The sequence below is a fragment of the Prenolepis imparis genome, unplaced genomic scaffold (genome assembly GCF_030444845.1).
Source record: "Prenolepis imparis isolate NDT839.2.m4 unplaced genomic scaffold, iyPreImpa1.0 SCAF_4, whole genome shotgun sequence".
Taxonomy (NCBI): Eukaryota; Metazoa; Arthropoda; class Insecta; order Hymenoptera; family Formicidae; genus Prenolepis; species Prenolepis imparis.
In genome coordinates, this window is record NW_028141162.1 from 18,872,765 (window position 1) to 19,002,464 (window position 129,700).

Sequence of the window (129,700 nt, forward strand, 5' to 3'; positions counted from 1 at the left end):
ACAATTCCCTCATCATAAATTTTGTATAACATTGGAAGTATTGATGTATAGATGCTACCCTTAACCGAATATACAGTTGCATCATTTATATCGGTATGTATTACATAATTTGATATTTGCAAGGTCAAGTTTTGTGTTTCACAATTAATATAAACAGTGGCATTGGACTCGCCACTGAAATTGTATGAAAATTTTGACTCCACTTTTATCTTTAAATTATAATGAAGTGGTACTAAACAGTTTGGCGAATTTTCCATTGCCATTACAACGACGTATAATAAAATATATAATGACAGTTTTAGGAACATCCTGTCAGTTTTCCGAATACCTGCAAACACATATTTGTTAAGAGTAAGTAGAGAGAATAGAAAACAAAAATGGAAAACAGGTAAAAGATATAAGAAAAATGTCGATAGAACTCTTTCGACTCCTGCCCGAGAAAATGGAACCATAAAAATATTGCAGTAATTTAAAGATATAATAAATTTACTAAAATACTTTATTTACTAAATACTGTAAATTTATGAGAAATTTTTATATACAGGGTGTCCGGTCATTCGCGTTTCATCTGCCATGGGCAGGTAGAGTAGGTTAAACCGAGTAGGAAAGGTCTTTATTTTGCGAAATTCGCAATAATTAATGAGAAATTAATTGAATAAAGATTGATCAATTCGCCCGCCTACAAGCGCGCGGCGAGAAAAGACAGCCCAGTGCATAGCGACCACGTAACATTGGGCTGTCTCTTTTTGCTGTGCTTGTAAATTGCGAATTGGTTGATCTTTTTAAATTAATTTCTCATTAATTATTGCAAATTTCGCAAAATAGTAAAGGACTTTTCTATTCGGTTTAAACCACTCTAGCTGTCCATGACAGATGAAACGCGAACCACCGGACACCCTGTACATTCCGTTTTACATACTTTTCTTGCATAATGTACATGTTAATTCTAAATTAATAAAAAAATTGTCTTTTATTAATTCAATTTTTTTAGACAGTGAAAGCATTGATACGAATCTCATGTAAGAAACAATTTATATTTTTTGGGAAATTTAAATTGTAAAATTTAATTTTTTTACTCATGTTTCTTCCACATATTAACAGTAACTGAAAATATTATTTCTAGCTCTATGTTTATACTTTAATTTTATGTTTTATTGATGGAAGTAAATTCTTTCTACTTTCTGTAATTATCGCATTAAAAACACGTTTTTAACACATACATACACACACACACACACACGCGCGCGCGCGCGCGCGCGCGCACACACACACACACACACACACACACACACACACGCACGCACGCACGCACGCACACACGCGCGCGCGCGAAAAAATGTACGCATAAAATGTCCCGTTTTACTCAACATTATTTAATTAATTATACGATAAAAGCAATTATATGATAAAATATATGTAATTTTATAAAATTGAGTTACTATCCTTTGTATAGCTACATAAATAATCAAAAAATATATATATATATTGAATATTATATAGCTATACAATATACGAAATATACTATTAAAAAAAGGGGGGGGGAACACTTTATAAATTCTAAAAATTAGGCTATTCAAATCGCTGAAACTCGGCGAAAAATCATCGTAGAAAAAAAATTAAAAAAGCGTTTTGAAGTTTGAAGTTTCAACTTTAACGCACTGTCGTAGATTAAAAAAATTTTTTTATCTTCCCTGTTCTATGCTTTAAAAAGGAACACATTGTTTTGTTCCTTAAAATTACGTAATTTTGACAACTTAAAACTCGATAAAAAAATTTCTTTCGAAAAATTCAACTCACGTTCCATAAACTAAAACATTTTGTAAGGAAAATTCAACTCATATTGAACGTGATTTGAATATTTTAAAAATTTTCGTACGATTTTTTTTGCCCGATTTACACGATTTACACGAAGGAAACTCTATATCTTTTAGAAATAATGTCGTAACTCGGTGAAAAATCATCGTAGATAAAAAAATAAAAAAGCATTTTAAAGCTCGAAGTGTCAACTTTAACACTCTATCAATGATTATAAAAATTTTGTCTATCTTCCTTGTTTGCTGCTAAAACTAAAAATGTTGATTTGTTCCTCATTACATATTTTTGATACTCTATAGTTTGATAAAAAATTTCTTTTGCAAAATTCAATTCAAATACCACAAACTGCAATATTTTAGCTACAAAATGCTTTTTTTTAAATTTTCCTACGATTTTTTTTTTACCAATTTACACGATTTCTAAATCAACTCTTTTTTGTCTTAAAAAATGACATTTATCGCCGGCATTAGCGTTATCCAATGTGCACCACGTGGAGATTGCCAGTCGGATTTTGCACATCGTGTGCGTGTGTGTGTGTGTGTGTGTGTGTGTGTGTGTGTGTGCGTGCGTACTTTTAATATTGTGTGTTATCTCCTCTTTGATTAATTACCGCTTGTAAGCATGTTTATGCATCTTTCGATCGTGCTTTGCGGAATTTAGTGCCAAATGTCTGAGCGCTTCTTCCAATAGATTTAAATTATGCGGCTGTTCCTCGCGACGCCTTAATCGTCGTTCCATTTCGTCCCAAATGTGTTCGATGGGATTTAAATCCGGACTATTGGTGGGATGTAATGGAATATCGTGTGCTGCATAAAAGTGTGCGTTATGTGAATGACGTTCTTCGACCTCACATGTTGCCTCTACGTCGATTGCATCGGAATTTTGTGTTTGCAGGACAACGCTCGTCCTCATACGACCAACGTAACTCGGCGCTTTTTCAAACGACACGATATTGGCATTTAACATTAACTGATCTACATATGTTAAAAAACAAGAAACATTCGATTTCACGCAACACACATACACGTATCGCACTTAACATTGACGCACACATACATCATACCAGGGACCCGGACCGAACCGGAACCAAAACCGATAACCGTTCCATAACCGTTTTTTTAGTAGAACCGAAACTGTAAACCGTATTGAAATTCTATTAAATTTATAACACCGGAACCATAACCGTTAAATTATTTTCGGTTTACGGTTCTTTTCGGTATTTTTTTCTGTTTTTGCGCAAATGACGGAAATGTCATGATAACTGTCTCCTCGAAGTGCAATTATAATTATTTTCTAAATATTCTGAAACGTGTATGTATTATCGCAATAGTGATAGCAGTGAGGACATTATATTTTCCGTTTTATATATATATATATATATATATATATATATATATATATATACATATATAAAGTATATATAAATTATATTACTTTAAAAAATTATTAATTTTTATGACATATGAAAATATATTTATATATGTACCTATCTATATTATATATACCTATATCTAAATATATTTTCATGTATAATATAAAGTGTTGTTTATTTATATGTCATAAAAATTAATAATAATTTTTTAAAGTAATATAATTTAAAAATTAATTAGAAAAACGAAAAGTAAAAATTTTTAAAAACCGGAACCGTAACCGAAAAAATCATAATTTAAACGGTTTCGGTTTTTTTATTTATCAAAAAACCGAAACTGGAACCGGAACAGTTATTAAATATTTTATTAAACCGTAACCGAAACCGAACCCTAATTTTGTTTTGGTCCGGATCCCTGCATCATACACATGATGTGTAAAATCCGACCGAGCAACTTCCTCATGATGTACATACATTGGATAACGTGAATGCCGGTGGTATTATTAAAAATCTTGCAAAATACAGAGGTGATTATGAGGCCTGATAACTCAACTCCTAAGTACGATAGAGCAATGTTTCTCGCGATATTTTAAAGGGTAGGTTTCCCACTTCAAAGCCAATGTGATGGCATTTATGGTTCCATCCCTGTTTTTTCCATGGACGGCTACAAATTCATGAATTTTCCAGAATTTTTTCACGATTTGATTTTCGGCCTTACAAGAAAAACAGTTCGATGAGACGAATAATGCAACCTTACCCACTTTAAAATTCGAGGCTTCATCCGTTAAAATGCGCCCAGAAACATTGTCCTACGATCTCCCTAAGCTGGCTTCTTAAAAATCATCAAATTTTAAAGCGCTCATCCCCTAATTGTTTTGCGTAGTGTATATATATGTATATATATATATTATATATATATATACATATATGTAAATACATATATTGAATACTTTTGTGTTTTCAAATTAATTCTATCTAACTTAATTGATTGCCGTTTGAAATTGCTGTTTAGAATTGGTTAGGCTATTTTGAAATTGGAATCAAAGTTTAAGGAATGGAATTAAAGTTGATCTTCAATTCAAATATTATACAGCTATACAAAGAGTTAATAACTCAATTTTATAAAATTACAGATATCGCTTTCATCGCATAATTAATTAAATAATGTTGGGTAAAATGGGATATATATATTTTCTTACTTCTATTTTAATTATCTGAAAAATTGTTTACAAGAAACAAAACATGCGTGTGAGCAAATCAGAAAGTTGTAACAAAATTAGTACTTATAATAATATGTTATAATAATATAATATATCAAAACAAATGTTTGAATATGTGTGTGTGTTAAAAACGTTTTTAATATAATATAGCACAAAAAAATATATAAAATAATTCCTTCTAATAATCGGGCTTCGACTTGTTACAGTTATGTTTATCAATATCTTATTATCACTATTGTGTGTCACTTGTAAGTCATGTACATATATTGAAAAAAACGAATAATACAGAAGCAGTTATTGTCTGTTTTAAATTCAACTTATTTTAAATTTTGTCGATATTTGTTTTATGAAAAAATCCAACTAAATGTGAATAAAAAACGCAGATAAATTTTTCATTACTTTTATCGTTACATATACATTTTCTATGAAGAAAAAATCTATTCTTTGTTCCTGTTTTACACATATCACAATTTAATTTAACATAGGAAACATTGACTTTAGATGTCCATTATAGGGAAAAATATGTATCAAACCAAAGCATATGAAATGTGTTTTTAATTTTTAATTTGTTATATATAAAAACGATTAAATGATGATGTTATAATTCACGCTTAAATGTTAACTGTAATATAAATAGTGAATAATGATTGATCTAGAAAGGAACATATGAATGTTTTCTTCAAAATTAAATATATTTAAAAAAATTAAAATTATATCGCGCGTGTATTTTATTCTCTCACATATTTTTATATATATTTAAAAGAAATATCTAAATGTCTTGTATTTGACTTACCCTGTTTATTGAATCACGACTCGTTAACTAACCAAAATAATGTACCTTTCACTCTTATAATCTGATTACTTTGAAAGCCCACCAAAAACTGACGACTCGCGACGTATGCGAAAACATATGAAGGAATGTCATGTAAATAGCTACTTAAGATTATATATATAACAAGAGTTATTTGATCTCTATTATGTATTGATAGAAGTCAATATACAGTTAAAACCAGTGTCGTAACTAGCTTTTTATGTGCCCTGGGCAAGGTTTTATTTTTCAATCCCTTAATTATTTTGGGGGAAAAATAATAATAAAACGAAAACGATGTAACAATTTTTTATAAATAATTTTTGATGTACACAAGAAATAAGATAAGATATATATAAGATCATTCATATTTATTTCATATTTATAAATAAAAATAATTATTTTAATTGCACTTTTCTGGCTTTCATTGCAGCAAATTAATTGATTATATCATCATAATTAATATCTTTAACAATATTATATTCAATCGAAATTATGGAAAAATTGAATAATCGTTCTTCTCCAATTTAAAATTAAAAATTGAAAATATTATTATATTTGAACAATTTGTTCGTTCAGTTTTATTTCAAGGCCCCCTCTTTGTTCTGGGCCCTGGGCCTGTGCTCCTGTTGCCCCTGCCTAGTTAACACTGGTTAAAACAATTCTCCAGATTATATTTTAGCTTTTATATTTAAAAATAATTTTTCTTGAAAAGCTATTTAAAAAATCCAATCAGATAATTGTAAATCCTAAAAACACAAGAAGAAATATATATTCATTATTTTCCTTTGATTTTTATACAGATTTATATTATTGTAATAATTAATTAAAATTTATTAAATTTTGTACTTTAATTTATATAATTGTATTAAATTTTGTATTTTTAACAAAACATATACAACATATCACAGTTTCTTCTATCTTTACTGTATTGTTTTATTTTTGTATTTTGCCGGATTTTTTTATATATTTTTTTATAAAACTAAATTGCACTGAATTTTAAATTGGCAAAGAGATATTTGTGGCACATATACTTTAACATGAAGACGGAATAAAAATATCGTATTTTTTGAGTCACTTCAAATTAATATAATAGTATTTCGAGTCATAATGTGGTCGGGTCCGATGCACCTGATGTGATTCAAGGTATTAAGGATAACATAAATTATATTATTTTCTAATAAAAAGAAATTTTTATCACTAATTTTTATCATTAATCCTATGTGAAATTCTTAGAGTTTTTAATCCTATGATAAATTTTGTTAATTTTTTAACTTTACAAGGCCTTCTCTTTGTCTATAAACTCTTAACTTTGTTTAAATTTTGTTTACATTTTTCCTTTTTTATTTTTTTACGAATTAGCTGTCTAAAGCTAAGATCCGCATTTAACAATATATAAATTACATCTAGCGATACGACTAGCGATATTTTTCTTATATGCTTATTATCTTTATTATCTTTATTATTACCATTATTTATGGAAAATGACGAAACGATTAATAAATTAACACTATATATAATTATACATTATATATAATTATACACTATATATACCTAATTACCGTAAAATACATGAGAAATCGTTAGAATAAACGAATGTGAAAATTTGTAATTGAGACTTTGCACACAGCAAATGTTCAGTTATAATTTAAAAATATATTCAATATAATATGTTTAGTTTTTTCTACTTCATTTTATTATATTTTCTCGTATTATTTTTCTTCTAAATAAAGATAAGATAAAATTACCTAATCGTCATTAACACAAATATATTATGTTTATTTACACATTTTATTGATTTTATTGTATTTATTTCATCATATCATTAAAAAAATTGTAATATAAAAGATAAATTCATATTATTGCTCAATATTATACACATTTAAGAAATTACAGAAGAATTTTTTAGAAAATACGAAATATGTATAAACATAAAATAACATATTTTTGACATGGAATTGTAATTACATTAAAGTTCATTATTAAAATTTTTATTATTTTACAAAATACTTAATATATAATATTACAAATATATTAATAATAAAATAATAATTATTCTAAAAATTAGTGTAAAATAGTAAAGCTAATATTTAACTATTACATTAAGTGTATTAATTAATTATTAATATTAGAAAATGTAATCATTACAAAATGTTAATGTTTATATCTTATATACATGGTTCTTCTAAAGTGAATCAATTCATTGGACGGTGATTGGATATCCAAAAATAAAAAAAATGGTTGATATAAAAATAGTTGATACAGGTCCGGAAATGCGTTGATTTTGCGGTAATGATAGCATTTTTATATTGAAATTTTTAATTGCTGTGCTTTCGATATTTTTTGTCAAAATTAAAAAAAGTGATGTCAATCAAATAATAAAATGCACCTGAATAGTGCTAAGCAGCCCGAAATTTTTATCTGACTTTAATTATGTTATAAAACTCATAAAATTGTCATTTTTTTTTAATTTTTACAAAAAATTCGAAACCAAAGCAATTTTAAATTTTAACTTAAAAATGACGTTATCCAAAGTCAACGCATTTCGGGATCTATGTTAATGATAATATTTTTACATGCTTTTGGATCCTGAATTACGAGCGATTGATTTCCACTTTTGAAATACTCTGTATATATTAACTTTAATATTCCATTTTTAACATATCTGCGTTTTAATATTTATATAACATAAAGTTGTGTAAACAATAATAATTAACAATAATAATTAACATAATATTATATATACATACATATTATATATACATACATATTATATATATACATATATATATATATATATATATATATATATGTATATATATTATGTATATATAATAAACATTTAGTAAAAATCTAATTAATGTTTATATAAATATTAAAACTAAATAATATAAGAATCAATTTAACAATAATTAAATAATTTTTACATATTTACAATATAGTCAGAAGCATTCGAGAAAAAATAATAAAAGACATTATATAATAAATAATAAAATGATAAATATATGAAAAAAATATTGCTAAATTTTATATTTAATATTTAATATTTGAATCCTTTTATTACTGCAGAGTGAAATATATGTGATGGAGTTTTAATTTTTCTGCACTTGAACGTGTCATAGTGTTGCAGTTAAACATATTGTAGTTAAATATGTTTTGTTTTAATTAATGTTGTAAACTTTTCAAAAATTTCACTTGATGGTATAACTGTTCAGAACGTACAAATAACTTATATACAATATTTGAATGTAATTTTGCCATATTACGTCTTGTGAATTTATATATCTGAAATAAATATTATTTTAATGTTTATTCTTTATTAATCAGTAATTTCATCATTAATTATCTATCTATATATGCGAATTTTTCAAAAATTGTTAGCATAATTATATCAATATATAAGATACCTAACAATAAGAAAGAAAGAGAAAAATATGCGTACATTATATAAGGTCTATAAGCTGATTGAAGTTTGGAACGTTCCTGGAGCGATTATTAAAAACGCATCTAATGAACAAAATACAATACGTATATGTAGAATAGTACAGTATAATACAGCAGAGAATATAATATTTTGATACACCCTGCGGAAGACACTCTTATACTAAAAAAACTACCCCTCAGATCACAAAAAAGATTCTACTTTCGTCAAATATCATTTCTCCCATTTGTACTACTACAAACGGCGACTTCTAAGTGTCACGCACAAAATAGAATTAATACCGGTGAAATACACCCTGCGGAAGACATCCTTATACTCAAAAAACTGCCTCTCAGATCACAAAAAATATTCTACTTTCGTCAAATATCATTTCTCCCACTTTACTACTACAAATGGCGATTTCTAAGTACCACGCACAAAACAGAACTGATACCGGTGAAATACACCCTGCGAAAGACACTCTTATACACAAAAACGGCTTCGCAGATCACAAAAAATTCTGCTTTCGCCATGTGTAGCAGTAGAAGTGCAATGAAAGAAATGATATTTTACAAAAGTGGAAACTTTTTTTGTGATCTGAGGAGCAGTTTCTTGAGTATAAGGGTGTCTTCTGCAGGGTGTATTGTATCGGTATTAATTCTCTTTTGTGCATGACTCTTAAAAAGCGCTGTGCGTAGCCACAGAAGTGGGAGAAATGATTTTTGACGAAAACATAATTTTTTTGTGTGTTTTGCAGTGCAGTTTTTTAAGTATAAGAGTTCTTCCGCAATAAGGTGTATTTTACCGGTAATAGTTCTATTTTATGCGTGGTATTTAGAAGTCGCCGTTTGTAGTAGTAGAAGTGGTGGAAAAATGATTTTTGACGATACCAGATTGTTTTAGTGATCTGGGGGCAGTTTTTTTAGGTATATGGGTGTCTTCAGATGAGTGTATCAAAATATTATATTCTCTGCTGTACTATACTGTACTATTCTACATATATATATATTGTATTTTCTTAATTATATGCGTTTTTAATATTCGCTCCAGGAACGTTTCAAACTTCAATCAGCTGGTCTATAATACATTTCTGATAAAAGTAAATATTATAATAAAAACTTTTATAAATAAAGTATAAAATTTTTACCTCGTCAATTTGAGCGAAAGAATACACATTATTAACAATCACAATTAATGCTGCATTTTCACTGACATGGCTATGAAAACAAAAGAGTACGTATGGCTTTATAATTAACACATTATAAATATGTGCAATTTATTTTTATAAAAAGATGTTTTTACCTGATCTTTATACCTAAGGAAAAATTCTCCAAAATTCGTTTAAATATTCTAGTGTTCTTAGCATGTTTCGAAAGAATAGAAAGAAAAATATTAGCGATTAGAGGTTGATGTTTTTCTTCCAGCATGTAAAAGTTGCTGTGGAGTTTCTGTATAAACTGTAAGTACTTGAGGACAATATTTGGATCTTCAAGACAAGTAAAAAACTCCAATATCTTATTAAGATTTCTTTGGTTTGGAATCTCGAGCCATAATAGATTCCAAAAAATAAAGTTTACAGTCTTAAAACCATTACAGTAAGCCCATTTTTGCCGCAAAATCATTGCCGCCGAAAATCTGCAAAATACAGAAAAAAAGTGTTTTATTTTTTTATATACTACGTATATCTTATCAATACTTATATGTATATTTATAGTCTCTGTATTAATAAATATTTAGAAATAAAGTCTATATATAAAATCAAATATAAATGTATATAATTATATATTATATATAAAATATGTATGTATATGTTTTCTTTCTCTTGCATAGTTTTTGTCCGCATATACAGAAAAAATAATGAAAAAATTAAGAGAAATAATAAAAAAGTAATTAGAAAAATAAGTTTTATAACTTCTTATAAAAAAAACTAAAGTATTAAGAAATCTAAAAGAAGATATAAATGATATATATTTTTCAATTATTTTCATTGTGTTATTTATTCCATATATGTATACGGACAAAAATTGTATAAAAAAAAGAAACATGTGATCTGGCAGAATTAATGAGATTAAATATGTAGGGAAAAAAATTGAAAACAGTGAAAATTTGTAATCACGCGGAATATATAAAGTATAATTTAAAAAAAAAATACAAGTTTCGATTTCTTTTCTGACTTACCATGTATATATGGGTGATTCTACAAAAATGGGAATTTTTTGAGGCTCTTGTATTTTTATACTTAAATTAACATTAAATTCGATTTTATTTTGAATTAAAATGAAGATAGTACTTGAATACATATAGACATATAATAAAAAAGAGATAAAGTAATGTTTTTATTTTCAAAACTTATCTTATAAATAAGAAATTCTCAGTTCCCTGGTGTGTCACAAACCCAGAATGCAAATTATAATACATTGTCACAAAATAATTTTAAAATTATATAAAATTTTTATGTGTGATAAGTGATAACTATTGTAATTTACATTAGTCACTGATATCAACAACTGTATTATTTATCAACAGGGTAGTTAAATTAATCGACCACACTAGCCAATGAATTTGTCTAAGCTATGACTTTATCGACCATATGATTGTGGTCTTTATAAAGTACAACTTGAAATTATTAATTACAAATTTTTCTTAAGTGAGAAAAATATTGGTCCGAAAGTCGCTGAATCGGGAATCGAACCCGAGTCTTTCGCTTGCCGGGCGACTGCTCTTACCTCTAAGCTATTCAGACCCTTCGAAACAATATTTTTCTCTTTTTGCTTTTATATAGTTATTTGTAAATAACGCCTTGTATATCCGCCGGCGTATACTAAACAGTTGGAAAATCATCTATACGGGTAGGCTCCATGATTAGGTCCAGGAGCAAATTTAAATATGTTTTTTATTTTTTATATATCGCTAGTAAATTAATCAACATCGATTCCCGATTCAGCGACTTTCGGACCAATATTTTTCTCACTTAAGAAAAATTTGTAATTAATAATTTCAAGTTGTACTTTATAAAGACTTTGTAATTAATAATTTCAAGTTGTACTTTATAAAGACCACAATCATATGGTCGATAAAGTCATAGCTTAGACAAATTCATTGGCTAGTGTGGTCGATTAATTTAACTACCCTGTTGATTAATTTACTAGCGATATATAAAAAATAAAAAACATATTTGTATTATTTATGTTATTTAATTTAATTTTATTGATAAACAACGTTATTCAACTTTGTCCCAAGATTTAATTCTCAGTCCCCTGACATTAAAATTATTTGCATTGTAAAGTCATATACGGTCTCAGCGAAATAGCTATTTGTACCGAATGAATGAGTTTGAAGTAAAGTTAACGTACACGTTAGTCATTTTTATTTATTTTTATTTTTATTTATTTCATTTCGCGTGATTTGTTATAATGAATACGTGTTGGGTCAGTCAACTTCTCAGTCTCTTGGTAAGTGTTATGTTAAAAGTTTATTGTTTTTATATTAACTTTTATTTAATGTAAATTATATATAAGTTTAACTTTTAAGTTTTCCTCAACTATTTAAACCTCTATATAATTCAAACGAGATATTTTTTATTTATAAACCTCAAAATTCTCAGTCCCCTGGTTCTCAGTCCCCTGGTTTTCAGTCCCTATATTCTCAGTTCCTTAGAAAACAATATGACAGGAGACTAGGCACTAACCGGGAGATTGATAAATGTATATTAAAACGAATGTATCTTTGTATTTAAAGAGCGTTTCGCATTGTTTCTTGAAAGTTATTGGCAGTTATTTTATTATTTTACTTACTTATTCAATATTCTCCTATAAAAGAAATTTTGTGAACTGTAGATTTTTTTTTTTGTAAAAAAATACCAGTTTTTAATTTCAATATAAATTTTTAAATACTTATTCGGTAATTATTTTATTTAAATCTTAGTTTCTTGGAAATCTGCCCAGTCTCCTGACCATATGTTTTGGAAAAATGCTCATAAAATCTTAAATACATATTTTATTGAGTGGCCGCTTTTATAACTATAATAACATACCTAGTTTCACATCATATGCCAGTTATAATCCATTAAATATATTAAAAAGAATGTGGACAAAAATAATGTCAAATAATTCCTATTTTTGTAGAATCACCCATATATATATAGACATATTTTATACATAAATATATACATATATTTATATATGGCTCCTTCTTTTCCCCAGTAATGTCAAATATAATACAAGAGTTTAAAAAGTGTCTATTCAGAAATATAATAATTAAAAGACACTTACTTATTTTCTTCAATACTTTCTGTATACAATTTGAAATGACGTTTAGCCATTTTCATGCATAAAGGATTACCGAAAAGACATCCCCATTTAGCAAGTTCTTGTTTTAGATGTTTATCAGAATCGTTGGTGGTGGGTATCGTTTGATCGTACGTAAGCTCGTCTATATGTTCAATCAGGTGTTCTATATTCTCTAAAACTTCCTACAATTAAAAAAAAATTAAGTTTTTCTGTTCAGTCATTAAATTATTTATACATACAATATAACACACACACACACACACACACACACACACACACACACACACACACACACACACACACACACACACACACACACACACACACACACACCTATGCAAAAAATATATATTCTTATTGAGTAAAACTACTTCATTTCCGTAAGTGATTAAAATATACTCCGGATTAATCAATGTTGATAATTTTCAAATTTTTGATAATTTAGTATTTTTTATGTTGTTTAAATACATAGAATTTAAATATGTTTATTTCTTATGTGACTCAACATTTTATTAGATCATCACAAAGAAAATAACAGGTATACAATTTTTAATTTGTTAACGAAGATGTTATAAAATAAATGGTTTTATAAGTAAGAAAATTATCATATAAAATGCATCATTTTTTTAAGTAAGAAAATTACCAAAAAATGTATCATATTCATCGCTACTGTTATCAAACGTAAATAACTATAAAGATAATGCGTCATTTCTTGATGTTAAAAACTTTATAATAAACAATGCAAGACAATACCTTAAAATGCATACGATGTATCCAAATTTTTGAATATGCAATTATATTTGCTATATATTCAAAAACTTTAATCATGGGATACCATGCCACGTAATCTTTCTCTTGCCATAAATAGCTCGCGAGTTCCCAGAATATGGAGAAATCAAGTTTCTTCTCTATTGCAAGATTGAAGGCGTCATCGATTATTTGCGCTCTATTGAGAACATGTATATTTGTATATTTTTCAGACTTTAAATAACGTGCAATAATTTGCCAATTCTCGGGATCATAGTTGACGCGATAATAACCTATTATTAAATAAATATATTTTATCGATTATTTTTATGAATATATGTAATAAGAAATATTTTGAATTATATGTGTATTTCATTTTTTCATATTTTAAGCACGTATAGATTGTATTAAAAATTCAGCGTATTTTTTATATATTATTAATTCCAAAATCATATTACGCCGTCAAACAAATTTTTAAAAAATTGAAAAATTAAACAAAGTACGTTTAAATTTAAATTGATTTTACAATTTACAAAAATAATACTTATGCAAAGTACGTTTAATCTTAACTTTAGCGGCAATATTGCAGTATATTTAATGCAATATTATTGTTTGTATAATATAAATACGTGAAATATAATTTTAATTCTTATAAAAAGTATGAGAATAAAAATATGTAATGAAAATCGTTTTTTATATAATAAAAGGATAAAAATATTTAAACATAATTATATTTTATTGATATTTACCAATTTGTTGTATGTTAACAATAACCCAATTAGAATCATAATTGACTTCAATTTCCAATGTTGGATGTGACTGCGTTAAACAATGATGAATATTCGGTGGTGTTATGTTAAAATTGATGTTCTTTTCATCGGTATAAGTCACAGGTATAAAATATGGTTGCTGATCCAATTTGTCATGAAACACTTTTGATATCATCACGTAACTGCGAGCAGATCTAGTATAAGTTCGTGTCACATTTAGCACAGGACAATGCTCCTGCATAATCCAATTATCCATAATCTGTATTATGTTCCGATCGTACTCCTTAAGATTCAATTTATTTATGGCAGTCTGCATAATGTTTCGCATATCATGGGGAATTGTGGTATTAAAGTAAGTAAATCTGTAAAATTTAACATTGTGAGACAATAAAATAAACACTATATACCTATACATATAGATTAAATCGATTCATATCAGGAAAGATAAAATCATAATTATTCATTTTAATGCATTTAGCTTGAATATGACTTTTACTTTCAGTCACAGATGACTTTCTTAAAAATTATGATGTAAAATACGAAATAATTTTCTATTAATATTTACAATTACACACCGTAATATTGTACAATGTTTTTAATATAACGAAGTCTATAATTATATATTTACTATATATAATAATAATAATATTATTAATAATATATATACATATAATAATAAATAATTCTATATGTTTGCAGCTTTTGATGTTGAGTGTGTTCAAACGTAGACAAAGATTTCATTGATAGATTTGTAATTTTTTGTGTATGTTGAGGAATTATTTTTGTCTATACAACTAAATCTTATTTTGCATTAAATAATTACAAACTCATATGAAACCACATATTTATATAGATATCATATTGCAAGCACATTGAAAGCAATGTAGAATAGACCTCGTATAAATTTCTTTGATAATATTATTGCAAAATATTTAATTAAATATGTCATATATGTAATGATTCTCTAGATACTTATTACTTATTTGAAATGTAAAACTGAAAAAGCTGTTGTTGATAATATGATGTATATTATATTGCTAACATGTGTAATATATTTTATATCGATTGATATATATTTTACTGTATATAAATTTAATTTTGCAAAATCAAGTACATATCAATAAATAGCATAAAATAATGAAGATAAATATTATGCCTACTATAACTTTAATCCTTAATTTAATTACTTTTATTCTTTTATTATTAATAACTTGAATATTCCTGTATATGTGTACATTTTTATTATATTATTCATCTTATTTGTTTTTGTTTACTTTTTTGTTAACAGTAAACTTTTTAACATTTTATATATCAATTTTTTATTTTTTAAACTTTTGTCTGTTACATACACAGATTTGTATACTTATTGGATACACCCTCATGCACTTAGGATATGTTTTTTAATTTATTTAAAATTTGTTTAGGGATACATCTTCGCTCTTATTATTTAATTTCCTGCATGTGTAAGCGCCCGCGCGAGTGTGTGTGCGCGCGTGTGCGTGCGTGTGTGTGTGTGCGTGTGCGTGCGTGTGTGTGTGTGTGTGTTATAATATGCATATATCTAATCATTATATTACAATGTAGGTTACTTACTGCGCATTTAAATATTTTTCGATACTTATCCAAAATATATTATGGGGAATTACATTTTCTAACATTCGCCACATTATTGCTCCTATAATAAAAACATAAAATATATGTAATTATATATATGTGTACTTTAAATTTTAAAGCATGGTGTTTATAAATATATCTTAATATAAAGAATTTTAATCTGTTTTAGATATTTATGTGTAGCAATTTATGAAACTTATTGTTTATATTGTTTATATAATTATATTTACAATACAAATTTTTACGCAGAGATTTGTGTGTGTGTGTGTGCTTAAATATATTACATATATACCTATAATGGAAGAAAATGGAAAATATGAATTAATTTTAGTTCTTGTATTGTTTGTATAATCCATAAAATACTTTATAGTAAAATGAGTGTTTAGACGAAAATATTCTTGTTGAACTTGAACTACGAACAAATCCATTATCCGAGAGTTTGATAAGGCCTGCAGACAAATTGAATGTATCCAAATAAATATATAAATATATTATAAATATATAAATAAGTATATAATATATAAAAAAAGAAGATTGCATTAGCAATACATAATAATGTGTGAAGTTATTAGCTATTTAAAAAAAAAATTTTTTTTTATACTACATAATTAAGAATTCAGTATTTTTACTAGTGTGTAATTATTTGACATAAAAAAAAATGAGTAAAATTATTCAAAAAATAGAATTTCAAGATTTTATAACATAATTTAAACACTCTAATTATCTAATTCATAATATTTTTTCAAATAGTTAAGATATAAAAAAAAAAAAAATTTATCGCACTTTTTCTATTTCTAACAAATGGAAAGTCAATTTTAGAAATATTTATCTTATCACGATTTATCGAAACAAAAATTTCTTATTAATTATCGTTTGAAATGTAAAATTACCTTGTCAATAATATGGGTTTCAAGGTACATATTAAAGCCCTCTTTTAACCATTGTTGAGATGGTGAACAAGATGTATTGAAGAGATTACCAAACCATTGATACATTATGTCATGAGTTACTGATTGCATAATTATAAATTTATTAAACGTAGAAGAATATAATTCTTCATAGTAGATATCATCTGTTTCCCTGAAAATTACGAATAATGTGATTATATTGAAACACTTGGTTATAAGCTCTTGCATAGTTTACTTATGAAAAAATTAAATATGTTGTACGTATTAGAGGAAGATAGTTCAAGTACTGTAGAACAAAAATTTGAAAAGAATTATAATATGCATCAGAATGGATCAATTAAATTTAATACAATGAAAAGATCCATGTTTATAATGTGATAAATAAATAATAATAATTTATTTAATGAAATCAATGATAAGAATATAAACATTTATATTCTTTACATTAAAACTTTTGCTAAATCAATTAATAATTTTTTTAAATTCTTGATATAATAACAAACAAGTTTTTGAATGTACGAATGGCTTTTACATAATATAAATGTAAATTATTCTATAATTTTATACTATTATTCTATAATATTTAATACATAATACTTAATAATAAATTAAAACTAATATTTAGTACATAATACATTTGTTATCGAAATTTATTAAAATTATTTGTCCAAAATTTACTGAAGCATCAATATAAGCATAAATTGCGAATTATGTAATTTAATCTGAAGTTTAAATGTTAAAATGTTCAAAAAAATGTTTGTTAGAAATATATCTTTATAATTAATGTAATTTTAACAATAGGCATGAAGAAAAGCACACACATATCTCTGTGTATTTTATGATTTTTTAAAATCTAAAAATAATGTTACATTATAATTAATTATAATTATAATTATTATATTATTATTATAGGTCCCTATAATTATAATATTATTATATAATTATTTTTTGAATGTATATATATTACTTGTGAAATATAAGACCCCAAGTTTGCTTGACACTCTCTTCGAAGTTGGGAATAATGACATAATCTAATTTTGGAAAGTTGTTTAAAATCTTCCATTTGCTTCTTAGATACACAGTCACATTTTCAGCAACATGTTGAGCGAATCTCAAGTAGGGAATCAAGTGCGATCTACACCAAATATTGACATTCTCCGTAGAATTAAGAACCTTATAGAATCCTACATATACCACATATGCTACATCGTTTGGAGACATCGGTGGTGTCGTATGAAACACTGTACGTATCTCGTAATTATTTATAGGGATACATTTTCGTATCGGCATATTCGATAAAGCTTTGTAATGTAGATTATGAGTTACGGAAATGTCAAAAGTGGCACGTAATTTCGGCTCGACAAGATAAGGAAATAATTGTCGGGTTTTTCTCGGCTGGTTTATATTTGTGAACAAACACCTACAACATTTTAACAACATGTTTCAAATAGTAATCATAATTGTTTATTTTTAATACACTCCAGAAAATGATTAAGAGGTCAAAGAAAATTGTCTAAAAAATAGGCAAATTTTAAATAGCTGTAACTTTGTTTCAAAAATGAGAATTTAATTTCTAAAAAAGAGTTTCAAAGCTTGAAATCTCTACTTTCTAAAAGTCACATCTGTTTTTCACTTTCTTAAATTCTGGTATTTTTTATATATAGAAAACGACGAAAACGAAATGAAAAATTTTCTTCTTATTTTGTAGACGTGTCGCATGCACAAAAAAATTTGAAAAATTTTTTTGACTTTTTCACGTTAAAGCCTGAAGTTTTCTCTGCAAAATTGTTTTTTAAAATTTAAATTTTGATTTTTCCTTATCAAGTTAAAGTCGAAAATTGAAGAGAAAGTGATCATTTTTACTTTGATCGTTCATAACTCCGTTAAAAACCATCGTACAGCAATTTTAAAACTGGATTCTTAAAGCTGAATCTTTGCTCTATGCTAGTATGATATAGTTGCCAAATTTTTTCCAACTCGTGAAGCAAATTAAGTTTTTTAACATATTGTACGCATCAATCATTTTAAACATACGGATCACACTATAAAGAAGTTATAACATCAAGTTTGTGATTTTTCGTCAAATTTGGGGTATTAAGAGACACAAAAATTTCAGTCCATAAAATTTTTTTAGTTACCTTGCGTAACTTTTTTCAAAATTTAAATAAAAAAAGAGAAAACTCACGAATTTTTTCGTTATATTCACCTATTTGTAAAAAAGTTCACGAGTTAAAAAAAAATTCGGATAATATATCATACTATAGAGCAAAAATTCAGCTTTGAGAATCCAATTTTAAAATTGCTGTACGATTATTTTTAATGGAGTTATAAATGACCACTCTCTTTTCAATTCTCGATAACTTGATAAGAAAAAATGGAAATTTAAATTTAAAAAAATGATTTTGCAGGGTAAACTTCAGGCTTTAACGTGAAAAGTCAAAAAATTTTTAAAAATATTTTTGTGCATGCAACACGTCTACAAAGTAAGAAGAAAATTTTCCAATTCATGTTCGTCGTTTTCTGTACATAAAAAATACTAGAATTTAAGAAAATGAAAAAAAACTGTGATTTTTCAAAAGTAGAGATTTCAAGCTTTGAAACTCTTTTTTAGAAATTAAATTCTCATTTTTGAAATAAAGTTACAGCTATTTAAAATGTGCCTATTTTTTAGACAATTTTCTTTGATCCCTTAATTATTTTGCGAAGTGTATATTCTTATATTACTTACCTGATATATTTTTCCTCGTCTGTGTATATAGTTTGTGCAATCTCCCTTGTATATGCAGGTAGTCCAAGTGTGAAGTTCCAGTTTGCATAATGTACATTCAGAATATAAATTCCATATTCTGAGTTATTTACAGACTCAAATTGGTTGCCGAAATCGAGAATAAGAGTTTCCTCTCCATGATATATATTCTTCGGTTTATAGATTATTTCCCTGTTAGCCGGTTTCAATTGTATTCCCGTTACATGTATATAAGTTGATAGATGTAAAATTATGTTTTGTATTGCACAATTAATATTAATAATAACATTGGATTCGCCAATGTAAGCGCTTAGTGGCATCAGTTGTAGCTTCAAGTTATAATGAAGCGGTACCAAACAGTTCAACCTACGATAATTAATCGCATTGTGCCATTTAATCATCGCATTTTCATCGGCAGATAATGCCATTGCCATTACAACGATACATAATGCAACATTTGACAATTTTAGAAACATTATGTCAGTTCTTGTTTCTGCAAAATATCTGCAAAAATATTTCTTTGAGAAAAATAAATAGAACAAAAATAGAAATAGAGAATAGAGTGTAAATGCAAAGAAAACACAAAACTTTCAACAATTGTGAGAGAAAGGGAAAACATATTAAAAGTAATTACAGCAATTTAAAATGAGAAGCCGTTCTTTACGCGATAAATTGATCGACACTGTTGACATTGAAATTGTCGAAATTCAGGAAAATTAAGAAGGTAAAAGTATACACAATTTAGATTACATGTTGTAACAATAATTGACAACTTGAATACATGTACATACTTCAGTTTGGGCAAGAGTCTAAATCAATTTATAATTTTTACCTGTTTTAATTTTTAATTTTTTTCTAAATTTTTAACTGTTTTCGTGTAATTTATAAAAAAATTTAATTAAATTTAATTAAATTTAATATATTTCTCTCATATTGTATATTGTAATATCGTAACAAAACAAGTTGATTGATAGACACAGCATAAAAAAATGTTGAATTAAAAAAAAAAATATATATATATACAGGGTGTCCCAGAATTCGCGAATACGGAATGCACAGCGTGATTGTCCGTGCTAAAAGAAACAACTTTTTCTTCTCACAAAATTGTGTCTGAACACTATTTTCTAAACGAGAGCAACTTAAAGCTAACGAATATGCGTTCTAGATTACGCATGAATCAGGAGCGGCACGCACACGGCGTGCGTGACGCGTGAACGTGTATGCTATTTTACTATTTTACTAAAGATTTTATAAGAATTATGTATGATATTTAAATGTCACTTTTTTAATAACTTACTTTATAATAGTTCTAATAAAATTTTTAGTAAAATAACGTACATGTTCACGCACGCCGTGCGTGCGCCGCTCCTGAATTATGCGTAATCTGGAGCGCTTATTCGTTAGCTTTAAGTTGCTCTCATTAAAAAAAAAGTGTTCAGACACAATTTTGTCAAAGGAAAAAGTTGTTTCTTTTAGCACGGAAAATCACGCTGTGCATTCCGTGTCCGCGAATTCTGGGACACTCGTATATACTACGCAAAACAATTAGGGGAGCGCTTTAAAACTAGCAAAATTTGATGATTTTTAAGAAGCCATATCTCGGCTTAGAGAGGTCATAGAACAATGTTTCTGGGCGCATTTTAACGGGTGAAGCCTCAACTTTAAAGTGGGTAATATAGCATTATTCGTCTCATCGAACTGTTTTTCGTGTGAGGCTTAAAATCAGATGGCGAAAAAACTCTGAAAATTTCTTGACTTTGTAGTTGTCCATGGAAAAAGCAGGGATGGAACCATAAATGCCATCACATTGGCTTTGAAGTAGGAACCCTCGCCTTTAAAATGCCGCAAGAAACATTGCTCTATCATGTCTAGGAGCCGAGTTATCGCATTTCAAAGTTACCCCTGCATTTTGCAAGATTTTTAGCAATACCGCCGGCATTCGCGTTATCCAATGTGCACCACGGTGAGGTTGCTCGGTTGGATTTTGCACATCATGTGTATGGTGTATGTGTACGTCAATGTTAAGTGCGTGCGTGATGCGTGTATGTGTGGGTATTTGTGGGTGTGTGTACATTGACGTACACATACACCATACACATGATGTGCAAAATCCAACCGAGCAACCTCACCGTGGTGCACATTGGAGAACGCGAATGCCGGCGGTATTGCTAAAAATCTTGCAAAATGCAGGGGTAACTTTGAAATGCGATAACTCGACTCCTAGACATGATAGAGCAATGTTTCTTGCGGCATTTTAAAGGCGAGGGTTCCTACTTCAAAGCCAATGTGATGGCATTTATGGTTCCATCCCTGCTTTTTGCATGGACAACTACAAAGTCAAGAAATTTTCAGAGTTTTTCGCCATCTGATTTTAAGCCTCACACGAAAAACAGTTCGATGAGACGAATAATGCTATATTACCCACTTTAAAGTTGAGGCTTCACCCGTTAAAATGCGCCCAGAAACATTGTTCTACGACCTTTCTAAGCCGAGATATGGCTTCTTAAAAATTATCAAATTTTGTAGTTTTAAAGCGCTCCCCTAATTGTTTTGCGTAGTATATAAGCACAAAAATGTATAAAATAATTCCTTTTAATAACCGGGCTTCGACTTATTGTAGTTATATTTATCAATATTTTATTATCGTTACTGTGTTTCACTTGAAAGTCATGTATGTATATATGTATATATTTATATATATATTATATATACATATAGTCTTTATCGATAATTTTATTTTAAATGAAAAAGAAAGTGATAGTGAAAAGATTGTCAGCAGATTGATAATGTTATTTTTTGATATGAAATCACGTATCGGTCGTGATATGTAAGATGAATAAAAAAAAAGAAAACATGTAGGTATATAAATTGAGTCACACATAGTTTCTCGCCAGAAAAATCACTAATTGTAGTCAATATTCAATATTTTAATAATCAATAATGAATATTATTGAATAAACAATACTTTCGAGGCAGCATTTACACATCTCACTTTGATCCGGTTTCTTTCATTCTCGTAATTAATTTACATTTATATATTGCAACACAGTTCGTCTACGGATTCGATTTGTACAACTATTTGTTACACCTTCTAACACATCTTTCGACATATTCAATATACTCATATTTAAATTGAAAAACATTTTACAAAGGATCAGCTTGTCACAATCAATGAAACGTTGTCAATTCGCGTTTACATTATACTTACACGAGACACGTATTGATTATTATCTATCAGTCACGAAAATACAATTACTATGCCAGACGTTCCGGGAGGAAAGGGAGGAAAAAAGAGAGAGAGGATAGCAGTATTTAAATATTAATTTATTTTCTACCGCGCGAGAAAAATTGTGAGAGGGTAAGGTTTCGCTCGGACATTCAAACGATATTTGTGCCTCGAAGGGAAAACTATTTCTCTCTCAAAGTATGGAATTTAATGTGGATTACTATTACTATACCAATAGGAAATTATTGTCGTTTCTTGGTCAGTGGCCTTATCAGAAGCCGAAGGAGAAAAGATTCTTCTTGATTTTAATAATTGTTGTTTGCTTTTAGCTAACGTGATGTTTCCACAGGTAGCGTTAATTTATTATTAAAAAATTTTTTTTAGAGATTTATGTTTCGTTGATACACTGAAAAAAAAACTGTTAACTTGACTTAATCATTCAACTAATTACTATTTTGTTGATTGAACATATATAAGTATTTAAGTCAAAACACATTATGTCAGATTTAATATGTTGTATTTAAATTAAATACTTTTATATGTTCAATTAACAAAATAGTAATTAGTTGAACGATTTAGTCAAGTTAACAACTTTTTCTCAGTGTATCATACAACGAACTGAATAGATTTAATAAATTTTGAAGACAAAGTATTTTCTCAATTTTCATTCTTTTTCGCACGAATACTTTATTTTTCTGGTAGCACATTTTTTCATATGCGAAGTTTCGCAGTGTATTTATCAAACTTTACCTCCATACATGTTGGCAATAATGGTATTAGTCAAAATATTTTATATATATTGACTGTCTTTTTAAGTCTAAACAAAAGTTATTGTATATGTTGCGTACAGAGCTCAAACGTCGTGCACGATACTATACCGAAATAAGAACAATAGCATAAGATCGCTCGGACATATTCACACACGTATATTCACACACACACACACACACACACACACACACACACACACACACACACACACACACACACACACACACACACACACACACACACACACACACACACACACACACACACACACACACACACACACACACACACACACACACACACACACACACACACACACACACACACACACACACACACACACGAGTCTCTATCGCTCTTTTCTCTCTTCTGTCTTTCTCTCCCTGCATGCAGTCAATCCCTTTGTAATAAGGCAGCGGTGCGAGGACTCTGGAGTGGAATTACGTGCACAATCGAATTCGATCAGTCGACTTCTAATGCGTTTCTGCTCTACAGTTTTCTTAGTTCATGCTTATTTATTATTGGATTTTTGACGAGAAAAATCCTATGATAAATAAGCATAAACTATAAGAAAACTGTAGAGCAGAAACGCATTAGAAGTCGACTGATCGAATTCGATTGTGCACGTAATTCCACTCCTGTTGATTTCGAGTCTTCGGCGCGTTCGCAGCTTAAATCGCGAGTTCAATCACCCGCCGAACGCCTATTCGGAGATAAGATAAGATCGAAGGCGGTCCTAACCGAGATCTGGTAATTCCAAAGCACGAAGGGACAAAGACACAGTCGCATAGTACAAGTCAAACCGTCCTAGTTGACGGATCGCGTCCGAGCGAATTGTGCTGTATAAACGTTCTAAATGCGATGAGAAATCAAACAGTGAATCTGTTAAATATTAAAGGACTCAGGGACGTCGTCTCCAAGGCGCGGTCCAAAACCCAGAGACATAATCTCCTAGGCGTAGTCAAGGACTCAGACATGTCGTCTCCTAGGCGCGGTCCGAGATCCAGAGACATATAGTCTCCTAGGCGTAATACGGAACCGATCGCGCGACCAAGTCGCCATTTACATAAAAAAGACATTAATCAAACTGTTCTCTCGCGAACTGTGTTTGTAAACGTGTAAGACGATGAACAATAAATGAATCGAAATATTAATACCAAGTGTCTATTCATTGGCTGTGCGCGAACAGTACATAAAGTGACTATACGAAACCACGGTGTAAATTTGGAAACATTATTTATACCGAGACGCGACAGTATATGAACCAAATTTTCCTGCAAAATTTCAGCTTAAAATATTGTTATGGCAATATTGATTCTATATCCGAGATTTTATATATATCGGTAATATACTTGCAGATTAAAATCCTTACAGATCGTTTATTCATATAGGCTGGGATATGTTCGTGAATGAAGATGAACGTGAGATTATGAAGAGATATGCTGAGACTGGCAGGTGGTTGACATTAATATACGCTTGTAAGTAATATATATTTTTTAAATACATTTATATAATATATAAAATATTTTTTAAAATATATTTTTAAAATATATTTTTTTCCATTTTATAGTTGAAACATATATTTTATAGTCAAAAATATTAGAATCGAGATTAATGTTATTATGCCTATCTTTGTAGAAACAAATTTGCTTATGTCTTTTTAAATCTGCATATATCAAATAATATATGAAATATTGCCCCCTTAAATGCAATATGCATCTATTATATTTTAAAATCATGCCTCGGACTTAAACTCGCATTACTTCTTTCAAATCTATCTTCTTCTGTTTTCTTAATATTAGAGAACTTACAATTATAATAGTAAAAAAATTCTTAAACTATGTCATTGTCAGTTTAATGTACATATATATTTTTCGAATTATATCAAATAGTTTCTTATTTTGCATAATCCTTGTTGAAGTATGTATATTCTTCTGATAACTTTTATAATTTTTCAGCATTTTTGACATTGCTAATAACACAAATATGCTGTTAAGGCTCCTGGGTGCTCACCGCGGCCATATTGGATTGTGACGTCAGAAGCAAGAAAGCACACGCTGAAAATTCTTAGATGCCATTTTTTAATGAAAAGATATTTCGATTAAACAACACTTCAGATGGCTTTAGCACACTCCTAAAAAACTCCGAAAACTATCCTTTTCCCTTTATAATCAATCAACAGCTGTAAAATGATCGAGATATCAGACTTCGACATGCGGAATGACTGCGCATGTGCAAAGACCAGACGGACTGGGCTTCATAATATTACATTTTATAGCTGTTGATTGATTATAAAGGGGAAAGGATAGTTTTCGGGGTTTTTTAAGAGTGTGCTAAAGCCATCTGAAGTGCTGTTTCATCGAAATATATTTTTATTTCGAAATGGCATCTAAGAAATTTTAGCGTGTGTTTTCTCGCCTCTGACGTCACGATTTCGACATGGTCGGCAAGGAGCCAGGAGCCTTAATACATATTAACTTACAGCCAAATATAAAAAAATTATATTATCTTACAATTTACTTAAATTTGATATTGCAACAAAATATTTATTTTCTGAAGATAATATACATATAGCAAGTCGAAATCTGTAAAGATAAAAATTCATTTTCTTATGAAAAAATTGAATTTGTCGATTTTGTTTTATTTAACTGTTATATCCTGAAAAAAATAAACACATGCTTGTGATAATAAAGTACGAAATAATTTAGCAAAATTTTTTGGAAAGTAAATATTACAAATAGAGATGTGTAAGAAATTTGTTTTGAGTCTTGAATCCTCGCCGCGGCCTTATTAGATTGTGACGTCAGAGGCAAGAAAACAGATGTAAAAATTCTTAGATGCCATTTCAAAATAAAAAGATGTTTCGAAGAAACAGCACAGTCTTTGACAGTCAATCAACAACCGTAAAATGATCGTGATATCAGACTTTGTCATGCGGAATGATTGCGCATGTGCAAAGATTAAATGGACTGGGCCTCATATTACAGTCATTATATAGCTGTTGATTGATTATAAAGGGAAAATGATAGTTTTTGAGGTATTTTAAAAGTGTGCTAAAGCCATCTGAAATAGTGTTTCATCGAAATATCTTTTTATTTAAAAATGGCATTTATTTTGGCGTGTGCTTTCTCACCTCTGACGTCACAATCTAACATGGCCGCGGCGAGAATCCCGGAGCTCTAAAGCACATATCCGTTTTTAATACATTTTGTTCTTGTTATAGCCTATGTATATATAAGTACAATTTTTTTACAACAACCGCTCTCGTGCCACGCATCTTGGACATCATGTTCCCTTTGAACAATTCTCGTCCGATAATGTTAGCATATCCGGCATATTTCTTCATTAACGAGGAGCGATATTTCTACTATATTTTTTGCCATATGTTAATTGCTGCCGCATTAAGTATGACTGGATTAGTCGCGCATGACTGCGTACTCTTTGTTTACATAGAACACGTTTGCGGCCTTTTCGTCGTGATTGGGTAATCTTTTTGCCGAACATTTATATTGCAATAAAACTAATTTTGTATTAATTAAGATAATTAATAAAATTCTTTTCTCACTGTGAAAAAGAGTAAAAAAAAAACGTAACAACAATTTTAAAGCTTCTGATTGGTTGAAAGAAAGAAATTAATTTTAAAAAATTTAGAAGTGTATAAGTTGCACGAATATTTGCAGATTTCGATTTGAACATATATTTTATAAACATAATAATGTAAAAAATATGATGACTAATCATCAGGATGACGTGTATAGCAAACATATTATGTTTTCGATTCACGCTCATCGAAGAGTCTTGCAGTAAGTGAGTAATAAAATTATGTTGTCTTCTTTATTAGTCTTAATAACAAATAATGAACAATGTTTGATATTTGTGATAGATTAATTTTTACATTATCTTTTAAATAATAATAATAACACTAATTTACAAAAAAATATTTTTTTCATTATTTTAAACCAGACAAGATGTTTCTTATAGAATTATAAGTATTGAAAACGATGCCGCAAGTCAATTTGTATCAACACGTCAGGTTTCCAAAATAATTTGATGTGTAAAAAATGGCTTTTTTTGGCGATATTTGAGATTTGTTTGTGAAAAAGGTTAACGTTATCTGGAAAAAAGTCATTTTTTACACATTAAACTTCAATTATTTTGGAAATCTGACGTGCTAGTGAAATTTGTTTGAGGCATTGTTTTCTGCATCCAAAAATCTATAAGAATTACTTTGTCTAATTTAAAATAATTTTTGTATAAAATATAATGAAATATGACTTATTTCAGACGATCGTTAACGGAATTCAAGAAATATATATTTATAATTTTATAATGCTGCATGTGTCCTACTGTATGTGTATATCCTGATATTTATTTTATATGTGTGTAGATATTTTAATTTTTTAAATGTATTTTTTCGCTATTATGCGAAATAAAAATATTTTGTCCTAAATTTTGTTAAGAATTATATAAATCATCTAAAGCTAATTAAATAAATATTAATTATATATATATATATATATATATATTTGTTTTATTTTGCATATACTACTAAACCAAGTAAACCTACCCAAGTGTTACACTCCGATTTTTTTCTGGCACAAATGTAGTACTACCAAAAATATTTGACCCATATTTTTTTATTTGTGCCCATAAGCAGTTTTACGGGTAGTTCATACACCTTCAATATTCAACCCTCTACTTGTCCCCTCTAATTTATCTCAATATTTTGTTATTTAAACAAATAATTTTAGAAATTTTACTTCACATTCATAATTAGCGATCCAAAAAGCTTCTATATTTTGCATTAAATTTTGTTTCTTATGCATTTTTTTATACTTATAAAGGTAGAGGGTTGAATATTGAAGGTGTATGAACTACCCGTAAAATTGCTTATGGTCACAAATAAAAAAATATGGGTCAAATATTTTTGGTAGTACTACATTTGTGCCAGAAAAAAATCGGAGTGTAACACTTGAGTAGGTTTACTTGTAAGTTGCTAGAAATTAATTAAATTAATGAATCACCACCTGCCTTTACTGTAGAAGTCGATGTTGTGCACTAAACTTTTATAAAAGTCAGAATTACTTGATTGAAAGTGAAATTGCTATATGCCAAAGTCTATCACAGAACTTTACTATGTGTAAACACACTGTACTTTTGTAAAAAAAAAAAAAAAAAGTATTATGAATTTACAGGGTCAGTATATAGTATCATTTAACTATTCGATTCAATTACTACTATTCGTTGCATCTTCTATAACACATCTCTTGTTCAATATACTTGTATTCAAATTGAGAAACATTTCTCAAAGGGTCAGCTCGTCACAATCAATCAATCCGGAAACCTACGGTTTACTTATCTCGAGACACGTAATTATCTGTTAGTCACGGCAATCCGTCCAATTGCTATATCGAACGTTCCGGAAAAGAGAGAAAAATACAAAAATACAGACAGTAATATTAAAATATTAATTTATTTTTTTTTTTACTCCGAGGAAAATTTCGAGGATAAGGTTCTTTCGGATATTCAAACGATATTTGTGCGTCGAAGAGACTATTTCGCAAAGTATGGTATCCACTAATATAGGTTATTATGAGATTAATAGAAAATTGTTGTCGTTTGTCGGTCAAATGTATGGCCGTATCAAAAGCCGAAGGAGAAACGGTTTATCTTTATCTTCACGCTCATAGTTGTAGCTAACGGAACGTTACCACAGGTAATTATTATTAAAAAAAACTTTTGAGACTTATGTTTTATATCATATATGTTTGATATTATACAACGAACTATAAATCAATTTATCAAATTTTTAAGATAATGTATTTTGTCAATTTTCATTCTTTCTCACGCGAATAACTTCACTTTTTCAGGTGGCACAATTTTTCATATGCAAAGACATGGAGTGTATGTATAAAACTATATCTCCACACATGTTGGTAATAATGTTATTGGTGAAATATTTCACATTGCATTATAATGAACAGAAGGTACGAATTGCACACAAACACAATGAATAAATTTTTTTTCTCCAATTCTATCTAAGAAAAAATTATAAAACAAATTGAGTCTGTAAATATAATAAAACTGCATTAATACAAATTTTTCAACGTTTAAAGAGAGAGGGGGGGGGGGAGAGGGAGAGAGAGAGAGAGAGAGATCTACCTTTTTATTAAAAAAAAAAATCCTAAATGTGAACAATTGTATTTTTGTGTTTGAAAGGGTTTCGGTCCTAATTTTTTTTGTGAATAATATATTTTGGTAATTTCAATTTTCACACACAAATTTTTTCAGATTTTTTGAAATGATGCGCGACCCCTAAATTAACAAAAAACCGTATTTTTAGTGATTTTTAATAATTTTTTTGTTCTTAAAAGAGTTCACAGATCTTTTAATTATCTACTATATATACATATATATAAAATACTATATATATTATAATTATACTGCTCGCGCGCGCGCTTGTGTGTGTGTGTGTATCGATATATTTACAGGTTAAAGATCTTACGGATCGCTTGTTTATAAACTGGGCTATGCTCGAGAATGAAGAACGCAAAATAATGAAAAAATATGCTGAAACTGGCAAATGGTACGCGTTGTCATATACTTGTAAGTAATCCTTTTTTTCTGAATTTAAATATATTTTTATAACTGAATATTGCAGAATCTGGATTAATACTATTACGTGTGAGGATCTCTCGGTATATAAACACGATGCATCTCTTGTATTTTTAATTATTCATGCCTCGAACTTAATAATTTGTAATTTTGAAACTTTTTTCTCTCTAATGTTAGAAAATATGCTGTTAATGTATTTTAATTGGTATTCAAGTATAAATAAATCATATTATCTTACAATCCAGTTTAAATTTAATACATAAAAAAACATTTTTATTTTTGCTGAAGATTATGTCTCTGTAAATTAATATGTTTTAAGATTAAAAATTAATTTTGTTATGAAACAATTTAATTTGCCAGCTATTTTGTTTGACTGTTGTATAATAAAGAGATCTAGACTTTTGGCAAAATATTTTAATGTATTTTTTGAAAAGTAATATTATATAAAAAGAGATGTAAGAAATGTTTTTCAGTTTTGTTTTTGATGAATTTCATTTTTTTGTCGTTGTAGATATTGTTTATATAACTATTGCCATATTTTCATTAACCGGTTGCGCACCACGCATCTTGGACATCATATTTTCTTCGAACACTTCCCATCCAATAATGCTACCATATCCGGCGTATTACTTTAACTGTTAACGAGGAGCAATATTTCTATTATATTTTTTGCCATATGTTTGTTACTGCGGAAATAGGTCTGACTGGATTAGCCGTACGACTGCTTGATCTTTGTTTACATCGAACATGCTTGTGGCCTTTTCGCCGTGATCGGATAATGTTAATTTCTTCGTGATCAGTTATATTCGAATTAATTTTCAAATTTTTTGAATTGAAAAAATTAACATAATTTTCCACTTAACGGTGAAAAGTGTAAATAACAATTTTGAATGTCCATTGTATATGTTCGCTTGAAAGGCAGAATTTAATTTTAAAACATTTAGAAATATATGTATAAGTTACGTGAATATTTTGCAGATTTAGATTTCAACATATATTGTATAAATGTAAAAATGATGATGTAAAAAAGATGATGATTAATCGTACGGATGGATGTGTATTACAAAAACATTGTGTTTGCAGTTCACGCTCTTCGAAAAGCCTTGCAATAAGTATATGTAATTGTTTTGCGCAGGAATGTGCAAAATGGGTGTTTAAACCCATTTAAAATAGAAAATGCAAAGTAGTTGAGAGCTTTTCATTTGAAAACGCAAAATGCTTTTCACACATTCATTTAAAATAGGAAATGGAAAATAAACATTTTTAAAATGTTTTAAAATAAAACTTTTTTTTTAAATATTTACATTTATATATATATATATATATATATATATATATATTGATATATTGAAAAATGAACAATAGAGAAGCAACTGTTATCCTGTTTAAAATTCAACTTATTTGAAATGTTGTCGATATTCGATTTTCATGAACAAATTCAACTAAATGCGAATAAAAAACACAGATAAATTTTTCATTACTTTTATCGTTATATTTATACACATTTTTCTATGAAGAAAAAATCCATTTTTTTGTTCCTCTTTTACAGTTATTGCATATTTAAATTTACATAGAAGACATTGACTCTAGATGTCCATTAGGGAAAAATATATATCAAAACAAAGCATACAAAATGTGTTTTTAATTTTTAATTTGTTATATATAAAAACAATTAAATGATGATGCTATACATAATTCACGCTTAAATGTTAACTGTAATATAGAGTAAATAATGATTGATCTAGAAAGGAACATATAAATGTTTTCTTCAAAATTAAATATATTTAAAAAAATTAAAATTCTATTGCGCGCGTATCTTATTCTCTTACATATTTTTATATATATTTAAAAGAAATATCTAAATGTCTTGTATTTGACTTACCCTGTTTATTGAATCACGATCCGTTAACTAGCCAATAATGTATCTCTCACTCTTATGATTTGATCGCTTCGGAAGCTCACCGAGAACTGATGACTGACGATGTTTGCGATATGAAAACATATGAAAGAATGTCATGTAAAGCTACTTAAGGTTATATGTAACAAAAGTGTTAGTCGATCTTTATTATGTATTGATAGAAGTCAATACACAGTTAAACTTACTTTCTCCAGATATATTTATATTAGTTTTTATATTTAAAAATAATTTTTCTTGAAAAACTATTTAAGATATCCTATCAGAAAATTGTACAATTATAAAAGCATAAGAAGAAATATTTATTTTTTACTTTCCTCTGATTTTTATACAAAATTATTTTATTTTATTATATAATAGTTTACTAAATTTTGTCCAAAACAAGAATTATATATCATATATTATAATTTCTTCTATCTTTACCGTTTTATATATTTTGCCAGATTTTTTATATATTTCGTTATAAAACTATTAAGTTATATAACTATACCTATCAGGTGTATTTATATAAAATCATGATGTGTCTTTTTTAGCTTACATTTAGCGATATGACATTTTTCTTTTTTTTTCTTTCTATTTCCTTTTATTATTTTTACCTTTTATTATTACTATCATTTTCGGAAAATGGTGAAAGGATGAATAAATAAATGCTATACAATCGCGAAATACACGAAGAATTGTCAAATAGACGAATGCATAAATTTGTAATTTATGTCAGATTTTGCACATAGTAAATGCGTTCAATTATATAATTTAAAATATATTTAATATAATATATATTCAAAGTTTTACTCTTTTTTTATCTTCTCGTGTTACCTTTCTCCATAATAAAGATAAAAGAAGAGAATTTATCTAACCCTCTAATAATCATTAATAGAAACATATTTAATTCATTTGTACATGTTGATTTTATTCTATTTATCTTATCCGATCATTAAAAAATTGTAATGTAAAAGAGAAAAAAATTCGCGAGAAATTAATATTATTGCACATATATTATATAATATAATTAAGCAGTTATAGAAGAAAATTTTAGAAAATAGAAATAAACATATAAAATTATATATATATATATTATATATATTTATATATATTAATATTATATATATATATATATATATATATATATATATATACAGGGTGTCCCATTTTAATTGAACACCCCCAAACACTTTTTTATTTGTAATTAAAAAAAAAATGTTTCAAACAAAAGTTGTGTGGTTTCAAAAGGTCTATTTATTGGCCTTATCAGTTTGACTTTGGATGGCGTTGCCAAGGTCAGGTCAAGATCAACTTAATTTTTTTAAACGGAAAGCTCCATTTTTTGAATTGAAAAAATTGTTTTCCTTATAGTGTTTTTTTCTTTTTTCTTTCTTTCTTCTTTTCATCTTTTCGGTCCATTAAAAGAAGCACTACGAGGAAAAAAATTTTCTTCGAATAAGGAGGTCATTGCAGTGGTGCATAACTGGCTACGTACCCAACTCAAATCTTTCTTCCAGGATGGAATACAGAAGCTTATTAAGCTGTGGATCAAGTGTATCGGTGTTGGTGGGGATTATGTCAAAAATAATATGTAAATTTTTCACATAGGTTAAAATGAATGTGCTTTATTTTTATTTGTCCCTTTATTTTTTAACTTACTCTCGTATAATGTATGTGTGCGCGCGCGCGCGCGCGTGCGTGCGTGCGTGTATGCACGTGTGTGTATGTAATATGCAATGTTATTATACTTTTTGTGCATAAACTATTAAAATTTTGTATAGATCTAATATAAATGTTTCTTCCTGATTATTCTGCATTGCTTTATAAGTAATTTTTCTTTGTTCAAATTGACGTGTAAATTCATTCTTGAATTCTTCTTTCAGATCATGTGACATTTTGTCCAAAAATGGATAGATAGATGTTATCGAAGCTACGAAAATAATTCATTAAGATTTAATTAAATTAATAGAATTAAATTACAATTTAAATAAACGAGAAAAAACGTTGAATCAAATTTATAATGCGTGTTAATGTAATAAAGTATAAATTTGATAAAATAATAAATGTATAAATTTTTCTTTTACATATATTTCAAACTACTTACATAAGAAATTATTTGAATTTTTAGAGGAATATGTCGTTTCTCGAAGACTGCAATGATAAATCTTAAATCCAATATTTTTAAGTAATTTCCTTAATTCTTTACGAGGCTGAGCTGAATCATTAAATGGCGAAATGTATTTTTTGACATCCTGTGTAAGTATAAAAGTAATTAAATGTTCATAGTTGTGAAGTTGATGACACATGTAAATAATAAAGTTTACCTGTATGTATGGTGCAAAACGAATATCTCGAGCCATAATTTTCATAACTTCATATATATCATGAGTTGCTACTATAAACATAAGTATATTTCCACCATGACGAAGCATACAATAAATATTTTTAAATGCTTGTCTGTTAAATAAAACACAAATAAATGCAATTAATTTTTTAAGCTTTTATATTTATTGCAATTTTTAGTTCAACTTTTGGTAAGACTATTAAAAAATGTACATATATATATACATACATATATATATATATATATATATATATACATATATATATATATATATACATATATATATATATAACTATTTTAATAAAATGTTAAACTTATATAAATTTTTACTTCTTTATCTTTGAAATTATGTTGCAATACGAGAGAAATATTATTGCAAAAAAGTTTGAGAAACTACATTAAAATTACAAAACTTAACTTTATTTATTTTAAAAGTTTTTACATAATTGATACATAATATTTTTAATAATTTCATAATTTTAGAGAAAAAAGAATTGTTATTCTCTTATTTAAGAAATTCAATTTATATTTACTTAAAAATTTTAGCTTACTGAATGTCATAACACCAATTCAAAGCGTTAAATGAGAATATATGATCAAATCCAGAAATATATTTTTTAGGCAAACTTTTAGTTTCGATATCCAATACTTCGAAATTGAGTCGCTTCTCTTTATCGTATTCTTTCTTTGCAAAGTCGATCATATTCTCCGAAATATCGGTACCTTCAAAATATGCAATTATTTAATTATTTAAATAATAATTCATAGGTAGAAAATAACCTAATAAGAATCAATCGCAGAAAGTAAATGCAACAAACTTATCTTAAAATCTTCTTTAATTGATTTGAACATTTTATTCTTTTCTTTGAATCATCTTTAGCACATCAATTGACAAAAAATTACAAAATAAAAATCATGCGTCTTGATTTTTATCCCCGTCTTCCGTTTCTGATAACTCTTCTATTTATTTCATTTGTTAAGAGATAACGAGAATAGTCTAAAAAGTGAGATATTGATAATAGTGAAAATTGGAGGGGGGGGGGGGAGAGAGAGAGAGAGAGAGAGAGAGAGAGAGAGAGAGAGAGAGAGAGAGAGAGAGAGAGAGAGAGAGAGAGAGAGAGAGAGAGAGAGAGAGAGAGAGAGAGAGAGAGAGAGAGAGAGAGAGAGAGAGAGAGAGAGAGAGAGAGAGAGAGAGAGAGAGAGAGAGAGAGAAATAATGGTAAAACTTTGATAGGACAAAATAAGTAAAAAATGAGTAAAAGAGGAGATTTATCAAAGTAACAAAAACGAAATGAAAAACAAGGAGCGAGAAATACGTATCATGATCACAGAGACATGTTCGAAGCAGCAATTACGGTTATAAAAAATAAATATGCAGATGTATTTACATTTTATAACCATTATTGCTATTTTAAATATAGCTGAGGTCATGATATTACGCATTTTCCGCTTCTTGTTTTTCATCTTGTCTTTAATCGCTTTGGTGAGTCTTCTTTTACTCACACACACATTTTCCCATCTAAATTCTTACATTATTTCCTCCAACTTTCATGATTGTTAATATCTGATTTTTCGGACTATTCTCAGCATTATTCTCTTAACTGCTGTAATCAATAAGAGACTTACCAGACATAAGATGAGAATGAGGATCAAGACGTATGAATTCTTTTTATAATTATTCTGTTAATTAATGTGGAAGTTGATTCAAAGAAAAGTTCAAAACATTTAAGTCAAGTAAAGAAAATTTTAAGATAAGTTTGTTATGTCTATTTCCTGCATTTGGGGCTTTTATTAATCTATTTTCTACTTAAATTTTTTAATTTATACACTACTAAAAAAAAATAGCAAACACTTTTCTCATCCTAAAAATTATGCTATTTTCAAACCGCTGGAACTCGGCGAAAAAGCATCGTAGACTAAAAATTAAAAACGCATTTTGAAGTTTGAAGTTTCAACTTTAACGTGGAATCGGTGGTTTTTACAAATTTTTTTATCTTTCCATTTTATGTTTAAAAAAAAAACACACTGTTTTGTTCCTTAAAATTACATATTTTTAACACTTTGAATCTCGAAAACGATGATTTTTCGCCGAGTATCGACATCGTATCTAAAATACATAGGTTTATTTTTAAAATCGTGTAACTCGGTCAAAAAATCGTAGCAAAATTTAAATAAAAGCATTTTGTAGGCAAAATGTAGTTTATGAAACTTTAGTAGAATTTTTCGAGACAAATTTTTTTATCGAGATTCAGTCAAGAATATAAGTAATTTTAAGGAACAAAACAATGTGTCCTTTTTTAAAGCATAGAACGGAAAGATTAAACAATTTCTAAAAACCACCGATTTCGCGTTAAAATTGAAACTTCAAGCTTCAAAATGCGTTTTTAATTTTTAATCTACGATGATTTTTCGTCGAGTTCCGGCGATTTGAAAATAACATAATTTTTAGGATTGGAAAAGTGTTCTCTATTTCTTTTTTTTTTTTTTGTAGTGTATATCAGAGTTGTTTTGTTATAAAATATAACATACATAAATGTTTACATAAATGTGTTTTGATTTATGGGTATTGTTGTTTCTTTACCTAATATTACCGCTTTTGGATTTAGAGCTGGCAGGAGGATAGTTGTCGTTATATCTCCGGGACCACAACCAATATCCATACACTTTCCAGACATGCGTATTAAATCTTCATCAAATTCGTCCATTAAATTTATTACTTTGGATTTTTGCAAATCGTCAAAAGAAGCATATTCTTCCGGACTCATAATTTTTACACGTTTCTATTCGGCGCTTTGCATAACACTTAACGAGATTATTTCAAGGAGCAGAGCTTTATATATACTTTGCAATCTGGTAGGGATACGCAGATTGGAATAATGTAAAGTACATTTTCCAATCCAAGTAAAAATTTATCAGTAACGAAAGAAAAGTAAATAAATATTCCGCACTTTTATGCACTTTTATTCTGTTTAATAATAATTTAGCGGTATTTTTATGGTTATTTGAAGCTCTATATATACAGAATTTAATTAATATAAAAATAATTATGTATCAATAATTATAAGATAATATTATAGCATGAAGTGTGTGTGTGTGTGTGTGTGTGTGTGTCCACACAAGGAATACCATCATATCTTTTCCAAAGAAACGGCAATCTACTCGATTTTTGAACTATTACGATTGTTTTTCGATATATTCCAATTTAATATATGTATGTATATTGAAAATGATATGATCGCCGAGAAGATAACTGTATATGCAAGAATGTAATGTAATTTAATAATGTTATCTCTCAAATGTTGACAATTTAATATCTTAACGCATATATAGTTATCATTTTTTTCTGTGTTCGGAATAGGACACTCGTTTATATGAACTTTTTTGCTTAAAATGACCGATACTATCACCTCCTAGAGTAGTGACCTTTCCTCCCGGGACACCCTGCATAATATTTGCATGATATTAAAATTTTTGTCTTCAAATAATTTTCAGAATCTGTTATTTGCAGGTTGTGCGCCAGTTCTAAAACACTTATATTACAGTCTTCTAAACATGGAACATTATTTCGAAATATCTCTTCAGAATGTATACTGCAACGTAATTACTCTTAAATGCAAAGTTATTATGCAAATAAGTCATATCCACATGTCATGTAATAAATATGCAATACGTAACAGGTTCGCAATTGCCCCTAATTATTTAATATTTAGCATGTAATAGCTAATAATATTTAGCATGTTATTAGCTAATAATTATAACATAAGCTTTAATTATGTTATATAAGTTTTATAAAAATCAATTGTATAAGGACAAAAATTCAAGTAGAAAATGGGCTAATAAAATAATTAAGTAAGGTTTCGACTCTCTTCGTTTTAACACACTTTGCTTTGATTAATGTTTGACCTGAATGTATTTCTAAACTAAATTTTCTGTTTTGTCAGTATATATATTTTGTATATATTCTAAAAAAAAGAATTCTATATACAGAATTTATGAATTTACTGCATGCAATTTATATTAATTAATTTATAAAATTGTGTTTTATAATTGTTTTTGTTAAGCTCACAAAAATTAATCTCATATAATTGATAATAATAGTAACAGCAGCATAAAAAGAATTATAATGGCATATTGGCATATAAAATACGATACGTTTGTAACATGATGCCTATCACAGATGATATCTTTCATATAATATAAGTATCTTTCAATTAATAACACAATTTATAAATATAATTTATAAATAATATTTTTGTTTCCATAATAAACTTAGAAAAGAATTAATTGATTAAATGTATTCTATCTTACAGAATAAATAACATAATTTTTATTGTATGATAGATATCGTTCATTTATGACACATTTTATGTGACAACTTTGATAGCTTGACGTAATGTCACGTTTTTAAAGCCAATATTTTTGAATATTTTTGTTTTATTATTATGCAGCAAATCTACAACAGATTTCATCCGCAGAAACATGAGACAATTTTAGAAGCGTTTTCGTTATTATTAGAAAATTTAGACAAATATTTGGAAATAAATCGATATCTAAGAACACCTGTAACTGTGGGATGTCTGAAAGCATAAACTTTGAGAAATCTAATTGGTAAAAAACGCTTTTTATTTAAAAATTACATATTATTATATACAACCTCAATATTTTGATATTAAAATTTTACTCTCCAAATAACTTTAAGAATCTGCCATTAATAAGTTATGCGTCAACTCTAAAACACTTTGTATATTATAGCCTTATAAATATGGAAAACTATTTCAATATATCTTTTCAGAATACAAGTTCAACATAATTACTTACTTATTCTTACATGCAAAGTTATTATGTAAATAAGTTATATGCACGTGTCGTGTAATAAATATGCAATACACAATATCCTTGATAATTTCTCGATCCAATGATCTCAATTTAAATAAATATGTTTACGCTAGAAATACTTTTTTTTTAATAAGCATGTTTATGTTCGTATTCAATATAATGTATAATTTGTGCATGTCATGTTATAATTTATGCACGTAGTTCACAGCATGTTTATCTTTTGTTATTCGTCTTTCTATTATTCTATTCTTCAATGTCTCTCTTTGCATCTAATCTTGTTATGTATCATTTAAAATAAAGTTTTATGAAATTTATCACTATAGTATTTATCTATTAAAATAGCGTTCACATACGCAAAAGGCAACAAGCCTCAACATCTGAGAAAATAGCGTTCACATACGCAAAAGGCATCAAACCTCAACAAAACATTATTATGGTACATAATGTTTTTAGAGAAAAGGGAAAAAGAAGAAAAAGAAAGCAATAATTTTTAATAATTTTTCATACATCATTAATAAATTATTCATAATTTTGACAACTTTATGGACAGTATATTAAGTAAATAAGAATTATTCATAGTTTTTGTTATTTAACAAGATATTGCATTACAATATATATATATATATATATATATATATATATATATGCATACGTATGTATAGGTATGAATATGTATTTATATGTATGTATATATTATTTCACTGATTTATCTCGAGGTTTAAAAATTATACATATCATCAAATAATACCAATGCTTTTTATTCTACGTTTTGTTTTAGATACTTATCAGTAAATTAGAAAGACAAAGAATTACAAAATATTAAAATTTAAATTCAAAAATAAATTAATGAAAATGAAGTAACGCTTACGCTATATACATATATATTTATATATATTCCAATTTTTTTTGTTAAAACAACTTTAAAAAATACGATTTTTTTTTTTTAGTTTCAAAAATTCATAATTCAAATTTAATTCATGCACACATTAAATTCAAATGACAAAACGATTATTTTATTAGCCTCCGAATTTTGAACAGAAGTTGTTCATAAAATATATCGCGCACAAACTATAATGCATGTCAATTCAAATCGTCAATATGTTGCATCGCGTAAGAGAAAATGATAGCTTTGATAATTACATATCATAATGCAACTACAGATCTGTTACATCAATCGTTTCATAATGTATAACTGATTTGTGTACTTCTAAACTTAATCTATATCAGGCGTGTCAAATTCGTTTTGATTGATGAGTCGCATAAACAATATTGCATTAAACTGGAAGGCGCATGCTTTTTTGTTTTTAAGAGGGTTCGCTCCGCGGCCTTTTCGGTGACGGGCCGCATTCGTGTGTTTGAGATGACTGACCTGTATCCTTTGGTACAATTTGAGAAACGGTCTCAGCATTAGTGCATGTGCCGACAAACAGAATTTCCTGATTTTCTATGTCATAGACCAACCAAACGAACGGACGGTTGGGATTTACTTGATCTATTTCTCCCTTCGGAGTGTAAACTCGTCCGTGGAACAAATTCATCGATCCTAACTTTGAATGTTCTTCCGACTCCGGCATTGTGAACTTGACAGGAGTACGGTGCACAGCATTGCTGATGTACTCCCTCCAGCCCAGTGATCCTGATTCATCACGCTCAGCTAGATATTCTTTGGACGTGAAATATCCTTCGGGACCTAATGCTTCCAGCAACTCGCGGATTGCCAGATTTTTCTCCATTTCGAATGGCATAAAAAGACAGACATTGGAAGGAAATTTATTTAAGTTCGTTGTTCTACTATCTCTTAACAGGTCGCGCAATGTATATCTTACATTGTCGCTCGAAAATCGTTCAATCAAACTTTTAAGGTCAGTGTGGCTTATATTCTCATTGATCATGCATCCACCTGAGGTTAACGAAGCTGGTGCAAACACAAACAGCGACATTTTATCTTTATAGGGTATATCGCTCACGTGAATGCTGAATTCCTCATTGTAATCTAAAAAAAACGTTAAAAATGTAGAACTACATAAAATGTAGAACTACATAAAATAGTCAAGATAAATAAAACCAGAAATTAATTTGTTTTTTCCGTATAAAATATCATGCATTTTTGAAAATACATAATATTTTATATCCTTAATGAAAAATTTCACATTCTGAATGAAAAATCTATTACATAAACACATTTTGATCAAATGTTGGACACTTCAAAATAAAATAATTATTAAAGCGGTTAAAAACAAAATTATATTTTAACAAAATAAAATAATTATTAAAGCGGTTAAAAACAAAATTATATTTTTTACAATTTTGAAAAAAACATTTAATATTAATTTTTGTACTTTAAAAATTATCTCTTTTGTCATATTTGACACATTTCAATTTACATTTATTAACTTTCTCATAAATGTATGGATATTCGGCTATCAACTAAGTGTCTTTGACAAATAGCATCGCGACAAATTTCTTATAACAGCTGCTAAGCATCGAACATCTATTTAATTATATGATAATAAATTACTTTTGAGTGCAAAGCACTTGATATTTTGTTTGGGGCCGACATATAGTTAAACTCTCATCATTAAATAAAACTCGTATACACGTTTATAGTAATAAAATTTGAGCGGTATTTCCTTTACAAAACATAATCTGTTTTGTTTAGGATTTAGGATACATAAAATAAATTAAATTAAAAATTATATTAAAAATTATATTAAAAAGATTTATATTATGTAAGTTAAATAAAATGAAAATATAGTGTGCTCACAGTTGATAATTTGATTGCTTTTACTTCCACTTGGTACGTCAGGTTTATGGTCCTGTGGTACATCGAGATCGCAACAGAGAGAATTCATCAAAATAGGATCGTTATTTTGTCCATTCTCAAGTAATAACACGGGATACCTAATGTATTCATCTACAAATATCTTTATCACTTCATTAGTACCTCCCCATTTATATTATCTGTGAACTTAGGATAAGAATCAATTGTGGATATAGGTACCGGCGGCGTGCCAAAGAAATTAAGTAGTTTATCATGATTAATATATTTATCAAAATGCCAGAATCCAACATTACGATGGCATTTATTGGAATAAACCACTCATTCTTTCTAAAACCAAAAATATCAGTATCATTAATATTTGCAAGATATTCATTCCTTAATAGACAACAGATAGCAATCATTTATAAATTGCTTCATTCAAGTTCTTATTCTTGCAAGCATTGTAATTATATGTGACTATATTTATAAAATTCGCCAAATTACTTTATTTCGATTAATTAATATGAAAAAAATCAAAATTAGAAAGATTTTTCGATTAAAAAAATTTCTCAATTTTTTTAAAGGATCTGTCATTAAAAAAACTGCTCACTGACAAATTTAAGTTGCAACAAAGCGTTGACTTTTAATTTCGCAAAAAAATCTCTCTTTTATCAACGCAATTTACCCTTTATTAATCTTTTAGATTGGCGGAGTTTACATTACATAATTATTTTTACTATTTTGTTATTTTATACACTGCAAATTTTGACTTTTTCCCATATAGAATAGGCATCTAATGCAAAAATGTGTCAGGAATATTTACCCTCTGATTATTCTGATATTCATTGAAATTTAAATAATCATCTGGATTGAAATGTGATATACGAAGAATGTGTTGCTCCAAAAATTTATTTTTTATTAAAAAACATGTTCGAAAAATGCCTTCAAATAAGCAAGGCGGACTGATGACAAAATTTTTATTCGGATTGATTTTCACAACTTTTTCCAGACAGTCGACCGCGAAACGGAAACGCGCATTCTTTAGTGAATTATCTAGCGAATAGAATAGATAAATAAGTAAAAAATCAAATTCGGAAGAAAGAAATATTAAGCATAGCTAGTAAAATTTAATTATAATAAATTACAATAAAAATTTATAAATTAATATCATACATTAACAATATATAATAATTAAGCATATAATAAAATTAAAAGCATGTAATGTATTGAAATTTATTTGACAATTATTTTAAACGTGTAAAATAAAATTTTGTTATAACTATTAATTAATTTTAAAATCAAAATATGACAGAATCAATAATATACATATAAAGAAAATCGAAACAGTTAAAAAAGGAAAATAACTGATGTAATGTTACCAACGTTTAACAACATGCCTACGTTCAAACATCGTTCAATACATAAACGAATTTAATGTTTAATAGCATGACCTTTAAACCTCGTTCAATACATAACGAATTCAAGATACGATATTTCACTTACATTTAAAAAAATACAATTAATGCAAAACTTGAGATCGATGGATTTTATAATTGATGAAACTTTTAAGTAATATGTATATAATGTGTAAAACAATAAAGAAAATACATTCTGCAATGAATATATCTAAAATTTCTAATCTTTCTTTCTGCCGTGAAAGCTGACAAAGTCATACTTTGAATTTAAACTTATTATTATTGTGTATATATATAAAACGTTGTACGATTAACTAATTAATTATAGTTGATGCAGATTTAAAGCAAAAATACTTTAGTTAATGTAATTGCAAGACTTATCAAGTCATAGCCATTAAATTTCATCGAAATATAAATTCTTGAGACAACAATATATAAAATAATAAATAAAGAAAAACATGTCACAACAAAATATATTTTAAATTATCTTCTCGATAAATCAACTCAATAAAATTACATAATTTTATACAATAATCTTTAAACTTACCAATTTCTCTTGCCTTATCCTCATTCATCTCCTTGTGTTCCATCCTGTTTTAGTTATAAAATAACAAAGGCAAAGACAAAACTGTGTCCTACGAAGTTCGCAAATATTTTATTTAATAGCGTCGATCGCAATATTATTTAGCTAGAGAATGTAATATTGTCGGAAATATAAGTAAAATACCGTTTCTCGAGTTTATATGTAGACAAAGTTAGGTATTAGGCAAATATATTCATTTTAGTAAACGTAGGAATACATGTGCAAATCTTTATTACTTTTTTTCTTTCTATTGTTTTATGTTTATTGTTGATTTTATCGCATTGCGATAAAATTAAAAGTAAAAGTGTAATAAAATTTATCTTTACGTATGCAAGATAATTGAATAAATGAATTTCGACACATTGTTTTTGCATTTAACGTATTTTTTATTTACATATATTGTTAATTGTTATAATTAATTAATTAATTTTTATTAAAAGTTGCATTATAATTAAATTACTGTTACTTTATTGTAATATTTTTTATTTTTTCTATTTGATTGAACATTTTTTTTTAACTTTTATATTCGCTAGATGATAGAATAAAGATGAGGCGTTTCCAGTTTGCGCTGAAATGTCTGCGTAAATCTTTGCATTTCGAGAAAAATATGGTCTTATGTCCGTATAGCCTGTATAATGGACTTCTCATAATTTATTTAGCGATTAATGGTGACATTGAGATGTGTCTAAGACGGATTCTGGATTTAGCAGATTTTACCAAATCTGATTTGATAGATTATGTTTGGTATATAAAGAAAAAAAAGGTAAATAATTCTTACGCAATTTTGAATAAAATGCTACATATAATAATGGAAAAAGATTCAAAATTTACATTCTAGATTATATAAAACTATATGTAAAAATAATTTTATCAAATGCACACTTTGTAACTTTAATAGAGTGGTTTTTTAAGCGTTAATAGCGACATAAAAATACAAATATAATTTTAAGAGAAGTACAAAGTTTTCGAAATTCTTTGAAATCTCAAATTTGTTATTGAGCAACCTTTCAATGAATAGCTTTTTAACAAAATACAGAGACGTAGCTTATTGAAACATTTTAATACATCTATTTGTTTATTGATGATGAAAATGAATTTAACTAAGGTAATTTAACTATTTATTAGAGTATATAATACGCACACACACATAAAATAATGCATATAAGAATAAAACCTTTAAAAAAATTTTTTTATTTAGAATAAATGAAGTTTTTACTCTCTTATATTTTTTTTCTTGATATTTACAGTTAGAAAAATATTCTGGGATCTTACGTTCTGATATGAATGACTGTCATTGTTGGATTAACGAAGATATAGGATATTTTACAAATTTTGAGGAGAGTTTTCCTTTCGACACATTTAAGCCAGTAAATTTTAACGATTCTCCGTTCGAGGAAATAAGCAAAATTAATCAATTTATTAAAAGAGAAACGGAGAGGCACATTTCTCATCCCGTGCAATTAAACAATTGGTGCGAAAATATGGAACTTATATTGACAAATATACTCTATTTGGATGAACAAAAATTCGAAATTTCAACAGCCGATCAACCTGATGCACCAACAGCATTGATAACTCCTGACAGACGAAAGCGCAAAAGCTGTAAGCATGCCATCTCTTTATTTTAACTCTTTTACTTACCATAATCCATATAATAATCAAACTTTTTCAATTAATCATAAACAAATTATATTTTGTGAACATATTTTATTTTGTAAAAGACACCCGGCTTTAATTATTCTGTCAAATAACGAGTGCCTGGGTGTCTTAACAAACTTTAAGTATTAAAAAGATGTTGGAATTTTTTTTCCACTTGAAATGAAATATAAATATAATACCTTTGTACTTAAAAAACTTAAAAGACATAACGGAAAAGAATATTTAATGTGCAGCAACTGCTATAAAAAAATTATCACAGTACAATGTATGGAAAATTTGCATTTGATATTCCGGATATTTATTATAATTAATAAAAAAATAACAAATAATGAATTGACGAATGGTTTAATTTGTAATAAATGGTAAATTTTAGAATAATATAAACTGTTGCTAAACGTTTGAAACTGTTAAAAACATTAATCTTGTAATTTGTTTTATTTTTTATTTTTTAATACTAAATTAAAATGTGTATATTTGAAAATGTTTTATACTCAATAACCAAATGTATTTCCGATTTCATTGATTTATCTATTCTGACCATCTTTTGCTGCTCTTCATATTGTAAATGTTTTTCTGTTTTCAGTCTTCTGGCACGATTTTAGCATGCACGTGAGCGAATTCCCCTACGAGAGTGGTTACACATCGCTGTACGTGTTGTTACATGCTTCATTAATCAAAAATAAATGGATGATCAAAGAAAATATCACCGACACTGATATTTGCGATTTGATCGAACGAATGTCCAATATCCCAACCTGTACGTTGCGGAGTCTGCTAAATAGTAATATGACATCAGAAGGAGATGATACAGACCTTTTGACATCAGAAGATGATAATGCAGACCTCTTGACATGGCCGACCTTCGAGGTGGAAAGAAATCTGAAAATCCGTGAACTGTTGGAAGCTCTAGGCCTCAGACAATTATTCATGCCCGGCGAAATCTATATGGGAAGTTCTTGTAGAGAAAACAGTGTGCACAAAGCCAAATTTCTGCATCGTGCTCATGTCAAGGTCACGAAAGAGAACACTGTCGCGGGTGGAATCAACGTGATCTACACGAAACAACGGTCCTTACAGAGGAGTATTAAGATAGGCGAGGTGAATTGTAATTATCCATTCTTTTGGTTAATCTATCAGAAGGAACTTCAAGAAATCTTCTTTATCGGTACTTTTAATAAATCCATCGAGTCCAATTTCTAAGATGTATAAAAATTAATTTCAGAATTACATGATTCAGTTATACACCATAAAACATACTAGAGTAACAGGTTTAGTTATGTAGTTAATAGGAAATAATGTAATTATCAAAGTTATATTTTTTTCCTCTTTCTCGATTCAACCTTTTTGTCAATTTGAGTTAATGCATTATATTTGTTTAATATATTCTAATATGAGCAACTTCTGTTAATCGTATGTAGCTTAATAAAATTAATTAATTTCTTTATCATTTAAAGTTAATGTTTGCGTGCCATTAAATTTTTCGATTTTTGGAAATCGAAAAAGAGAGAAAATCTCGTAATCTTCAAAAATCTTTTTGAAAATATATTCTATTATATGATTCTCTGGTAAAATTTATTCTTCCATTGCAATTTTATTGTTATATTAATTCCTTGCTTTTTTAATTGACTGGAGGAGAAAGAAGAATGTAAAACACAGTTTCCATTAAAAGACACCGATATTATTGTCTGTTGCCATAAATGATAAATTTTGATAAAGCAGTGAATTAATATGCACTGTGTATATATGTAGGGTGATTTACAATCTTTATATTTTATAAGCGTGTTCTGGATGTGAAAAAGAATCAGAAATTCTAATGCAAAAACGTATACATCATGTATAAACGTAATTATTTATAATATACTTTATAAATATGTCATTAACTTTTTTCTTTTAACGGAAAATATATATTTGGGACTAGAATAACCACTTTTAAACTTGAACATTGTATTAATGCGTATATTATATAAGAACTTCAAGGTCCAGGCGAAGAAGTTCAAGCGAAAGAACTTCAAGAAATCTTTTTTATTGGTGCTTTTAAGAAATTCGACAAACCCAATTTCTATGTTAAAGAATAGTATAAAAATTAATTTTAGAATTAAACGTCAATTATACATTATGAAACGGACTACAGTGACAGATTTAGTTAAGTAGATATTCGGAAATGATGTAATTATCAAAGCTATATTTTTTCTCTTTCTCGCTTTAACTTTTTTTCGATTTGAATTAAGATGCATTATATTTTATTCTCTATTTATTCTCTATTAGCAACTTCTGTTAATCATATGTAGCTTAATAAAATTAATCAATCTCTTCGCCCCTCAAAGCTAATGTTTGCTATTAAATTTTGAATTTTCGGAATTTGCGAGAAAGAGAGAAAAGCTCGTAGTCTTTAAAGATCTTTTTGAATATATTTTATTATGTGATTCTTTCTCTCGTAAATTTATTCTTGCATTGGAATTTTATTGTTATATTAATTTCTTGCTTTTTTAATTGACTGAGGAGAAGAATGTAAAAATAGATTTCATTAAAAGATACTGATATTATTTTCTGTTGCCATAGATGATAAATTTCGATAAGGTAATGAATTATTCACTGCATAAATATGCAGGGTGTTTTATAATCTGTATACAATATTTTATAAATGTGCTCTGAAGATGAAAAAAATCAGAAATTCTAGTGCAAGAATATATACACGTATATACGTAATTATTTATAATATACCTCATAAATTTTGAACGGAAAATATATTTGGGACCGATATAACCATTCTCATAATTGAACATTGTATTATTAATGCATATATTATATACATATGCATTTAAATAATGTTTACAAAATTTATAATAGTATTAATTGTGCAGTGCTAATAGAAAATAGAATGTCAAATATGCTTCATCATATTTGTAACTAAGTTTATTGTACATAATTTTGTCATTTAGTTTATTATTAATTTTTCTATTAATTTTGATATTAATGCTGCCACAAATAGCAATTCATACTTATTCTTTTCAATAATATATTATTTAAATCATCTGTTCATGATCCTCTTCATGAATTAAACATTATCAGATTCGATGATAAAAATTTGATTCTTTGAGCTAAATAATTTTATTAAATAATTATAAGCAAAATAATTTTACTGATGAGAATCTGCTGCCTGGTAGTTGCATGCATCTTGCATATATTAAAGTGACAAAAGACAACAGTAATGCGATTAAGTTCTAGCTGGAAACTTTTATTAATAACGCCAATAAAAAGAATAATGTAATAGTTAAATCTATCATAAATCGGCCAAACAAAATATTCTGCGAGCAACAAATACATCGTCGTGAATCACAATTATTCGTTTTGTCTGGCTGATCTATGACAAACTGCGTCGAAGTATCCTCTTCGTCGGTGCTTTCAATAAATTTGCCTAGCCCGATCGTTAGGATGGTTGTATTAAAATTGCGTTCAGGAGTAGACGAGTAAACGACATACGCTATAAAACTGTTTATGAGTAAGAGTAGGCACATACTATCGACTTTTAGTCGATTAAAGTTTGATCGAGTGTTAAAATAGTTTTATCGACTTGATATCGGTTAAACTGTTTAGCCCATTAAAAAATAATTGATGCTGCTTGACATCAATTTAACAATTTAGTTTAGATGTAAAATAGATAGTATGTGTCTTACCTAAAGTAATTCTTATTAATTTTTTTATCACATTTAAATATTACTATTTCATAATTTCTTGCTATTTTTTATCTTTTTCGTGGTTTAATATTAATATCGAATTTGGTTGGATTCACTAGTGCGCACATTAAAAGTTATTGCTCACTTTAGTTGACAACAATATATAAAATATAATAACACAAAATAAATAGTTGCGTAGCAAAATATACTTTATCATTATTTATTCGATAAATCAATTACTAAATTACACATAATTTTATAAAAGAATCTTTGAATTTTTTAATTAATATTGCGTATTTCTGATTTATTTTCAATCTTATATAATAGCAAAACAGGAACAAACGTGTGGACCACGTGCATAAATATTTTTTAAAATCTCTTTGCAATATTATTTAACAACTGTAATCTCGCTCCCGTTATTAGTGTTATTTGGCGTTGCCATGAGATGTAATTTTTGGACTAGTAGTTGAGAGAAGAATATGAAATAATAAGTCAACAATGTAGGCTCCCTGCATTGATAAATTACAAATTCAGAAGGAGGCTATATGGAGCCACGCGTAGGGTGTAAGTACGCAAATACTAAAAACAAACTTGTTGGAATAACAAATTTATTAAATCTAAACGTTCCAAATTGGTACCATAAACCAACATTTTCGGGAAGATATCTGAATTATTACTCTTGTCACCCTCTCTGCCACAAGAGAGGCATAATATTTGGCCTAATAGATAGAGCTTTCTGGTTATCACACCCAAGATATCACCAAAAGAACCTCGAATTGGTCATTGGGGTGTTACGTGATAATGGGTATCCATTGCACCTGATTTTTGAAACATTTCACGAAAGGCTTAAGACTTTGTTTGCGAGAAATAAAAATAATAATTCAGGTGACGCTAACAGAACACCTGATATTAATTCGGTTCGCGTTGCATATTTTAATGTCCCATACATACCCAAATTGTCCGAGCGGTTTAGCCATGTGGTCCGTGATCTAGATGTAAAAATGTCCTACACAGGTTTGAATAAGTTACGCTCGTTTATCCGCGTGCATAAAGACACATTGCAGAAAGACTGGCATAATAACTGTTAGTGTCCTTACCAGAGGACCGGTGCTTGGCACGTATTAATCGAATGAATATATTTTTGCTCTTAACTGTATTTATTTTAATGTCGAATACGCACTGTACAACGCTGTCCGTACACACATATGGCATGAACCTCTCGGCTACACTGACTGACACGCCAACTATCGGGCGTTCACAAATCAATCCACACCAAATCGACGTTACACATAGAAATAGCCTAAACGCATTGCGCAAAAATAAACTGACGATGAATACAAAATAATGCATGACTATGAACATAAATCTAAAGTAAATACTGCACGCACATACCGCGCGCCTTGATACCTTATGGGTATTAACATAACAATTTTAATGAAACATCCACTCAGGTGGCAAAGAACTTAAACTATGTCAAATTTCGTATGAATGTCAATTCTCTATAATACTCGCAGAAGACTCAACGGGAAGTATGCTTAATTTTACGGCCAGCCTTTTAAAAATCCCTTTTGCCGTCTTGATAATCGCTGTTCTGGCAATATGATCGTCTCCAGAACAAATTTCCTGTACTCTGCCCAATATCCATTTTAAAGGTAGCAGTCCATCCTCTCTGCATATCATCAATTGTCCAGCTTTCAGCTGCTCACCACGATTAGCCTGCCACTTGGTGCGTCGCTGCAGTTGCGAAAGATATTCGCATGACCAGCGTTTCCAGAAATGCTGGCGTATCTGCTCCAGTCGTTGCCATCTCGACAGCCGATTTATTTTAATCTGTGTTATGTCTGGTTCAGGATATGATATCAGTGAGCTGCCTACAAGAAAGTGACCTGGGGACAGATAATTTAGATCGTTAGGGTCTGATGAGAGAGCGCAAAGGGGTCTCGAGTTGAGGACTGCTTCTATTTGTGTAACAAGTGTAGAGGCTTCCTCGAACGTCAACGCTGCTTCCGATGCTACTTTGTAGAAGTGGCTTTTGAAAGATTTGACGACAGCCTCCCACAAACAGCCGAAATGTGGGGAGGAATGAAGTGCCACTTTATTCCTTCGTTGGAAGTCGTATCAATAACCTTGCGTTGGTGCTCCTCCTGGGTGAACAGCTTCCTGAGATCCTCCAATTCCCGCTTAGCTCCGACGAAATTTGTGCCATTGTCTGAGAACATGTCACTCGGTCTTCCTCTGCGACTGATAAATCACTTGAAGGCGTTGAGAAAGGCGTCTGTGGTCAAGTCCGACACGACCTCCAAGTGTGCAGCCTTCGTGGCCATACATACAAAGACTGCAACGTATGTTTTAACACGCTTGCTGTTTTTTCGTTTTCCTTCGCGGATATATATCGGTCCGCAAAAATCTACGCCTGTAGAGTTGAATGGTCTCGTGATTGTAATTCTATGCGATGGAAGGTTACCCATTATTTGTTCTGATCTCCGTGGACGAGACTTGAAACAAGTAATACATTGGCGCAATAACTTTTTAATAATGCCGCGCGCCCTGATCGGCCAATAGAGTAGTCGTACCGCAGCGAGGGTTGCTTCAACTCCAGCGTGAAGATTCTTCTTGTGCTCATATTGAATGATTAACTTAGTTAATCTCGCACGACGAGGCAATAATATAGGATGTTTAGTGTCAGGCAGAAGTGTCGAATGCTTCAATCTGCCGCCAATACGCAAAATATCCTCCTCATCGAGGAAAGGATTCATTGCTCTTATGCTGCTTTTATGTGAAATCTCGATACCGTTTCGCAAGGCATTCAATTCTTGAGCGAAGGCTGTTCGCTGTTCTTTTCGTACAAGACCTTTTCTAGCGCATTCCAGCTCTTCGACGGACAATGGATCTGACGGTTTAAAATTATGATTCCTTTTACAGATGCGTGCAAATCTTATGCACATCGCGGTGACTCGAAGAAGCTTGCTGAAATTTGAGAACTTGTCGAATGGATCAATGTCTGCTTGCGTAGGCATTGATATGATTATTGATTTATCCGTTTCGTACAGCTGACTCTCCTCCGACTCCATGATCTCCGAATGCGGCAGAATAACGATATCTTCCTGCAACCACCCAGGACCACTCCACCACAGTTGAGAGTTGATTAATTCCTGCGGACTTATGCCTCTTGAAACTAAGTCAGCTGGATTTTCCTTGGTTCCTACGTGGCTCCACATGTCGACTGCGCTCAATTCCTGTATTTCGCCGACTCGGTGAGCGACAAAAACAGGCAATTTCTTGTTGGTAGCTCTGATCCAGTGGAGCACTATCGAGGAGTCGGTCCAATAGTAACATTTCTTGATGTCGAGCTCTAAGGCATGTTTGACCTTGTCCATTAATCGTGTAAGTAGTTCAGCTCCACATAACTCCAGCCTGGGAATTGAAATCGTTCTGACAGGAGCGACGCGAGATTTGGAGCAGAGTAGATGAGTTTGAACGAATCCATGCGAATCGATACTCCGTACATAGATACAAGCTCCATACGCACGCTCGCTTGCATCGCAAAATCCGTGAAGCTCGAAATGCACGTCATTACCATCATGAAATACCTTACGCCGTACTTTGAATTCATTGAGATCCTGTATCTTCAAGACGTAATCCGTCCATTCCGTATAAATGTCCGAGGGTAATGATTCGTCCCAATCGATTTGAAGTTTCCAAAGTCTCTGAATCATAATTTTGGCAGATAAGATCACCGGTCCCAGAAGTCCAAGGGAATCAAATATTCGAGCGATGTTAGATAAGATCGATCTTTTGGTGCAAGTGCTCGATTCTGATGCTTGCATACAGATCGTATATTGCAATACATCTCTTGAGGGGTTCCATTTGACTCCTAGTGTTTTTGAAGTTCCATCCTTATCTAGCTCTAGTAATGCGCTGACATTTGAGGACTCAATGAAATCTTTCAACAAGTCTTCGCTATTTGAGGTCCATTTTCTGAGTGTGAAACCTCCTCGCTCGAGCAATGCGGTTATTTGATTACGGATGATTAAAGCTTCCTCCTTTGAATTCGTTCCCGTAATTAGATCGTCGACATAAAAGTCGCGACGCGCTATCTTCGCCCCTACGGGAAACTGATCCTCTTCTAAATCCGCAAGCTGATGTACAACCTTGGTGGCTAGAAATGAAGCTGGCGCCGTTCCGTAAGTTAGCGTTAGCAACTCGTAAGTCTTGATTTCCTCTGTTGATTGATCTCGCCATAAAATGCGCTGTAGCGGGATTTGACTCTCATTTAATAGCACCTGCCTGTACATCTTGGCAATGTCTGCGGTCAGGGCGTATTTGAAACTTCTAAATCGAAGAAGTATGCAAAATAATTCTTGCTGCAACACCGGACCAACCATTAAGGAGTCATTCAATGATACTCCACTCGTCGTCTGACTTGATGCGTCGAAAACCACCCTAAGTCTTGTGGTGGTACTCGTTTCCTTTATTACACAATGATGAGGTAAATAACAATGAGAGCCTGTGTCCTGAATTGCCGCTGCGTCCGGTTTAAATTCTCTCATGTGCCGTAAGCTGTTCCTTCAGGTTAGGTTGTAGCCTCAGCTTGCGCTCCAATTTCTTGAATCTGTCGAGAGCGATGTTCTTTGACTCTCCTAGTTTCCGTAGTATCTCTGGTCTCGTTGGTAGAGTTACAATGAATCGACCTTCATTGTTGCGCTTGTAAGTCTGTGTGAAATGTGCGTCACAAATGCGCTCTTCAGGTGTTTGCGTATTTTATCGCTCTGCCCGCTCGATTTGCCAGAAACGCGCGAGATTCGAGTTGAGTTGATCGTTAATCGATAGATTACATATCGTGGCAATCCTTGGTCGTTCTCGCGTCACAAAGTTGCCGGAAGCGACCCATCCAAGCAGTGTCTTCTGCCAGACCGGTTGATCGTTTGAGAGCTTAATTCTTCCGATGCACATTAGATCCAAGAATATTTCCGCGCCAAGTAATAATTCAACGTCAGACGAACGATTGAATTCAGGATCTGCCAACGTAATGCCGTCTGGAATCTGTAGTTCGTGAAGATTGAGATAGTTGACTGGAAGAGCTTGAGTTATTTTTTCGATTATCAGACAATCAAGCTTAGCTTGAAAACCGTTGATCCTTGATTATAGTGTCACCTTTGCGAGTCCACGTGTTTGCGTTGATAACTCACCCACGCCGAGGATTGGTATGTTTGTAGCGTATTGTCTGATACCTAATTTCTTGACGCACTTAGAGATGATAAAACAGGATTGAGATCCGCTATCCAGCAGCGCTCGACAAGGCTTTAGAATGCCTCCTGCATCCAGAATGTTAACTATTGCCGTCGCAAGGATTACCTGTTTATTTTGGCTGACCGCGGCATGATTTACACTTGTAGATATTACGTGATCCTTATCAGGAGGAGTAGATGTCTTCGTGACCTCGGACTCAGGCTGCTTAGTCGCCTGCTCCAAATGCAGCAATGTATTATGACGCTTATTGCATTTTCGACAAGATCCTGATCCACATTGTTTAGCCTGGTGAGCTGCAACTTTCAGACAATTCAAACATAATTTACGAGACTTCGCTTCCTTTATGCGCCGATCCACATCTAGTTCCAGATAATTAGCGCATTTGTATATAGGATGGTCTCCCTTTCCGCAATAGGCACACATGACGTTTGTGGTCGATATGTGAGCTGCTGTGCCTTTATTTTTGTCTGATTTGCCCACCGTCGTATCGAGAGTGGTCCGTTGGTTACGAGATGATGCCTCAAGAGCTCTGCATCGTTGTGCAAGAAAGTTCGTCAATTGATTGAACGTAGGTATTTCTCCTCTTTTTAACGTGGTTTCCCACTCCTTACTTGTGGTCTGATCCAGCCTGCTCGTTACCATGTAAATTATGAGATCATCCCACTGATGAGTGGGCCTTTTTAGCGCCTTGAGTGCTCGTATATGCTTTAGCATATTATCTAACAACTGCCGTAACTCGAGGTCATTTTTCTTATGCAGCTCGGGTTGCTGGAAGAGTGAATGAGCCTTGACATGCTTCTGAATGATGAAGCTGTCATCATCGTACCTTTCCTTTAGCATTCTCCAAGCCTCAGGATAATTCTCGTCTGACGTCTCCAATGAACTGATGACATCCTTGGCTTCATTCATCAGGGCCGACATAAGATACTGTATTTTTTGTACGTTTGGCAATATTGGATTCTCGTGGATCATGCTTACGAACATATTTCGGAATGGAATATTGTTCATAGTTTCCTGAAAAAGTAGGCAAAGTAACGTGGCAACTTTAAATGTTCGTTTGGAAAATTACTTCCCTGAGACGCTGGCGTTCCCTCTCTGTAATGCGGCGCGTTTGGCGCGGCATTATTGTGGCGGGATGACTGAGGAGGCCGTGTGTTGGCGATCTTCCTGTCAATCAAAGTTTCCAGCTCAACGCTGACTGCGAAATATCTATTCTCGAACGTGTCTCTCTCCTGAAGATGGATTATCTCATCTGCTTCCTCGGGTTCGAGCTCTTCGATGGCCGATTGTGCTTCATTGAAAGCCTCCCACAAATCACTCACCTTTTGTAAGCGTTGACGCAACTCAATTACTGATACGTCTGGAACGCTTAAATCGGTTAAGTATGTACTGCATCGCGTTAGACTTCCCTTTATTTGCTTGCGTTTGGCTTTGCATGCTTTGAGTGTCGCTGCTGCGTCCGTCATTATTGATATATGACGTCGAAGCTGTCACTTTTTTGAATTACTTGAACACGTCGAATGCTCGAAAAATGTCTAATGTGCGAGAGACTCTCGTATGGAAAACTTCTCGCACTCGCGGTATAACCTCACTTGCACGTGTAACCTAACTCGCGTGCCTAACTTGCGTCGCATGCGCGAACTGGTCTTTGTGATCTCACTTCTGACCTGCTGCTTCGAGGTTAAGCGTACGGACTTGTGCGGCCTTTTCGGGCGTATCCGGCTCGAAGGACCAAAATATGTTAGTGTCCTTACCAGAGGACCGGTGCTTGGCACGTATTAATCGAATGAATATGTTTTTGCTCTTAACTGTATTTATTTTAATGTCGAATACGCACTGTACAACGCTGTCCGTACACACATATGGCATGAACCTCTCGGCTACACTGACTGACACGCCAACTATCGGGCGTTCACAAATCAATCCACACCAAATCGACGTTACACATAGAAATAGCCTAAACGCATTGCGCAAAAATAAACTGACGATGAATACAAAATAATGCATGACTATGAACATAAATCTAAAGTAAATACTGCACGCACAATAACGTTGTATACAAAATTTCATGTCAAAATTATAATGCCTCTTATGTCGGTCAGACCAGCAGACAGTTGAGAACACGTATTAGAGAGCACAGAAATTACATAAAGGGCGTTTTCCATTTGGTGACACAAGCATCATTCTATCTTTGTTCTCATAGAATGTAGAACAAAGATAGAATGATGCTTGTGTCGACTTGTGTCGCTAAATGGAAAACGCACAAAAAGAAACACCGCGCAAAAATCCGTGATCACGGACCACAGGCTGAATAACCACGAATTTGATTGGGATAACGTTGAGATCTTGGATAAGGAACCGTTTCTAAGAAAGAGATTTGTATCAGAGATGCTGTTTATCAGGTGCCAGATAAATGATCTAAACCGACAAGAAGACACAGAGTGTCTAAGTCAAGCATATATATCTGTTGTGACAAATATGCCTCAAATTTCCTGAAAGACGGTCTTCGTTTAGTTGTTATCGAATTCCTTTATAGAGCCATAAATCATTTGTAACATGAAATTCCATACATTGTATGTTTGAGAGAGGGAGATAGAGAAGGGGGGGAAGCGAGAGGAAAGGGGGACAGTGATAGAGGGAGAGAGACGGAGGGGGGAAAGGGAGAAAGAGGTGGGAGTGAGAGGGAGAGAGAGAGAGTGGAGAGGGAGAGGGAGAGGGAGAGAGAGAGAGAGAGAAGGAGAAATAAATTCCACACATTGTTTGACATTGACTTCGATAACAGGCTATGAGCCGTGGTAGGGCGCCTTATAAATAGCATCAGAACGAATATCTTCTTCACTTGTGCGTCGGGCGCGTCCGCGTACGGTCGTGTGAACGTGCGATGGATGAGTGTGTGAGTAAGAGTGAGCCCCCTTTCGGAAATTCCTCACTATACTCGTCATTATAGTCCACTTTTGAGTACCTCATGACATATTATGTCACTTTGTCTATCTAATGGGATATCGATAGGGGGGGCTCACGGCTTTTGCGCTGCGTGCGGCAGTATGTAGATTCCCCATTATAATTTATTGTATGAAATTTACTGAAGAAGGTTCAAAGAAAGGACCGAAACGTTTAGATTTAATAAATTTGTTATTCCAACAAGTTTGTTTTTAGTATTTGCGTACTTACACCCTACGCGTGGCTCCATATAGCCTCCTTCTGAATTTGTAATATGAAATAATTTTATCCTCTTGGTAAATCTTTGCTTAAGGTTTTTTTGTACCAGTTTCAAATCTGAAACCGTTCTCTAGCTTAATTCTTTATTCTAGATTGATAACTATTCTATCAAAATTATAACATGTATATACATATACACACGAATACAAACACACTCGCAAATACACATTAACAAAACATTAAGAGATATAATTTGATATTAATGTCAAAAATTCTAATTTTATTTATAATTATATAAATATATATTATCTTATACATTGTAAAACTATTAAAATATAAAAAAGTAGATATAGGCATCTATGTATATACATATAGCATAAGTCTAGTAAAAAAAGAGTAAAAAATTCATCGATTCTGTTATTGCTACACTTTAAAAAAGAAAGATGTATAAATATTATAAAAAAATTAAAATATATGCTACAGTAATGTTATAGCAAATTAAAACACATTAAGCATATTATACATATGTGAAAGAGAAAGACAGTTCTATTGTTTTTTTTTATACATGATCACAGTATAAATAATATTTTTACAAATTTTGTAAACATAGGTATAAATATGTATAGATAATAATATATAATGTTGAGTTTCGACAGCGAAACATTTTATCGCTTCCAAAATGTTTCCTCCATAGAATTCGATACAAATAATTTAATGACATAATTTTATGACAGTAATATTATTAATATATACATATATAAATACATATATATGAATATATGTAAATAAAGAAGTTACATTCTGCAATGATTTTATCTAATTCTAATGTTCTTTCATATATATTTTTTAATTTATATTTATTCAATCTTTCATTAATGTTATGGGTACCCGGATACCAACTGCGTGTTTTTGACAAATTGCACCGCGACAAATTCCTTATAGCAGCTGTTAAGCAACAAACATCTTTTTCGTTATATGTTAATAGATTATTTTATAGAGCAGAACTCTTGATATTTTGTTTGAGGTGAAGAAATTTTTTTACATATATTTTTCGTATTTTTACTTTTATTGGATACCCAGATACACGTTTAATGAAAATAAAATTTAAGTGATATTTCCTTTACAAAACATGACATTTTTCGTTTAGGATTACTCAAATAGATTATATTATAAGAAGGTTTATATTATGTAAGTTAAATAAAATAAAAATATGGCGTGCTCACAGCTAATAACTTGATCATCATTAATAGTCGGTGCAATTGGTACGTCAGCTTGATCAGCCGGTGAAATCTGGGGATTGCAACAGATAGATGTCATAAAAAAAAATTCGATATCTTGAACGACTACCGATAATCCCATGGGATCACGAATGTATCCCTCTATCGTTTCCTTTAATTGTCGATTAACTTATTTTTATCTTAGAATTTCTCGACATATCTATTTGCATTATTGGTGCGTAACAAAAGTAAAATAGTGCATCATGTAAACACATACGATGTTTAATACAACATTGTACTTTATGACTGCAATAGGAATGAATTACCCCATGGATTCTGAAACCGAAAATGTCAAATCATTGTTTGTAAGATATTTATTCCTTCTTAGACAACAGACACCAATCATTTATAAATTGCTTTATTCAAGTTATTATTCTAGCAAGCATTGTATTTATGTGTGGCTATATTCTTAAAATTCGCTCGGTTACTTCATTTCATGTAATCAAAATGAAAAAAATCAAAATTTTAGAGATCTTTTTTAATAAGATAAATTTCTTAATTTTTTCAAAGAATCTATCATTAAATAAATGCTTACTGAGAGAGAGACCAATTTAAATTGTGACAAAATATTGAATTTTAATTTTGCTAAAAAAAAATCTTTCTTATTTATCAACGTAATTAAACCTTTATTAATCTCACATTGTCGGAGTTTTTGTACATAATTATTTCTACATGTAATTCTATACACAAACTTCATTTTTTGACTTTTTTCCATTATAGAATATATTATTTAAAAAATACATCAGAATCAGAAATATTTACCTCTATATCCATCATATAATTGCCATAATTTATCAAATATGATTTGCTGATCTCCTCTAAGAAAAGAATAAGTCTTAGGTTGTCCTTAATTGCACTTTTGACCATTAAATATGTTATGAAGAGTCCTTCATACTTATATGCAAGGCAAACTGAATACAAAATTTCTATTCGGATTGACCTATATAACTTCGTTCAGACTGTTAATGACACAACGCCTTTCCTTCAGTATATTTTCTAAAGAATAAAATAGATAAATATTTAAAAAATAAAATTCAGAAGAAACAAATATTAAGCATTGTAATTATAAACTATTACAATTAAAATTTATAAATAAATCTCATAAGACTCTTAACAATATAATATAATTGAACATATATCACAAGCATATTGTACTTGCGAGATCGGTGGATTTCATTATTGATGAAATTGAAAGTGATATTTAATGTCAAAAAATAGAAAAATTACATTCTCCAATTTATTATATTTAAAAATTTAATGTTCTTTCTTTCTGCCGTGAAAACTGACAAAATCATACTTTAAATTTAAATTTATTGTGCATATATATAAAACGCTATACAATTGGCTTAATTATAATTAACCCATATTTAGAAAAAAAATTTGTCAATCTAATTGCAAAACTTGTCAAATTATTGCCATTAAATAACATTAAAATATAAATTCTTTAGACAACAATATATAAAATAAATACCAGAAAATACATTTTTATATATAGCAAGATATATTTTAGATTATTTTTTTTCGATAAATCAACTCAATTATATAATTTTATATAATAATCTTCGAACTTACCAACGTTTCTTGCTTTTTTTTTACTCATCCTGTTTTCCATTCAGATTTAGTTATAAAATTGCAAAAGTATTATAGACACAAAAATATGTATCCTACGAAGTTTGCAAATATTTTATTTAACAGCTTTGATCGCAATATTATTTAACAATTACAGAATTGCTCACGTATTGTTAATTAGCGTTGCTATAGAATGCAATATTTGCGATGATAATTGAGACGAATGTGAAATTATTTTGTTCTTCTTGGTATATCTTTTCTTTCACGTGAGATTCTTTTGCTTATAACTTTCAAATCTGAAACCGTACTCTCGCTCGATTTTTCGTAGACTGAAGATAACCATTCTATCAGATTCATGACATATACACACGGATACAAACGCACTCCCTCACAGATACACATAATTAAAAGACATCAAAACATATTATTTAATATTGATGTCAAAAATTCAAAATTTATTTATATTTATATAAATATATGTCATGATACAATTATGAAAATATATAGAAATAGATAAACACACACATATATATATGCATATATAGCGTACGTCAAATGTAAAAATGTTACAAATTTATCGATTTTGTTAATGTTGGACAATATAAAAGAAAATTTAAATTACATATTTTATGAAAAAAAATTAATAAATTATAATGCAATCAGCTGTAGCAACATTATAAAAAAGTTAAAATAGAGTCAAAAATATCGCATTGTTGCACATGTTTGAAAGAGAAAGATATACACTGATCCACAAAATTAACTATCTTCTCCGTAGTGCAACTTTATGGGGTAATGCTAATGCTGACGGTAATTGAATAAAAATGTATAGGTAACATTGATACGTAATAACTCCGCGAGAAAAAATTGTACGAACTTTATTTTTTCTTTAATTTGCAAGGAAAAGTTTATATTTTACGATGATTATGATAAGATTTGCGAAAAAATTTGTTTCACCCCGTGGAGTGCGTCAAAGTACTCAATTTTTTAGAGACAAATCACGTCCTTATTTTTGAAGGGGTAGCTTGCAGGAGGGAGAATAAATTCAGAATCTGTTTAATCAGCTTTTCAAAGTAGAGACTTCAAGCTTGTCAGTGAAAAAATATTTTTCAAATACGATAATTTTTAGCGGAGTTATACTTAACTTTGTGAAATGTTTACATGAAATTACTTATTATGCGTTAATTTTGTGGACGAGTGTATTAATGTATGTTCTATTAAATTTTGATAGTAGAATTATTATTCACATAATTGTGTAAGCAATATATAAATATGTACAATAATGTATAATGTTAAACTTCGAATATGAACAATTTTTTAATTTCTAAATTGGCTCTACCAAAAAATATAGATACAATAATTTAATGAAATGTGTGACAGAAATATTATACATACATACATGCATACACAAGTGTATAATATATATAAATATATAGGTATGAATATGTACTTATATGTATGTGTATATCATTTCACTGATTTATCGAAATTTATAAATTATATATATCATCAAATAATAATATCAATGCTTACTATTGTATATGTTATGTTTTACATATTTATCAGTAAATTAGAAAGGCAAGAAATTATAAAACAGTCAACTTTAAATTATGAAATAAATTAATGAGAATGATTCCAATCTTTTTTGTTAAAACAACTTTAAAAAATACGAGATTTCTTTTTTTTTTAGTTTCAAAAATTCATAATTCAAATTTAATACAAGCACACGTTAAATTCAAATGACAAAACGATTATTTTATTAGCCTCCGAATTTTTAAAAGTTAAAATTGTTCATAAAGTATATCGCACACAAAGTATAATGCGTGTCAATTCAAATCGTCCAAAAGTTGAATCACTTAAGAGAAAATGAAAGCTTCAATAATTAAATACCATTATGCAGTAATAATTATAGATTTGTTATATTAATCATTTTGTATAACTAATTTGTGTTTTTCTAAAACTTAATCTTTATCAAACATGTAAATTTGTTTTGCGTAGGCCACATAAACTATTTTAAACTATTGCTATTTTTAACTGAGGGTTGCATTCTTTTAATATTCAAATAATTAATAAAATACCATTTTTTTAAAAACATATTTTTTCAAAGAATCCATTTCTTCAAATCTTGTTTTGTCCACACTATTTTTAAAAGGTTTCGGAGAGCCGCAGCTTTTTCGTTAGCGGGCCGCATGCGTCCCGCGGATCGTGTGTTTGAGATGACTGACCTATATCCTTTGGTACAATTTGCGAAACGGTCTCAGCATTAGTGCAAGTGCCGACATACATGATTTCTTCATATTCTGTGTCATAGACCAACCAAACGAACGGATGGTTGCAATTTACGTCGACTATATTGTTGTCCGGAGAGGACTCTCCGTTAATCACAGTCATCGCATGTACGTCCGAATCATTCCTTCTGACATTGATATTAGTACGGTGTACAGCTTTGCCGATGTGCACACTGAAGTTTTGCCCTGATTGATCACGCCCAGCTTGATAGATCTCAGACGTGAGCAATTCTTCGTCGCCAAATGCTTTCAGCAGCTCGCGGATTGTCAGATTTCTTTCAATTTTGAAGTGCGAAAAAGAAGAGTCAGGTGTAACACGATTTAAGTTCGTTGTTCTACTATCTCTTAGCAGATTGCGCAATTTATAGAGTCCATCGCTGCTCGACAATCGTTTAGTCAAATTTAAAAGGTCAGTGTGGCTAATATTCTCATTGATCATCCATCTACCTGAGGTTAACGAAGCAGGTACGAACACAAACAGCGACATTTTATCATCATTATACGATATGTCGCTCACGTGCATGCTCAATTCCTCATAAAAGTCTAAAAAAAAAACTGTTACGTCCGGCGGACTCCACGATTCTTTTCTTTCCCACGACCAAGGCGAAGTTTGTTGTTAGGTAAATAAAAAAGGAAGAAAAGAGATAATAATAATCTAAGCGGCACGTATATAATAAAACGAAAACGTGCCCAGCGAAACGGACAGCTGCAGATATCGTGAGCGACCGATAAATATTACAAAATCGGTAAATAAAAAAAACCAGGCGGAAAGATGCCGAAAGCGGATTCTTGCCGACACCCTCGCGAATAATAAGTTAAAATCACATATCGGCAAAACATAAAGACGGCGAGAGCGAGCCGAAAGCGAGCTCACCTTTGAGGGGAGTAGGAATACAATGAGAGTTCTAACCCATGGGGCTCCGAGGGGGGCGCGGGGCGGGGGGTTCTCCATGGCGAGAGGTATGACGTCACGTGGGGCGGGGGGGGGATCTTGTAGGCGAGGGGGATGACGTCACGCGGGGCGGGGGCGCTTATCGCTGTGCGGGAGACGCTTATCGCGTATTGTTTTTCATAAACAAAACAGCGTATTGTATTAATTTGAATTATCTACCATGTTTTATTATAAACAAAACACCGCAAAGTGAGCGCCGATATTCGGCCGCCCTCGCGGTACTTCCCCTCCCCTCCCCCATAAGGCGACGCGCTTTGGCGGTACTTCCGCCCTCCCCCTCCCCTTCCCATATGTGACGTTTCTTCCTCATTGTTTAGGAAGAATTATTTTGCGATAATTTTGCCGACATTCGGCCACCCACGCGGTACCTCCCCTCCTCAATCTGAGGGGATCTTGGGGGGTCGCGCTTATCGCAATGAACACGTCGGAACACGTGTTTTTTTTCGCGGTAAAAGACCGTGTTGCATTACGCGCCGATATTCGGCAGCCTTTGCGGTACCTTTCCCCTCCCCCTAAGCGGAATTCTTTCTCATTGTTTAGGTAGCGCCGATGTCCGGCCGCTTGAATTTTTATAAACAAAAATGAGCGCCGATGTCCGGCCGCTCTGTGTCAAAAGCGATAACGTGATGAAGGGAGATCACCTTTCTGATATGTAATTAAACAATCCGTTAATCATGAAGAGAGGAAGAAATGATTAGACGAAATATAATAAGGACTGCTGCCACTTCAAACCATAGTACGTAATTTGCAAGCGCACAGATATGTCGGTCGAAAAAAAAAGTATAGCGGGTGCAAGTGCTCTATAGAACGTGATTTTAAAAAGTGTGGAAAAATGGAAAACATCGAGCAGACTGAACGCGACCTGTTGGAGCGGTCCCATCAAATCGCCACCTTGGGCGAGTATTTTGAATGGGCGCTGCGCTGCGAGGAATTTATCAAACTGCTCGAAGAAAACAGCCGTGTCAAGCGTCCGCGACTCTCGATTGGATATAGACAATCTTTGGTTGCTAGAATCGCGCGACTCGAGGGTGCAAAAACTCGATTGCAGAGACAATTTATATCCAGTGGTGGTAATTACAGTGGCGACAATAACGCGAGAAGACTCGTTTGGCGAGAGATCGATACCGCGTTTGAAAATCGTATACTGACCGGTGCGGTGATTAACGCAGACTATATCGAACCGCGACAATTTTTGGAAGATGCTAGTAGTGTAGTACTCGAGCAAGTGCAAGACGTTATAAAAATACACAACTGTGTAAAAGTAAATACAGTGTTCAACGGTGAGTTTGTGACAGGTGATAAGCGGGCCAACAAAAGTATTAACACGAGAAATTATGAACTCTTTAGCACGTCCGATTTACGCGAGTGGTATGAGCGGCACGTCATCGAAACCATATTGACGTCTCTCGAAGAGTTTCAGGAACGTGATAGCGGATGGGCATTGTCACGAATCCACGATCTTACGGTCAACGTCAACAAGTGCAATCTTATGCGCGCAGGATGTCATATTAAATTACCGCGAGAAATTATGACGAAGAGAGCGGTATTAATGCGATCAACGGATAATGCGTGTTTCGCGTGGTCAGTGGTGGCCGCTCTGTACCCCGCTGAAAAATATATTGAGAGAACATCTTCATATCCGCACTATACAACGGTGTTAAATTTACAAAACATTGAGTTTCCAATAACGTTGAATCAAATAAAAAAGTTTGAACATGTAAACGATATCTCAATCAACGTCTACGGCATCGAGAGGAAGAAGGAATTATCAATTCTTCCGATACGACTCGCCGATCGGAAAAGAGAAAAACATGTGAATTTGCTGTACGTGGAGGAGGAGGACGACAACGTTGGACATTTCGCGTATATCAAAAATCTGTCTCGCCTCGTAAGCTCGCAACTGAGCAAACACAATGGTCAAAAATATATCTGTGATCGGTACGTATATTTATTGCAAATTATATATAATTGTAAATAAAATCGTAATTTCTTTCACAGATGCTTGCATTATTTCGGATCAGAGGACAAGTTGCAGGCACATACGGTAGACTGTGGAGAAATGAACGACTGCGCTATCCGATTACCAAGCGATAAAGATAAGTGGCTCGGCTTCGACAACTACAACAGAAAAGAGCGGCTTCCATTCATGATGTATGCCGACTTGGAGTGTGTGCTGAGGAAGACATGTCATACGATCGGAACACGTGTCATACGATCAACATCACGAGGTATTTAGCGTTGGGTACTATGTGCAATGCTCGTACGATGAAACATTATCCGCATACCGATCTTATCGCGGTGCCGATTGTGTCGCGTGGTTCGCCAACAAACTCGAGAAATTAGCGCATCACATAAAGGGTATTTTGTCTGATAATGTCCCCATGATAAATTTAACATCAGACGAGTGGGAAAAATTTCATAGCGCCACGCAATGTCACATTTGTGAAAAACCGTTTGCGCCGGACGATAATCGAGTATGCGATCATTGTCATCTAACTGGGCGATACAGGGGTCCCGCACACTCAAACTGTAATCTAAATTACAAAGACTCTTATATCATTCCTGTAGTTTTCCACAATCTATCCGGTTACGACGCACATTTTATCATAAAAGAAATAGCTACCGCATACGAAGGACGTGTAGATGTGCTTCCAATAACAAAAGAAAAATATATTTCATTTACAAAGACTGTCAATAGTACCGACGACGATGACAAAGATCGGAAAGCTTGCATAAAATTACGATTCATCGATTCATACAAATTTCTCAGTGCTAGTCTTAACAAATTAGCATCTTTTCTCGATAAGAATAAGTTAAAAATTTTACGTTTCAATTTTTCCGCATTATCCGCTCACAATTTCGAATTATTGACGCGAAAAGGTGTCTTTCCGTACGAGTATATTGACTGCGTGGACAAGCTGCAGGACACGCGTTTACCGCCGCGCGAATCGTTTTACAGTTCTTTGACCGGTGACACTGTATCCGAGAGCGATTACGCGCACGCTGAGAACGTCTGGAATCGATTCTCCCTTCGAACTCTAGGCGAATATAGCGATTTATACTTAAAAACTGATGTCTTGTTATTAGCAGATATTTTTGAAAACTTTCGCGACACTTGGATCGCGAGTTATGGACTCGATCCTGCGTATTATTATACTCTTCCCGGGTATACATGGGACGCGATGCTAAAACATACAAATATTACGTTTGAATTGCTTATCCGATATCGACATGGTTATGTTTATTGAACGGGGTATACGCGGTGGTCTAAGTCAATGCTCCAACAGATACGCGCATGTTAATAACAAGTACATGCAGTCATATGATTCATCGAAACCATCGTCGTACCTTATGTACTTCGATGTAAATAATTTGTATGGATGGGCAATGTGTCAACCATTGCCTTATGCCGATTTTCGATGGGTGGAAGACATTTCAAACTTTGACGTTAACGCGATCGCTCCGGATTCGCTCACAGGTTATATTCTCGAGGTTGATCTAGAGTACCCACAAAATAAACACAACACACACATTGACCTACCGTTCTGTCCGACGCGCGACAAGCCGCCCGGCAAGCGAGAAGATAAGCTCCTCGCGACGCTATATGACAAGAAGCGTTACGTCATACATTATCGCAACCTGCAGCAGTGTACACGTCACGGTCTTCGTATCGTAAAGATACATCGCGTATTACAATTTACTCAATCTGCATGGCTCCGCGATTACAGCGAACTCAATACGAAATTTAGAACACAAGCGAAAAATGATTTTGAAAAAAATTTGTACAAATTGATGAACAACGCAGTATTCGGCAAAACTATGGAAAACGTTCGAAATCATGTAGATGTAAAATTATTGACAAAGTGAGACGGACGATACGGTGCGGAAGCGATGATCGCGAAACCAAATTTCCATAGCAGGAGCGTCTTTTCGGAAAATTTAATCGCCGTTGAATTACGTAAACTAGAAGTAGAATTTAACAAACCAATCTATGTTGGTATGTGTATACTCGATATATCGAAAGTGTGTCTATACGAATTTCACTATGAGTAAATGTCACCGCTCTATCGTGAAAGATGTCGGATAATGTACACCGACACCGACAGTTTAATATATCACATCGAGTGCGATGATGTGTACGAGAACATGAAACGCGATATCGCTAGATTCGATACGAGCGATTATCCAATTGACAACGCGTACGGTATAGCGCATGCAAACAAAAAGGTGCTAGGCTTGATGAAAGACGAGAATAACGGCGCGATAATGACCGAATTCGTCGGGCTTAGAGCAAAAATGTACGCGGTGAGGGTGGACGGCAAAAAAGACACTAAAAAAGCAAAAGGTGTCAAAAGTAATGTCGTAGCGCGTAGTATAACATTCGACGATTATACGCGGTGCCTGAATGACGAGATTGAAATGACACGTCAGCAGTCATGTATTAGATCGAAATTGCACGAAGTGTATACCATCCGCGAGACGAAAATTGCTCTAAGTCCGTACGACGATAAGCGGTATATTATACCTGATTCGACCGACACATTACCATGGGGACATTACCAGATACCCTTATAAAATATAATGTAGTATAATGTGTGTGTGTGTGTGTGTATGTGTGTATGATATATTGTTATGTAACATATGTGTAATATATTGTAACGATTAAAGGAAAGGATGTATTAATAAAGATTTTGTATTTCATATATTTCATGTATATTTTTATATATTTTATACGTTGTACACATTATATTTTTCTTAAAATAAATAGTCTATATGAATTAAATCACATTGTCCTTATGTATCCAAGAATTGTGTGAATTGTCAAATCCCATCCATTTCACGTAAACCTCGTCACCCTTCCTGCGCAGTACTTTCTCCACAAGATACATGTCCGGATAATTCGCACGATGCAACTCATACTCGTAAAACGCTCTAGCGACAGATGTTTTGCGATAGTCCTCGAGTAGATAGCTTACGGGATTAGTACGCTGCACTTTAACAATCTTAAAAACCTCCGTCGTCCAATTTGGCGTGTAACCCTTCTCGAAAAGTTTCTTGTACTTGCTAACGCGTACTGAGTCACCTACTTTGAATTTCGCCGGAGCGGCAATCTTTATGTTACTATATACCGTTTTTAAAAGTTTATCAGCGATCGCGGGGGTGACGTCGGCGGGTCGCATGCCGATTGTTCGGTGCTTGCGCGCGTTATAATCCGATACGAGTCGCGGCAACGCGTCGATCCATTTGTAAGTTCCATTCAGCGTAAACATCTTCCACATGTCGTTCTTCAGCGTACGATTGAATCGCTCGACGACCGATGCCTTCATTACCGAATATGTAGAATAATGATTGATGTTATGTTTCCGTATAAGCCGTTGCACGTCAGCGTTGTAAAATTCCTTCCCCATATCAGTTTTTCGGGCATCTCTTGCTATCTCGAATTATTTCGGCGATAGCGTCAGCCGTCTCGCTTCCACCTTTACTCTTGAGTGGTACGGCCCACGCGTACTTGCTCAACACATCGATGATGGTGAGTATGTAGTGATAACCTTTGTTGAAACGAGAATACGGACGCATCTCGACGATGTCGGCTTGCCACAGATCATCATATCCTCGCACTATGACATGTCTTCGGGGAAAATTTTTTCTCGCCGGCGCGTGCAGTTCGTTCACCAACTGCCGTCTCTCTAAACTATGTTGTTTCATTGCTTCGTCGGTTTTTTTTCTCGATCGTCGTTTACTGCTGCTTGTTTTATCACTCATTTCCGTTACTGAGCCGTTCGTAGCCGTTCTTGAGCCGTTAATAGTCGTTCTTGACCCGTTCTTGAGCCGTTCGTAGCCGTTCTTGACCCGTTCTTGAGCCGTTCATAGTCGTTCTTGACCCGTTCTTGAGCCATTCGTAGCCGTTCTTGACCCGTTCTTGAGCCGTTCATAGCCGTTCTTGCGTTGTTTACTTCCGTTCTTGACCCATTCGAAAATCGTTCTTGATTCGTTCGCAGCCTTGTTCACAGTCGTTTCTAACCCGTTCGTAGCCGTTCCTGACCCGTTCGCAACCGTTCCTGACCCGTTCGCAACCGTTCCTGTTGATAGTAGCCTTGTATGTAGCCTTTAATGACTTGTTCGTAGCTTCGTTCGCAACCCTGCTTGAGTTGTTCGTACCCTCGTTCGCAGCTGTTGCTAGGCCGTTCACTACCACTACCACTCATTGTAGTTAGATAGCAGTTCGATAATCCTTCGTAGCCGTTCGATAACCGTTCGATAGCCGCTCCTAACCCGTTCACTGCTGCTCATTCAGGTTGATAGTCGTTTTTGAGTTAGCATTAGCTGTACTGTTGAAGTTCGTTTATCGCAGTCTGTACTGCTCGCACGTCCTTCTCGAACGAAGTCAGCTTCTCATCTGATTCTTTCTGTTGATTCATCAATCTTTTAACGCAGGATTCCACATACAGTTTGTTGACAGCATCAGTGTCAGCTTCAGGTTGCGCTACACGACGAATCTTGCGCGATCTTGCATCATAGTCTGTAGCGACACGACACATAGCGTTTCCGCGCACGTAACTTCTCACCAATCTATCCCAATGATCGCTTGTGCCAGTTGCATCATTTCTCCGTTCGAATAATCCAAATTTGTTGATAGACATTTTTCGGTGCGAATGACGCCGATCGACTGATTAGTTTTGCCGAGACCCCGTTTAATTTATAATAATGCCTGCTTCGCGAAGTTCCTCGATGATCGACAGGATCTCGTTGTTGTGAGCGTTGTGGCCAGCTCGGCGCGAACCATCGAGCAATTGTACCCGATCCACTAGCTCGTTGGGGTCGTCCCAGTGCACGTAATCGATTTTATTGTCGGTTAGCGTCATCGCTTGAGGCATGAATACACCCTTTCCAGACTTTTTCTTTTCAATTGACATCAACGGTGCGATTATTTGTTTGTATTTGTATCCCCTGTTGCTCCGTAATTGACCTTGCGCTTCATATTTGCGTTTATGCGCGTTCGTCGCCAATAATATGCTCTTGTATTTTTGCATATCGTCTTCCGTGTAAATAACATCATCGGGAATCCTCTTGAAGACTAGCTCGTATAATCCAGGTGTACCAATGTACTTTACTTTGTCTATAATTATAGAATCATATTTATCCATGTCAAATCGTTTGTTACCGACCAACATTCCATCCTTTTCGAAATAGACACCATATACGTGATCGATCTCGTTTTTTTTATCACCACCGAGGAGAGCGCCCATGTATTTTTGTCCCAGTGGTCTGAAGTGCTCTCGCAACATTTCTTGACCTTCCGACGTTTGTAACGTGTTTCGAACGGATGTTTCAAGTGAATTGCTTGTGGTTTCGAAAACATTTTCGTTTGCGAGTGATTCGGGTATTGTAAATGGTAGGATTCTCGTTGTCGCGGACTGTGTAGAGGTGGACGGTGTAAAGCTTATCGGTGGTTCATCCAGTAAAAATCCGTCCGATGTACGTGGTGTCGATGAGCGATTTGTGTTTGGTCGTTTTCTCTTTTTCGGTGTCGCATCTTCCTCCTCCTCCTCGTACCGCTTAACAGCGGGTAACGTTTTAATTTTCACGTCAGCTTTACTCTCGGGTTCGTATTTCACTCCGATCAAGCTCGCGTTGTCGACAATCTTTTGTAGTGGTTCGATAATAGGTTTAAAGTGAGTCTTGACTGCGATATCGTCATCGATCTTATCAGTCTTTAAAGCACGATGTTTCTTACGGATCGATTCGCTGGTTTTCACAATTTCCTTCGCAATCTTTTCACGCTCGCGAATGTTATGGTTATCAGCCATGTCTGCAGAGTGCTCGCGTTTCACTCTTCTCGACAGAATATCGGCAGCGACTAATCGTTTTGCGGTATCACAAACTCGTTAAATCCTTTTCTGTATCGCCCGTTTGTAAGCAAGCTGTCCTTGTCTATCACTAGGAATCCATACTTTTGTTGTCAACAAATACGACATAATTTACTGAAATCTTCGTACGACATGTCGGTATTCACATGATCGTTGTACACGTGTTTCAAGTTGGTACCGTCCTGTTTAAACAAGATCAGTAAGTTCGCGTTGTCGCGTATAAGATGTTTTGGTATTCTCGCGTACGTCTGACAGAGATAGAAGCAATCAACGTTCGAGTGGCGTCCCATTGAAAAGTACTCTCTTATCGTATCTTGCTTGTCACACGCCACGTCATCAAAGATGAAAATCGAGTTTGGACATGCCTCGCTCGGTGGAATGACGTCACTGTTATTGGTGAATGTAAAGTAGCCGATTTCTTCGATCGACGTCAACAAATTCTCTAGATACCGATATTTCGGCTGTTGCAGTGACTTTGAGTACACGTACACGTTTTCGAAGCAAACACCGTGCGGGCTTTCTATCAAACTAATCAAGACGTTAGTTTTACCGCAATTCGAGGGGCCGCAAACGATCGCGCGTATAGTAGTCGGCAACATCGTACCATGTCTGCGCATCTCCGCGTTGTCCCCCACCGAGCGTAATCTGTCGTCGCAATTCGTCACGCGTATCGTCAAAGGTTGTCGCACGAATCTCATTTTCCCACTCCCCGATTGAATCGAACGCTTGCCTATTTATAGCTGCGCGGAACCACGAATCGCTCAGTAACGAAAAAATGTTTGTTCTGCTAACAAGTGCTTCCGATATTCACGGTTTAAGCGCCGAACAGCTGCAATTTGTGCCAAAAGCAATTTTACTGCAATGTGAAAATCACATCCACTACGTGTGGGACAAGCTTCCGGAACACATAAAGGCGGATCCAGAGATTCAGGCCTGTCGCCGCTGTTTCGAACATTACAATCGACCGTGGCAGCGAACCCACATCGACGGTCCAGCGCCGATGATAAAGGATTGCAGCGAATGTCAGCGAAAAAAATAGGTAGAGGACTATTAAATCACGCAATAAACGCACTTCCAATCGAATTCCATATCCCCGGCTATCAGTTTTGTGGTCCGGGCACGCGGCTACAAAAGCGATTAGCCAGAGGCGATCGAGGTATCAACCCATTGGACACGGCGTGCCGTGAACACGATATTGCGTACTCTCGGAGCAACGATCTCACCGAGAGACACGTGGCGGATAAGTACTCGCCGACAAAGCGCGAACTCGTATCATTGCGAGAGATTCGACTCTCGGTGAAAGAGCCGCCGCCACAGCTGTCTGGGCAGCGATGAAAACCAAGACGAAGCTCGGTATGGGTCTGAAGACGACGACGAAGACGAAGACAAAGAAAAAGACGACGAAGAAACGGATACTTCCGGTATCGAAACGCGGTGGCATATTGCCAATTCTATCAATGTTGGGCGCGCTTGGATCCATGATTGGTGGAGCGGCTGGTGTAGCAAAGATGGTGAACGACGGAAAAGCTGCACAACGTCAGTTGCAAGAGATGCTACGTCACAATCGCGCCATGGAAGGTCACGGATTGTATCTCGCTCCATACAAACACGGACGAGGAGTTTCAAGGAGAAAAAAAAAAAAAAAAACGTCAAAGAGACGCTAAAAATGCCAAAGGGCGAAACTACTAATATACAATTGCTGCAACTGGCAAAACGTATGCGCATTCCATACTTTAGAGGTGTTTTCATGCGTGATTCGCTACCGATCGGTGGTATATATCAAAACGAGAGCAGCATCATAAATTTGGATAACGCTAAAGGATCGGGTACTCATTGGGTGGCGTACGCAAAGAGGGGGAATCGCGCTATATATTTCGACAGTTTTGGCAATCTTCGACCACCGAATGAATTGGTGCAATATTTCGGGCGGAATGTGACAAAGATACAGTACAATCACACACCTGTTCAAACTTATGATCAGAGCATCTGTGGACAATTGTGTTTGCAGTTTCTCCGAACGGTCGATACACGTGAATTTAAAGACGGACATTGCATTATTTAACTCAGTATTCGTTAAACAGTTTTGCTGATATGTCTATGACATTCACGCTGACTGGAAAGAGTAGCGTCCTCGCGGCAAACTACTTTCCCGCCATAGATTTGAGCGACGATGAATACGAACTCGGTCTAGCGGATTTTGAGACTTATCACACGATATCGAACGTGAATTCCTCGAATAATAAATTTTACTTTGGCAAAGATGACGCGGAAATTACGATTCCCGAGGGATCGTACGAGCTGCAAGCGATACATGAGTTTTTGAAACATGCAATTTCACGGAAACGTCCGCGACACGCTGTTCGTGATGACGATAAAAAACACATTGACAATGGTGACTTTGAAGATGAAGAATACCCGATAGTGCTCCGCGCTAATTACAATACGATGAGGAGTGAGATCAAATGCGCCTACGGAATGAATTTTAACAAGCCTAACAACATTGGATGCTGGGATTCTCGAACCGTATACTGCAGCCGCAAAAATGGTACGAGTCGGACATACCGATTAACATTATCAACGTGAACATTATCTGCGTAGAGTGTAACGTGACCGCGGGCGCGTACAGCAACGGCAAACTCGTTCATACGATACATGAATTTTCACCGAGGGTACCACCAGGATATAAGATATCGGAAACACCGGCACACATCATTTACTTGCCGATCATCGCGCGGAGCATTACAGATTTAACGTTATGCGTTGTCGACCAGGACAGACGATTGCTCGATTTTCGAGGAGAAGAGATCACCATTAGATTGCACGTATGATGACGACAGCGATAACGTACGTGTGCGGCGTATGAGATGCTTGTGTTGAACGGATCGAAAGACACGAGAGATAACACAATCTTTACGGAGCCAGCGACAACAACAACAACGTCCACATTCGCTAATATCCAATCATCCGGTTGCGTCAAGAAAAATAAATTGAACGCATCAAACGTTGCGTTTTTACAATCTTTGGGATTCGCGGTGCGAAATATCTGAACAATGACCGACATCCTCAACATCGGGGAAGAGCCAATCTTCGACGATCGCATCGTCAAAATTGAGACTCACACGTACAACCCGTTCGCCAACACCACGTTCGGACACAGTGATGAGATAAGAATACCCATACAACAACAGGATCTGTATACGTTGCCGTTTGACAGTTTTCTATACATCGAAGGAGAATTAAGGATAAATAGACCAGCCGAAGGATCTGATGTGATACTGGGAAATAATTGCGTCGCATTCATGTTTGATGAGATTCAATATGAACTCGATGGCGTGGAGATTGATCGCAACAGAAACGTGGAAATAACAAGTATGCTCAAAAACTATGTAACGATATCATCCGATAGAAGCGTGATTATGAGAAACGCCAGCTGGAGTGATCCGACTACTGTGAATGGAAACTTCAATTTTTGCGTGCCGCTCTACATGTTATTGGGATTTTGCGAGGATTACAGACGAGTGGTGATTAACGCTCGTCACGAGTTGATCTTAATACGATCGCGCAACGACATCAATTGTCTGGTTGGAGATTCGACGCTGGAGCCTGTGATCAACATATTCAAGATACAATAGCGAATGCCACATGTGTTGTTGAGCGAGATTAAAAAGCTGTCTATGGTGCGCGCTCTGGAAAGCGGACGCTACCTCAGCATGGGTTTTCGCTCGTGGGATCTGTATGAGTTTCCGCTATTGCAGCGTATAACCAAGCATTCGTGGGCCATTAAAACCGCGACTCAGCTGGAGAAACCACGATACGTTATCTTTGCTCTGCAGACAGGCCGGAAGAATGTCATGTCTGAGGATATGAGTCGATTCGACGATTGTAAATTGACCAACGTGAAACTCTATCTGAACTCGGAATGTTATCCGTACGACACATGAATCTGGACTTCGATAAAAACAGATGGTCGATTCTGTACGACACGTATGAGTGTTTCTGCAAAAACTATTACGGATACGAGTATCTCGAGCCGAGTCTCACCGTCTCAATGTTTCTACGTAACGGCCCATTCGTAATCATCGATTGTTCTCGACAAAACGAATCGATCAAGACAACCGTGGATGTGAGATTGAAATTTGAGTGTAAGGAAAACGTGCCGATGAATACCTCTGCGTACTGTCTCATCATACATGATCGCGTGAGTACAACCCGTTGACCAACGTTATGCGCAAAATCACCTAAACGCACCAACAATTTAGAGAGGGGGAAGCATAGCAGAATATAAATCAAAGTGTTATGAGATGGTTATCATTCTTCTTTTTTAACTGATACATCAAAGAGAGAGATTTCGTCATGTCCGTACCAACGTTTGTGGATCTACAGGGGTTCATCCTCAATAAACAATTCATTGTAAAGGAAGCGGCAATCCTGAGAAGAGGATTTATTTTATCACATTATTTTTTCGCATGTCCTGTACCATGGGGTGTGCTCATAAAATCGAAGAGACACCAAGCCTCATGGTTGACTCGAAATCATCATGGATTGCAACGGGAAGATGGAAACGTTCCATATAGCATGGCTCAGCGTTTGATTACAACAGCTATCGTTGGTGGACCACATGAAGAAGAAGAAGAATCCATTCTCGTATATGTAAAAGGACTTGAAAAGCGAGAATGGTTAGCCGATATATTGGATGATGCGGGAAACGGTTTCATTATTGAGACCTTGGATGCTGATTACGACGATATCGAGTCTCTAAATAATCTAGATGTTAAAAACACTATGCGATGTGGAAAACATGTTAAGAATTGCGCATTACAAAATGTATTCAAAATATTTAACTGGTAGTCGCAACGCCAGAAAGAATTGCAAGATTTGGAAAAATAAAATATTTAAACATTAATGTGTTTTATCTCTTATTCCCCTTCCCCAATCCTTTCCTCACGAATCGTTTCTAAGAATTCTTTTTATCCGAGCGCCGTTTCCCCTTCTCCTAAATTTCATAGCGCCAATAGTATTCTAGAATCTCCCGCCACATTTACCCCACTATTTTTAAAAATAAGCGTCATGTACAACACTCGATTAATTTCTTTATACGATCAGTGTCGCGTTAACCGTTCGTACTGGTGGTCACTTTTAAAATCTGGAAATATGTACTACGCTGAAAGAAGCAGCGGCTCCGGCAGACATGTGAATAATTACATACCGAATTGTGATGAAACTCCATCGTTTGAGAACAAATGCGACAAGTAAGTTTAACTTTTTCTATTTTTCTATTTTTGTCTTTATATTTTTTACAAATTGTTTTATTTTTAAACTAATTTCATTTTACAGCTTTTCATTGAAGCCTCATGCGGTTCGTATACTATGCAAAAAAATATGCATTGACAGCTACGGGATTTAAATTCCTCGAAATTGGAATCAAAGTCGATCCACCGAGTTACGTGGAAATCGCCATAGGAGATCATCGAGGAAAGGAACTGATACTATCTCTCGAAGCGTGGAAGGGACTCTATGAGCAACGTCACAATATTCAGAATTTGCTTCGAAACGACTCTAAAGATGCCTACAGTTTTATAAGCGTTAGACCATTAACAGTGCGAGTTCGTACGATTAACGACGCCAAGTTAATAAGTCTTGAATCTTCAAGTGTATGCATGATTTACGATAATTGATACGATCGCGTAGACTGACGGCGCTGGAGACGTCGGAGAATCGAATTTCCAAAATTGAAATAGAGGAGATATTAAGCGTGTAAGAATCGATCTTTATTCTTTCGATACTCAGTACAGACTGTGTCGACAAGCACCAATTTATGTTTTGATTTAAGTTCGCAAGGGCGAGAAACGAGGTGTGTAATCGTGTGAATGTCAAGGGAGCGTGAGTGTGTGTGTATGTGAGTGTGTGAGATGAGAGATAAACAAACGATTCACGCGGTAAGGTGATGTCGACAACGGTTAAATATAGATTGACGAATTACATTGAGACACGTTTACAAAATTTTAAGAAATGAAGGACAGTATCAGTTTAATAAATCAGCGTCGGAACACATGATGATGATCGAATCGACGTTACACCGTATGTTTGATCTCGATCCATGCATCGATGTAACTTTTGACCGATTGGTTAAAATTACCAATACAGTCGATATCAAGTTTACGCAATTTTCAAATATCGCGTCCAATGTAAAGGATAATAAAGAAGTATTAAATGTAATACACGCTAGCGACGCCTTCAACAAGCATCAGCTCGTCGATTGTGAGCTGGCAGCTTTAGTTTTTAGTTCATAATATGTAAGAAAAAAATATTTAAAAGAAGAATAAAGAGTTTTTAGTCCATAATATGTAAGAAAAAAAATATTTAAAAGAAGAATAAAGAGTTTTTAAGTCTAAATTATGATGTAATTTCTTTGCATGCATTTCTATTCTCCATCTTTCTCCCACCGTAAGCAGCTCCCTAACTCTTATACGTATAGCTCCCCAATAATTGCGTGGTCCTTGCGGGGATGACGTCATGCGGGGAAGGGGGAACGTGACGCTAGAGACCGAGAGGCTAGGGACTGAGTGAGAGGCTAGGGACCGAGAGGCTAGGGACTGAGTGAGAGGCTAGGGACCGAGAGGCTAGGGATCGCGAGGCTAGGGACCGAGAGGCTAGGGACTGCGAGGCTAGGGACTACGAGGCTAGGGATCGCGAGAGATAGCGCTTAGGAGAGAAAGAGAGAGCGCGAGGTGAACGCGAGCGAGATATTGCAAGAGAGGCGTATATGCATGAGAGAGATGTTGCGAGAGATGATGAAGCGAAGGAGAGCGCGAGGTGTTCGCGAGAGAGAATTTTTAATAATATTTTAATAATATTAATTCTTTTATAATAATATTCTTAATATAGATGGAAAGAGAGGAATTATTCTAAAGTAAAAATATGTGTTTTTATATTTAAAATAATTTTTTTTTATTCATAAAATAGGTATGTGTAATATTTATAATTTTGTGTGTGTGTGTGTATGTGAATTTAAAATTTAAAATATAAGAATATATAAGAATATAATAATATGAATATAATATAAAAATATTTAAAAAATATAATATAATAATAATATAATATGAATATATAAGAAAAAATACAAATAAGATAAATAGATAAACAATATAAATTTAAAATACAAAATATAAAAATTTTAAATGCGTCGGCGGCAAGCGGAGGAGCAGCGGCTGGGCAGTGGTGGCGGCAACGGTGGTGGGGCGGCCGGGTGGCAAGCGGAGGTGCGACTAGGTGGCAGTAGGGTGGCCAAGTGGATGCGAGGGGTCCCTTCTGTGACAGAAAACATTTTTTATTAATTATTTTAATAATTTTTAAATTAAAAGAAATACTTACAACACACTCTCAATCTTCGTCCCTCACATCCGGTTCATCGATTTCTAAGTCCGAGTTCAGAATATTATGTTCTGGCGACTCCTCCGATTCGGATGATGATGGTGTATTACATTCTATTGATCTCGTAGATTTATATCTATAACACCCTTCACCATAACTTTTATAAATTGAATACATTAAATCAAGACCGGCGTGCAATCGATTCTCAAAACATGTCGCTCGACTATGTCCAGGCCAATCTGAAAGCTTGCAATTATTTCCACCACACATGTATGTATCTCGACATTTACAACCTCGTAGAAAATTTCGCACATTATCCGCACATTTTTGTATACCTAGTTCTCGATCTCTTAAAAATTGCACCACCGAAGACATTGGAATGTTCTTCGATTTTTCACAAGGAATAAAAACTGGCTCCGCATTCACATCGTCATTGTCTCTGAGATGTGGATACCATTGCCCAAGGTTGTTTATTGGTAGCATTGCATCGCAGTCCCACATGTTCATTGTCTATTAGAATTTTCACTTTAAGTGTCCCAGCACAATCTCCCAAAGTTTATTGTGTGCAAATAGGGCACATATCGCATGGAATTATTATATACAATGGATTTTTACAATTGCAGCACTATCGACTCTCCACTGCGTCGTGTAATTGAATCACATGCTTCCGAACAGCATACATGTGCCCGAAGTCTTGAATAGAGATCATACATGTAGTACATAGAGCTAGATCAGTACCCGTCGAATAATAAAAGTATATGGTACAAACTTTTGTACGTCCGTTTAGCGCAAGGATTTGTGAATTGTCCACTACCTTGTCGTCAATATCCGTAAGGTCCTCACTGCGATCACTAATATAATTACTGTCATCCGACAGCGCGTGATCTTCGTCAGACGACTCGTCTAATATCGCTTCGAAATTATTATTTTCCATTTTCGATGACACTCACATCTTCATCACTATCTTCGATGATAATTACTTCTTCTATGTTCATTATTTTTTCTTCTCACTTGCAATTCACACAGGACACTTAGCTCGGAGACGGTTCGAGACTTTTTGACGTGGAGACAGACCCTCTCCATAAGTTTCAGCCCCATCTCCTCAAAAATTATCGCAATTCTTCCTAGAAAAAATTCGAGCGGCCGGACATCGGCGCTCATTTTTGTTAATAAAAATTCAAGCGGCCGGACATCGGCGCTACCTAAACAATGAGAAAGAATTCCGCTTAGGGGGAGGGGAAAGGTACCGCAAAGGCTGCCAAATATCGGCGCGTAATGCAACACGGTCTTCTACCGCGAAAAAAAACACGTGTCCCGACGTGTTCATTGCGATAAGCGCGACCCCCCAAGATCCCCTCAGATTGAGGAGGAAAGGTACCGCGTGAGTGGCCGAATGTCGGCAAAATTATCGCAAAATAATTCTTCCTAAACAATGAGGAAGAAACGTCACATATGGGAAGGGGAGGGGGAGGGCGGAAGTACCGCCAAAGCGCGTCGCCTTATGGGGGAGGGGAGGGGAAGTACCGCGAGGGCGGCCGAATATCGGCGCTCACTTTGCGGTGTTTTGTTTATAATAAAACATGGTAGATAATTCAAAGTAATACAATACGCTGTTTTGTTTATGAAAAACAATACGCGATAAGCGTCTCCCGCACAGCGATAAGCGCCCCCGCCCCGCGTGACGTCATCCCCCTCGCTTACAAGATCCCCCTCCCGCCCCGCGTGACGTCATACCCCTCGCCATGGAGAACCCCCGCCCGCGCCCCCCTCGGAGCCCCATGGGTTAGAACTCTCCTTGTATTCCTACTATACCATCAGAATACCAGCCTACAAACTTTTTGATTCAATATACGTAATATAATTGTGCGCCGTATGAGATTCGCGGCTTAAAAGTTTTAATTTTCAATATGTTAAGACGCGCCAAGAATTATTCTTTCATATATTTCAACAGTACACTGTCTACACATTATGATGGTACCATCAGAATACCAGCCTACAAACTTTGTGATTCAATATACGTAATATAATTGTGCGCTGTATGAGATTCGCGGCTTAAAAGTTTTAATTTTCAATATGTTAAGACGCGCCAAAAATTATTCTTTCATATATTTTAACAGTACATTGTCTACACATTATGATGGTACCATCAGAATACCAGCCTACAAACTTTTTGATTCAATATACGTAATATAATTATGCGCCGTATGAGATTCGCGGCTTAAAAGTTTTAATTTTCAATATGTTAAGACGCGCCAAAAATTATTCTTTCATATATTTCAACAGTACATTGTATACACATTATGATGGTACCATCAGAATACCAGCCTACAAACTTTTTGATTCAATATACGTAATATAATTGTGCGCCGTATGAGATTCGCGGCTTAAAAGTTTTAATTTTCAATATGTTAAGACGCGCCAAAAATTATTCTTTCATATATTTTAACAGTACATTGTCTACACATTATGATGACCATCAGAATACCAGCCTACAAACTTTTTGATACAATATACGTAATATAATTGTGCGCCGTATGAGATTCGCGGCTTAAAAGTTTTAATTTTCAATATGTTAAGACGCGCCAAAAATGATTCTTTCATATATTTTAACAGTACATTGTCTACACATTATGATGGTACCATCAGAATACCAGCCTACAAACTTTTTGATACAATATACGTAATATAATTGTGCGCCGCAACTTACTTTGTATACAAATTAGATTAAGTATAAGTACAATCTGTTTAATTGCTAACGAGCATGATACATTATATTATTTTATTACGCGGTGTTAAACTTGAATAAGCGATATTCATAATTGCAAGAAATATTGATGGACGATCATTGGAATATTACTTAATACATGCAATCGTGATTAATCTTTAATTAGTCTTTCGAAATTTATTAAAATTAATATGTATGTATGTCAAGTTTCTGTACACACACGTATAAATGACACACTTGAAATTACAATCGCAGTGATTACGAAATCGAAATATTGAACAGTATATAATATAAATTTAAATACACAGTAATAATTTAGACGATGGTTCAAGTAAGTAAAAGTTACAGCCTATAATGATTTTTGAATTTTGCGCGCGGCGTGCTGAGTGTCGACTTACGTAGTTACTACGTCACGTCCTTCGTCCCTCGCGTCCTCGCGCTTGTCACGGTATCGCGCTCAATCGGCTCCGCATTTTTCACGCGTTTTTCCCGTTAAGAATGAATTCCGCGTACAAACGAATGTCGAGAGTATTGAATCGTGCCACGGGCAATTAGCAGGAAGTATGAATTATCTCGTGCGATCGCGGTTAATCAATCTACGACAGTCTGCAACCGCCGGGCTATGCCGCTTTTTCTCCGAATCGTTCGATCTCATTGAACATTCTGTTTATAAAGAGGTATGTATCATTTGGCGTCATTTATTTGTACGAATTGCATCGCGTTCAAGCTTTTGTGCTTTGGGAAAACTATATTTTGGATGTGAGATATTTAATTAATACATAATTTATCGTTTTCAGATGATTGTGTCGCGCGCGAACCGCGCGAAGTTTGTTGCATTACGTCACGACATACTACGTCACAGCGTACTACTTCACTACATATCACGAATATCGAAAGTGGCGGATGGTTATATATCCGTTATTTATCCGTTGTTATTTATGCAATCCGGTGCGTAGTGCATGCAATCGGTGTCGAAAATGCCGTACAAAGTAACGGGCGATCGTTCTATCGTATTATTTAATGCGGGAAATCGAAATCAGTAATGCCTGATCGATGAAAATGCATCTCGGCGAACGATTTCCGAAGCGACGCAACAATCAACGAAAATATGACAGCGTTTCAACGACCGGTGAGCAAATTGACTTTATTTACCTGATTATATCATCGTCATTTACCTGAAATATATAGCTAGCATATGAAAATCGCTCATATAATAATAATATATTATTTATAGGAACGACTTTCCGAAGCGACACCCAACAATCAACGAGAATATAACCGCGTTTCAACGACCGGTGAGTAAATTGATTTTATTTAACTAATTATACCTATCATCGAATTTATATCATCGCCATTTACTTGAAATACGAGGGTTGTCTGAAAAGTTTCCGACCTAACAAAGATACAAGACATTTTTTCTTCAAATTAATTTTTATTTTTCTACATAGTCTCCTTGTAAGTCTATACACTTCTCCCATCTCTTCAACCCATCCAAATAGTACTCGGCGTCTTTCTTTGCAAAATAGTTGTTTACGAAGGTGATGGCCTCCTCATTCGACGAAAATCTCTGTCCTCCGAGCGCAACTTTTAGCTTAGGGAACAAAAAAAGTCGCTTGGGGCTAGATCTGGTGAGTAAGGAGGGTGGTCAAGCAGTTCAAACCGTAATTCGTGGATTTTTGCCATGGCAACCACTGAGGTGTGAGACGGCGCATTGTCTTGGTGAAACAAAATTTTTTTTTTCTGCAAATGGCCGTTTTTCCGCAATTTCTGCCTTCAGCTTGTCAAGTACTGATGCATAGTATGCTCCTGTAATGGTTTTTCCTTTTTGAAGATAATCGATTAAGATAACTCCATGACTATCCCAGAAAACAGTTGCCATCACTTTCCCAGCCGAAGGAACAACCTTTGCTTTTTTTGGAGCCGATTCCCCCTTCGCAGTCCACTGTTTTGACTGTGTTTTTGTTTCTGGAGTATAATGGTGTATCCAAGTTTCATCTACAGTAATTAATCGGCGCCAAAACTCTGATTTATTGCGCCTAAACTGCGCCAACAGAGCGTTGGAAATGTTCATTCGAACACGTTTTTGGTCCAAAGTGAGCAAACGCGGCACCCAACGCGCGGACAGCTTTCTCATGCCTAAATCTTGATTCAATATGTGACAAACACGTTCTTTGGACATGTTCATAGCCTCTGCTATCTCTCTAACTTTAATTCGACGGTTGTCTAGCACCATTTGGTGAACTTGAGCGATATTATCGTCAGTGATTGCAGTTTTTGGACGTCCCGAACGTTCATCGTCACCCAAGCTGGTACGGCCACGTTTAAATTCAGCAGCCCAAAATTTCACGGTGGTAAATGATGGTGCAGAGTCCCCGTACACAGCGTCCAACTCGTCTTTGATTTGCGTAGGCGTATTGCCTTTCAAAAACAAATATTTAATGACAGCTCGATACTCGATTTTTTCCATTTTCACAAAAACACTCACATCGACTCACTCAAATGATTGTCAAACAATAACTGCGCGTCCAAAATGGCTGAAATTTTGGTGAGTACCTTTCAAAACATGCGCAAACACATTCCCCAACTTTTGTTTACGAGTGCTGCCATCTTCATGTTGAGGTCGGAAACTTTTCAGACAACCCTCGTATATATTAGCCAGCATATGAAAACCGCTAATATAATAATAATATAATATTGTTTAGGATATAAATTGATTTTTGAGATTAGCTCAGAAATAAATTTGCATTATATATACATATATTTAATTTTAATTCATACTTTTATGATAAATTTATATTACAAATGTTTTATAATTTATAATGTTTATTCGATCAATTTCAATGTCAATATGGAACTGTTATTGATAGCTTGATCGCACACAGTTAGTTAACAAAAAGTTGATTTTAGAAACAAGATATAAATAAAAAATAAAATTTAAACATGATATTCTTAATTGAAAATTTAACTTGCATACAAAACTGAACTAGTTCGCATTATATTATACTTGCGCATTAATTTTTTAATTATGCAAACAGAAAAAGCATTTAAGCAATTAAACAACTATAGAAATAACTCAATATGTGCAATCTCGAAATCCATCTATTAAACACAAACATTTTGTCTCTTTGTGACAAAACTCCTGCAGGTGTTCTTCTTGATATATATATTCCGAAAAGAATACCAAATAGAAGCGAAAGAATTTATAATGCAGTAGACTTACATCGCCGTATCAAGAGACACGGTAGTGTCTCGCGCTAAGTAAGAGCGAAGCTCCATCCCAGCAGCGAGCCACCGGCCGTGTATCTTTACGCGAGTCGGATAGTTGAGAGTATCATAGATTTCGGATACTCAATAACGGCTGAAGCTATCGAGTTCTTATTACGCTTAATCGATAAATTGAGGTCGAATTATATAATGAAAGTTTCTTTATTTTTGCTCTACGTGCTTTTTTATAATAGATATCATTATGCAAAGTCTCAAAGTGAAAATTTTCCTTTAAGAAATGTCCACGTCACCGTCGTCATCGTCATTCACGCAAGTATCCAATCGCGTCAAATTCTGTACAGTTGGAGCGTTTGACACAAGACTGCGCTGGAGGCGTTTCTATTCATGATTATACTACAGTTAGGCTGCGTTCGGAAACGCTCAGACAACTACTCTCTCAGTGATATAGAAAGAGAGGGAATGCACTCGGGTGACGTTTCCGAACGCAGCCTTACTGTTATGATGCGTGAGATGTGTATGATGTGATGACATATAATAATAAATAATAAAGTTAAGGATCCGTTGTCTCCGGTGGATTAAATATACTTTAGATATTAAAAAGGTAAGTTAACATATTTAAATTGATTTTCATACGTTGAAACTCAACTTTTTTAAAACTATAATTAGGTTAGATTATTAATAAATCAATTATAAAAGTTAAATAAATATAAACAATTTTAATATTATATAGATATATTGTATATAGATATATTATTTATATATATGTATATATATATATACATATATATATATATATATATATAAATATTCGTATTTTAGGTGGATTTGCATAGATGCATAGATGTCGATAAAGTGGAAGGGGGCATTAATAGGGTGGCAAAGGGATCGCGGAGTAACATCTTTGAGTAACATCCCAGAGTGAAGTATATCACAAAGTATTATCAAGAATAAAAAAGCGAAATGGTGGTAAGCATGGTGCTTCTGTACTGGGTGTTCTAGTAGAAGGCCCATTTATTAGCCTAAATAAGAAAGGTGCCCATGCGGAGCAGTATATTAAAAAATTTGATCAGGTAACAGAGATATATAATTAAATCTGTTTTCATTTATATTCAGAATATATCTTTGTAAAATCATATTCAACATGTTACTTAATTCATATAATTTTTAATAACTATATTGTATTTCAGGGATTTAAATCAGTTTTCGATACGATGATCTGAATAATGTATGTATGTTACATACTAGGACATTCTATAGCGAATTTAAGCGAGGGAGAAGAGGCAGTTAAACATGGAGCATCATTTATTACTCATTTATTCAATGCTATGTTACCTGTAAGCTATAAAATATATAGTTCTATATAATCAATTTTTATATTTTAAAATAATCTTATATATAATTCGTACTTGTAACAAACGCGATATCAGCGTTAAATTTAGATTAGAGGAGGGAATCCATCAACTGGGACAGTTTAAAATAGAGATACGTAAAGGATGTGTATATATCGCTGGAATGGACACTGTATGATAGTATAGTCGAGATGTCCAAGTGTGTGAGACACTTTAAAGATGCTACAGGTAAAGTAATGTCTTTATAAATAATTAAATAATAATAAAACAAATATATTAATTATGTACATATGATTGCTTTGTGTAGGTTGCACGATAGTCGAAGCCTTTTGGAAGCGGCGACTTTGCATTCCGCGAGATGCCTCGGTATCGATTTCTATAAAGGTATTCTCAATTTTGGAGCCGATGCTGATATAATATTACTAGACGAGAAGCTGGAGCTCTTATTGACATGAATTTCGGAAGAATGCGTTTATGAGAAGATTCCTGGTGTGCAGTTTAAGTGTGCGAATTGCGGTTAGTGCGCGGACGCGAGTGCGAGAGAGACAGTACGAGAGAGACAGAACGAGAGAGACAGAATCGAACGACACAAAAGAATATTTGAAACGGCACTATATTTACAGTTAATGTACAGAGATTGATACACGGCGATTGCGAGAAGTGCAATCGCTGCGCGAAGCTTATTTATCAGCCGGAAGTGCGATATAACAAAAGAAACTTATTTGCGAACTGCGATCTATCGGTACGAACGACGTCAAGACGAGTGAGAGCGATCGACGCTAAACGGGCAGCTTTATCCTTTTCGACCTTCGAGAAAGTACCAAAAATGAGATCATCAATTTTTGGTCTCGTGACGGAGCGATAAAGGACTCTCTCGCAAGCCGGAGGACAAAGCTGTTTGTTTTCCGCGCGTTTGTTTTCTCGCGATGATTCGAGCGGCCGGTGTTTCGAACGAGCGATGTTTGACGACGCGCTAGAGCGAGAGCGCGCGAGCTTGCGCCGACGCACCGGCCGGCAGCTCGGATTTATTAGCCGTCGCGTTATAGATGATCGCCAGAATTGCATCTTTCTTGAAATAGCACATTATGCTCGCCTACCCACACACACACACACACACACACACACACATATTTGCGACATCCCGCCCGCCTCGTCGAAATGCGAGCGACGACCAACCTCGCGATTCCTTTCTCATAGATGCATTCTTCGCGGCGATATGTCTCGAATCGATCGTAGCGATGTTGCGATCGAAATCAAGGGGCGTGCAGTCGCGCGTTTGACAGGTGAGGTTATGTGCCCCATGTGCACCGTTGCGACGTGATACGAGAAAAGGGCGAGTGTTCGAGCTGACAAGTTCGGGACCGGACAACGCGACAATTATGCAAGTGAGTGAACGTACGACTTACAATGTTACTGAGCGGAAACGAATACGTGTGTAATTGAGTGTGCATCTATTTTCAGGCGCGATTGTACGCGTGGCGCGGAGGAGATCGAAGCGCGATGATTTACTCGGACGATTCCGGATCCGCGGCGTCTGTCGTCGGCAGTGGCACAATCTTGACCACTGGGCGGGTCAGCTCGCCGACGGCGGTCCGGACATCCACCACGCGCACGTGGCCGTCCTGTCCCGGGTGCAGGCGAGTGACTCGAGCGAGCGGCCAGCGGCACGGCGGGGTGTTCTCGCCCTTGATGAGGCAGAGCTGGCCTTCCCTCAGGTTCCCTCGCGTGGCCCACCACTTGGGCCTTGGCGTAAGTCCCTGGAGGTATTCGCTGGTCCAACGTTGCCACAGGTGGTCGCGCATCTGCTGAAGGAGGCGCCAACGACTCAACCGACCTGGCCGCGCGTCCAGGAGCGAGGGCTCTGGGACCGCGTTGAGCGGACCGCCAACCAGGAAGTGTCCAGGCGTCAGGGAGTCGAGATCCTCCGGGTCATCGGACAAGGCCTGAAGTGGTCTTGAATTGAGGCATGCTTCGACCTCGGCGAGGAGTGTTGTGAGCTCCTCGAACGTGAGCTTTGTCTCTCCGATGGTCCGTCGCAAATGGTGTTTCACCGCTTTGACCGCCGCCTCCCAGAGCCCTCCGAAGTGGGGGGCAGCCGGCGGATTGAAACTCCACTTGATGCCGTCGTCTGCCAGGTGTCCGGCGATCGACCTCATCTCTCGGCCAGCGGCCTTGAAGAGCTCCCTGAGTTGGTTGTCGGCGCCGACGAAATTCGTCCCACGGTCACTGTAAATGGTCTCGCACAGCCCTCGGCGCGACACGAAGCGACGGAAGGCAGCTAGGAAGGCGTCGGCCGAGTAATCGCTTGCGACCTCCAGGTGGACAGCGCGGGAGCTGAAACATATGAAGACGACCAGAAACCCCTTATATGACTTCTGGCCGCGACCCTTCGAAGTCCGAAGCCAAACGGGGCCCGCGAGGTCCACCCCGGTGTGCATGAATGGCCTGCTTGGAGTGACACGTGCCCGTGGTAGAGCACCCATCATCGGCTGTGGAGTTGCCGCCCGCCATCGCACGCAAGTAAAGCAGCGATGGATATGTCGGCGAACCAGCTGACGTCCCCGCGGGATCCAGAACTGCTGCCGGATGCTAGCCAAGGTGGCCTGGACTCCCCCGTGCAGCGTGCGTCGGTGACAGGCGTCTATCACCAGGTGAGTTAACCGGGACTCCGGTGGTAGTATTGTAGGGTGGCGTTGATCGTTGTCTAAAACGGAATGTTTCAGCCTTCCTTGTACCCGCAGGATCCCTTCGTGGTCGAGCGTCGGAGCCAGCTTGCGGAGTGGACTTCGTCGAGGCATGGCTCTCCCGGCGCGGGCATCATCCAATTCCGGATGAAAGTGCACTAACTGCACCACCCGGATCCAGCGGCGCATTGCCGCTTCCAGCTCTCGTGGCTCCAAGAGTGCCGGACGCGCCGTGCCCATTTTGATCTCTGCAGATTGGTGGTATCGGCTCCGCCAGCGCCACATCCAGGCGGAGACGCGGAGTAGATGACGGAGACTCGAGAAACGGCAGAGTTCTTCGGGTTCCCGAACGTCGGCAACCACGAGACATCGCAGCGGTCGCTGCTCCGGGATGTCATCGGCGGCTTCCATACTGGCGTCCTTTGGCCAGGCTTCCGGGCTTTCGCAGAGATAGTTCGGCCCCCTCCACCAGAGAGGATGTGAGAGAAGCTCCCTCGGTGATACTCCTCGGGATGCGCAGTCGGCTGGATTTTCTCGGCCAGGTACGTGTCGCCATTTTGCTTCTGGATTTTCTCGCTGTATTTCGCTCACACGATTTGCTACATATGTGGTCCATTTTGTAGGGTGTCCACGTACCCAGCCGAGCGTAACTGTGGAGTCCGTCCAGAGGTTCACCGCCGACACTTTCAGGCCCAGCGTAACCCGTATGTGCTCGGCTAGTTTGGCTAGCAAGGTCGCAGCGCACAACTCCAGGCGAGGGAGCGATATTCTCTTCAACGGGGCGACCTTTGACCTGGCAGCAACCAGGGAGATGCTAGGTGTATCGTCGACAGTGGATCGCAGGTATACCACGGCGGCGTAGGCGCGCTCGGAGGCATCCGAGAAGCCGTGGAGCTCCCAGGCACTCGCGGAGACGTCGCTGCTAAACCAACGCGGTAGTCGAACTCCTTCTAGCAGCGGCAGCTCTTCCTCCAGCATGGTCCACGACGAAGCTTCTTCTTTGGCCAACGGTGCGTCCCAATCGAGCTGCTGCAACCATGCAGTTTGGACGAGCAGCTTCGCTCGCACGATGAGTGGCGCCATCCAGCCTAGCGGATCGAACAGTCTAGCGGTTTGAGATAACACCGATCTCTTTGTAGGCGTGGTGTGGGGTGTTCTCCGCACTATTAACGCGAAGTCGTCACTGTCCGGATTCCATCGGAGGCCCAGCACGGAGTGGTCGTCCGTCGGCAGGCTGGCGTCGGCTGAAGACGTCAAGCGGTGTTCGAGCGGGACTTCCTCCAGGAGGGCCCGATGATTTGCGGCCCACTTTCGCAGAGGGAAACCGCCCGCCCTGCAGAGAGCTGACACCTGCATCAGACGCTGACGTCCCTCCTCCAAATCACCCGCTCCGGTGAGTATGTCGTCGACATAAATGTCTCCTCTCAACACGTCGGCGCCCAACGGGAAGCGGCTCTCCTCGTCCGCGGCTAGCTGGCGCAGCACGCGGATGGCGAGGTACGGTGCGCTTGCCAAGCCGTAGGTGACGGTGTTGAGCTGATAGTCTGACGGCTTGTCTTTCTCTCCCCACAGAACCCGCTGCAGGTCTCGGTCGTCCTGGTGCACCAGGATCTGCCTGTACATTTTTTCCACGTCTGCCACGAAGACGTAGCGGTGACGTCGCCAACGGATCAGAACGTCCGCGAGCGCCGGCAGCAAATTCGGTCCGGTGTGAAGAAAGGCGTTGATTGAAGCGCCGGCCGCGTTGCGTGAAGAGCCGTTGAAGACCACGCGGATCTTGGCTTCGGGCCCGGAGCCCCGCAGCACTCCGTGATGCGGCAGGTAGCAAAGCGGAGTCTTCGACGCAGGCGACGGTCCGACGGCTTGCGACATGTGACCGAGTGACAGGTATTCGGCCATGAAGAGGTGGTACCGCTCACTGAAGTCGCTGTCGCGGACGAATTTTCGCGACATGACGTCCAGCATGCGGGAAGCGGCGCGACGTGTGAACGAAAGGTCAGGCAGATCCGAGCGCACGGGCAATCGCACTTGATAGCGACCGTCGCTAAGTCTCTCGTGCGTGTGCGCGAAGTGCTCCTCGCACGCGAGTTCGTCGGCGGTCAACGGCAGCGCGACCCGAGGAAGCTCTTCTGCTTCCCAGAAGCGTCGCACCAGCCTGGTGAGCTCTTCCACAGCGGAGCACTGCAAAGACGACACTTGAGTTGCAACGTGACCGACGCCTGCGGCTCCCAGCAGCACCCAACCTAGCTGAGTCCGCTGCGCGATTGGTTCAGAGGGTTCTCCACGTCGGAGGTCGGGCATCACGATGCTGGCGTAGGCGTCCGCTCCCAACAGCAGTTCCACGGGATCCTGGCGGTGGAACTCGGGATCAGCGAGCTCGAGCCCGTGAATATGAGACCACGACCGAGTCACGCCGTCTGACGCGCCGCTGTAGATCGTCAGCCGCGGCAACACCAAGGATGACACGGTGAGCGAGAAGTGTCCAGTTAACGAAGACACGGTGACCGCGACTCGACCTCGTGAAGAGCCCGTCTGAACACCTCCGACCCCGAAGATGGCCACTGACGACGGGGTTCGCGAGAGGCGTAGTCTCTGCGCGAGAGACTCGGCTATTAGTGAGGTTTCGGATCCCGGGTCCACGAGCACGCGGACGATGTGACGGACTCCGACGCGATCCGTTACCCGCACACGAGCTGTCGCGAGTAAAACCGGTCCGCACTCCGCAGGTGGCTGCTTGGCGACGTGCACTGTAGCAGACGCGGATGGCCCGGCGGTGGGCACAGCGGTGAAGGCATCGTGCAAAGATGTGTGGTGGCGAGCTGAGCACTTGACACATACCTTGGCGGAGTTGCACTCTCCAAGTAAGTGGCGGCCCAGGCAGTTCCAACATCGTTGGTGAGTAGTGACGGCCTCGCGTTTCTCCTGTGCCGTCTTCCTCTTGTACAGGTCACAATAAGCCAAAAAGTGTTCCCTTTTGCACAGGGGGCAGCTGCGGTTCGAGTCCGGCCCTTTACCTCCTACTAGACTGGAGCGAGCAGGTTTCCCGGATTTCTCCATTGACTTGCCGGACGACTCGGCGCTGATCGTCTGCAGCACCTCCTGCGTCATCAGTTGCTCCTGCAGGAACGTGCGAAGCTCCTCATAGGTCGGTGGCTCAGATGATTTTCCAAGAGAGCTCTCCCACTCGCGCCGAGTCTTCGGATCGAGAAGCTCGACCACTAGGTGAACGAAAAGATCCGAGGAGGCTCCGATCGGACGCCCGATGCCCTCCAGAGCGCCGACGGTGGAGAGCACACCGTGAAAAATGCGACGAAGACCTGACGCGGAAGCAGTCTTCATTCGCGGCAGTGATGTGAAGGCCGACAGGTAGGATCTCACCAAGAGTCTCTTGTTCTCATAATGATCGTTTAGCGTGGCCCAGGCGCGCTCAAAGTTGTCTTCTGTTGTCGGCAGGTTCCGGATCAACTGCTCGGCGTCGCCCTTCACGCTTGTCTTCAAATAGTGTATCTTCTCTACTTTGGACAAGGACGGCTCCTCGACGACGATCGACCGGAACAGGTCGCGAAAGGCTGGCCACTCCTCGAACCGGCCGGAGAATTGAGGCAGCTGGATCCGAGGCAGAGTCTTGCGCGACAATGTAGACTCGATTCGCGCGGGCTCCGACATCGTTGCGGCGGAGAGCGACCTTTCGAGGTCCAACAGCGCGGCGCGTTGCCGTATGTACGCGTCTTCGACGAGACCCGCCAAGTCTGAGGTGATGTAATCGTCGCCCTTTAGCTCATCGCTGTATTCGGAGTACAAGTGTTCATGCTGCTCCTCAAATTTCGTCCATTTTGTTTCTAGGACCTTCCTCGCAGATTCCGCCAAGGAGGCGGTCAGCTTGGCGGAACCCATCTTCTTCAAGTTCTCATAGATGCGGGCGATGCGCCTGTGGAGCTCGCGCTGAGAGTTGATTAAACCCTCCATTCTGTTTCAGAATGCACGAACACTTCACCACTGCGTCACTGGTTCACCGAAGTCGCGACAACTGCGGGTGCCGGGTACCACTAGGACGCGAGGATCCGGCTCGAAGGACCAGAAAATGTGCAGTTTAAGTGTGCGAATTGCGGTGTAGTGCGCGGACGCGAGTGCGAGAGAGACAGTACGAGAGAGACAGAACGAGAGAGACAGAATCGAACGACACAAAAGAATATTTGAAACGGCACTATATTTACTGTTAATGTACAGAGATTGATACACGGCGATTGCGAGAAGTGCAATCGCTGCGCGAAGCTTAATTATCAGCCGGAAGTGCGATATAACAAAAGAAACTTGTTTGCGAACTGCGATCTATCGGTACGAACGACGTCAAGACGAGTGAGAGCGATCGGCGCTAAACGGGCAGCTTTATCCTTTTCGACCTTCGAGAAAGTACCAAAAATGAGATCATCAATTTTTGGTCTCGTGACGGAGCGATAAAGGACTCTCTCGCAAGCCGGAGGACAAAGCTGTTTGTTTTCCGCGCGTTTGTTTTCTCGCGATGATTCGAGCGGCCGGTGTTTCGAACGAGCGATGTTTGACGACGCGCTAGAGCGAGAGCGCGCGAGCTTGCGCCGACGCACCGGCCGGCAGCTCGGATTTATTAGCCGTCGCGTTATAGATGATCGCCAGAATTGCATCTTTCTTGAAATAGCACATTATGCTCGCCTACCACACACACACACACACACACACACACACACACACACACACACACACACACACACACACACACACACACACACACATATTTGCGACACCTGGTAATGCAAAACAATTGGAAGCATAAATGTAAGTAGACATTCCGGTACATATCAGAATTCAGTTAGAGCAAAAGAACGTAGTAATAATAATAAAAAACATAGAAAGAATAATATTGATATTGACTAATATAATCTTTAATTGTAGACACGAGAAGTTACTGTGCGAGAAACGGCGTGAAAATTTGGCAGATGCTGAAAATCATTTGGATTCTGGAACTGAAATTGGGAAATCTCAAGGTGGAAAACTGGCAAAGCAAGAAGCTGTTAGTATAATATATGAATTTGTTCAAAATTATAATTAAATGTGTTCTAATTACATCACATTGCATAATGTAATGACATACTTAATACACAATTGACCAAAGATTATTACATTCATATAAATTAGAATTCTGCAAAACTTGAAATTGTCTCGAAAATGTATTCAGTACAAACGCGTTTATATATATTACAATATATATATATATATATATATATATTATATAGTTATATATATACATATAGTTTAGTTTATATAGCGATTTATCATAGTAATAAAGATATTGCAGTGCAGTGATATTATATGTGCAGTGATAATAAGAATGTATTGTGATAATATATATATATATATTATCACAATACATTCTTATTATCATTATATATATATATATATATATATATATATATACACATTATCACGTACATTCTTATTATATTGCACTTATTAAAAAAAGATATCACTGCAGTACTTTTATTATACTGCAATATCTTTATTACTACGATAAATCGCTATATAAACTAAACTATATGATATTCTATATATAACTATATAATCTATATTTATATATAAACGTGTTTGTTTGTACTTCATTCATTTTCGAGAGAAACAAAATAAGGAAAACTCATAATTCTAATTTATTGTGCATTAAGTATGTCATTACATTATGCAATGTAATGTAATTAGAACAAATTTAATTAATGTATTTTAAACAATTAACATAAAATCAGTAATTTTAATAATTAAAATGTAAAACAATGCATTATACTATATGTGAGAAACGTGTATCATAAGAAATAACACATTTATTATTTTACATGCGCATATATCCAAGTTTGTGTTGAAAAATAAAAAGTACATGCAGAAAATAAATCGTTTGCTTTAGAACCCTTAATCTAAATATGCTCTATAAACTTAAAATGAAAAAATACATGAAACATATAGTAAATAAGTAAATAAATGTAATTGTTTTAACGCGTTTGTTTGTACTATATATACATTTTCAAGAGGAACAAAATAAGGAAAATTCATTAAATCACTAACTTTTTATTTAGATTTATTTTATTAGAGTAATTATTTTTCAAATCAGTTACATTCTTCAGCAAGAAAAAATATCTAATTTATATTAAACATAAAATCAGTGATTATAATAACCATTGCAAACCTATGTAGAATCGTATGAAAAATTACCCATTGCAAACCCATGTTACTTACAAAAATGAATGATATTCCTATCAAAACTTACTTTTAAAAAAAAGGTAAAAAAAAGGCGCTAAGTAAGAGCTCGCCAGTAGTGAAAAATTATCCATTGCAAATCTATGTAGAATCGTATGAAAAATTACCCATTGCAAACCCATGTAAAATCGTATCGTATAAAAAATTACCCATTGCAAACCCATGTAAAATCGTATGAATAATTATCCATTGCAAACCCATGTAGAATCACACCTATGTAGAATCGTACTACAAAAGTAATGATATAAAAAAATTGCGCTAAGTGAAAGTAGAAACATGTACCCGTGTAAAATTAAAGTTGCAAACCCATAGAGTCGTATAATTATAGACTTCCCTTCACGCTGGAAGTTGCAAACCCATGTAGAATCGTATAATTATAGACCTCCCTTCACGCTGGAACTTGCAAACCCATGTAGAATCGTATAATTATAGACCTCCCTTCACGCTGGAAGTTGCAAACCCATATAGAATCATAATAATAAAAAGAAGATAATTCAAACCACAAAAAAAACAAAATAAAAAATTAATAGAAAATTAAAAATTAAAAGAAAATTAAAAATTAAAGAAAAATTAAAAATTAAAAATTTATGCAAAAATTAAAAATAAATACAAATAAAAGAAATAAAAAATTTTGAATAAAAAAACTTAGCGCTGCTAAATTTCAAAATTAACGTTAGCATATGGTTTAATTTAGCAGCGCTAAGTTTTTTTTATTCAAAATTTTTTTATTTCTTTTATTTGTATTTATTTTTAATTTTTGCATAAATTTTTAATTTTTAATTTTTCTTTAATTTTTAATTTTCTTTTAATTTTTAATTTTCTATTAATTTTTTATTTTATTTTTTTTTGTGTTTTGAATTATCTTCTTTTTATTATTATGATTCTATATGGGTTTGCAACTTCCAGCGTGAAGGGAGTTCTATAATTATACGATTCTACATGGGTTTGCAACTTCCAGCGTGAAGGGAAGTCTATAATTATACGACTCTATGGGTTTGCAACTTTAATTTTACACGGGTACATGTTTCTACTTTCACTTAGCGCAATTTTTTTATATCATTACTTTTGTAGTACGATTCTACATAGGTGTGATTCTACATGGGTTTGCAATGGATAATTATTCATACGATTTTACATGGGTTTGCAATGGGTAATTTTTTATACGATACGATTTTACATGGGTTTGCAATGGGTAATTTTTCATACGATTCTACATAGGTTTGCAATGGGTAATTTTTCACTACTGGCGAGCTCTTACTTAGCTTTTTTTACCTTTTTTTTAAAGGTAAATTTTGATAGGGATATGTATATACATTGATGTTTTGTGGAGAATTTTACTCTTTTTTTATACATAAAATTTTAAACATAGCGATAATAAAACACTAATTCTTATTCTGCAGATATTGATATACTGTGGAACAAATGAATAAATTACTTAGCAGTTTTTTTTATGTTGTTGCAAATTACGAAAAACAAACGAAATATGAAAGCATTTGAGACCTCAGTATTGTTCTTAATATTCTTACATTACTATATTCCGTGTAGTAAGCATTCTAAATATCGCTTTTATGAAGCTTCAAAGTTTTACATCATGATCTCAAACGAAATATTACCCTAAGAAGCAATTAGCGGAGGCGGGATTTTATTCCGCAGGAAATTTAGATCAAATATATTTTTATTGCGACTTACGTTTGATAGATTTGGACGACAACGATCGCTGGAAAAAGCATCATTTTTGAAATCATAAATACTTTTATACACTCAAAAGATAAATTTTTATATTAACGTCATCATCTCTGATTTGCTTCAAAATTTACACGAAGCTTCTTTTTGGTCTACAATTAAGACATATGATGTTTTTAAACCGGGCAAACAATATGGGAAAAATCCGGCTTAAAAATATCATATATTTTCATTCTACGCTAAAAAAAAAGCTTCATGTGAATTTTGAGGCAAATCGGAGATGATGACGTTAATATAGACCAAAATGATAAATAGAATATGTTGTCACAAAACGTCTAAATCTCGATCTATTCACCGTATTAGATCTTAATAATGGAACGATACTAACGGCGGAATCTTGTTAAGCAATCTTGCGACGGTTTCTACTCAACTGAAATATCAAAGCAGTGAGAGCCTTCAAGGCTACAAGTTTCGTTTCGCAAAATGACACTTATGGTCGACGCTTCGATTAATGCACCTTCGAGAGTGTGCTTGCTTGTATGTATGAACGTAGAACCAGGTATCGGGATAACGGCCTCGTTGCAGCCGATGTCGATTCAACCCGACGAAATAAATCAGGCATCGATCGCGAGAGCGAATCCCGACTCGCAGGTGGAATTAATGTGCGGAAATTTCCGATATATCGAGACCGCGAGAATAAATCAGCCGCTATATATGGGAGAACGCGACTCGCGCGCGAAAGTGCGAAGGACCGAAGAATCAGCTGTAAAATCGAGTAAATCAATCCGCGCGTAAAATACATTATGTGGCTATGTGTAGAAATTTGACTAGTATTATATTACGGATGAAAGAGATCTATAGAATGATTTCTCTTTGCCCGATTAGAATTTTATAGGAGTCTAGAATCGGAAAAAATATAAAAATGCATTTTTAAATCTTTACACTTGTCAATTTTGATTCGCCCAGAGATAAAAAAATTTATTTTCTGTAAAACTTGACATATTTGAACTTGAAAATTGAATTTCTTCGAAAACAATTTTTTTTTTTAATACCTTGAAAAAAAATATTTAGAGAAAGAGAAAAACCATAAACTGTATAATTTTCATAAACTGAAAGTATAAAGATAAAAATATTTTTTTATTCTAGATTTTGGATAATTTATCGAGGCCGAATCTTGGCTATCATATAAATGTGTATTATTGTTCTTTTGTATTTTAACATGTTTTGCAATTTTTTTATCTGTTTTTTATTATTAAAAAATATCTATTAATATTTTAGAATTAAGAATTTTCTCTTAGAGTTTAAATACCCTGAAAATCATGGTAATCGTGGAACAATATGGTATGAAAAGAATTTTAAAAATATGTTTGATTAATTTTACCATACTTTTAGTAAATTTTACTATACTTTTAGTAAAATTAATCAAACTTTAAATAAAAATTTTGCACAATAATAGAAAGTATTCTATTTTTTGATTCGCTAGAGAATATAACTTTATAATATATATGTCAGAGATATCTCGTTTTTTCCAAAATATTACGCAGTAAATACTCCGCTAAAATTCGGTGTATTAACGACAATTACAGTCATTTGATTCTTATGTATATCGCTGCGATAAAAAAGTCATCTGTAAAATAGATCGACCAACGAGGTATCGATAGTCACCTTGAGAAACGTATGTAAGAACGTGAACATAAATCCAAATTAGCAGCAACATCGGTCTTCTCCTTTCTCCTTTTCTTTACCGAGAATGACAATAAATCGTGATGCGAAACTATCGAATACCACTGATTCTCGTTTTTCGAGGCGGTACCTTTCTCTTCGAACTTAACACTTGAAATAATTTTGAGAAAAAAATCGATCTTTATTTATTATATGTCGTACGATGCCGATCTTGTTAAATAAATTAATCGTAAGATGTGACGTAGGATCGAAATTTATTTCGAGAATTGTAATCGCGAAAAGTCTAAAATTTAAACATTGAAAGATTTAAATTGCAAGTAAATTAATGAACTGGATTTAACGTTATATTAATTAATGCTAAAGCTAATTATGATATTGCTACGTCCATCTACAAATTGCATCGATACTAAGAGTCTTTTCTATAGTCGAATAAAAAAAAAGAGATTTTTCTATTTAAATGAATGACAGAATGACACAAGGCATATTGATAATAAATAATAACATGCTTCGATGAAAAAATAAGCTATAATATATAAAATCTATAGATTTTTTTTCATCGAATTATTTTGGAAGTATATTGAGTTTATATTGTGTGTGTGTAAATTATTAAATATTTCAGAGTGGCAATAAATAATCACGAATATTAATAAAAGTGTTAATAGTTGATGAACAATTCTATTTAAATAGAATCTAAGATTAAATTAAATGTACAGTTCGTATTTGTTTCGAAAAAAATTTGCGTGATTTTAATAAAACTAGGGAAATAATAGATTGTTATATTCGCAGTAACTGAACTTTATTATTTTAAACTTCATTGATTTATTAAAATAAAATTTATTAAAAACTTTTCTCTCTTTTTCTCTCTATCGAAAATAATATCTATATTTGCATATATAGACTAATAATCTTTAATAGATAGATAAATTCAATCTTTTTAATAAAACAATTTTAGAAAATAAAACTTTTTATGAATTTTAAATAAAATAATAGAACATATTTGTATAATTTCTTAATCATTTTTATTTTAATGCTTCTCTTTTTTTATCTTTTTCTGCCTTTCTTTCTAAACCTTTTGTATATCTAAATTTAAAATATATATTCTAAATATTCTAAAAAAGTAATATTATATATGAATGTTTATAGTATCCTGAAATAAAAAAAGAGCGCAATTAATAAAATAATTAATTCTACTCACGAAATGTGTTCTTGATTTACAATTTATTATAGACATGCATCAAATCATAATTTACCAATAGTGTTAACAATATTTTGAGCTGAGTAATACGTAGATTTTAAAATGGACATAGATGACGTATTAAACAAGGTTTGGCAAGCGTTTCATGAAGAGCACTGAATAACCATTCTTTGATACGAGAGAAACCTTCTCTCTAGTAACACATAACACATTTCATTCACGAAGACCAAGAGTATCTTATTTCGTTAGATGGCTCTTGCAGTTCGTATCGGCGATGTATTTGCAAAATTTTATCCTTCTTTTTTTAGAATATAGCGTAAATAAATATTTAAATCCTATTTTTTTCTTACGTAAAATATAAGTCAGTTTTAATTTTGCATACATAAACTATAATATATGAAATATTTTTCTGAAAAATTGATATACAAAAGCTTCCTAACTGCGTTTTTATTACTTTACACATAACTCTGGCAAAAGTTTTACATTTTAGATAAAACATGATTCAAAATATACATATTTTTTTTATTTACAACATTTTTCAGGGTTGCGCTCTTCATTGTTTTTCGAATGTTTATTCTATGTATTTTGTACGTATTATATTAACAAAAATTTACTCAATAATTCAAACTTAAAGTTTAAAAAAATTATCGAATGAAATATAGAAATTCTTAAAATATAAAATTTAAAATTTTAAAATTTAAAAAGAGTATAACGAAGTAAAGATACATTGCCACAGTTGAATAAACTTACAATATTTTGTGTGCTTTATATTGCTATTTTTATATTCTAATAATTTCCTAAATATAACCCAAATTATTGCCAATTACAAAATCTTCATTTACTGAATTTTCAACGTCTGAATTTATTAATTACAAACGATGTAAACGAGCTTTTTGATAACATACAAATGCTTGTATTATTCCTTGTTTAATTGATTTGAATACTCTATTTGTCATTACTTCCAAGTAGTGCTGAGAGAGATTAGCTAATCCATTGGATTATCCTCTAATACTCTAACCGATCGAAGGGAGAGATGAGGCGTTACGAAATTGCGTATATGCCATCGCAAAGCAACCCCAGCTTATATCATATTGCGCGTAACTTACCTTGCCTAGCATGCTCGTGTGTGTTGTGTAGAGGTTTCCGTTTAAGTCGTAACTTCTGTATATCTGTAGAATTGACCTGTAGAGTAGCCAAGAGAAACGTAATCGACATTCTCCCCAATGACGCGTAATGACTCAACGCTGAGGACGAAGCGCGATTGTGAATCATATTTCTGTGACCTGAAAATCTTTTTTAACGAAGGTCACATTCAACGCGTCATTGCCGTTTGTGTGTATGTGTATGGGTGCTTATATAGGTACCTTTGATGCTGAGTCACGTATATTTTTAACGCGATCGTATATGCGTAATTTTTTTTCCATATAAGACAGTAAAAATTGCGATCCTTATGTTGGACATAAATTTAGGCGAAGAATCCGGCACTAATGTTTTATTATCGTCGCTGTCGTCAGTGGCGGATAAAAACACCGTGTCTCCTTCGGTTTCGTTTAACTCCCGACCGTATGACTTTGAACGCGACAGTGAAGTTTTCGGGGTGGAGCTTCCACGTGGCAGAGTTTTTTTAATATGCAGAGATCTCCCAAGTAGCACATGAAGCTTTAAAACGTCTGCGATAACGTTGTCGTAGCTTAAACTGCAGCATTTTTGTCTATCACAGCTACTGCCACAACGTCATTGTGACGTTTTGACAAAGTTGTAGCAGCAAAAATGGGACAACATTTTTAGGGTTTTAAAATGATGTCACAGCCATATGGTTGCACAGCTATTTTGCTGTAAAGACGTTGTCATAGCCACATTACGGCAGTCGGAGTAAAGATATAAAAATAACGAATATAATTAATAAATGGATAATGTTTTTCATATGGTAAATTAATATTCAATAAAAGTTAAATTTTAATTTTAAAATTATGTAAAAAGATTGAAAAGAATATTTAAAAAATTTTTTTACTTTAACTGAGATTGAACTTCTGACAACCCGAAACCTTTGCTTCAAAAACTTAGGTAAACTTACAATTAGATAAAAAAAAAGATTAATTAATCATTGCAAATTATTACAATTTATAACTTACATATAAGTATACTAGAGCGGACGCAAATTCATAAGTACAGTGATTACAGAACTACATACAAATCCTTAAGTAATAATTTTAGAGCCGCATAAATGAACGCATTAGGTCCGCTGACCATCGCTGATATATGCTAAATTTAACATAAAACTGATAGTCATGTTACTCCTTGCCTTCCTTAATAGTTGTCATGATGTCTTTACAATCATTAATACAGCTAAAATAGCTGTGGCTAAATTTTTGCTTTTTATTATTGCTATCACAACAAATTCATAGCAATTAATGCAGCTAAAATAGCTGTGGCTACATTTTGGCTTTTCTGATCGCTGTCACAGCGACTTTACAGCTGTTAATACAGCTAAAATAGCTTTGGCTACATTTTGGCTTTTCTGATCGCTGTCACAGCGACTTTACAGCTATTAATACAGCTAAAATAGCTGTGGCTACATTTTGGCTTTTCTGATCGCTGTCACAGCGACTTTACAGCTGTTAATACAGCTAAAATAGCTTTGGCTACATTTTGGCTTTTCTGATCGCTGTTACAGCGACTTTACAGCTATTAATACAGCTAAAATAGCTGTGGCTGTATTTTGACTTTTTTATTAACTATCACAGCGCTTTTGCAGTTAAAAATCCAGCAAAATAGCATTTGCTGCCAAATAGATGTAATTAAGGCTGGCAGGGCGTTATACCAGCTACATTTTTGCTGTCGCAGCGAATATAGCCAGACTGTGTTACTTGGGCTACGAGTGATCGTAGTCAATAAATCGCGATTCCCAATAAAACTGGAGGGTGTACCTATGTCTTGCAGTAATTGAGCAAACTGAATTCTCCCGATAGCTTTCATTGTTTTTCTCTCACGTACCGCGTTGTTTATAAGATCGCTAATATTCGACCCCGCTACAACATCACCCTCTATAGTCACGAGTCCGCGTCTATCCCAGCTAATCTTCGATGACTGAATATTTAGCAAAAATTTCAGTAACGCGTTTGCTTTAAAACGATAAGTTTGCGGTACACTGCTGAGTATTTCTTTATCTTTTCCGCAGATTGAGCGCGTTTCTTCCCAAAACTACCCTCGCTAACGGTACCATCACTGCTGATTGAAGTATTTTTATGAGATTAAATTTCCATAAGGTCGTCATCAACGGGCAAATCGATATCTTTATTCTGATCGCCTTCGCCTACGTCGCTGTCAACATTACTTGTGTCGTCAACGTTACCACGTGTATTCTCGCGTGAGTCATTGCGTAAGCGTTTTTTTGCTTCTCGAACAAAGTGAAGATAACGCTGAAGTACTTCTTTATACAATTTCCATCTTTCGCCTTCATCTAGAGGAGTCGCGAGGTTAAGAATATGCCACATTTTCGCGTCGAGTCGCGATAAGGGGGTTCCTAGAGTCCGTACGGTGTTATTATTATTATCGTTTTCCCCCATCAGATATCGTATTTTTTTTCTTCGGCGAGTTATCCAGGGTTATTGTAGTTTTTGTTATTTCCGGTTGTAGCTGTTGATGCTGCATTTGTCGCATTCTTTCGAGATTTTCCGTAGAAATCAGCACCATTTTTTTTGCTCTTTCCATTATTCCGTACAGCGAACAAACGCGTCTGTTTTATTCTTTTCGAATCCCAGATGTAATATTTGCAAGCTTTTTTCACTTATCGATAATCCGGGATAATAAAGCGCCGAGCAAAGGAGCGATAAGATAGGGTAAAAACCCACCGCGCTGCACTAGTAGATTTCTCTTAGTTTTCCAGTTGTCGCGTTTTAGAGCGATGCGCCGAAGAATAGATTTATGCTTGGCTAATCGCGTATTTTCGTGATTCTTGAGCTCTACGTTACCTTCAAGCGTATTATAAATACACTCTTGAATGCACTTAATGAGATTATTGTCGGCAGAACGTAAGAACGATGATCTTTGATTTTTTTTCAGATAACATAGAGTTTTTAAATGACAGGCGTTTTTCTCGCCGATGGAACGTTTGGCAATTTTTATCGCGTTGTCGGGTGAATTTTTTGACGTCGTTGACGTCTTTTTTTGTTGTCTTTTCCCGCGTGTTACCATTACGCTAAAATTGTGCAACTGAAAAGATACGCGTGCAAGCGCTCTCCTTTTATACGTCCTTCGCTACTGTTCTACTGATCGATCTATGAGGAACGTACACGTAATGCATCGTATCGTTGGGAAAGATACACGTACGAAATCGATATTCGTCTGGAGTCGATTGTTTCAGATCGAGCAATAAATACCCGTGAGGTCGCGAAGTAGCGTCGTATGCTTCTTCTAGAAATTTTGGATCGTCGGGATATACTTGACGCGCGAGATGACGAATTTGAGCGCGACCGCGCGGATTTTTGAAAATTACTATATAAATAGCGTTGAGAGATATATCTCGTTGTCCGCGGCCTTGGTGGAAAAGATTTTGCGAGATGAGTATAACGCTGAGATTCTTATGATGACTTCCTTTGGTAAACAGATCGACGATAGCGTCGTATGATGACGATTCCCTCATAAGATCGTCAATTATCACTAATTTTGGAGATAGCGGATCGTTGGAATAATCTTCCGGTCGCGGTAACCCCTCGTGAAATTCGATTGTATTTTTCTTTATTTTTAGCAAAGTATTACCATAGCCGCTCTTGTGTACATTGTTTTTTCCTTCTTCATTATTTTCACTCGTATCACATTGCAGACGTTGATACGCATCTTGCCATTCGGCGTAATAAAATAAAATTCTCTCAAATCGAACTTCGCACATGGCGGATAAATATCGAAGAAAAGTTTTTACAAAAATCGTTTTTCCGCATCCCGTAGGTCCGCAGACGATCGACGTCCAGGGATGTTTCCAGCGCACGTCCATTTCGCGAAATGAACTAGGTTTTACGCGTGAGTTCATAAATAAAAAAGGTAAACAGTAACTTAATATCAATAACTCGCGTATAAAAATACGCACGCGCATTGAATATTTTTAATATATATCTTGAGTCGGGAATAAGCTTATTAGCATCCCGCAGAGGCCCCACCGCGGCGGCCGCATGCTCGCGCTAACGATCTCGGACGCATCGTGCCAGCTGACGAGCCGATGCGCGTCGAGGTGCGCTGCTAATAAGCGTATTCGTAGAATGCTCGCGACAGCGTGTATCTCCAGCGCTAACAACGATGATAGGCTACGTACGTGACTGAGAGAATCTCGCGAGAAGAAAATTCGTACTTTGATTTTTACTAAAAACGTAATTTTTTTTTAAAAGAAAAATATTTCTTTTTAGTCAAGTAGATTTTCGAGAAGAGGTAAATAATTTTTTGATGAAAAGAACTTTTGTGAAACTTCTATTATTAGACTTTATTTCACGGAAAAAAATTTAGTTAGTTTAAAAAATAAATTATAAAGTTATAAATGTTTTAATTTTACATTTTATTTACTTTTCTCCTTATTGGTTACATTTATTTTGCTCGATTTTATCTAACAATAGTAAAATATATATTAAGAGAATTTTTCGGGGAAAGGTTCCTCAGGATATATAAAGGATTAAATAATCTCTAATGAAACAAATTTTAAGAAAAAATTTTATTTAATCTTCTGTGGGTGCGAATGTTGGCAGTGAAGATAATAACAGGCGACTTCGTATAGAATGATTGTAATATTTATTGATACGTACGCTAGAACCAGAGAGTCTGTCCGCGGTGGAAGTCAAAGAAGAACTAACTTTATTTTTCCGACCTCTCCAGTCCCTGCGTGTGGGTACAGATGGTTAAATAATAAATTAGTAGGAATCCGAGATCTCACGCGGCTTCGCTCTATTGCTACGAAAGGGTTCTGGACGACACATGCCGAAGACAATACGTTTCGGCCATGTGTGTCGAACCCGCGCGGCCGCGCGTACCGTTGAAAATCGCGGATTTACGATAGGGTAGAGAATGCTTGTTTTACATGGCCGTGTGTTCTTAATAAATAAAGTAGATACTGAAAAAAATAGAAAAAGAGAGAGTCATGCGTAGTGCACGTGCGTCACTACACTTCTTACATTGTAAAAAATACTTTGTACGTTTAAAATCCTAATAATAAAATTAAAATGTTTTATTTCACATTTTTTATTTAACAATTTTTCACTTATTAAATATAATTAAAATTTTTCTGTTATTACAAATATTTTTTCTAATTAAGATATATCCATAATTTATATTCTATCCTATTCTGCACTATAATATATCCTATACTTTTCAAAAATTTATATTATTTTTACAAGACAATTTTACAATTACTTATCTATTTTATTATATCTACATTTTGCTGTATAAAGTGAAAAACGCGCGAAGGTGGAAGAGAGAAGCGATCGCGTGGAATTATTATATTGCGTTTTTAAACAGTTAAAAATCCATAGGAGAGGGAACAACGATTGTTAATAAATCTACGCTTTAATAGCACGGCGCACATATTTTTGTTTCATCACGAGTTATTATTTCATGAAACGCTGTACGCCGAATGGCTCTGAATCGCAGATTTATTGACGTTTCCGGAGTTATTTATTTTTCCTCGTTTTCTCCTATCTCTCTTTCCTGCTGCACACTTTCTCTTTGTATTAATAATTCCCTAATACTATTAAAATTATTTGTGCATCTGACCATCTGATGTGCGAACCACATACGCGTAAAATTTTGGACCGCCGGACACGAACGACTCTATATAACTATCGAGCCCATAGCTTTCAAGTTCGTTAGTCATATCGCCTAAAAAATTACCCGTGGGTGGTTCGTACTCGTGTGGATCAGCGCTGTTTACATATATACAAGAATCAGTATACAAAATATTATAATCATAATACAAAACGCGCCTATCTAATTGTACTATAAGTATTCATACAATTTTAATCTCGCTTGCGCCGTCGTGTAAGCTGTTATTACAACATTTGTAAGATGCGATGGGAGGTGATATCACCTCCTCGCGCAATCGAGTCGAGACATATATCACTTCATCGTTTACCGGTAATATATCTGTTATTTCGTACTGAGGGCTCGCGAGTAAATTAATCAAACGTTGTTGCGTGTTAACAATTTCCGTCTTTGGTAAATTCGAACGTTGCCCGAATTTTCCCCAGAAAGAGTTTAAGCATAGTTTCGCGACCGAGCGTAGACCGGAGTTTTGTGCGATGTTGTGCTTTTCAAGAACGATACCTTCTCTCTCCTCGTACTCACGAAGATAATGCTCTTTAGCATCTTCATCCACGCATTCGCTCGGCCATCCTCTAGCCTCCTGTTTTAACTGTAAAAATGTATTTATATAACCGGTAAATAAACCCCCTTGACGCATAGAAGGATCGTACCGAGTGACATTGTGCTGCCATATCTCGCTAACCCCTGTTACAAAATATTCTTTTTCAATTGCTTTTTGTAGTTCGCACGATATCCATGTACCCTCAAATTCGCGCTCAGAAGGAATATGAGTGCACTCAGTGTGCGAAAATGTCTCGCTACAAGTGCGGCATAACGCGAATAACAATTTACCCTGTACCCGATACGGTAATACAGGATGAAAGAGATCTTGCAGAGGAAGTATTTTACAACGTATGATTCCTTCAAGTGACTCGAAATTATACCCCGGTGCCGTTCCAATTATTGTTACGCATTCCTCGCCAACGTATACTGTTGGATGTCCAATCGGGAAGACGCCTGTTTTTAATACATACGGATACAATGAACACACATCCACGTACTGTATTTTCTCGCTCTCTGTAATCTCATATCGGGTTACAATATTTCCCGTGCGTCCACCGTAGAAGGCCTGACGAGGATCGAGCGGTTCGTTTTCTACCGCGGGATGTTGTTGTAAACATCCCCGCATTTCGTCATTTTCCCGCATTTCGGGATCAAAATCACACTCCCATTTCTCCGTCACCCTGTATTTCCGTCTTCGAAGACGAAACGTCGTTGCGATGGTGTGTTCGTATCGTAAATCGATTGTATCAACGCGATCCGACGAAAGCGATTTATCGCGATTAATTTGAAAACAGCGCGGACACCCATGCCAGTAACATCCACGAAATATATATTCGCGAACTCCACACCATCGACATCTCACCGACGTTTCGTTTATATCGGCACACGACACACAAATTTGTTGTGCAACACAAAGTGTAGGCACATTAATTTTTACACTGTCAGTACCTTGGAGCGTTTGATCCTGTCGCGTCTCAAAATCGTAAAATATAAATGCTACGCGATTTCTTTTATCACATGTACGTTCACTCGGTCCCTCGTTTCCACAATGTTGCAGCTCTCCATTATCATCGATAAGATCGGTATTAGAAGTGGCGGAATCGTTATCAGGAGAGATAGAAAGCATGTAACAAAGGTGATTTAAAGGTTGGAGAGAACGACACACGTTACAGTAACTCGCGCCGCATTCGTGACGTTTATTTTTATGGATTAAGCAACCGCAGCCGTTGCAAAATTGTACAATTTCACAAATACTCCGTCGCGATTTTCCATCGTACGATTTTTGAGTGCGGTGACGCTCCAAGCATGCACGGTTAAAAAATTCACGTCTACAAATTTCGCATCTAATAGGCTCCTCGTTAGTCAACTCACACGACGGAACGGTATTACAACGAGGGCATTTATTAGAGCATCGATGTCCACCCCTATCGATGCGATAGCTTATGTTACAGGGAACGCAGTAATCTCTACCCCCAGAGGCGGCTCTTAAATTTAACATTATATCATAATGTTTAATATTATTATGGTATAGTATATTTAAGCGAGAGTTCGTTTTGCGATGAAAATTGGCTAGAAATTCGACTCTGTCGTATAACGGTTTACCACCCCGACCAAAAGTATCGCCATTATATATTACAATGGCGATATTATTCGCGGCGAAATATTGCTGAAAGCGTTCGATTTCGGGAATTCCACAGCCTTCCTCCGGAATCGCGACACCGGCATCGCTCATTAGTTGCAACGCTAATTCTCGTTGTAACACGGAGTTTTGTCTTCTCACTGCATTCCATTTTTCGTGCAAATGTCCCATGCGTAAATTTCCACGCTTGTTGAAAATTTGCGCAGCTACAAGTGCACGAGGAAGACAAAGATTATCTGCGTTAGAAATTGTTAAAATAGAACGCTTAGCAATAATTTCACGGGTAGATGCGTTAACATTTCGTCCGCGTCCCGCAGGGGGTATGACTCTAAAAACGCGAATGTTAAAATCTTGCGTCATATCGAGCCCACCGGAGCTCTGCGATAACGAGCTTACAACTCCCCAAATATTTTCATGTGTCAAATCGCACGAAGGTCGGAATAATATACCGGCTGGACCACGGATTAAATTCTCGGAGTCAAAAGAAAGCCCTATGTAATCGCCCACTTCACACGACTGTATTGCGTATGTGTGGAGTTCGCGAAATGCGCTTTCTAACCACTCGTAAACGTTCTCACCCTCGGGTACCGGTCGTATATGAAAAGTCGCCTCTCTTCCCTCTATTCCGAAATTTCTAAAATTTCGTCGCGCGTTTTCCGCTAATAATACAATATATCTAAAATTATAATTTACCCGACGAGCTATTTCTTCTTCTGCTTCCTGTGTTGCCTCGTCGTCTTCTTCTTCTTCCTCCTCTCGCAAATTTTCACGATTGGTGACAGGGAGATTGAGAGATTCCTCGTTGGCTTCTTGCCGTTGTTCTACGCTCCGTCCCCTATTTGCATTGAGAAAAAGATTAAAAATGATTTATTTAAAATAAAAATTCAATAAAGTAATGTTTTACTCTCTCGTATTGGAGTTTTATAAAGAGATGTTAAAATTCTAGCAATGACTCACACTTATCCTTTGTTTTTCCTCTCTTTTTCCAATGAGTCTTTATGGTTACACCGCGGAGAGTACGAAACACGCGGATCGATAATTGGAGAGTAAGAAAATTCTAATAAAATTTTATTTAATTAAAATAAAATTTAATCAAGAAAGAGATAAGTTAAATTATGTAAAGTCATTACCTTCCGCTCCTATTTCTTCCTCTCCCTCCTGAACTTCCTCTTCTTCTTCTTCTTCGCCCCCTTCTTCTCCTTCTTCTTCTTCCTCCTCATCATCTTCTTCTTCTTCTTCTTCATCTTCTTCCTCTTCTCTTTCATTCTCAGAAGAAGAAATTGCATCTTGCTCATTTTCTTGTTGTTGTGTAAAAATAGTAACTACGTCGAAGGGACTTACTTCACGAGGAGTTTGCTCACGTGGTTCTTCCGTGACATTTTCCTCACTATTCGGTTCATCCTCGGTTAAATCAATAACCAGATGTTCGATCTCCGGATTCGAAACGATACGCGCTTGTCCTGAAATATCCAATATTTTAAAATTTCTTAATAAGAATATGATAATAAATAACAATGTAGGCTCCCTGCATTGATAAATTACAAATTCAAAAGGAGGCTATATGGAGCCACGCGTAGGGTGTAGGTACGCAAATATTAAAAACAAACTTGTTGGAAAAACAAATTTATTGAATCTAAACGTTTCGGTCCTTTCTTTGGACCTTCTTCAGTAAATTTAATACAATAAATAATAATGGGGAATCTACATACTACCGCACGTAGCGCAAAAGCCGTGAGCCCCCCCTATCGATATCCCATTAGATAGACAAAGTGACAAAATATGTCATGTCGCGTTGGCCGTCCCTCCCGGGACGAGCCAGGAGATACTAAGACAGTTTAACGCGTGTCATAACAGATTACAGTTTACTTTGGAAAAGGGGGGCAATAGACTCGATTTTTTGGATGTTACATTCATTCTAAACCGGGGATACGTTGAATTCGATTGGTATCATAAACCAACATTTTCGGGAAGATATCTGAATTATTACTCCTGTCACCCTCTCTGCCACAAGAGAGGCACAATATTTGGCCTAATAGATAGAGCTTTCTGGTTATCACATCCAAGATATCACCAAAAGAACCTCGAATTGGTCATTGGGGTGTTACGTGATAATGGGTATCCATTACAACTGATTTTTGAAACATTTCACGAAAGGCTTAGGACTTTGTTTGCGCACTACCAATCACCATCTGCAATGAGTTTTTTGCTAGACAAAACAGGTCTCTTCGTTTCCACTTTGTGAGTGAAAGTAGCAGACTGGATAAGAAATTAAATTGGCTCATTCCCAAAAAAGAACGATTGATTAGAGCTAATATTCGTCCAGTCCAATATTTTTCTGTGGCACGTGATCAGCAGGGAAGAGTTAATCTTGGCGCGTCATTGATCCCGTTTAACGGGCGTCGTGCGCGACCGTCCGGGGATTCCGAATTTTCCTTCACACCTCTAAACGCTCCTTCTACTTCCTCCTCCTTTACTATTAACTTGAACCCCTTATCCTTTGACAACCACACAGTCTCCCCTTTGCACATCAGGGAGAAGTGGTTTAAAAACCTTTCCTCAACAGATATTCCATTAGAAATACAGGGAGTTTTGCAACTGGGCGACAACTTTTGTTTGCCAAGTAAGAATAAAGATCGAGTTCTTATGGAATTTATCAAAAGTATAGAATATAGTATCGACAGAGTGGAAGTTGGCGTTCGGCCTTTGGTTCGCCAGAGGTCGTCGGCAATTGTTAACAAGTTGGCCAGTTGCAACTCTGAAGAATCTTTGTTTGATAAGGAACTCTCGGGCGCGTCCCTAGCAGCGAGAACGTTTATACGTGATAATCCTAATATCATTTTTACGCGAGCTGATAAGGGCAATATAACAGTCGCTTTAGAAAAGACATCTTATTTGGACAAGATGAAGGTCCTCCTTGGTGATACAAATACTTACATTAGAGTAAAGAAGGATCCCACCAGAAGAATTATCAACAGTTTGCATGAATTGCTTACAAGGTGGAAAAACTTAGATTATATATCCGATACGACATACAGATCGTTGAATTGTTCGGAGGGAGTATTGCCGAGAGCCTATGGGCTCCCTAAGATTCACAAGTCGGGCTGCCCCCTGCGAATCATCGTCTCCTCACTGAACACGCCGCTGCACCGTCTTGCGACGTTTCTCCACAAAATCATATACAAGTCGGTCCCGGCGGCGGACAGTCATGTGGAGAATAGCTTTCGACTGGTCAACAAACTCGATGGAACTTACGTTGGTGACAATTGTGAACTTATTTCACTGGATGTGATCTCTCTATTCACTAACGTCCCATTGGATTTGGCAGTCGACGGCATAGCCGCGAGGTGGAATTTCATAGAAAATAACTGTACGATACCGCGCGTGGAATTTTTGGGGGCAGTCCGGCTTGTTCTTCACTCAACTTTTTTCACCTTTGATGGCATAATCTATCAACAAACCTTCGGAGCGCCCATGGGTTCTCCGCTGTCTCCCATAGTAGCCGATTTAACCATGCGCGATTTGGAGAGACGGGTGATAGGAGACCTTCCTTTTGAACTCCCGATCTACGTACGCTATGTTGATGATATCGCGTTGGCCGTCCCTCCCGGGACGAGCCAGGAGATACTAAGACAGTTTAACGCGTGTCATAACAGATTACAGTTTACTTTGGAAAAGGGGGGCAATAGACTCGATTTTTTGGATGTTACATTCATTCTAAACCGGGGATACGTTGAATTCGATTGGTATCATAAACCAACATTTTCGGGAAGATATCTGAATTATTACTCCTGTCACCCTCTCTGCCACAAGAGAGGCACAATATTTGGCCTAATAGATAGGGCTTTCTGGTTATCACATCCAAGATATCACCAAAAGAACCTCGAATTGGTCATTGGGGTATTACGTGATAATGGGTATCCATTACAACTGATTTTTGAAACATTTCACGAAAGGCTTAGGACTTTGTTTGCGAGAAATAAAAATAATAATTCAGGCTAACAGAACACCTGATAGTAATTCGGCTCGCGTTGCATATTTTAATGTCCCATACATACCCAAATGGTCCGAGCGGTTTAGCCATGTGGTCCGTGATCTAGATGTAAAAATGTCCTACACAGGTTTGAATAAGTTACGCTCGTTTATCCGCGTGCATAAAGACACACTGCAGAAAGATTGGCATAATAACGTTGTATACAAAATTTCATGTCAAAATTGTAATGCCTCTTATGTCGGTCAGACCAGCAAGCAGTTGAGAACACGCATTAGGGAGCACAGAAATCACATAAAAAGAAACACCGCGCAAAAATCAGTGATCACGGATCACAGGCTGAATAACCACGAATTTGATTGGGATAACGTTGAGATCTTGGATGAGGAACCGTTTCTAAGGAAGAGACTTGTTTCAGAGATGCTGTTTATCAGGCGCCAGATAAATGGCCTGAACTGACAAGAAGACACAGAGTGTCTAAGTCAAGCATATATATCTGTTGTGACAAATATGCCTCAAATTTCTTGAAAGACGGTCTTCGTTTAGTTGTTATCGAATTCCTTTAGAGAGCCATAAATCATTTGTAACATTAATCTCCATACATCGTATGTTTGAGAGAGGGAGATAGAGAAAGGGGGGGGGGGAAGCGAGAGGAAGGGGGGACAGTGATAGAGGGAGAGAGACGGAGGGGGGAAAGGGAGAGAGAGGTGGGAGTGAGAGGGAGAGAGAGAGAGTGGAGAGGGAGAGGGAGAGGGAGAGAGAGAGAGAGAGGAGAAATAAATTCCACACATTGTTTGACATTGACTTCGATAACAGGCTATGAGCCGTGGTAGGGCGCCTTATAAATAGCATCAGAACGAATATCTTCTTCACTCGTGCGTCGGGCGCGTCCGCGTACGGTCGTGTGAACGTGCGATGGATGAGTGTGTGAGTAAGAGTGAGCCCCCTTTCGGAAATTCCTCACTATACTCGTCATTATAGTCCACTTTTGAGTACCTCATGACATATTATATCACATTGTCTATCTAATGGGATATCGATAGGGGGGGCTCACGGCTTTTGCGCTACGTGCGGTAGTATGTAGATTCCCCATTATTATTTATTGTATTAAATTTACTGAAGAAGGTCCAAAGAAAGGACCGAAACGTTTAGATTCAATAAATTTGTTTTTCCAACAAGTTTGTTTTTAATATTTGCGTACCTACACCCTACGCGTTGCTCCATATAGCCTCCTTTTGAATTTGTAAGAATATGATACTTTACTTTCTACCGAGGTTTAAGTTTATATTAAATACTTTCGAGAGGGTCCTGCCTCTGGCGAAGTATCCGCTCGACGTTTTCTATCACGAACTAGTGATAACCGTAAATCTACTCGACGATTCTCTATTATTCGCGGAGTCGCACGAAGTTGTCCAACTTCAGTGATTAGCCCGAGGTGAGTGTTATACGTTGCGCAATGTCTAAAAAGTTATTAATTTTTATAATTAAATTTGCTCTATAATTACTTGTATAAGAGAAAAAAAATAAAAACTTACCATTTTCAACGCTCCTCGGAAGAAAATGGTAAGTTTTTATTTTTTTTCTTGATGATGCAAGAGAAAAAATTCTATGTGTCCTCCCACATATTCTTCGCTATCACCAAAATATCGTCGCGCTTCTATCACTTCCCCGGCAATGTACAAAAGTTCACGAATATTGACAAAATGTCCCAGACGGAATAAAACCGCGAGCACTACGCTAGGACACTCACCCGCGAATTTTCCAAAAATATGGTAATTCGTTTCATCGATGTTCGATAACTCCGACAAAAATTTTCCCATATTTTTTCCGCACAAACTCTGCGAAAGCAAAATACAGCTCTCGATGACATTTCTAAGATTCGCTATAATTAAATTTTTTTACACTCACGCACACGTTGGAAAACACAAGTAATTCGTTAGCGTAAACTCGAAATTGATTTTTACTAACGCTTAAACTCGTATTTATACCCGTTTTATGAAAACGCCTCTTTCTAGGAAGGAGATTTGGAAAAAATTTCTCTATCTCCTATTGGACAAGATTATTTTACAAAATTTAATATCCTCTGAAAGATTTTCGGGGGAAAATCATAAATATCAGGAACAGATAATTTTATGTATCGCCCTTTTTTATGTATCGCCCTTTATTTATACTGGATAAACTTTACGATAAGGTTTCAGAAAGACTGAGGCTGAGATAAACATTTTTTTTTGTTATAAAATTTATCTTGGAATTTATAGCTTGTATACAATCTTGGAATTTATAGCTTGTATACAATCGCATTGCATTTTTGTCAAATACAGCTGTACATTCTTGATAGTTTATACTCTACTAATATTTTGTTTTTTTATTTCTTCTAAATTGTTTGTAAAATTCCATATCAGGGTTGTTTTTCATTATTGTGCGCGCGCATTTCCCCTCCACTTTTCTATTTTATCTCTTTTCCTGTGGTTATTCGGAAAGAATAATCTCATTCGTTCGCCGACATCCAAACGCTCAGTTTCGTTAATAAGAAAGTTTACGGTTCTCGATACTTATTCAACGAATACTTCTCTTTCGGCGCATATTCGATAATTTTTTTCGAGAAAAAACAATCATGAGTAATCACGAGAAAATTTCGAATTTTGCGAAATCATCGGCTTCCTACTGTGTTTCCAAACCAGGATGCAACGACGAGGAAAAAATAAATCAGCATATGCTGTTGTCCACAACGTATGGACTGAATTCAACCTATACAAAGAAACTTCATGTGGGACTGATGGCTGCGAACGGAGACGAGCTGGATTTTAAACCGATTGTTAAATTAACATCTTATGGAGCGTCAGGAATTTGCTTCGACATGGAATCGTGGCAGAAATTTTAAGAAAATATAGAACGGATGTCTGCATACTTAAACGGTGATAAAATTAATTTGAGTTCAATTATTATCAACAAGATAATTATAAATTTTATCACCGCGTATGGGGCAAAAGCTGTTCTACTAGCGTATCGTGAAAATGAACAAGGAGATACTTCTTCCGATAACGTCGAAGATGAGAGAACAAACGCACCAATAGCGAAGAAACGAAAAACTTACAACGTCGCAATAGTGATGCAGAGAGCAACTTTTTTAGGATTAGAAAATATAGTTGATTGTGTGAACGCAAATTTGAATCAATTAAATTTAATTTATTGTAGTGTTAACGAATGTGCGCGATATCTAATTAATGAAATAGAAATTAATCTACCGCTTAATAAATATATTAATAACTGTTAAAAAATATTCTATTTATTTTTATTAAAAAACTTTATGAAAGGGCATTGTACATGTGTGCAACTGTACAAGAACTATTTTAAAAATAGCAGAACTCTTAAAGTTTAGCCTGATCTTATTTTTTTAATCAAAAATACGATTTTTTCGTAAGAAATAATTGTTAAAAAAATTTTCCATTTATTTTTATCAAATAAACTTTATGGAAGAGCATTATACATGATCGCCACTGTGCGAGAACTGTTTTAGAGATAACAGAACTCTTGAGATTCAGCCCGATCTCAACATTTTATTCAAAAATACGAGTTTCTCGTAAAAAATAATATTTTAAAAAATTTGTTATATATTTTTATCAAATAAACTTTATGAAAGGGCATTGTACATGTGTGCAACTGTACGAGAACTATTTTAAAAATAGCAGAACTCTTAAAGTTTAGCCTGATCTTATCTTTTTAATCGAAAATACGACTTTTTCGTACGGAATAATTGTTAAAAAAATTTTCCATTTATTTTTATTAAAAAACTTTATGAAAGGGCATTGTACATGTGTACAATTGTACAAGAACTATTTTAAAAATAGCAGAACTCTTAAAGTTTAGCCTGATCTTATTTTTTTAATCAAAAATACGATTTTTTCGTAAGAAATAATTGTTAAAAAAATTTTCCATTTATTTTTATCAAATAAACTTTATGGAAGAGCATCATACATGATCGCCACTGTGCGAGAACTGTTTTAGAGATAACAGAACTTTTGAAATTTAGCCCGATCTCAACATTTTATTCAAAAATACGAGTTTCTCGTAAAAAATAATATTTTAAAAAATTTGTTATATATTTTTATCAAATAAACTTTATGAAAGGGCATTGTACATGTGTGCAACTGTACGAGAACTATTTTAAAAATAGTAGAACTCTTAAAGTTTAGCCTGATCTCATCTTTTTAATCGAAAATACGACTTTTTCGTACGGAATAATTGTTAAAAAAATTTTCCATTTATTTTTATCAAATAAACTTAATGGAAGAGCATTGTACATGTGTGCAACTGTACCAAAACTGTTTTAAAAATAGCAGAACTTATGAAATTTAGCCTGATCTAAGCTTTTTAATCCAATATATGATTTTTTCGTAAGGAATAATTGTTAAAAAAATTTTCCATTAATTTTTATCAAATAAACTCAATGGGAGGGCATTGTAGATGTGTGCAACTATACGAGAACTGTTCTACAGATAACAGAACTCTTGAGATTTAGCTCGATCTCATCTTTTTATTCGAAAATACGATTTTTTCGTAAAGAGTAATTGTTAAAAAATTTTTCTATTTATTTTTTTCAAATAAACTTATGGAAGGGCATTATACATGATTGCCACTGTGCGAGAACTGTTTTAGAGATAACAGAATTCTTGAAATTTAGCCTGATCTTATCTTTTTATGTTCACGCACGCGCGCGATGCATGTTAATAAAATAAAATAACAAAACAATTTACAGTTTAAAAACTTACGTCTGAGGAAACTTTTTCTGCCAGAGAATGGTATCGTGGAACATGCACCGAAATTGCGTGCACGTGGAACTAAAATTCACGATGTCCTCGACGTCAATATTCTCATCTTTTAGAATTATTAAATTCAACTCATTAGGCAAATTCGTAATCATTTTAATTGCGAAAATAATATAGCACAATTTGCAGTTTTAATTCGTTTCTAACGAATCAGTTGATATTTTGTGCACTAACTAAATCACTTTGGTAGAGAACACGAGGTTTGCTACACCATAGATAGTGACTGAGAACACGTTGTTACCATACTGCAGACTCGATAGTCATCTTGCATCAGTCAATGGGAGGGTGGAAGCGCAAAATGCACTAAGGGCCACTTCAACTAAACTCCGATTAACTTAATCGTTGATTAAAGGATTGCCAACATGGCAAAACAATTCAGTGTGACCAACTGTATTTTTCTGGCGACATAATCGTCGTAACCTAAAATAAAATCAAAGGATCAATATTGAAATAATCGACCAAACTAGCACAAATTTTTTACTTTATTAAAAGTTACGACGTTTCGACCATATGGTTGTGGTCCTTTTCAAGTACACTAAAATAATACAATTGAAAATTAAACTTATAAATCTAAACGGCTTAAAGATAGTAATATGCATAGAAAAAGAGTACATACGTTATAAATGTGAATAATAGATAAGCATGTTCAAAAGATTCGCTCACACATGTTGTCAATATTAAAGGCGAGAACGTTAAGTCAGTAAGAAACCTTGTCAATAACTAACAATATTAGAAAACTTATTACACGACCTTTATTATTTTATCATAAATATTATTTAAGCTCTCAGTGTCCTTTTGAAGATTAATTGTATTCTTAAATTTTTTGATGTAGAACATTTCAGCAATTTCTCTTTTACGCACATGTTTCTCATTATGTAATATATTGAGTTTAGTCCAATCAAATTCATGTCCATATTTTATTTTGTGTTTACTTATAACAGAGTGATTTGTTACATGTAATTTAATATTTTTAAAATGTTCATTCGTACGAGTCCTTAAATGTCTTTTAGTTTGTCCAATATATGATGCATTACAATCTTTACAGTCTAATTTGTATACCACATTCGTTCGGTCATCTTTATGTAAATTGTCTTTGCCGCGTTTTATTAACATATTAAATTTTTTATTAATTTTATAAACGACGTTCAAACCAACTCCACGTAAAACTCGACATAAATCTTGACTCGTATCTTTAACATATGGGAGTGACAAAAAGGACGTCCTATCGAATTTCCCTTGGTTCAAATCTATATCGTTATTGTGATTGCGATTTTTTAAAAAATTAATTCTTTTTTGTATGTGTCGTTTAATAATGTGTTTAGGGAAACAATTGTTAAGTAAAATATCGTACACTAAATCAATATTACTACGGTGGAATCTATCATGTGATAATAAAATTGCATGATCTACAAGATTATAAATAGTATTGATCTTATATTTTAGAGGATGGTTAGAGAAAAAGTTAATATATCTTCCAGACGAAGTAGGTTTCCTGTACCAATTAGTAATAAGTATATTATCCACGCGAGTGATCGTTGTATTTAGAAAATTAATGGACGAATCAACCTCAATTTCATACGTGAACTTCAGGCGTTGGTGGTAATTATTGAAAGTCACTAATATCTATAATATATAGGTACCGTGAAACTTAACGACTCTAAATTGTGTTTCAAGATCATCCATTACCATATCAGCGAAGATAGGTGATAGGGGGGAACCCATTGGTGTGCCGAAAATTTGTTCAAAAAACTGACCATTGAAAATAAAACTGTTTGAATCTAAGACTAATTCTATTGCGTATAGGAACTGAGTTAAACTGAAATCTGTGTTCTTAGTAATATCGTTCCACCGTTTTTTAATAGCATTTAACACTAATTCTTTGGTTACAACTAATTCTAAAATAAAATAATTTGTATCGCAAGATAGAAGAAGCTATTTTTCTTTAAGCATACAAGTAATTATTAACACAAGATTGGATATAATTGATGTAGTAGCACATTGGCCAGGATCTATACCCGATGTAACTATATAATTGAAAAATTATTTTTTGAGTTTATTTGAGTAAATAGATTCGAAAAATAAATTTTATTAAAATTATTAAATACACAAATAATACATAATTTGCAGAATATTGACAAAATGCAACGAACAAGAAATTTTACAAATTCTAAAAAAAATGATTTATTAAATATAATTTTTTTATATCGTCACATAATTGAAAACAAACAAACGGACAATATATAGTCCAGGCAACGGGGAGAAAAAAGAAGGTCTACTTGGAATTAAGTCGGGAAGTTTTGAAAATTGGTCAAGCTGTTTTGTAACTCTAACAACATACTAAATTTGCAAATTCGACATTTTTCCGCCGGCGCCGCTAGCTTGTTAAAATGGCGGCAAAAACCTGTTTTTTCTAAATATCTCGGCTCTCATGCATTCTAGCGCAAAAATAGTTATTATGAAAAAGAAAAAGAATAAAATTTGCTACAATTAAGGTTGTATACATTTTTTTCGTACAATCAATAGTTTCAGTGAAATAGCCCTAAGAAAGTGAGATATTTTTTTTTGTACCCAGAAAAAGTGCATTTTTTCGTACTCATTTGATTTATTATCAGTTTTTTTATCAGGTGGTACTGTTTTTACTTTCTGCATTGTGTTTATCATTTTGTAATATTATTTGAACATAATGCCACAATAAACTCATTTCCACATCACCCTATTACAAGAAAATGAAAATGATACAACGCAGGTATTTTCAGTAAGTTACCAAAAATTAAATTATTATAAATTGTGAAATTTTATTATATACTAAATTTTATATTTCCAATTTTTAGTATTTAGTTGAAAATAAAGAAATTAATAATTGGAACTCTTGGAACCCAAGAAAATTAAAATTGCAAAAAAGTGTGCCACTACAGATTGAAGATACACCTACGACGTCAAAAAATGTGAACTCGAAAAACAGAAAACTCAAAGAAAATGATGTTAAAACATTAAATGAAGCTAAAACTGAATGAATACATACACTGCAAACAAATGAAAAAGAAAAAAGGAATTATGAAATCGACATACTATAAACTAAACTTGAAAAAGAAAAATTAAAAATAGAATTATTAAAAGTGTCCATAGAAAAAGAAAAAGCAATGAAAAAAATGATTGAAGAGAGAAAAGAAGTAATATTACTTTTATAAGATAATTCAAAAGTTCCAAAAAGTTTTTAAAATATTAATATATTAATATTTTAATATATTAATAGTATCTAATAATTATTTAAATTTAAACTTTTGCAATTGATTGTTAATATTTATTTTTTATTTTTGAATTTATTAACTTCTATTTAATTTGATTTAATTAATATCAGTTTATAAAGAAATGTGATAACTCTTACAAAATAGATAATATATGTATTTAGTTATGTTGATTTTGGAAATAGAGAACACGGCATCTTGCATACAAAATATATATTTTATGTTAATTTTATTTAAAAAAGGGAAGAGATTTGAGTTTAACTTCCTTAATAAGACTGTTAATTAGTATTTTATATATATATATATATATATATATATATATATATAAATAGTTTAAAAGACATGTAATGGATCTCGTATAAAACATGCATTATTTTAAATTACTCTTGTTGTTTAAAATTCTGAAAAGAATTGTGTTAAAAATGTAGTATTACAAAAAAGACCAATATATGATTGTATATCATTTATTTACTACAAAGTACAAAAAATGTAAAACAAATTAAAATTCTTGTTACTTTTTTCTCATGTTACCTTCATATTACTTTCTTCATAAAGTTAATATTTAGTAACTATTTATCACTTTATAAATGAATCCAAAATAGAGTTTAATTCGCTTTTGTTCATTTATTGTTCATATTTTTATTGTTTCATGTCTTCAAATAATTTTTGTATTTTAAAGTAATCTGTAATTATTGAAACATATTAGTTATCAAATTATGTATCATATACTATGATTACTTTTAATCAAATTTTTATTACCTATCAAAATATTCCAAAATTAAACGTTGACGTTCATCATTGATGTTCCTATTATCCAAATTTACATTCCGTACTTGTGCAATAACATTATATATATCAGGATTAACTAAATTATAATTTAATTCATTTTCTTGCTGAGCGATGTTATGTAATACAGCTGTTGCTATAATAATAGGAAGCGTCTTTTCAACTCTTTCAAAACGCGATCCAATTGATAAAACTGCAAATCTTCTTTTCCAAATGCCAAAACACCTTTCAATTTTTGAACGTGTTCGTATTTGGGCTTCATTATAAAGTTGTTCTGCTGATGTTGTAGGATTTAATGACGGAGTCATTAAGTATGGTAGATTCGGATAACCAGAATCACCGAGAAGTAAAGCATCATCGAATCTATTTGCGTCAAACAAATTTTTAATTCTGGAATGGTTAAATATAGTTGAATCGTGTGTAGATCCTGGCCAACGCGCTACTATATCAATTATTTCCAGTCTTGCGTTTATAATTACTTGCACGTTCAAAGAAAAATAGCCTTTTCTGTTACGATACAATTCACTCTCTTCTCCACCTAAGAATAAAGAGTAAACAAGAATATTTTAAAGGATATGTTTCAAGGACATGTTTTAAAGAGTGTTTTAGAAATAAATTTTTCTTACCATATGATTGAACTCTGACATGAGTGCAATCCATGCAACCAATAACACGAATAAATCTAGCTGTTTGAAAAAATTCTTGTTGGCTTTGACGAATTCCTTCTGCAGATGTAGGAAATTTAATAATTTCAGCTTTTAATGCAGCAATAACAGGAGAAACTCGATGAATTATATTGTGTGCACTTGCTTCACTAATTGCACAAAAATCACCAACAGTTTGTAAAAAAGATCCAGTTGCGTAAAATCGTAGAGTAACCATTAATTGAATTGAAGGTGGAATGGCATTATTACTGTAAAATATAAAAACATAAATTTCAAGTATATCTGCACTGTATATTTTTATGTATTATATAGAATATTCACATACATACCGATCGGTTTTATGTTGTATTTCATCTTGAATTATTTCTAATAGAATCATGAAACTATGTCTTGATATTACAAATCTTGCTTTGAAGCTAACTTCATCAAAAATTTCTAAATAATTAATACGTGGTCTAATTAAACGAGGTCTTCGTCCATTTTCTTGAAAATATTCATCGTATTCATCATATTCATATTCATTAAATAAAATATTAATAATTCTTTCCATGTTATATTTTATCTCAATGCTATCTTTCTTTTCTACAATACTACATACTGCACCAAAAATATGTAACGAAAGATTTAGGTTACGACGATTTATATCGCCAGAAAAATACAGTTGGTCACACTGAATTGTTTTGCCATGTTGGCAATCCTTTAATCAACGATTAAGTTAATCGGAGTTTGGTTGAAGTGGCCCTAAAAGCATGAAACGACGCTCAGTGGGTGGGCCTAACTTCGAACATAAAAGAGGACAGATATATATCTTTTGTTTCCTATTTTCTCTTGATGGATATAAAGGTACGAATTTCGAGCGAAGTGGGAATATTGGCGATGATGAGAAAATATAAAACATAAGACATATATTTAATATTATAAAATAATATTAATATGTCAGGATTAGGCAGAGTAACCAACTCACGAGTCACATATATTTAACTGTATGTTTATTATACTTGATATATGAATGTCCGGTTAGTAATAACGATTCTGTGAGATATATAGACAATACGATATCTGCATTGAGCTTGTCCGCGAGCGACCGACGGGGGGCACCGACCGAGACCGACTGACCATTATAAGTATATGAAACAAAAGAAACTATCCCCCCGCGGAGGCTCCAGCTCGCGTAAATCAAATAAGTAATTATAAGTAATGCGAGTACACAGAGATACTCTTCTAACATATATATAATAAAAGAAGAAATATATTATATTTTAAATATAAAGTAAATAATTCACTTATATTTAAGATTTTAATTAAAAACAATTATTAATTAATAATAATTCTAATTTATTATTACAAAGTACATTTTAGATGTAAAAATCCACTCTTGGCCAATATATTCGCACATTTCTATTAAAAATCATTTCTTATCTTTAAAAAAATAATTGTAATAAAGTAATATTTTATTTATAAATATTGAAGATTCTATTTTTTCTAGACCCACCCGCTGAGCGCTGAGCTATACGAACGAGGGTTTTCATGCTTTCAGTGCGCTTTGCGCTTTCAGTCTACCCTCTTCATTGGCTGCAAGGTGGCTATCTCGTCTGCAATGTGGCTGAGAACCTTTAGAGAATAACAAAGGAATTCCACACATTCTTTGCGTTTTTTAGGCTTTGTCCTTGGAATAAAGAGTAAAGGAAAGAGCATTTTAAGCTCACGCGCAATCTCAGATAGACAGATTTTAATATCAAATCTTGACGTTAGTCATTCATATGATGTGTGGAAGGATAGTTTCAAAGTGTGACAACGAGACACAAGTGAGCAATATTGAGTTTCTTGTGCGATATCTAATAATTGCGGATATCAAAATTGTTATAAATAAAAATTGTTATTAATAATAAAATTTAGAAATATGTATATGCAATAAAAAAATTTGTATATTTATATATGTATATGACTAACAAAATCTTGCTTGCGCTGGAGATAAATAGAATAGGAGTAAGAGTAAAAGATAAAAATATGTTTTTTATTTTTTATATATCGCTAGTAAATTAATCAACAGGGTAGTTAAATTAATCGACCACACTAGCCAATGAATTTGTCTAAGCTATGACTTTATCGACCATATGGTTGTGGTCTTTATAAAGTACAACTTGAAATTATTAATTACAAATTTTTCTTAAGTGAGAAAAATATTGGTCCGAAAGTCGCTGAATCGGGAATCGAACCCGAGTCTTTCGCTTGCCGGGCGACTGCTCTTACCTCTAAGCTATTCAGACCCTTCGAAACAATACTTTTCTCTTTTTGCTTTTATATAGTTATTTGTAAATAACGCCTTGTATATCCGCCGGCGTATACTAAACAGTTGGAAAATCATCTATACGGGTAGGCTCCATGTGAATAGCTTAGAGGTAAGAGCAGTCGCCCGGCAAGCGAAAGACTCGGGTTCGACTCCCGATTCAGCGACTTTCGGACCAATATTTTTCTCACTTAAGAAAAATTTGTAATTAATAATTTCAAGTTGTACTTTATAAAGACCACAACCATATGGTCGATAAAGTCATAGCTTAGACAAATTCATTGGCTAGTGTGGTCGATTAATTTAATTACCCTGTTGATTAATTTACTAGCGATATATAAAAAATAAAAAACATATTTAAATTTGCTCCTGGACCTAATCATGGAGCCTACCCGTATAGATGATTTTCCAACTGTTTAGTATACGCCGGCGGATATACAAGGCGTTATTTACAAATAACTATATAAAAGCAAAAAGAGAAAAGTATTGTTTCGAAGGGTCTGAATAGCTTAGAGGTAAGAGCAGTCGCCCGGCAAGCGAAAGACTCGGGTTCGATTCCCGATTCAGCGACTTTCGGACCAATATTTTTCTCACTTAAGAAAAATTTGTAATTAATAATTTCAAGTTGTACTTTATAAAGACCACAACCATATGGTCGATAAAGTCATAGCTTAGACAAATTCATTGGCTAGTGTCGATTAATTTAACTACCCTGTTGTAAAAGATAAAGTTAAAATATATATTTCTTTTCTCTCTCATTCAAGCGTCCACAACGTTTTTTGGTCCCTTCTTGACCCTACTTTAGATATTTTGGCTACACTCACCTTTTTTGTTAAAGGGAATCTTTATTCTTTGGTCTCGTCAATTTGTTTGCATTGTGGATTATCTATGTCTTAAACTAACTGCATTTTTTACTTGCAGCGAATTCTATGCTATTTATATAGTTTATTTCTTTTCCGTTAATAGTTTTTTAACGATTACTTTTGTTTCTGTAAAAATATAATTATAAAAATTGCTCAGTCATCTATTTATTTAATATTATATAATTTAAAAAAGCTCTATTTCTTTTAAAATTATACAACAGATTTTTATGCACTTCTATCGAAACTGATTAGTTTTTAATTTTTAAATAACAGGTAAATGACTTCTTTTGTAATCTATAATGCTATTTCTATAAAAACTAGTGTTGTGATGCATATTTATGATAAGATTTTTTATAATTATAAATCATAGATACTTTTTCGACCCTCTTCAATTTAATACAATTTTTTGTATTAAAATTATTATTTAAAATTATTCAAAAAGTTATTTACATATATAGATTTTCTAAATGATATCAAAGTATTAATAGAATAATGAAAATATTATAAAGTTCTTGTAAGTTCTTCAGCGTATTAAAAAAATCTTGATAATTTATATAAATTTATGGCTTTTTATATAAAGAGCAAGAAATAATTGTGACATGAAAGGTGATCGACACGTTGTGCGAAATCATTGAATTATTATATTATCACACACCATCTCTGGCATCCGGGGTATCTTTAATAAAATATATTTAAAATATCTTGTATCAGATATTGAATGCAGTCATTATCGTTTGATACTTGATCATCTCATGATCTTCTATCGCGAACTTCGTAAGTGAAATGACAGCATTTATAGCGATCCGCGATTGGTCGCATGCGAGAAAATATAGAGGAAAAATACATAATATAATTTTAAAAAATTAAAATATATAACTGTCGTGTATTCTAGTCTTCGTCGGGAGAAGTGAGGTAATTGTTGCAGGTATAAAAAAGATTACTCCGTTTTCTTTACATGATGAATAATCCTTTACTTGGCTAATAATGATACTTGAACAGTAGTTCCCGAAACGTGTGTATCGCTACGTGGTTGGAAATCGAGAGAGCTCTCCTTCTCCCGCTCTCCCTAGCTAAACCCCCGACTCGCTCGCTCGACGCTCCTCGCCGCTCGCGCCTGCGCTACCAACATTCGCGCTTGATACTTTATCACATATGTAACACTTTCCTTCCCCTCTAAGAAAAAAATTTTCGCAGATATCGGTATATGAAACGGGGAAAGAAAGAAAAGGAAAAAAAAATTAAACAATAGTAACAAAAAAATTTAACGAAGGAGAAAAAAATTAACGCATTACTGGTTCCCGTAACGTTTAGGTGGACCACAAGTTCGCTTAGATTTCCGCGGAGTCTCTTGTTCGGAAACTCCCTTCTCCTTTCGCTTCCTTTCAGTGATGTGGGTGTTTTCCTTACTAGGATCCTTATCTGCATTCATTGAGCCTCCTTGGACTAGTGGTTGGTTTATTTCAACCTGATCTTTTTGTTCTGCGGGTACTTCAGTTTCTCCAGGTGCATTGTAGTCCCATAATTTCTCCGAAATTTGGGGATCCTGTGCGACGTTTCCGACTCTTTGTATTTGATCAATGTGTCGCTTCCAACAGGTGTTATTATTCATTCGGATTATATAATGTAATAGTCCAATGCGTTTTTCGATCTTTCCAAACTTCCATTTAGTAGATCCGTAATAATTTCGACATTCAACTCTCTCTCCTACTTGAAACTCGCGCGTATTACATATTTCCCTGTTATCTGTGTTACTTTTTTCACTCGGCAGTAATAACGATAAACGTGTACGCAATTTTCTATTGAATATCTTTTCAGCCGGCGACATTCCTATGACAAAATGCGGTGTTATTCTATAATGAAATAATATCCTTTGCACCGCTTTTTGTAATTCTAATAACTGTACTCTATTATTTTGAAACTTCTTCTTTAACGCTATTTTTAAAGTTTGAACGAAACGCTCCGCTTGCCCATTTGTCGCCGGATGGAACGGGGCTGTCGTTTTGTGAGTAATACCATTACAACGTAAGAACCGTGCAAACTCATTTGATATGAAATGTCGTCCGTTATCCGAAACGATTATCTCCGGGATCCCGAATGTAGTGAATGTTTGCCTGCATTTTTGTATGGTTGTATTACTCGTTAAATCTTTTGTAATATAAACCTCGGGCCATTTCGAAAAAGCGTCTACCAAAACAAAAAAATAATGGCCCATAAATGGCCCCGCAAAATCAATATGTACACGCTGAAATGGGAATTTAGCTGCTTCCCATTTGTATGTTTTGATTTCACGTGGATTATTTCGTACCAAATTACAATTTGCACAATCTTTTGCTACTTTTTCGAGGTCCTGGTCAATACGTGGCCACCACACATACTGTCTTGCTAACGCTTTCATTTTAACAATGCCTGCGTGTTCGGAATGTAATTCTTGTAAAATTCTATTTCTAAGTTTTTGTGGGATTATTACTCGGCAATCCCGCATAATAACGCCTTTTTGAAAACTAAATTCGTCCATTGGAATATTGAATCGTTCGCCTGGTTTAATACTGTTACCCTTTTGTAATGCTAAATATAGTGGTTGTAATTCCCTATCTTTTTTTGTTTCTTCCGATAGTTCAAAATGCATAATTGGTAAAGACTCTATAACATTTATTTCGAAATTATCAACTACATCGTTTTCGTATTCCACTTCATATGTAATTGGTAATCGTGATAACCCATCTGCATTACCATGTTGCTTCGTACTTCTGTATTTGACGTCATATTTGAACCCTTGCAAGAAAATTGCATAATGTTGCATTCTTAACGCGGAATGTGCCGGTAACCCTTTTCCCGGCATGAAAATTTGCGTTAAAGGACGGTGATCCGTATATAATACAAAACGATTTCCGAAAAGGTATTGATAGAACTTTTTAATTGCAAAAATTATTGCGTAAGCTTCTTTATCGATTTGGGAATATTTTCTTTGAGTACGCGATAGAGTTTGAGAGGCATATTGAATTGCGCGTTCTGTCCCGTCGGCCTGTTTTTGTGAGAGAACCGCTCCCACCCCGTACGCACTCGCATCGCACGCTACTATTAAAGGTAATTTCGGGTTATAATGCGCTAAAACCTTTTCGCTCATGAATTCTTTCTTTGCCTTATGGAACGCTGTTTCACATACCTTATTCCAATTGAGCGGACAAGATTTACTTTGTCTACCTTCAAGTAATTTATATAGTGGATTTAAAATTGTACTTGCATTTTGTATGAACCTACCATAATAGTTTACTAATCCTAAAAACGCACGCAATTCTGTAATATTTTTCGGGCGGGGCATGTTTTCAATCGCTTCCATTTTTGCCTTATCTTTGTGAATACCCGTTCTATCAATATAATGTCCGCAGTAATGTATTCCGTCCTTAAAAAATTCACTCTTTTCTGTATTAATTTGTATATTGTACTCGCTTAATCTATCTAATACTTGTTTCAGTCTTTCTAAATGTATTTGATCTGTTGACCCCGTAACTTTAATATCATCTAAAAATACTGCCACTCCGGGAATATCTTTTAAAACGTTCTCTATCTCTCTCTGCCAAATCGCGGGCGCCGACGCAATTCCGTATAGCAAACGTGTACATTTGTATAGTCCTCGGTGCGTATTTATAGTAAGCATCTCTTGATCATCCGGATGAACCTCCATTTGCAAATAAGCTTGCTTTAAATCGATTTTAGAAAATTTGTTTCCACCGGCTACCGCATAAAACAATTCATCGATCGTTGGTAGTGGATGTTCATCTATTTCTAAGTGTTTATTTAACGTAACACTAAAATCTCCGCATAAACGAACTGTTCCGTCTTTTTTTAATACTGGTACCACAGGAGTGGCCCATGCTGAGGAATTTACTTTCTTAAGTATACCTATTTCAACTAATCTTTCTATTTCTGTTTCTACCAACGACATTAACTTGAAAGGTACTTTTCTAGCTCGTAAAAAACACGGACGCGAATTTTCTTTAATTGCTAACCGAGCTTGTATATTTTT

At 34.3% G+C, this 129,700-nt stretch overlaps 10 protein-coding genes and 3 pseudogenes across 13 annotated transcripts in view; 4 read left to right on the plus strand and 9 right to left on the minus strand.

The window, feature by feature from the left end:
- The window catches only part of LOC145934850 (aminopeptidase N-like), a 27,879-nt gene extending 22,583 nt beyond the window's left edge, over positions 1 to 5,296 (minus strand). The window contains exons 1-2 of one of the 2 annotated variants that reach the window (XM_083035652.1): positions 5,198 to 5,296; positions 1 to 328 (exon numbers count right to left, since the gene is read on the minus strand). The exon at positions 1 to 328 is cut by the window's left edge and continues 147 nt beyond it. In XM_083035652.1, the coding sequence (XP_082891778.1) occupies positions 1 to 308 (308 nt within the window). In that variant the 5' untranslated portion in view covers positions 309 to 328; positions 5,198 to 5,296. The remainder of the gene's footprint in view (positions 329 to 5,197) is intronic. The other variant, XM_083035653.1, reaches the window with a different exon arrangement.
- Positions 5,297 to 8,168: 2,872 nt separating this feature from the next.
- Positions 8,169 to 32,399, minus strand: LOC145934854 (aminopeptidase N-like). The gene is made up of 12 exons (XM_083035658.1): positions 32,202 to 32,399; positions 19,690 to 20,211; positions 17,929 to 18,381; positions 16,944 to 17,133; positions 16,346 to 16,502; positions 16,033 to 16,114; positions 14,419 to 14,801; positions 13,676 to 13,962; positions 12,905 to 13,104; positions 9,936 to 10,268; positions 9,781 to 9,850; positions 8,169 to 8,497 (listed from the first exon to the last, which is right to left on the minus strand). The coding sequence occupies exons 2-12, from the start codon at positions 20,181 to 20,183 to the stop codon at positions 8,378 to 8,380; spliced, it is 2,769 nt and encodes a 922-aa protein (XP_082891784.1). The 5' UTR covers positions 20,184 to 20,211; positions 32,202 to 32,399; the 3' UTR covers positions 8,169 to 8,377.
- On the plus strand, positions 24,351 to 28,073 carry LOC145934995 (uncharacterized; annotated as a pseudogene). Its single transcript, XR_014425143.1, has 3 exons — positions 24,351 to 25,182; positions 26,928 to 27,511; positions 27,989 to 28,073. The product of XR_014425143.1 is annotated as an uncharacterized LOC145934995 (transcript).
- Positions 30,235 to 31,098, plus strand: LOC145935527 (uncharacterized; annotated as a pseudogene).
- Positions 32,400 to 33,432: 1,033 nt separating the features above from the next.
- Positions 33,433 to 37,362, minus strand: LOC145934825 (juvenile hormone acid O-methyltransferase-like). Its single transcript, XM_083035604.1, has 5 exons — positions 37,142 to 37,362; positions 35,112 to 35,283; positions 34,541 to 34,673; positions 34,321 to 34,468; positions 33,433 to 34,146 (listed from the first exon to the last, which is right to left on the minus strand). Exons 1-5 carry the CDS (start codon positions 37,323 to 37,325, stop codon positions 33,959 to 33,961), a joined length of 825 nt encoding a protein of 274 aa, XP_082891730.1. The 5' UTR covers positions 37,326 to 37,362; the 3' UTR covers positions 33,433 to 33,958.
- Positions 37,363 to 50,979: 13,617 nt separating this feature from the next.
- Positions 50,980 to 51,707, minus strand: LOC145935228 (uncharacterized). Its single transcript, XM_083036375.1, has 2 exons — positions 51,580 to 51,707; positions 50,980 to 51,517 (listed from the first exon to the last, which is right to left on the minus strand). The coding sequence occupies exons 1-2, from the start codon at positions 51,705 to 51,707 to the stop codon at positions 50,980 to 50,982; spliced, it is 666 nt and encodes a 221-aa protein (XP_082892501.1).
- A 30-nt stretch (positions 51,708 to 51,737) lies between these two features.
- LOC145935229 (uncharacterized) lies at positions 51,738 to 53,873 on the minus strand. Its single transcript, XM_083036376.1, has one exon. The coding sequence runs from the start codon at positions 53,871 to 53,873 to the stop codon at positions 51,738 to 51,740; it is 2,136 nt and encodes a 711-aa protein (XP_082892502.1).
- A 151-nt stretch (positions 53,874 to 54,024) lies between these two features.
- Positions 54,025 to 55,710, minus strand: LOC145935230 (uncharacterized). The gene is made up of 3 exons (XM_083036378.1): positions 54,678 to 55,710; positions 54,358 to 54,569; positions 54,025 to 54,201 (listed from the first exon to the last, which is right to left on the minus strand). The coding sequence occupies exons 1-3, from the start codon at positions 55,708 to 55,710 to the stop codon at positions 54,025 to 54,027; spliced, it is 1,422 nt and encodes a 473-aa protein (XP_082892504.1).
- A 7,175-nt stretch (positions 55,711 to 62,885) lies between these two features.
- On the minus strand, positions 62,886 to 63,551 carry LOC145935231 (uncharacterized). The gene has a single exon (XM_083036379.1). It carries the CDS (start codon positions 63,549 to 63,551, stop codon positions 62,886 to 62,888), a length of 666 nt encoding a protein of 221 aa, XP_082892505.1.
- Positions 63,552 to 70,672: 7,121 nt separating this feature from the next.
- LOC145935232 (uncharacterized) lies at positions 70,673 to 71,788 on the minus strand. Its single transcript, XM_083036380.1, has one exon. It carries the CDS (start codon positions 71,786 to 71,788, stop codon positions 70,673 to 70,675), a length of 1,116 nt encoding a protein of 371 aa, XP_082892506.1.
- On the plus strand, positions 71,787 to 73,512 carry LOC145935233 (uncharacterized). The gene is made up of 2 exons (XM_083036381.1): positions 71,787 to 71,865; positions 73,094 to 73,512. The coding sequence occupies exons 1-2, from the start codon at positions 71,787 to 71,789 to the stop codon at positions 73,510 to 73,512; spliced, it is 498 nt and encodes a 165-aa protein (XP_082892507.1).
- Positions 73,513 to 82,266: 8,754 nt separating this feature from the next.
- LOC145935234 (N-acetylglucosamine-6-phosphate deacetylase-like) lies at positions 82,267 to 90,262 on the plus strand (annotated as a pseudogene). The gene is made up of 8 exons (XR_014425178.1): positions 82,267 to 82,275; positions 82,442 to 82,621; positions 83,179 to 83,239; positions 86,076 to 86,239; positions 86,357 to 86,746; positions 86,826 to 89,169; positions 89,242 to 89,744; positions 89,826 to 90,262. The product of XR_014425178.1 is annotated as an N-acetylglucosamine-6-phosphate deacetylase-like (transcript).
- LOC145935235 (uncharacterized) lies at positions 88,024 to 93,168 on the minus strand. Its single transcript, XM_083036382.1, has one exon. The coding sequence runs from the start codon at positions 93,166 to 93,168 to the stop codon at positions 88,024 to 88,026; it is 5,145 nt and encodes a 1,714-aa protein (XP_082892508.1).
- Positions 93,169 to 129,700: the final 36,532 nt, after the last annotated feature.

What these genes read in the sequence shown, in the direction of transcription:
- LOC145934825 (XM_083035604.1), bottom strand. Translation starts at nt 37,325, where the DNA reads ATGAGTCCGGAAGAATATGCTTCTTTTGACGATTTGCAAAAATCCAAA. An exon ending in AATTGGTGTTATGACATTCA is followed by an intron (nt 34,674 to 35,111) that starts GTAAGCTAAAAT and finishes TTTATTTAACAG; the next exon opens with ACAAGCATTTAAAAATATTT. An exon ending in GTTTTGCACCATACATACAG is followed by an intron (nt 34,469 to 34,540) that starts GTAAACTTTATT and finishes ATACTTACACAG; the next exon opens with GATGTCAAAAAATACATTTC.
- LOC145935232 (XM_083036380.1), bottom strand. Translation starts at nt 71,788, where the DNA reads ATGGCTGATAACCATAACATTCGCGAGCGTGAAAAGATTGCGAAGGAA.
- LOC145935229 (XM_083036376.1), bottom strand. Translation starts at nt 53,873, where the DNA reads ATGGTTGGTCCGGTGTTGCAGCAAGAATTATTTTGCATACTTCTTCGA.
- LOC145935231 (XM_083036379.1), bottom strand. Translation starts at nt 63,551, where the DNA reads ATGCACGTGAGCGACATATCGTATAATGATGATAAAATGTCGCTGTTT.
- LOC145935235 (XM_083036382.1), bottom strand. Translation starts at nt 93,168, where the DNA reads ATGGAGGGTTTAATCAACTCTCAGCGCGAGCTCCACAGGCGCATCGCC.
- LOC145935230 (XM_083036378.1), bottom strand. Translation starts at nt 55,710, where the DNA reads ATGATCCACGAGAATCCAATATTGCCAAACGTACAAAAAATACAGTAT. An exon ending in CATACCAATCCTCGGCGTGG is followed by an intron (nt 54,570 to 54,677) that starts GTGAGTTATCAA and finishes AAATAACTCAAG; the next exon opens with CTCTTCCAGTCAACTATCTC. An exon ending in GGGTCGCTTCCGGCAACTTT is followed by an intron (nt 54,202 to 54,357) that starts GTGACGCGAGAA and finishes CATTTCACACAG; the next exon opens with ACTTACAAGCGCAACAATGA.
- LOC145935228 (XM_083036375.1), bottom strand. Translation starts at nt 51,707, where the DNA reads ATGTTCTCAGACAATGGCACAAATTTCGTCGGAGCTAAGCGGGAATTG. An exon ending in TCCAACGAAGGAATAAAGTG is followed by an intron (nt 51,518 to 51,579) that starts GCACTTCATTCC and finishes ATCTTTCAAAAG; the next exon opens with CCACTTCTACAAAGTAGCAT.
- LOC145935233 (XM_083036381.1), top strand. Translation starts at nt 71,787, where the DNA reads ATGTCTGCAGAGTGCTCGCGTTTCACTCTTCTCGACAGAATATCGGCA. An exon ending in TTTTGCGGTATCACAAACTC is followed by an intron (nt 71,866 to 73,093) that starts GTTAAATCCTTT and finishes GTGGCGGATAAG; the next exon opens with TACTCGCCGACAAAGCGCGA.
- LOC145934854 (XM_083035658.1), bottom strand. Translation starts at nt 20,183, where the DNA reads ATGTTTCTAAAATTGTCAAATGTTGCATTATGTATCGTTGTAATGGCA. An exon ending in AAACCCATATTATTGACAAG is followed by an intron (nt 16,503 to 16,943) that starts GTAATTTTACAT and finishes ATTTGTCTGCAG; the next exon opens with GCCTTATCAAACTCTCGGAT. An exon ending in TGTTAACATACAACAAATTG is followed by an intron (nt 13,963 to 14,418) that starts GTAAATATCAAT and finishes ATTTAATAATAG; the next exon opens with GTTATTATCGCGTCAACTAT.